This window comes from Hemiscyllium ocellatum, chromosome 1, assembly GCF_020745735.1.
Source record: "Hemiscyllium ocellatum isolate sHemOce1 chromosome 1, sHemOce1.pat.X.cur, whole genome shotgun sequence".
Taxonomy (NCBI): Eukaryota; Metazoa; Chordata; class Chondrichthyes; order Orectolobiformes; family Hemiscylliidae; genus Hemiscyllium; species Hemiscyllium ocellatum.
The window spans coordinates 125,892,096-126,036,274 of NC_083401.1; positions in this window are offsets into that span (position 1 = coordinate 125,892,096).

The window sequence follows — 144,179 nt, forward strand, 5'->3', positions numbered from 1 at the left end:
TCCCTACAGTGTGGAAACAGGCCCTTCGGCCTAACCAGTCCACACCGACCCTCCGAAGAGTACAGTATTTATTTCTCTCCTGACCCCCCATATCCATTGACCCCTTGATTATTTATATTTTTGGAATGCTATTGGCATCCTCCATGGAGAAGACTGCTGCAAAGTATTTTTTTCAACTCCTCTGCCAAACCCTGAATGTCTTTTGTGGGACAACGCTGTAGCTTTAAGAGGCTATTTTGTCCTGGTTTCTTTTAATAGAGAGATTGAACGAGGCCTTGGGTTTTGTTTTGTAATAGCCTGAATAGGTGTGGCCAGCTCTCCCAGATTAGGATTTCTAGGTTTTGCTTTCTCAGTGCTATCAGAAACTACTGGGGTCTCAACAGAGTTTGGAAGCTTCAGTGAATGTCTCCTAGTTGCTACTCTTTCTGAATTTTCTCTTGATTTTTTTTGATCTCTTGGTTTGGAGAACTGCAGTGAGAATCTGTGCCTGATTTTTCGTTTTTTGCCAAGGGTGTGTTTATGCGATGTTACTCTATTGGAGAAGTTAATTAGTGACAGTTACTGTATCTATTATACTGTTAGGTTTCCAACAGAGTTAAGCTTGTCTAAATTTCTGTTTCTTTGGTTGTACTTTAATGACAGTGTTTAAATCAATGGCGTTCTGCTCATTGTCGAGTAGTCTGACCAGTCACATTGAGCTGGAACAGGCACTTCACATTTGCCTTCAAAATAACAAAAGGGTAGGGTTTTGTTCTTAACATATTTTGAGGGGGCCTGGCCTGGTCCTTAACAATTATTATTTTTCCAGCGTCATTCTCTAAGTGTCTGGCTTTCACGGTTGCCTTGCTTTTTCGTTTTATATATTCAAATAAGCTCTTACCGTTTGTTTTTATATTACATGGAGTAGTATGTTTTCTGTCTTTTCTGGCTTTTAAAACTTGCTTTAGATTTACCACTAATCTTTGTCAGGTTTTATTTTTATTTGATTTCAATCTGATACTGTCCTTAACTGCTTTGACTGAGCATGATTGGTTAATCCCACAATTTAGGAATCTTTCTTCCTCACTTTGCTGTAAGCCATGAATTATTTTTTCAAACATCTGCCACTGTACATCAAACTATCACTCTACCCTCATTTCCATTCAATTACCCTTCTTTAAGTTAAACAGAGATGTTTCCAACCTAAGATTCTGATTCTCAAGTTGATTGCTATAGTCTTCCAAGTTGTGGTCTCAGTTTCCTAGTTACTATGAGATGATTTGTTCAACCTGCCTCATTTAAACATTACCTTATCCAAAATAGCCTGATCCCTGGTTGGATCCATGACGTACAGTTCAACAAATTATCTGGGTGCACTGTATGAGAACTTTTTCATGGCTAATGATCTGGAACAATAGGGTGTGATTCCAATGAGGCAAGTAGTGGAAACCTGAGTTCAGGAATGGAGGAGCTTCAGCTCTTGACCTTATCCAACAGGCATGAAATACTTGCTCCCTGTGTGGTTGAGGAAAAGGGCTGCAGGGAGGATGAGCTAGCCATGGCGCAGAAGGCCACTCAAGAGGGGGTCCAAAAAGACAAGAGGTAGTTATAGGGGATTCTATAATTAGGGGGATAGATCGCATCCCTTGTAAGTGGGATCGGGAGTCCTGCATGGTGTGTTGTCAGGGTGCAGGACACCTCTGACTGGCTTGATAGGATATTGGATTGGGAGGGGGAGGATTAGTTGTTGTGGCCCACGTTGGGAAAAACCACATAGGCAAGGGTAGAATGGAGGACCTGCTTGGAGCTTATCAAGGGCTAGGAATGAAATTAAGAAACAGGTCTTCGAGTATCATAATCTCCAGATTACTGTCTGAGCCATGTGCAAATTGCCTTAGAAATAAGAAAATTATGGAAATAAGTTTGGCTAAGAGAGTGGTGTGGAAAAGAGGGGTTCCCTTTCATGGGGTATTGACATCAGTTTTGGAACTGGGGATCTGTACCGATGGGACAGTCTCCACCTGAGCCAATCTGGGAGCAGTGTTCTAATGAAAAAGGTAAATAGAGTGTCACTAGGACTTTAAACTAATGAGTCGGGGGGAGGGGGAAGGGAAAGGGAAAATTACAGGAAGTATCACTGTAATAAAAAAGTGAGCAGCAAGTTAGCGTTTGTGCAGGTTGGTTTAATTTCAAGGCAGACTATGGAAGAAGTGAAAAGGAAGGATAACTCAGGAGATATCATTAGAGATGTTGGAAATCATGAGTAAAGAAAGCGAACATAAAGGCACTTTACCTGAATGCTCATAGCATTTGTAACAAGGTCGATGAGTTAACGCCATTGTGAATGAATATGATTTAGTAGCCATTATGGAGACATGGTTACAGGATGGTCACAACTGAGAGTTAAATATCCAGGGATATCTGACTATTCGGAAGGACAGACAGGAAGGTAAGGGAGGTGGTGGAGTTCTGATATTTAAGGACGACATCAGGGCAGTGCTGAGAGATGATAAAGGTTCTGTGGAGAATAAGTTGAATCTATTTGGGAGAAAATTAGAAATTCTAAGAAGAAATCTCACTGATAGGCGCAATCTATAAGCCACCAAATAATAACATCACATTGGGACGGGTAATAAACAAAGAAATAACTAATGCTTGTAAAAATGGTACAGCAATTATCATGGGGGATTTTCATCTACATGTCGATTAGTTGAACCAACTTGGTCAGGGTAGCTTTGAGGAGGAGCTCATTGAGTGTATCCATGATGATTTCCTTGAATAGAATGTAATGGAACAGACGAGGGAACAAGCTATCCTGGATCCGGTCCTGTGTAATGAGACAGGAATAATTAATGACATCATTGTTAGGGATCCTCTTGGAAGGAGCGACCACAGTATGGTTGAATTTAGAGTACAGATGGAAAGTGTGAATGCCTCTGCTTAAACAAGGGAGACTGCAATAGAATGAGGAAGGAAGAAGTAAACTGGAAAGTAGACTGGAAACAAAGATTTTATCCTGGGGCAGTTGATGAGCAGTGGATGACTTTCAAATAAATTTTTCAAAGTGCTCAGCAAAAGTATATTCCAGTGAGAAGGAAGGGCTGTACGGAAAGAGATAACCTGCCAAGGGGTGTCTAAGGAAATCAGGGAGGCTATCATATTGCAAGAGAAGGCATACAAAGTGGCCAAAAACAGCATGAAACTAGAAGATTGGGAAAACTTTAAAGGTCAACAGAAAGCCACAAAAAGTAAGCTATAAAGAAAAGTAAGATAGAACATGAGAAAAACTAGCACAGAATGTAAAGACAGATAGCAAACGTTCATATAAATATATATAAAAAGAAGAGTGACTAAAGCAAATGTTGGTCCTTTAGAGAATGAGAAGGGGCATTTAGTTATGGGATATGATGAAATGGCTGAGGCACTGAACAGGTATTTTGTGTCAATCTTCACAGTGGAGGTCATATAACATGCCAGTAATTGACAAAGAGACAAAGGTTCTGGATCAGTGGTGCTGGAAGAGCTGCCTGAACTGCTGTGCTCTTCCAGCACCACTGATCCAGAATCTGGTTTCCAGCATCTGCAGTCATTGTTTTTACCAAAGAGGCAAAGGTGTTGAGACTGCAATTATTCACAATTTACGTCGATGATGTGGAGTCGGGGACCATGTGTAGTGTGTCAAAGTTTGCAGATGACTCTAAGATGAATAGTAGAGCAAAGTGTGTAGAGGACTGTGAAACTTTGCAGAGGAACATAGATACTTTGAGTGAGTGGGCAAAGGTCTGGCAGATGGAATACAATGGTCATAAATGTCAAGTCATCCATTTTGGTAGGAGTAACAGCAAATAGGATTATTACTTGAGTGGTAAAATGTTGCAGCATACTGCTATGCAGAGGGACCGGGTGTCCTTGTACATGAATCACGGAAGGTTAGCCTGCAGGTACAACAAGTAATTAAAAAGGCAAATGGAATTTTGTCCTTCATTGCTTAAGACATTGAGTTTAAAAACAGTGAGGCCATGCTGCAGCTATATAGGGTGCTGGTGAGACCACACCTGGAGGACTGTGTGCAGTTTTGGTCTCCTTACTTGAGAAAGGATGTCCTGGCACTGGAGGAGGTGCAGAGGAGGGTCTCTCGGTTGATTCTGGAGTCGAGGGGTTTGGCTTATGAGAAGAGACTGAGTAAACTGGGATTATATTCATTGGAATTCAGAAGAATGAAGGGGGAATCTTGTAGAAACATATAAAATTAAGAAGGGAATTGATAAAAGAGAAATAGAGAGGATGTTTCCACTGGCAGGTGAAACTAGGTCAAGGAGGCATAGACTCAAGATTAGGGGGAGCAGATTTAGGACTGAATTGAGGAGGAACTTCTTCACCCAGAGGGTTGTTATTCTATGGAATTCCCTGCCCAGTGAAGTAGTTGATGCTACTTCTAAACATTTTTAAAACTAAGGTAGATTTTGTTTTGAACAATAAAGGATTTAAGGGATATTGTGAGAGCGCGGATAAGTGGAGCTGAGGCCACAAAAAGATCAACCATGATCTTATTGAATGGCTGAGAAGGCTCGAAGGGCCACACAGCCTCCTCCTGTTCCTAGCTCTTATGTTATGTTCTACTTCAGCCAGTTTGCCTTTACCAGTTTGAATGCAGATTGCTGTCATCCATGATTAATATAGTACATTTTTCTACATGCCCTCATTATCTTCTGACTTATTCTCTGTCCTAAAATTCAGATACTGCTAGGGAGTCTATAGATTACACTCACCAGTATTTTCTTCCCCTTTTTTATTTCTTGTCCTTGACCATATGGATTCTGCATCATCTAATCCAAAATCGTTCCTCACGAACATACTCATTCCATCTTCGATTAACACAGCCACTTCACCACCTGTCCCTTCTTGTCTGTCCTTTCAAATGGTCACATGCCCTTAAATGTTGAGTTCCCAACTTTGATCTCCTTGTAACCGTGTCTCTGAAACATCCTTCTTGGTATAGGGATAAGAAAATTAGGGAAGTAAATATGTGGCTAAGAGATTGGTGTGGGAAAGAAAGATTCCATTTCATGGGAGATCGGCATCAGTTTTGGAAGCAGGGGATCTGTACTGATGACACAGTATCCACCTGAACCAATCTGGAGCCAGTGTTCTAATGAACAGGGTAAATAGGGTGATCACTCGGACTTTACACTTGTGAGTCGGGGGGGAAGGGAAAGGGAAAGCAACAGGTAGTATGGAATCAGGTAGAAAGATAAGCAGCAGGTTAGCAATTGTGTAGGGTTTAAGTTCAAGGCAGACTGGGAATGGAACAAAAAAGGAAGGATAGCTTAGGACATATTAGTAGGGATGTTGGAAATCATGAGCGTTAAGGTGCTTTACCTGAATGCTCGTAACCTTCATAACAAAGTAGATGAATTAACAGCACAAATCATTGTGAATTATTATGATATGGTAGGCATTACAGAGACGTGGTTGCAAGGGGGTATCAGGACTGACAGTTAAACATCCAAGGATTTACAACTCATCGAAAAGGCAGGGAGGTGGGCAGAGAGAGTGGGGTTGCCTTGTTAGTTAAGAATGAAATTAAATCTAGGGCACTGAATGATAGAGGGTCAGAGGATGTGGAGTCTGTATAGGTGAAGTTGTGGAACCACAAAGGCAAAAAAACCATAATGGGAGTTATATACAGACCTCCCAGCAGTGGTCAGGACCAGGCGTGCAAGATATACTGGGAAATAGATAGGGTATGTCAGAAAGGCAAGGTCACAATGATCATGGGGGACTTCAAAATGCAGGTGGACTGGGTAAATAGTGTTGCCAGTGGATCCAAAGAAAGGGAATTCATGGAATGCTTATAGGATGGCTTTTTGGAACAGCTTGTCATGGAGCTCACAAGGGAGCAGACTCTTCTGGAGTTAGTGCTATGTAATGAACCCGACTTTATAAAACATCTTAATGTAAGGGAACACTAACGAAGCAGCAATAATAATATTGTAGAGATCAGTCTGCAGTTTGAAAGAGATAAGGCAAAATCGGATGTAATGGTGTTACAGTTAAATAAAGGACGTGAGAGAGGAACTGATGAAAATTGACTGGAAGACCAGTGGGGAAGACAGTAGAGGAAAAATGGCAGGGGTTTCTGGCTGTAATTGAGGACACAGTACGGAGGTTCATCCAAAAGAAAAGAAAGATTATACAGAGGGGGAATTAGACAGCCATGGCTGAAAAGGAAGTCGGGAAATGTATCAAAGAGAAAGAGAGAGCCTACAAAGTGGCCAAGAGCACTGGGAAATCAGAAGATTGGGAAGACTACAAAAATTAACAGAGGATATCAAAGAGAGAAATAAGGAAGGAGAAGATCAAATATGAAGGTAGACCATCCAATAATATTAGAAATGATAGTAAAAGTTTCTTTTGATATATAAGAAACTAACGAGAGGCAAAAGTAGACATTGGGCCACTCCAAATTGATGCTGGAAGGGTGGTGCTGGGAGATAAGGAAATAGCTGAAGAACTTAATAATACTTTGTGTCAGTCTTCACAGTGGAAGACAGGAGTAATACCCTAACAATTAAGGAGAGTCAGGAGACAGAATTGAGTATGGCAGCCATTACAAAAGAGAAAGTTTAGAAAAACTAAAAGGTCTAAATATTGATAAATCTCCTGGCCCCGAAAGGCTACATCCTAGAGTTTTGAGAGAGGTGACTGAGGAAATAGCAGAAGCATTGGTTGTGATCTTTCAAAAATCACTGGAGTCAGGGAAAGTCCCAGATGATTGGAAAATTGCTGTTGTAATCCCCTTGTTCAAGAAAGGATCTAGACAAAGGATAGAAAATAATAGGCCAATTAGCCTAACCTCAGTTGTTGGCAAAATTCAAGAAGCCATTGTGAAGGATGAGATTTCTAAATTCTTGGAAGTGCAGGGTCAGATTCTAACAGGTGAGCATGGATTTAGTAAGGGGAAGTTGTGCCTGACAAACCTGTTAGAATTCTTCAAAGAAGTAGCAAGTAGGTTAGACCAGGGAAATCAATTTATCTAGATTTCCAAATGGCCTTTGATAACGTGCCTTACGGGAGGCTGTTGAGTAAGGTGAGGGCCCATGGTGTTCGAGGTGAGCTACTGGCATGGATTGAGGATTGTCTGTCTGACAGAAGGCAGAGAGTTGGGATAAAAGATTCTTTTTCGAAATGGCAAGTGGTGTGCGCAGGATTCAGTGTAGGGGCTGCAGCTGTTCACTTATATATTAATGATCTGGATGAAGGGACTGAGGGCATTCTGGTGAAGTTTGCCAATGATACAAAGTTAGGTGGACAGGCAGGTAGTACTGAGGAAGTGGGGAGGCTGCAGGAAGACTTAGACAGTTTAGGAGAGTGATCTAGAAAATGGCTGATGAAATTCAACATGAGTAAATGCGAAGTCTTGCACTTCGGATAAAAGAACACAGGCATCGATTATTTTCTGAACGATGAGAAAATTCAAAAAGCCAAAGTACAAAAAGATCTGAGAGTGCTAGTCCAGGACTCTCTGAAGATTAACTTACAGGTTAAGTCCATGATTAAGAAAATGAATGTAATGTTGTCATTTATCACAAGAGGGTTGGAATAGAAAAGCAGCAATGTGCTTTTGAGATTTTATAAACCTTTGGTTAGGCCCCATTTAGAATACTTTGTCAAATTTTGGGTTCCACACCTCAGGAAGAACATACTGGCACTGGTGAATGTATTGTGGAGACTCAGATGGATGATCCCTAGAATGGTAGACCTTACATATGATGAATGGCAGAGGAGTCTGGGATTGTATTAGAAGGTTGAGGGGAGACCTAATAGAAACTTAGAAGGTAATACATGGCTTAGAAAAGGTGGACGCTGGGAAGTTGTTTCCATTAGGTGGGGAGACTAGGACTCATGGGCACAGCCTTAGAATTAAAGGGGGTCAATTTAGAATGGAAATGAGGAGACATTTCTTTAGCCAGAGAGTGGTGGGCCTGTGCAATTCATTGCCATGGAGCTCAGTGGAGGCTGGGATGTTAAATGTCTTCAAGGCAGAGATTGATAAATTCTTGATCTCACAAGGAATGAAGGGTTACGGGGACAGTGTGGGTAAGTGAAGTTGAAATGCCTATCAGACATGATTGAATGGTGGCATGGACTCAATGGGCTGAATTGCCTTACTTCCATTCCGATGTCTTATGGTCTTATGGTTTTATGGTTTTATGGAAACAGCTATAAGATCATACCCAAACTCTATTTTGTTCCATTACTTATTTATATAAAGAACCATTTATTTTGCTTTTTAACTTTCTACCTCCTTTGAGCTGCTTTGCTGCTGTTTTGTCCTATGTTTGTACATTTTATCTCTTCATGTCTCCTTCAGGGTGTCATTATCTAAACTGATGCCCTGCAATGCAGCCACATCTTTTAGCTTTGCACACCTATATTTTCCCTCTCCCAAACCCAGATAAATCACTGCTAATTAGTTTAAAGTTATCTCTGCAGCCCAATTATTGATTCCTCCAGAATCCCCAGCAGTTTTTCATGTGAAGTCCATCCCACCAGAACAGCCCCCTTGCACTCCTAGTCCTGGTGCCAGTAATCCTTGATTTGAAACCCCTTCTCTCCACACCGATATTAAGCCTTGCATGTAATTCTTCTTGATTTATTATGTTCCAGTTTACCTATGGCTCAGGTCATAATCCTGAGATTATTACCATAATGGTTTAGCTCTTAACTGTTCTTCACAATCTTTCACCAGAGCGGCACGGTGGCAGAGTGGTTAGCACTGCTGCCTCACAGCGCCTGAGACCTGGGTTCAATTCCCGACTCAGGCGATTGACTGTGTGGACTTTGCACGTTCTCCCCGCGTCTGCGTGGGTTTCCTCTGGATACTCCGGTTTCTTCCCACAGTCACAAAGATGTGCAGGTGAGGTGAATTGGCCATGCTAAATTGCCCGTAGTGTTAGGTAAGGGGTAAATGTATGGGTGGGTGGCGGGTCGGTGTGGACTTGTTGGGCCGAAGGGTCTGTTTCCACACTATAAGTAATCTAATCTAATCTAAATTTACCTGAATGTTAACCAGCCACCGTTCTTGTCCAATCAATGCTGTTTGCACCAACACATTATGAATCTATACTTGACAAATTATTTTTTTCAGAAATGAAAGAAGAAAAGGATGAGAGACATAAACTCAAACTGAAGTCTTTACGTTTACGAAAGATGAAAATCCCTGTACTCATGTTGTGTTGTAGTTTATAACATCATACAATTGCTGGTCATACTGCAGGTTGGCACTTGTGTACTGTCCCAGTCATATCTCAATCTCAAGATTTTACATCTTGCAGTAAATCTTACTTAAAACAACTCTTTTCCCATCCATACCAAATTCCCACAAAGAAATAAATTCCTTGATGGACTCACTTAGATTTTGGGCCACTTCATGATATATCAACATTTACACTTATCATGCACACTTACCCACCATCTTGTGTCAAATTCATTTCTTATATGGAGCTACTCTAAATCACATCTTGTCCACAGTATCCGTGTCTCATTAATCTAACGAATCTTAAGTGTTATTGGATTACTATCTCTGAACTCCTCAGGAATCATGATTTCCCTTACAGTCTCAAAAGATTTTCCAGTTTCAGTGCTTGAAATCATTGATTCTATACCCATACCATTTATGTTCTCTTGCAAATTTTACAAATCTGACAGGACCTTTTTTCCTTAAAGTCCTAAATGTAATCTATAAGCTTCCGGATCAATTGCATGCACATTCAGTCTTTTTCAAAATACTGTCATAGTCCATAGATTGTTCTTCTGACAAACTGGTGTGTATATTCATAGCTGTATGCATCAAAACACTTCATAACATTCAGGTAATACAAATAATTTGACCACTTTTCCTGCCCAACTACTTTTCAAAATGTAGTAAAGCATCTTTCTTCCTTTATTCTTGACTTTCGTTCTCTCCAAGTTCTGGCTTCTGATCTCTCTCTCTCCCTGTTGTTGAAATTCCAAATTTTTGGGTTCCATTTTATTGCTATTTTCTTTTCATTCTCTTGTCTTTTCATTGCTCTTTCTCATTTTATTCCTCTAATTCAAGATATTTCCTTCCTTAATGGACCTTAGCTGACTCTAGCAGTTCTGCATCAAGTTCAAGTTTCCTTCCTTCTAACTCAAAGCTGAGTAGTCTCTTTCAGTATTGCACCACAACGTCTTATATTTATTTCAACTTTCATTTACCTGCTAACACTTTCAGTTTAACCTCAGTCAAAGATTTCAAATAATCCACAGTTATGTTTACTACTCCCAGCAAAGTCTTAACAACATTCCAAGATAATTTTGGAAATCCAGTCCATACAATAAACTTCACTATAACACTCCTGTTTTATGTCTAGAACTGCCAGTTTCTTACTTCTTTAAAAGACACACAAACCATTCAATGACTTATGATTCAACAAGAGTCCCTGCTTTACTTTTATCCTAACTAATGATAATACTGGACATAGCAGATCCCAGAATGACACCTGACATAATAGATTGTATGTTTAATTTTTTGCTGGTACTCACTGTGGTGTTCAATCACTGAAACATATTCACATGAGGCTCCACGTATTCAGGTTATTGCACAAAAGGTAACAGAAGGTATACACTTGCTATAAACAGCAATACATACCTTCAATCTATTTCTCAATGCTATCATTTTATAGAGATTACATTGCAAACTAATATTATTCCTCTCTCAACTTTTAATTTTTTTTTCTTCAACCGACTGTTTCCTGTTTCTTTTCCTTGCCTTGCTGAGACTGCTTGATGATTCCTTTTTCAGCAAACTGGCATGAACAATTCTGATGGCCTTAGCTTTTTCAGTTCGAACAACTTGAAGACTTCAATAAAACAAAACTTTCCTCGCTTGATAGTTTCACAAAGTAAAAATAGGATAATTGGGTTCCTTTGAATGAAATGGAAAAACTTGATTCTCTTGCCTAGAGATAATTAAACTATTAGCCTGTGATTTGTTTATAAACTCAGCAATGTAAATAGTTTACCCTGGCTGGTAGAGGCTGACGGATTGACTGAAGTCACAAGCATCATTGGAAATGATGTATTTAGTTTACTGTTTCAGAATAGCTTTCTGACCTATGTAGAAAAAATACAATGATGTCAGAGCTAATCTAAATCCATCTGCCACTATTTTAAAATCCAAATCCCAAATGATAATAATCTAAATTAAAATAATCACATGAATCTGTAATTATAAATGAACTAAATCTTAGAAATAAATTAAAACACGCACCAGACCTTACAACGTGTGCATATCATATTGTGATGATATAATTGGAACCTAATTGAAATTCTAGCTGGTAGACAAAGCTTTTCTGCCTGACAAAGACAGCTCGAATTAAAGCCCCGGCCCAAATAAATCTTAACAGGCAGCATATTTATAGTTGCTGGAAATTTGAAGTAAAAACCAAAAAAAAGGAAATATTCAACTGGCCTGGCAACATCTGTGCAGAGAGAAACAGAGCTAACATCTCAGATTGATGACCTGATTACAGTACTGAATAAAGCTCAGTGATCTGAGTAATAGTCTCATTCTTCTTTCCACAGATGCAGGCCAACTCCTGAATAACTCAAAATAAAATGTTTTACATACCTTGCAGGGCTAGAAAGAAGCAAAATCAAAAGAAAAGACATTTGAAGCAGATTATATTAGACTTGAAATGTTAACGCTGTTTCACTCCTCACAGATGCTGCCGGGTCTGCTAGATTTCTCCAGCACTTTTTATTTTATTTCATGTTCCCAACATCTGCAGTTCTTGCTTTTATACCACATCAGGTTGTGTGGGAGTGATCAGACATTGCAGGATTACGGCCCATTTCAAGGAAATAGAGGATTTGATAGTGCGGTTCAAATCTGATGAAAATAAACTCACTGGGGCTAGGAACAACTCTTACACCTTCTGAAGTAAATCTAGCTCTTGTCTCCTTTAATCTTCTGGCATCTCACTGTTAAAATATAGTATTAAACTGGAGGTATGTAGCTTTCCTCAAATGACTTTACTGACCAACACAGCTCCTGAGAGTAGATTCGTCACCTATCCTCATGAACAATCTCTGTTAAAACCAGAGGTGGACAGCTGAGGTCAGATTTCATGCATTTTATTTTAACTTCACTTCACCCAATACCTTGCAAAGACAGACACTTATTCTAATCCAGTACAACTGAAACAATAGGTACTGGATTGGTTTGACTTAATTTAGTTTTCCGATCAGATAACACAACAGATGCTTCTTTAGAGATCACTGAATCAGTGATGTCTGTCTCTGATTTGAATTCCATGCAGATAAAAACATAACTCCTGGTTTTCATTCAAATCTGGTGATAATCTGCAATAAATATCTTTAAAAACAAAAACACTTCTTGGCAAATAATGGCTATTTGGCAATTACAGGTGAGTTGGACAACAAGATAAAAGATAATCTTGAACTACAACTTTGACCAAGGCAAACAGAACAGAACTTTGTCTTTCAACGTTTTACTAAGACTTTGATAACAGTTTTGTAATATTTTACGAGGTACATGAAACAAGACTCAAAGCAGCATGTGATTATGAACACTTTAATTCATAGAGTCATGGAGATATACAGCACAGAAACAAGCCCTTCGGTCCATCTCGTCCTTGCCGACCAGATATCCTTTATAAATCTAGTCCAATTTGCCAGCATTTGGCCCATATCCCTCTAAACCCTTCTTATTTATACACCCATCCAGATACCTTTTAAATGTTGTAATTGTACCAGCCTCCACCACTTCCTCTGGTGGCTCATTCCATTCCTCTGGCAACTCAGTCCATACAATTCATTGCAGGATAAATAAAATATCAATATTTTCATTAATTAAAACTCTTAAGACTGAGCAGAAATATTCACTGATTCTTGAAATTATAAGATGACACAAAATGAAAAACTTTTATTTTTCTGTAAAACTTTTAGACCTTGAGTATTCAAGTTCTCACTAGGCTTCTAAGATGATTGCTTTACAAAACATTGCCTCAGGAGAATGCATACATCGGACAAAATCTATAATCAAGCAAACTGTATATGGTCAATGGGAAAAAAAATGGGCTTGATGGGGTGAATAGCCTATTTTCAATCCATGCTTTCTTATTTTCATTTTCTCCTGTTCTATCCATTAAAATAAGTATTATGTCGGTGTATTTTTCCCTCTTGGCCAAGTATATAACCATATTACTTGTCAAGAAATGGAAGTAATTCATCTGTGTGACACTGTGCCTCGAGGAGAAATCATCTATGTTGTGGATGATGCTCCTTATGGCTACTTACTGGCATAGAGGCCATTCTAGGAAGGCGTTAAGTCCTTGTGTTCATGTCTTTCATAAGCCTGAATTTATTGTAACAAGACACTTGAAATTAGACCCATGTAAAGTTGAAATGCTCTGTTCTCAGAGGCATGTTCTAGAAAGGCAATTCAATAGAAAGTTTTGTCAGTACGGCTCCATTTTGACTTTTTCCCATGTACTCTACTTTAACTTAGATCCTGAACTATGATATTCACTAATTTTGGGGGGGTGGGGGGGTTTCTTTCAAATTCTTGCTCAGTTATGAAGCTATTTTATAGGACATGAACTTAATTTTGTAATTCCTTACCTGAGTGTTTTAGGTTGGGAAAGTTGTCTAATTTTCTGTCAAATAATGTTGTCTTTAGTCCCAGGCTAAAAATATATAAAAGGCCTGGTTGTTGCCATTAATAAGGATTTTAGCCACTGAATGCATTGCAGATTTTTTTTTCATCATTTGGTTCTACAGCTGGGAACCAGATTGTTTGGTTTATTTGGTGTGCATAATTGCTAGCAGTAAATTAGTATAAGGAAAGCCATCATGTTCAAACTGCAGCTTCATGAATTAAACCTGAACTAATGCTGCAGTATCCACTTGTAGATGAGCATGTGTTTTACAGCTTTTAACAGTGCAAATAAAAACAAGCTTGATTAGTGCTATTAGCTTAATATTTTGCAGCAGGTTTAAGTGGATGGATTTTGGGCTGTCAATCCAAGTGCACTACACAATACATATGTAACATCTCATGCACTCACAGAGTTAGAAACACCAGAACTTTGAGATTTCAGGAATGTAAATTCGCAATTGGTTGTGACTTCCTTTAATTGGGTAACCGTCCCATTCCAATATTAAAATACAAACGGAAATTGCTGGAAAAACTCAGTAGGTCTGACAGTATCTGTGGAGAGAAATCACAGTTACCGTTTCAGGTTAAGTGACCTTTCTTCAGCACAGCTCTCTAGGTCTGAGGAAGGTTTCTGAGGAACTGCTGAGTTTTTGCTAATTGGTTGTGCTAGTGTCTGCCTTTGCATTTGTTTCTGATTTACAGCTTCGTTTTTTATTCCCCAATCAGAACTTGCTGAGAAAATAGTGATTGTGAGGTGTTGGGAGGACAGGGGAACGTGAAAGTTGATCAACTCACCTTTGGTATTAGTTTTGAAATTTGAGTTGGCACATTGCTGTCCTCCTGCAGCAGCCAATTCGTTCTGCCATTTTAAAAATTGATTCATGAGATGTGAGCATCACCGACAAAGTCATTACCTAGCACCCATCGCTAATTGCCCTTGAAGAGGCAGCGTTGAATCACTTTCTTGAATTGCTGCACTCTTTGTGGTACGCAATTAATGTTGCAAAGAATTTGGGAATTTCAGGCTTTTGTCCAAACAACAATAAAGGAAAAGTGATATATTCCAAGTCAGGTGTATGATTTGGATAGGGACATGTATTTGTGGCCCTTGCACTTTTAGGTGGCAGAGTGCATGAGTTTGGAGGATGCTGTCAAAGGAGTTTTAGTGAGTTGCTACAGCTCATCTTGTAGATGTTACACACTGCTGCCATTTTGCTCTGTTGGGTAAGGGAGTGAATGTTTATGGCAGTGGTGGTGTGCCAGTCAAACATTGCTTTGTCCTGGACGCTGTCAAGCTTCTTGGGCATTGTTGAAACAACATTCAGCTGGGTCAGCGGGGGGTATGCCATCATACTCCTGGCTTGCATCTATCACACGGTGGAAATGCTTTGATGTGTAAGCCTCTCACTTATCCTAAAAAGATTTCAACAGACTAGAAAGTCGCAAATAAAATTCTTCTATTCAGGATAGGAGGGAGGTAGAAAAGAAGAAATAGGTCAGTTAGCTTAATGTTCATCATGGGGATGATATTAGAATCAATCATTGAAGAGGTTATAGATGGGTACTTAGAAAAAAAAATCACGGGAACAGTCAGCGCAGTTTTGTGAAATTTAACCAACTTATTAGAGTCCTTTTGAAGGAGTAATATGCATTGGGACAAATGGGGAGCTTGAGTAATATGTATTGGGACTAAGGGGGAGCTTGTAGATGTAATGTACTTAGATTTTCAGAAGGTATTTGACAAAGTGCCACATAAAAGCTTATTAAGTAAGGACTCATGCTTTAAGGGGCAATATATAACGTGACTAGTCAATTGGCTGGCTGGAAGAACACAGAGAATATGAATTAATGGTCATTTTCAATTTCCAAGGTGTGTAGAGTCAAGTCTTAAAGAAGTCGAGGTCAGGGCTTCAGCTTTTTACAATTGATATCTTTGACCAAAATGAGGTAGCAGATAGCACATAGAGAAGTTGGAAAGTACACTGTGAAGACAACATAAATCAATGCAGCAATAATAGAACTTGCTGGACAAATTCAACAAGTCTGGCAGTATCTGTGGGGAAAAAGCAGAGTTAGTATTAAGAAGAAGGGTCACTGGACTCAAAACATTAACTCTGCTTTCTCTAGACAGATGCTGTTAGAATGATTGAGTTTTGCCAGCAATTTTTGTATTTGTTTCCAATTTCCAACATCCAGTGAGTGCAGGGCTGTGAGCTGCCTTGGAATAAAGAGTGATACTTACTCTTTGTAAGTACAGGATGGCAGGACATGGATGTTACGGCATTCCTGCAGGAGTTGTCCTGGTCTTCTCCTGCGAAGGATAGGATTCGCTCCACATGGGAAGGAAGGAGCCAGTAAGTGAAGATGTTGATGGCAACGGGAAAATGGCAGAGCTCTAGATTTGTTAGATGGTGGATACAGTGGCAGAGATAGAGTAAATGTGAAAGAGCAGAGGAAAGAGTGTGGCACTCACCCAGCAGAGCGGAAAAGGTCATTGACCTTCTTGTGGCACTGCCAGCCATTTGCCAATGCTATGTAGACTGTACTGAGCTGGGTGGTGTCTTCAGAACAAGCTGCCAGGGTGTGGTGTCATGGATTTTGATGCCAGCGCTTCCTCTGTGCCTCCAGGTACTTGTTGGAGAATTGTGGTGACACTTGTCTGACAACTCTAGAATGACTGTCCATCACCATGAAAGGCAGCTTCAGAAGACCAGTGCTCATCCGGATGCACATCCTCCGTGGCATGGGCCCCAAGGGTGCTGGTCCTTCAGCAGATATCTGCTCAGTCAGGAGCCCTGCCAGGATACAACACATAGCAAGATGGTAAGAGGGACTGTAAGTTTGCCAAGAGAGAGTAAGAAATCTTGCTAGTACTCATTCCAGCTTAGCAAATTCAATATCAAATACTTGTCCTGTCCCCCCGGTGTCCCTCTCGTCCGATTCCAGCCCCTCCTCACCATGCTAGTCAGCACACCGAATAACCCATCAAATGAAAGCACTTGGCCAAAAAAATTTAAAACTCAGTTCAATGCCTCAGTCCGATAAGGTTATGAAAAAAGCTAATCTTCAACAGTAGAGGATATCTAAGCCAAAGGAAATGAATATGAAACTTTATAAATCTCAATATTGGATTGCACGCTTGAGGATGGACTTTTTAATTTCAGAGAGTTTCGTTTTGGATTTCCAAAACTCCCGGGTTTTCTGGAGGCCCCAGGAATGGAAAATTTATCTCCGAGGTCCCATTACAAGCAATCTGGAGAACGGAATAATTTTCATGCAACTACATTTGCAGTTTGTATCTCTGTTTTTCTGAGCATCTTACCTGATAGCTGCTGGCACAATATCTCGAATAAAGATACTCAATTACTCATTAGATTAGATTAGATTACTTACAGATTAGATTACTTACAGAGTGGAAACAGGCCCTTTGGCCCAACAAGTCCACACCGACCCGCTGAAGCGCAACCCACCCATACCCCTACATTTACCCCTTATCTAACACTACGGGCAATTTAGCATGGCCAATTCACCTGACATGCGCATCTTTGAACTGTGGGAGGAAACCGGAGTACCCAGAGGAAACCCACGCAGACACGGGGAGAATGTGCAAACTCCACATAGTCAATCGCCTGAGTCGTAAATTGAACCCGGGTCTCTAGCGCTGTGAGGCAGCAGTGCTAACCACTGTGCCACCCATAGGTTGGCACAAGGTTTACTCAATAAACGTAATAATATTTTCGAATTGCAAGTGATTGTCAAATTGCAAATGTTTGCTTATCACGTGACCAAGAGAGTTGAAGAGAGACCCTGAAGAGAGTTGCCAGTCTATTTGATCAGATCAGTCAGTGAATGGCCTATTCATGTTCCTAATATACCTGCTCTCGGACCATGTTAAATGGAGGGCTTCACTGTATCAGTAAATACATGAAGATGTGTCACATTGGCATGGTTTACAAAGGCCGACATCACCTGGGAAACTAGAGTCCAACGCAAAATTATAGCTTTCAAGGGCGGCTTGCAAACTGGAGAGCAGGATTGCTTTCCAACTGAAGGCTTACAGCTGTTTTATACTGAAACTGCAATCTTTTGATCCAGCTTTAACAGATATATTTATTGTGACAGTTTACTGAGTTTGGAAAGTTCAGCACATTTGTTCTGTTAACTGATCTTTGTCCTTATAGAATTATCATGCAGAATGGCCAGATGGCTGAAAGACATTTAGGACAATAACTGTTCAAAAGATACAGAGTGTATAAAATATGGCAGGAAGTGATATTTTTCCAAAATTCATTGAAATATGTGACAGCAGATATGACAAAGCGATAACTAATAACAACATATTTTCATCTGCCTGGCTTTGAACTTATCCCACAAGCTGGTAGCAGGAAATGTCTGTCAGTGAAACAATACATATAACGCCTTTTTTTTGCAATTTTTAGGTCAGAAAACAAAGCAGGAAAATAATATTTTTTTTCCTTTTACTGTCCCAATGTTGGAAAGATGCAGCAGGTGTTCAAGGCCAGTTCGTGCAACGTAAGCAGCTCAGCAGAACCTTGAAAGCGGATGAGCTGAGGTGGGGAAGAAATTAAACATATCAGCCAGCACTTAAGAAGTTGCAATTCAGAAATAAGGTGGATGAGGTCATTTAGAGATGAGTGGACACAAGGGAATGTTCATTTTTATATTTTCCTGAAGCTGCTTGCAATTTAGAATATCCTTTTCAAAATGTGTCTTTGGCAGGGGGAAATCATAGCCCAACTCAAGTGCGAATAACTGTCTGGCCACTCCTAAACAAAGGTGAAAACATTGACTGCAGATGCTGGAAACCAGATTCTGGATCAGTGGTGCTGGAAAAGCACAGCAGTTCAGGCAGCATCCAACGAGCAGCAAAATCAACGTTTCGGGCAAAAGCTCTTCATCAGGAATGATGAAGGGCTTTTGCCCGAAACGTCGATTTCGCTGCTTTTTGGATGCTGTCTGAACTCCTAAACAAAACCTTCTGAAACTCCTAAGTTTGTGTGTGTGTGTGTGTGTGTGTGTGTGCGTGTGTGCGTGTGTGCGTGTGTGCGTGTGTTTGTGTGAGAGAGAGAGGAAGAGTCAGAGATCACGGGGCTAACAATCCAGAAACCCCAGGTAAAGTTCTGTCGATCCAGGTGTGAATCCTTCCACAACAAACAGTGCAATTTGAATTTAAAACAAATTCTGTGACTAGGAGTCCAGTGAAGACAATGGATCTATTGTTGAAAAAATCCACCTGGTTCACTAATGTCCTTTAGGGAAGGAAATGGCCATCCTTATCCAGTCTGGCCTACATGTGACTCCAGACCTACAAACAATGTGGTTGATTCTTAACTGTCCTCTGGGCAATTAGGGATGGGCAATAAATGCTACATCCTGTGAATGAATAAAGAAACGAAATGCTATTTTAAAATCCTGTGGTGGAAGGTACACTTGAGAAAGGTGTTCCTGTTTCGGGCTGTAAATTACCCAGATTAATGTAGCACCCTTGTAATCGACTGTGTTGTTTATGGAACAAAGGCAAATTTCCTCCTAACTACTGCAGATTTTTCTATGGATGCCCATCAAATATGGTAAGAATCCAAGATGGGAACTCATGAGTCTTCTACAGATAACAGATCTTTAACACACACTCTTTCATTTTACCCGTGCATTATGTTCTCTTTCACAGGTGAATAGAATGGAGGTACAGCCTTTATATTCCAGAGCTAATGTTTAGGCCCTGCTTCACCTTCATGTTGTTTGGGTACTGCCTACTGTCTTAAAGTGAAAGAACCATGATTACTACATCAGAACTGGGCATTCTTCATCTTGAGCCAGTTTGCTGGCATTTCCCCATTTTCCCATTGATGGAATGATTTGGTTGGTGCGTATGTGCACTTATGCTTAATTTACAATGATTTGGAATAATGTTCAGCACTGGAGCTATTTAGTTTCCCGCTGGCAACAGTATCACTATGACGATGTTTGTTTGCAGTTCCGATTGTAGTAGACAGCAGCAGTCTATTGTGCTCCCCTGGTGAAGCAGAGGAACATGACAGAAAGCTTTTTCCTTAAATATAGCTTGTCTGAATCAGTAGAGATGATTACAAAGGTCCACAGGAAGTTAAATAAGCTTGGACAGTTTATGGTAGGGAGCATTGTACATAGTCAGATAAAGAAATGGATCTGATATGAGTTTTTTTTCTCATTGCATTCAGTCCGGCATACTTGTTATACGTTTGTTGAATGCTGAAATGTGAATGTTATAATATTAATCTTCCAATGCTCCGTTATCTCTTTAATCTTTAGAGTTCAGTTGACAAGCTGAATGGGTAGGCTCACACAGCTGGCACAGTGGCTGAGAGAACTCCTATTGGAACTACATGTATCACTGGGGTTTTGAATAAAACCACCAGTCGACCATTCTGGATTGCTAAAATTCAGCTGGCTGAAAAAAACAAGAGTTTCCAATCAATACTTTCTAACAATTTTGTATGTATTCTGAATTGCGACAATTTTTAATTGATGAGCAACATGTTTTTCAAAGTCCTGAGCCATTGTGAGTTACCAGATCACATATGTTTTTTCTTAAAGATCAAAAGACTTACGATAGAACTGTTGTTAAACCTCAAAAAATATTAACAGCCACCAGGATCATGCCCTGACAGGTATTGTAGATCATCATATCTCGGTAATATTAGCGAGCTATTGATTGCTAAGATTTGCAATCTGATTGTGCAGAACAATGATGTTGATCAGTCACACTCTGAGGACTTTGCAAATAGTTTCTACTGATGCCCAGGGAACTGATCTGAGATTAAAGATAACTTGCTTGGCTGTGAAATACTGATAGTTAGATTCTCAGCAAAGTTTTTGATTAAGTTTGTTCCATCTTGTTTGAATGCCACAGGATTGAATCAAAATTTACCTTAGTTGGCTGGAGGGATGGTATACAGTTTAGAGTGTCAGCAACAGTGTGGGTTCCTTTCTGCACTGGCTGAGGTTACCATGAAGGGCTCTCTTTCTCAACCTCTCCCCTTGCCTGAGATGGGGTGACCCTCAGATTAAAGCCAGTTGTCTCCCTCTCTAATGAGCGAGTAGCCGAAGACTATGGTAACACTACATTATCTTAATGCTGGCTATCACTTTATGAGAATGACATTGGTGAATACGCAATGTAGAACATAAATGAGTGGCTGGAAAGGTAGTTTGGACATAAAGTAATAGTTTGGCTTTAGATGATGGCGTAAACTTTTGATATTGGCCCAGCCACAAATTAAGCAAATCTCCTGACTACATTCGCAATCACTTGTTATTCTCCGTTGTGCCAGTCTGTTTGATAAGCTATGTCTACCAACATAGGATATAGAAAATTCCAAGTGATTCCTCAACTGACTTGATAATTTCCTCTCACTTTATCTATTAAAAAGTGATTTATTGTAATTTCTGCTTTTTGTCAGCGAGTTTAAGTCTTTTCTTCAGTTAGTTGTCAATAGCAAGTATGCCTGTAATGTCACTAACAATGAAGGTGAAGAAGTATGCAGACATACAGGGAGAATGAACATTTTCATTAAGCAATTGAAGAAAAAGCAAAGTGTTGTCGACAAATATTTTAAAGATAAATGTGTCCAACAAAACACTTGTGACTGAAGGGTAATTTTGATTTTTTTGTGTGTGATGGTGTCTAGCGTGTGATTTACTTAATGAAGTGAGATTAACAAAATAAGTTCTGACTTGCCTGCGTTTGATGCCGTAAGAAAAAAGTCACCATACTCCAGTCTTTCAATAGAGGGAGACAATGATGATGGTTTAACTTAATGGTTACCAGAGGTTGAGAAGGAGAGTCTTTCATTGAAACCTCAGCCAGTGTGGGAATCAAATCCATGCTGGTGACATCACTCTACATCCCAAACCAGCCATCCAGCCAACTGAGCTAAGAATGGGACATGGTATTAAAGGGATCTGAGGGTGGATCAGTATTGGAAAATTATACAGTTCGTGACAAACCACAGAGATCCATATGATGTGTGTTCCTGAGACAAATGTGAGGTGTTCATCCAAAATCTGGTACTGTTCCTTGTCGTATGTTGTGATAGAGATGCCTAGACCTTGATCTCGTGTATGGTAATCCTCTGCACGGCCAACCATGCAATGTTAACCCTCATAACAGGATAACACATTATGTAGACAATGGTGCATGTTGCAGCAGCACACCACAGATCAGTCAGCATCTTGTGAGACAGAAGCCAGGTTCTCCCGTGTTGCCCATGGGCACTGACCTCCACGGACACCTCTGTCCAGGTTGCCTTTGTTCATCTGATTGACCTCCTGCTGCCTTCCCTAAGGAAATAAATTTCCCTTCTGTCCTGGACAGCCCTCAGGGGGAATTTCTAGGGAGGTGTTGCAAAAGCATGGTGCTGTATTTTGCCTGGTATGACATCTGTAAGGGTGGGTGGAGGTTGTTTAGCCGAGGTCATGGTCTAGGACAGGAATCACACCCCACCCCAGTACTACTTCTCTATAATGTCCAGTCCAATAACAGTGACCCTCACCACGATCCAATTATATTGCCCTACCCTGACACCAAAACTATGACCCACCCCTGACCCAAGCACAGTGACCCCCATCTCTGACCTGAATGCAATGATCCCATCTCTGACCTGAGTGGATGTGCTCCATAGATCCCTGGCCTTTGGGTCCTGAGCCGTGATCCACCCCTCTGTTTCGTATCCTGCCAGATATAGGCTGATGTGTCAGGTTTGCTGAGACTGACGTGCTATCTTGCTCTCTTTTTAATCTCACACTCAGAAATTGGAGCCTTGAATATCCCTATAGTGGGCAGCACCCTGCCTGTAAAATCCGTGTTTACATTTATATGGCTGTACAATGAGCTCAGCAAAACCTAAGTATACCAAAAAAAAACTTCTCCGCCCTGCCAACTAGAAATAATTCACACTTTGAGGCCCACTTCTTCAAACTAAAATCTTTTCTCATTAATGTTCTTGGCAATCTTTGCTTTTTTATAGGCATTCTGTCCAGTCTCCTGACTGGTCACTCAGCTTTGTGGAATGATGTGCTTTTATTTTAGTTAGTTACTCTCTTTAACTGTCCTAGTTATTCAAGGGTGGGTGATGTGTTCTTACATAGTCATCTTGCTTTATCACTCAAATCTGTATTTTCTTAATAATCTGAGCTATCTGCTTAAATATTTGTGCTTGTAGCTCTGCTGACCAGTTCCTTACCTAGTTTCCCAAATCAGTTCAGTCAGCTTTGTCTTTATGCCTTCATAAGTGAGTTATCTAAGTTTAGATAATCATATCACCAGACCGAACTAGCCTGCACTCAAGTTCCAGTTTGGTGTCAGCACAGTGTGCCAGGTGAGATTTAAGACTCAGTATTACAGGAAGAAATTAAATCAAGCTTTGTGCTCTGATCGAGTAAGTACCATCATCGTCTCTCTGTGATCTCACACTCTAAACCTACCACTGCACACATCTCTCACCAAGGTCCATGGCCCTCAGCTCTCACCTATCCTTGCTGCATGCCCATTCGCCCTACTCATCCTCCCAAACTCTCCCTGTCCTTTGTGCTTCCTACTCACTCACTCGGGACACCTTATCTGCTCGTGCATCATCACTAATTGTCCTTTCTTTAAATTTCATCATATTCAATCCCTCCCTTCATCTCATTGCATGAAGAATTGAACAAAGGGCGGACTGATAACTTTATAAGATTCCAGCTGACCTACCTGTAGACCCTGGATGGATTGTGCTTGACCTGCAGGACTGACTGTGACCCAGTCCTCGCACTGCAAGGATATAGATTCTCCAACGCTGGGTAAATCCAACTCCTGATTGACCATGAGAAACCTTTTGGACTGGAATTGGGTGAGCTCCCTGACTGACTGAGATGGGATCTCTGACTGAATGGGGACTGTTCCCCTTTGAATTTCACACAAGGCCCTTTGCTTGAAGTACATACAATGTATTTGCCATGCAAAGCTGCTGGTGCACGTGTGAGATTGATGTTGCACAGTTCTACAATATATCCACTATCTTGACTGTTCAGTCTTTGCTACAGTGACAAGCAACTTGCCTGTCCCGCTGCATTCACCATCAATATAAGCTGCTGATTTTGATAATCTATGTTTGAGCGCTATAGACCATGTTTGATAAGAAAGCAACATAATGATCCACACAGAGGCTGGCTGCCTGTAAGTCAACACTGACGTCAGTGAGAATACATTAAGAAACAATTGTAAATGTCCAAGGCAGCAGTCTCTAAGTGTGAAGTGAGTGAGTGCTGAGAAAGGAAACTAAGAATCACATAATGCATCCTATGCAAATACATGAGATGGATGTTTAACCTGCACATAAAATGATGTGCAAAAACATGCAAGTCAGAGGAGTCCCTGATCTCCAATGTAAAGTGTTGACGTGCTGAAGTGGTGTGGGAATGGTCACAGAGCAGGCATGAACATATGGTAATGCTGTTTGTTGATGCCAATTTGCATGGACAAGGGATGAAGAGGATGGCGGTCATTGCCATGTAGCGATATTACTGTTAAGAAGCAAGTGTGAAGATGGTGATGCTTGGTGTGCTGCAGACATGTTGGAGAAGGAGAGGAGAATTGTATCATATAAATAACATCAGTTGGACCTTTAATGGGATGTCTTTGCACAATGGAGAGGGAGAATCCACCATCAATCATGAATTTGAAAATCTAAGATCTTTTTTCTCTATTGTACAGTTGCAATCTTTAATTAGTAGAGCTACTCCTCCACATTTTCCTGGTCTCCTTTCCTTACTAAATGCCATGCATCTTTGAATATTCAAGTTCATCTCCTTCCCCAAGAAACCAGATGGTGCAAATTCCCAACTTGTATAGCTTTGCAAATATCTGTTGGCTGCAGCACACCAAGCAGTTTCATCACCATCCTCCACCTGCTTCTTAACAGTAATATCACTACATGGCAATGGCCACCATCTCCCTCATCCCTTGTCCATGCAAGTTGGCATCAACAAACAGCATTACCATATCATCATGCCATTTGTAGTCATGTCTCTGAGGGGTTATCAATTCATACATATTTATTTTAGGCTGACTGCTATTTCATCTGCTTTGTTACAAAATATATGTGCATTCAAATTCAGAGTGGTCAAATCTTATCTTTTTTGCTATTTTCATAATCTCACACACTATTGGTTGTTCTGCCTTTAGGTTTAGTCATTCTATTCTCTACCACCAACTGAAGTAATTTCCTTGAAATTATATTCTTTGTTTCTTTCCTAGTTGGGATGTGAGCATTGCTAAATGGGCCAGCCCTTGTCGTCCATCCACAGTTGTCTGAGAGAAAACAATGTGAGCCACATGGGACCACTATGGATGCATCCACAGTGCTGTTAGGAAGGGCATTCTAGGATTTTGACATGGGGCAATGAAGAAATGGTTCAGTCAGGATGTTGTTTGGCTTCAATAGAAATCTGTGGGTCATGGTATTCCTGTACACCTGTGGCTTTATTCTTCCATTTTTAGAACAGCGAAATTCAGTTTAAATATTTTTATCTCCTGGAGGAAAACCATTTTGTTAATGGTATTGACTGTCTACAGTGTACCTGTGATAACGATCATTGTTGTTCTGAAGCAGTTAGTTCCTCTCTTCACCTAATGAAACAGGAAATGTTTGAGATGTCAACGACAGAATGCACAAATCTCAAAAAATATAACAGAAAGAAGCACTTACAAAGTTTGCTCCAGAGAATTACTTGAGATGGAATTGTTTCAAATTTGTACATGCAGGTAATCGCACTGAGAAGAGAGGGGATTCTGAATGAGTGTCCACTGTAACCAGGTAACATGTGATGTACAATTATTTCTTTTACAAAGTGAAGCAAAGATTGCCCATGGTTCAAAGTGAAAGATGCCACTTGTCTGCCTTATCTTAGAATTGCACATAGGTCTGATTCTTGGAGCAGAGACAGTTGGGAATCTGTGCCACACTCCCTTCTTCCTACCTGTCAGAATTAATCTACCACTCTCACCCAAATTCCACCTGTTTTCCATTGGGACATAGTGACCATAATACAATAAGCTTCAATCTGCAACTTGAGAGGGAGAGGGTACAATCAGAAGTGACAATATTTCTGTTGAATAAAGGGAACTATGGAGCTATGAGGGAGGAGCTGGCCAAAGTTCAATGGTGCAATACCTTAGCAGGGATGGCAGTGGAGGAACAATGGCGAATATTTCTGTGTATAATGCAGAAGATACAGGATCAGTTCATTCCAAAAAGGAAGAAATATTCTAGGAGGAGGCATGGGTGGCCATGGCTGATGAAGGAAGTTAAGGAACATATAAAGTTAAAAGAGAAAAAGTATAAGATAGCAAAGATAAGTGGAAAATGGAGGACTGGGAAGCTTTTAAAGAACAACAGAGGATTACTAAGAAGGAAATATGCGGAGAAAAAATGAGGTACGAAGGTAAACTGGCCAAAAATATAAAGGAGGATAGTAAAACCTTTTTTAGGTATGTGAAAGGCAAAAAAATGGTTAAGACTAAACTTGGGCCCTTGAAGACAGAAACAAGGGAATATATTGCAGGGAACAAAGAAATGGCAGAAGAATTGAATTGGTTCTTCAGATCTGTGTTCACTGGGGAAGACACAAACAATTTCCCAGAGGTAACAGTGGCTGAAGGACCTGAACTGAAGGGAATTTATATTTGCCGTGAATTGGTGTTGGAGAGACTGTTAGGTCTGAAGGTTGATAAGTTCCTGTGGCCTGATGCTCTACATCCCAGGGTACTGAAGGAGGTGGCTCGAGAAATCGTGGATGCGTTGGCTATTATTTTCCAGAGTTCGATAGATTCGGGATCTGTTCCTGCGGATTGGAGGGTGGCTAATGTTGTACCACATTTTAAGAGAGGTGGGAGAGAGAACGCAGGAAATTATAGACCAGTTAGTCTGACCTCAGTAGTGGGAAAGATGCTGGAGTTTATTATAAAGGATGAAATTACGACACATCTGGATAGTAGTAACAGGATAGGTCAGAGTCAGCATGGATTTATGAAGGAGAAATCATGCTTGACTAATCTTCTGGAATTTTTTGAGGATGTAACTCTGAAGATGGACGAGGGAGATCCAGTAGATGTAGTGTACCTGGACTTTCAGAAAGCTTTCGATAAAGTCCCACATAGGAGGTTAGTGAGCAAATTTAGGGTGCATGGTATTGGGGGCAAGGTACTAACTTGGATTGAAAGTTGGTTGGCTGATAGGAAACAAAGAGTAGTAATAAACGGCTCCATTTCAGAATGGCAGGCAGTGATCAGTGGGGTACCGCAGGGATCAGTGCTGGGACCGCATATTTTTACAATATATGTTAATGATATAGAAGATGGTATTAGTAATAACATTAGCAAATTTGTTGATGATACTAAGCTGGGTGGCAGGGTGAAATGTGAGGAGAATGTTAGGAGATTACAGGGTGACCTGGACAGGTTAGGTGAGGGGTCAGATGCATGGCAGATGCAGTTTAATGTGGATAAATGTATGGTTATCCACTTTGGTGGCAAGAACAGGAAGGCAGATTACTACCTAAATGAAATCAATTTAGGTAAAGAGGCAGTACAAAGAAATTTGGGTGTTCTTGTACACCAGTCAATGAAGGTAAGCATGCAGGTACAGCAGGTAGTGAAGAAGGCTAATAGCATGCTGGCCTTCATAATGAGAGGGATTGAGTATAGAAGCAAAGAGGTTCTTCTACAGCTGTACAGAGCCCTGGTGAGACCACACCTGGGGTACTGTGTGCAGATCTGGTGTCCGAATTTGAGGAAAGACATTCTGGCTATTGAGGGAGTGCAGCATAGGTTCACGAGGTCAATTCCTGGAATGGTGGGACTACCTTATGCTGAAAGACTGGAGCGACTGGGCTTGGATACCCTTGAGTTTAGAAGACTGAGAGGGGATCTGGTTGAGACATATAAGATTATTAAAGGATTGGACTCTGGAGGCAGGAAACATGTTTCCGCTGATGGGTGAGTGCCGAACCAGAGGACACAGCTTAAAAATATGGGATAGACCATTTAGGACAGAGATGAGGAGAAATTTCTTCACCCAGAGAGTGATGGCTGTGTGGAATGCTCTGGGCAGTGGAGGCCCAGTCTCTTGATTCATTTAAGAAAGAGTTGGATCGAGCTCTCAAAGATAGTGGAATCAAGGGTTATGGAGATAAGGCAAGAACAGGATACTGATTAAAGATGATCAGCCATGATCATGATGAATGGTGTGCAGGCTCGAAGGGCAGAATGGCCTACTCCTGCAGCTATTGTCTATTGTCTATTTCATTGTGTGTGTGTGTGTGTGTGTGTGTGTGTGTGTTTGGGTTGGGGGGGGGGCTTGCAAGTCCATCTCCACAACATTGTATTACATTTTCTGGTGTTGAGTCAAGCCTTTATCTCCCTTTGAGCTCTCTCTGCTAAACTGCCCTGCTAAATTTCCCTGTGAAACCACAAAACACTCATGCAGCATCCAGTCAAACAGCTGATAGTCCATGCAGTAAGCCAAGTGCTGATTTCTATAATGGCAGTCCAGCAGGTGCTGCAATTATCATCAAGATTGCACATTTTAAAGACTTCAATTAATTTACAAGAGGTTCCAGTGGATTACTCCTATATTAAAATGGTTTTATGCTGATTATTGTGGGCAACAGATGTGCCAATCATCAGGTTCCTGATGAAGGGCTTATGCCCGAAATGTTGACTCTCCTACTCCTCAGATACTGCCTGACCTGCTGTGTTTCTCCAGGGGCATCCTTTCACCTTTGATTCTCCAGTATAGGCAGTCCTCACTTTCTCCCTGATCATTACCAAAACCTACCTTTCTAAATCATCAGTGATATGACTCATTTCCATTGATGTAAAAACAGTGCAACTCATCAAGATGGAAATACTAGATTGAGGAGTCATTCAAACTGCTCCACTGAATGGTATCTGTAGCTTTTGGTTGCTGACCTGTTATGCAGAGCCGGAAAACAAAATCACTAAACCTGAAGCAAAGGTGACAAAGAGTGTGGTGCTGGAAAACCACAGCCAGTCAGGCAGCATCGGAGGAGCAGGAGAATCAACACTTCGAGTATAAGCTCTTTATCAGGAATTTGCTCGAAATGTCGATTCTCCTGCTCCTCAGATGTTGCCCGACCTGCTGTGCTTTTCCAGCACCACACTCTTGACTCTGATCTCCAGCATCTGCAGTCCTCACTTCCTCCTCCCTGAAGCAAAGTGAGTTGAAGAAGGTTAATCTCTATCAGTTTGGGTATAGTGTAATTTAAGCTAGACTACCCACCATTTACTAGTGCAGCTGTATTTAAATCGATCTTCTAATGTGCTGCATATAGTGTAGAATATATATGTCTTTTATACAACAAAACACTCTTCCCTTGTTCTCTGTGTTATATACTGTAAAATAACCTACATACAAACCATGAGAATATTTGCATCCCATTTTTTTTCTAATTTCTGAAAAGACATCAGGGTTTGCAGCAGTTAATTTGCAAGGGATTATATACAAAATGTGTATATGAATGAAACCATTTTGCCTGCTAGTCTGGCCCACTGGTTATACTCCACTCACGTTTCCTTACATCTTTTTCCATTGAAGCCATCTACTGTCACAACCATCTATCCCTTCTCCCTCACAATCTTTCCTTTACTTTCTAGCTAATCTGGTCACTGGCTATCTTCAATGTATCATAATATATATGTAATATTTTTTCAATGTCTTTAATAATTTCACTTGCAATAGTAAACATAGAATGTTAGAAATTATCAGCGATACCACTTCATAAATGTTGAATCTATTTGTGTCAAATTCTTTTATCCAAAATGTTAATATGAGAGTCATTTACTATTTTAATTTAAATGTGTGACATTTCTCTCCTGATTGTACAGACAAACTGAGAATAGCAGCCAGAGGAAGTTACCTCCGTGTTGATGTAATCTTTAGACTCTGTCAGCTGCATAAAAAAAAAGCGACAGACCAGATGGAGGGATAAAAAAGGTTGAGTCCATGAAGAGATAATTTCTTTCAAATGTTATTTCTTTTCAAGTAGCTCATTTGTGTAAAGTATTCTGTTCTTGGGCAAATACGTTCACCACGCTTTAATGAATCTTTACCACTCCTAGCACAAAACTTGCTGTTGATGAATGAACAGGTTGGGTAAGGTTCGCTGGCATCATTGGTAAAATTAACAATTCTGTAATATGTTCATTCAAAACCAGGTTGTGCATTATATTTAAAATCTATGCAGATTGTTGCTGCATCTGCAGTTACTTAATTATGAGTTGCATCTCAGTTTCTCAATTGGATTGCATATGGTTCATTTTGAAAGTGTAATTTTCACACATCTCTCAACATTTCAATTGATAAATGTTTCTGTTGATTGGCTAGGAGTGATGCAATGATTTATAACAAGGTTCTAGCCTAATCAAGGAACCCATATGGCATTATAAATTGTAAAATTGATGCTTGTGTCCAATTTATAAATGGCATTGATTTAAATTGTCTTGAATGTGTTTGTGTGTATCTCTTAGGTGGGTGTCACAATATAGAATTTTACTTGTGGTTTTGTGGAAATAAAGACCAGATGCTGTGAGGTTGGAAGCTAGAAACAGTTTACCACTATTACAAGAATAAGATGGTGCACGCTGCAAATGGATGTTTCAAGGTAATTAGCCAATTCTCATTTTTTGAAAACATGTTAGTTCAGCCATCATGCTGCGCTGGCAATATACAAACAGTGTCAAGCCATTCAGATTTTTTAGAATTCATTTGTTGACCCTTGAGAAGGTGATGCTCAGCTGCCTTGTTGAACCTCTATAGTCCAGTGTTGTAAGTAGACCTACAATGCCTTCAGGGAAGGAATTCCAGGGTTTTAACCCTGCGACAATGAAGAAATGATGACATATTTCCAAGGCAGGATGGTGGGTCTTTTCAGCGGGAACTTGCGGGTTGTAATGTTTCCGTATATCTGCTGCCCTTGTCCTTCTAGTTGGTATTGGTTGTGGGTTTGGAAGGTGCTGTCCAAGGATCTTTGGAAAATTTCTGCAGTGCATCTTGCAGCTAAGCACATACTGCTGCTACTGAGTGTTAGCGATAGAGTGACTGAATGTTTGTGGATGTGGTGGCATCCTGTGGGCTGCTTTTTCCTGAATGGTGTTAAATGTCTTGAGCGCTTTTGAAGCTGCACTCATTCAGGCAAGTAGGGAGCATTCCATCACACACCTTGTACCTTGTAGGTATTTGACAAGCTTTGGGGAATTACTTGCTGCAGTGTTCCTGACCTCTGACCTGCTCTTGTAGTTACTGTATCTATATGGTGAGTCCAGTTCAGTTTCTGGTCAATGGTTAATCCCCCAGGATGTTGATAGTGGGGGGATTCAGTGATGGTTACAAGGGGTGGTGTTTAGATTGTGTTTTTTTTAATTGAAGATAGAGCAGGAGTGTCTCTTATTGGTATGGGCAAGTTCTGCAGAACACTGCATTTGGCCAATGGAAATTTTCAAAACTGAGTTCGACAGACTTTTATTGGGAAAGTTCTATAAAGGGCATGAATCAAAGATAGGTAAGGTGGATGAATGAAATTTAGATATCCATGATCTAATAAATTGATACTTGACGGGCTTAATGATCTACTCCGCTTTCTATTCTCACTTTTAATCGTTTACTTGTAGGAAGCTGTTCATTTCAAATGCATTTCATTAACATTGTTGATTGTGCTTCTGGATTGCATCTAATTATATTTTAATCAGCTACCTTGAATACTTAAAATCTGCCAGTTCATTTCCAGATTCCAAAGTTGTGACTACATGGAGTTGGTGCAGTCTGGTATTCTGATGTTAAAAAGAGGAAGAGAACATTAGAGAAGGGAAGTCCTTTGACATTACAGTAGCCCATGAAGGCTCTTAGCTGAATGATGCAGCAGTCTCATTGCTCTATAGCTGCTGGGTTAACCAACTTGCAAGTGGGCCAAGGCCAGCCACTATTCCTGGCAATGTGTGGATTTCCTAACCCCACTCCACTTCAAATTTCTGCAAATGGTAGGGAATGGATTCTGGCTTGAAATTTTTCATATTATTTTTCCAGCCTTCACTTTGAAATATCTGTTTTTGGAGTTTAACGCTACTCTCAGTCCAACTAGTTCACACTAAGCAATCTTCAATTTGATTATGAAGATAGGCAGTGACTTGAACTCTTCACAAAGGTACTACATTTCCGATCAAAGGTGTTGGACACATTTTCTCATGAATAAATATCACAGAAACTGACAGGACAGTGGGAAGATATAAATGTAATCCTTGACTTGCTATTGGAAAATAAATTCCATGTCCTTGTTTTAGTGTTGCATTTATTCTCAACATCTGTTGAAACTTGTCATCGCACACTTTTAACCCTGTAGCTTTCAATGAATATTTTAGGTAGTTTGCTCTTATTTTGAAACCTTGGCCTACAATTCATCTCCAAGTTCATAGAAAGTTCTTTTTGAATTTATTCTTTCATGAGATGTGGGTATCACTGGCAATACCAGCATCCTAATTGCCTTTGAACTGAATGACTTTCTCATGAATTTCTGTGGAGAGTTCAGAGTCAGCCGCTTTGCTATGGGTTTGGAATCACATTCAGGCCAGATCAGGTATGTTTGGTGGATTGACTTCCCTGAAGGACATTAGTGAACCAGGTAGACTTTATAATTAATAATGGTTTCATGGCCACCATTACTGAGACTAGCTGTTCATTCCAGATTTATTGTTACATAGTGGGATTTCAATGGGACATTAATATGGGTGTCAGAATGGCGAGCACATTGACAAGGCCAGCATCTCCCTGTGTCATGTTGTATATCATAACGCAAGGACACAGTCAATCCAATATGTGGATTACTACAGATAGAATAATTATTCATCGTGTAGTTCATACAGGGCTTGAAAAGCAAGCAGCTTTTGGATAGCAAGAGGCAGGTAAAGAAAACATCAAAATTCTTCTGGAATAGGCTCAATTTTTTTAAATGTAATCCCAGTTTCAGCCATGTTTGAATGTAGCTGCAATCTGCAGCTCACCACATGGTCATCCTGTTACAACTCAGCAGATGTGCTGGAATGGATGGCAGATTGAGTCAGGAAGTAGGGAGGCAGTGCCCAGCATTTTTGATGGATCTGCAGCAATCATATAAATAAATAAGCTATCAGTGATTCTTTTCAGGCAAACTGCATAAGACATGCCTTAGGCACCCTACAAGGCAGCCAGGATTCCCCTGTCAGGTCACCCATAAGGTGACAAATGACAACTGAAAAGTGACACCATCTTGTTTACAGGATATGTGAGGCAGTCACTGAAAGAGAAACTATTTGATAAGAACCTTCAAATAAACTTACATCAAAACTTGTTCTTGGAATGTAGACAACACTGGAAAGATTAGCAATTATTGTCAATCCCTACCTATCTTAAAAACCTTGAACGATGCACTAATATTGATTTGATAGAACTGACTGAATCACAACACCATGATACAAGGGCCATTAAGAAACAAACACTTTAATAAAAGATAAGTAAAAATTAGTCTGCCTCTGGTAATATAACTGCCCATTTAACACAAATGGTTAGTTTAGCATTAATTCTACTTTAAATGGGATGACTACAAATTTGCATTTTGGATAGTTAATTAATTACCGGGGAGAAAAATTGCCATTTGAAGAGAAAGAAGCCAATGAGCTGATTATTAAGTGGCTGATCCAACTAAAATAACTCAACCAGCTATTTAGTATAACAAAATGTCAAAAAATGTGCTCATGTTGTAAGTCAAAATTGTGTTCGATTAAATAATGCTTACATGAACAAAATCTTCAACTCATTATATTGAGAATAGCAGTAGCTTAAATGAACAGATTATCCACTTAAGTAAGAGATGTCTTTAACAGAAGCAAGGAGGAAACAAATCCTAAAGTTGAGCTATATCTTTCTAGTTTAATTTACTACCACAGAAGAAACAATTTGACGCTAACAATGTAGTAATGTCCCTTTTTCACCTCAGCAAATATTCTGTTCATTGATATATGCTAGCACTTGCATGGAGCCTTTAATAATACACTTAGCAATTGCCTTGAATGGGCAAATTAAAGCAATCAAGAGTCATATTCCATTACATTAAACTATTAGACAGTTTCACAGGAAGTGACTACCTTATTGTTAATGATGTTTTTTAACTGTTCATTTTCCAAATAATTACACAACCATGGTTCACTTCCTTGATGGAGCTCTAAAAGTGGTGGTTGTTATTCACAGCAAGAATGTTGTGAAATGTGCATCCAGACGGAATGTCTTCCTGTACAGATACTCAGATGATCGCTGCTAGTGGGAACCACCTGATTCAGTAACTGATAATCTGTTTATTCAACCCAACTAGAGACATAGAGTTGTACAGCACGGAAACAGACTTTTTAGTCCAACCTATTCTCACCAACCAGGCATTCCATCTGACCTAGTCCTAATTGCCGGTATTTGGCCCCTATCACTCTAAACTCTTGTTATTCATATACACATCCAAATGCCTTTAGTCCACGCCTTCATTCATGTTCCACTTGAACCGCTTCCAATTTTTATTAGTCCAAATCTATCATTGGACCCCAGTTCTCTTCTTCATCAAATCTTTATCTGGTTTTCCATGAATGAACCTGGACTATGTGCTTCAACCCTGTGCATTGCTGGCTGTGAAGTCCTAAGTATCTTTGTGCTTCTGCAAGGCTTCCCCTGAAAATAGTTTGATCCCATAAATTTTAAATTTGTCTGCAATCATTGATATCACATCTCAGATGTCTATGCCAGTTATCCTGTAGGATACTATGATGCTTATAGTCTTTATGTCAAGTGAATTGGCCATGCTAAATTGTCCATAGTGTTCAGGGTCATGTAGGTTAGGTGCATTAGTCAGGGGTGAATGTAGAGTGATAGGGAAAGGGGAATGGGTCCGAGTGGGTTACTCTTCAGAGGGTCGCTGTGGACTTGTTGGCTCAAATGGCCTGTTACCACAGAGTAGGCATTCTATGATTTAACTTTTGTTCCTACTATGTTTCATGAGCTGGATGCTTTACAAGGATGGTTACTGGCAGACAAGGGCTTTCCTCTTATGACTCTGTTATATGGAGTGTAAATACAAGGGATCCCATCGTTTTACCAGTGTTACAGACCAGGCTAGACCCCGTCAAAATATTTTCAGAAGGTAGCCTAGACCCTACCTTTTTTTGTTATCTTAAAGGCAGATGTGAAGTGGATAGTCCAGGTATGATGTAGCTCATCAAACCACTCAGCTTTAAGCAAAACAGAAATGATTTAAAGACTACAGTTGAAGTACAAACAAAATAAAATGGAATTTAGACTAACTTAACTACTGGAAAGCTTAATGACCTGATACAGCAACTTAACTAAGGAGCTATTCCAATCCAGTAACATTCCATAAACACACCCCTTTGCAGAAAAGTAAATTGAAACACAGATACTTACAGGCAGTAGGGAACAACTTGAGATTTCATAGTGAAAGTCACTCAGGAATTTTCTACTGAAGCTTGCAAACTTTCCTGGATTCCGGCATCTTCTGATTGCACAACCAAACCAAACCAGACAAAAACCTGAACTAGGAAAACTGTCCATTGTCCTGCCATTGTAAAAGTAGCTCAAAAATCACCCTACACCAGGTTACAGTCCAGCAGGTTTAATTGCAAGTACTAGCTTTCAGAGTGCTGCTCCTTCATCAGGTAGCTGTGGAGCAGGATCATGAGACACAGAATTTATGGCAAAAGATTACAGTATTATGTAACTGATATGATATATTGAACATACCTAGATTTCTGTTAAGTCTTTCATCTTTTTGAACGGGTTGCAGGTTTCAGTTCATTTATATGTTAATTGTGATCTTTTGCTATAAATTCTGTGTCTTATAATCCTGCTCCACAGCTACCCGATGAAGGAGCAGTGTTCTGAAAGCTAGTACTTCCAAAAGAGCCTTTCAGATTATAAACTGATGTTGTGTGATATTTAACTTTGTCCACCCCAGTCCAACACCAGCTCCTCCACATCATTGTTAAACGAGACTCTTCCTAGACACTTCAGCACCAAACCTTCCTGCAAAAAAAAACTAAGAACCAAATAATCTTGTTAAAGTGACAGCATCATCACACCAGGGACATGTTAGAACTGATGATAAGTCTCCTGAAGATGAGGTTCCACTTGGATCAGTCTACGCAGTGCCTGGCAGAACATACTGGGACAAAGTCAGGTACATAATCCTAGCTCACCATCCTCTGCAACGGAATATGATGAATGTTGACAAGGTGGGAAAGCAGGAACAGTCTTCTGTCACAAGAAATATAATCCTCTGCATGATTGAGTGCTTCAGCTTTCAGCATTAGGAATGAGACAAGATGTAACTGGCATCCAGTTATAGTTAAAGAGAGTTTGGTATGATAATCATTCACTTTCTGTTAAGTTGTTTCTTGAAAGACAAGCAATCAATTTCTCTTATGAGAAGTAAACGTAGTTTGTGTATTTTTTTTTGTTCAGTTTTACTGTTGCTGACTGAAAAGTGATTGGTTTGAAGTATTTCTAGGCAGTCCTATAATGGTCCTATTGTGAACAAAGAGAGGATGCATGTCCACATAGAGCATTGATGAAAGAGTAAAAATGATGTAGAGAGGGATATAAGGTGGAAATAACTATGTGTGGCTTGCTACTTGACCAGTGATAGGTGTAGGAATATACACTGGTAGGTGGAAGAAGGTATCAGCTGTGATTTGGCATGCCACCTACATGCCCTGAGAAGCATTCCTTTGTGAATGTAGTCCTACATACTGCACAATGAAGAGCAACTCCAGACTGCCAATACTTGATTGGGTGCACAGAGCAGATTCAAAGATGGCACTGGGGCAAGTGATCCCAGGTATCTCAGCAATGATAAACATTTCTGCTTATGGTCAGTGGGAGAGTCAGGCTGGCCTCAGATAATTGGAATACCATAAGGGTATGTCTACAGAGACTGAGGCAAGTTTGGAACAAACTTTTAAAAAGTTCACTAAGCCTTACAAAGAGGAACACTCCATGAAAGTCAAAAAGATATTTTGCCAAATTCAGGAAAGATGCCACTCACACTATTTCTTGAGTGATCCCTTGCCTTTTTTCCATCCCCAAATCATCATCTCACACTTTTCTGATTGAATTCCATTTGACACTTTCCTATCAATATGACCAGTTCATGGAAATCTTCTCACAATCTACAATGATCTTCCTCACTATTCACAACACATTCAATTGTTGCATTGTTTTCAACTTCTTAATTGTAGCCCACATTTTTAAGTCAAAGTAATTGAAATAACCTCACAGAGCAAGGAACTTAGAACTCTACCATGCAGAACCATCTGTCAACCATTATCCTTGCTTCTTGCCAATGAGCCAATTTTGCATACAACCTGACACTTTCCATTAAATCCTAGGATCTTCTACTTTTCTTACTGTTCAGATGAGACATTGTCAAAAACCTTGATGCAGTCCAGGAAAATTACAACATTATTTTTATCTGTTTATTATCATTTTTGTTTTGGAGCTGTGAACTGGGAGCTGGGAGCTTAAAGATGACTTTTGGGGTGTGGCTAGCAGCTTGTGTTCAAAGATAAACAGACCAGCAACCATTCATTTTTTTTGTATGGTCAGACCTGAAAGTTAATTGCATATTGGTTCATGATCTAAAGATTCTGCAGGTGCTTCTTCACTGGGAAGAGCATTATGTTGAAATAGATAACAGAAGTTTGCTGTTAACAAGGTCAGTGCCAGGGAGTTGGTTCCAGCAAGTCTGGAAATGATGTTCTGCTCAAGCATACAGGAGATAATGAATGACAACTGACACCTTGTGGAATGGATGGTCAGTCTGCCAGGAAATGGTTAGAGTTTGAATTGGGTTTTGGGCTGACTGTGTTTCTATGAAAAGGAACCTGCATAGTGATTTGAAAGCTCTCTTCCTAACCTCCTGTGCCAACTCTTGGAAGTTCAGAGAACAGAAAACTAAGTTATGTGTAACTACATTTATCTGAGTGAATTATAGAAGTGATCCTGATCGACATCTTCAGAAATCAACCAAATAACCATAATTTGTTCTTGTAGAAAAATATATTGTGAAATTTACTTACCTAATTTGACCAGTTTTAAGTTTTTAAAATTTTTTTTTCCATTAACAGTGTTTGTTTATCAGTCTTTTGTGTGAATTGGGGTGAAAACCCAAGCTTTTGAGTTTATAAAATAGACCAATTAGATTACTTTGCTGTTTAGTTATGCTCTACTAACCTGAACCCTAACCTGTTAGTAAATTGCTGAATCTTCTGATAATGATGCAAATCAATGTCTGGGCTTGGCTCTTTGTAGAGTGAGGGACTGATTATTCAGGAGACTGCTTAGGAATCATTGGAGTCAGTTGTGAGGGTCTTCGTAGGCTTTAGTTTCACTATGTTACAAACTCAGAGGTTGAAAAGCTGATTTGGTTTGCCTGTTTATCTCCGTGACATTGCCCTCACTTGTTGTCTTACTCATGTGGAGGTAAATGATCCAGTGGCACTATTTTGAAGGAGAATTTTCCCTGGTGTCCTTGCAAATATTTATCTCTCCATTAAAAAGGCAGAAACAGATAATCTCATTGTCATTTCACTGTTCGAGAGTTTTCTGCATGGAAATTGTCTGTGGAGGTCACAGTGACTATACTTCATAACTGCTTATTGATCTGTAAAGAGCTTTGCAACATCTTGTGGCCATGAAAAGCACTATATAAATCAAGTCCTTTTCTGTTTTAGCAAATGCTTCACATTTCTCTTTAACCACCAAATCTGAATCACTTTCCCTCCCCACTTCCTCGTTCACTTTATGTATTCCTAAATCATCTTCAAGTTTTCCTTGATTTCATTTTCTGACATATTGCATGTCTTCTCAATGCCTTCCAGATTTGTTTTTACATTCACTCCCACGCCTTCTTTACTTGAGGATCTCTGAAGAAACCTGTTCCTGGTTTCTGAATTTCTTTTTGCCTCAACTTATGTTGTTTGCTCCTTGACAGTGAGTGGGAAGAGGGATCTAGATTTTGGACACCAGAAAGCATCTTGATTATTCTTGCCCACCTGTCTGAGCTGCTGCACACTCTGTCTTGCAGTCTCACTGTGGACCCAATATCTAATTTCCAGGATGCATGCTGTTTCAATACGTAAGCTAATGTTTGCAAGAGTGAAAGCAAGTGACGATGCTATGTCTTAATGATCTTCCGTATTCTGTGTTGCTGCGTATAAGCCAAGGACTCGACTGACACCACAAGACCAGCATCCATGAAAAACATAATCTGCAAGATACTAGTATATGGGTGGGACTCTGTTACTAGAAGTTATCAGTTTGTTGGTGAAGTAAATCTGTTTGAGATTTTTCAAACAAATTGAACCTAAGCTATTTCTCAATCCAGCATCAGAATAGTAAATCTGAGTTAAGAAAGAAAACACAAGATTAGAATTGCCCTGCCTTCTAGTTGTTTGACTGTGCCTCTTGTTTATCTGAGAGAAGGAAAAGCAAAAGGGCAAGGTTGTGATGATGTCAGGTGGGTTATGAGATGCTTGGTAACCCCACCTGCAATCTGTAAATTTAAAGAGATTGTTGGATGAGGGTAATGTTCAATATGAGAACAATGGGCATTGACATCATCAATGGTTTGAAATGAATCACTGGCTATGGGTGCAACGTTGTTACTTTCAGTCATGCACAGCGCCATCTCCATCCTGGGGGTAATCACATTCTGGGTAGTCTGTCTCATGCCAGTTAGTTCCTGCCTTCTACATTTTATGTCACCTTGTCCTGAAAAGGTGTGGGGAGTCTATCTTGAGTGTGGGAATCTCCATTTGGGTGATGTGGCTGTCATTGTTGACTAGATGGTAGGGTATGACACCTACCCAATGTGATTATGAGGCTTGCAGCAGTGCCAAATGTGTTAGTTTGAGGTGAATCATATGAAGGTCAAGTCTGAGTCTTGATAAGTTGGTCATGTTGTGTTATATCTTGCAGTCTATGTGTCAGTATAATTTTCAGTCATGTTCCTGACATTTTCACCTCATCATGTCAGATGATTGAAGCTATAAAGATCTCAGCTACCATCTTAACCTGAATCACTTGAAGCATGATATACTCACAAAAAAATTCTCTTCTGCTGTAGGCAAACAGTTTAATACTAGCCCAGACATTTATGTACCTCTGTAATAATTGTATCTAATAGCCAGTTGTAATGAACGTATATTGGTTATTTCAATATATATATCTATACCTAATTTCTGATGAGATGAGAGATAAAACAAGTATTCCTATTAAAGATAAACATCAGGTAAAGACATCCTGCTGAAAATACAAGTGCACATAATGTGAGTTATAGGTGTCTGTTCATAGTGTTATGGCCAGACCACTCAAAACATTCTTAAGCAGGCAGCTCAGGCCATAAATTTGCAATTTGTTTCAGTAAGTATACAGTGAAAATTACCTGGAATAAGCTAGCTAAGTTGACTCCTATATTTTAAAACTGAGAAAAAAAAATCATTCACAAAATTACACAATGTAACACAAAGAACAGAACAAAGAACCCCTACAGAACTCAATCTATCCAGCTAGAATTAATTATGCTGTTCCGAAGATACACAACAGTCCCAGTAAGCAAACTCCCTTTAAAAACCATTATAAATGGAACACATGCTTACAGGTTGAAGTTAAAGGGCAGAAAAGAGAGAAAGTTTCCACACAGCTCCCTGTTGAACTTCACACCAGCTCAAGACTGAAGTAAAAACTGCTCAGCTCAGCTAAAGAGCTGACCACCCCCCTTTCATGATACAGGTCACTTCGAAACCATGACCACTTTGGCCTGAAGTATTGTCTGTTTACATATAAAGAAGTAGTTTCTCAAAATCCTTTTCATCTCTGTAGCAAACCAGACTGATCATCTCCTTGAACCAATGAACACCTTTTAGAAAAAAAGGGACTAGCTTTGTGAAAATAGAGTCATGGAGTCATACAGCACGGAAACAGACCCTTTGGTCCCACCAGTCCAAGCTAAGCATAATCCCAAACTAAATTATTCCCTCCTGCCTGCTCTTACCCTATATCCTTCCAAACCATTCCTATTCATATATTTCTCTAAGTTTTTTTTAAAGCATTGTAAATGCGCCCACATCCATCATTTGATCAGGAAATTCGTTCTATACATAGACCACCTTCTGTGTAAACATTTTGTCTCTCATATCTTCTTTAAATCTCTTTTCTCTCACCTTAAAAATATGACTCATAGTCTTGAAATCCCATTGGAGGGAAAGACACCTACCATTACCTCTATCTAAACCGCTCGTGATTTTGTAAAGCTCTACAGAGTTACCTCACAACCTCCTACACTCCAGTGAAAAAGTGTCAGCCTATCCAGCCTTTCTTTATAACTCAAACCTTCTATACCTGGCAGCATCCTGGTAATTCTCTTCTGAACCCTCTCTGGCTCAAATATCCTTCCTATGACAGGGCAACCAGAAGTGGACACAGTACTCCAGAAGAGGCTTCACCAGTGTATTGTACAAACTGAACATGATGTTTCAGCTCCTATACTCAAAGGGCTGAGCGATGCCAGGGGCAAAGAATGCACTTGGTGGGATGTGACATTCGAAGTTGCATTCACTGGCTTTGATCACATGTGTGAGGAAATTGAACTTATCTAGTGTTGTATCAATCTTCTCAGGGCTTAAAAATGTGTTGCTGGAAAAACGCAGCAGGTCAGGCAACATCAAAGGAGAAGGAGAATCGATGTTTCGGGCATAAGCCCTTCTTATGCCTGAAACGTCAATTCTCCATCTCCTTTGATGCTGCCTGACCTGCTGTGCTTTTCCAGCAACACATTTTTAAGCTCTGATCCCAGCATCTGCAGTCCTCACTTCCTCAACCTTCTCAGGGCTTGATTCCCAGCACTGTATGGTTAACCTACTACCTTTCAACTGAGTGCCTGGGCGATTTCTACAAAACTTTCTCCACTCTTCACCCCCATTCCCCATCCCTTTCACTTTTCCAGCTCCTCCACCCAGGTTCTACAGCACAGCATCTGATAGACCTCGAAGGCTTGTTGTGGGAAAATGTTTGCCGAATAAATTTCCTTCCTGCAGACCTCAAGCACAGTCTCCAGACACAATGAACTTCCCCTTTCAGAGATGCAGACTTTCTTTAAAGTGTGCACAAGGGCTTTAAATTATCCTACCATGTGTGGATTTTGGTACCCAATGAATTACAGTCAATTAGTAACATGGTTTTATTGAACATACACAGAAATCGTTCCAATGAGCAAGAAACTCAATGTTAGTTGATGCTTCCCCTCCCCTTCATCAAATCGGGATACACTTTTCAACCCCAACTTTTTCAGGGTGGTATCCAATTCATTGATGGCATTGTAAAAGGCAAAGTCAGCATGGAACTACTCTCTCATTGGGAAGTGATAACTGGTGATTGTTTAACCTGATGGTCACCACATGTCAGGCAAGAGGAGAGGTTCAGAAGGAGAGTCTTTCATGGTAACCTTAGCCAGTGTAGGAATTGAACCTACACTATTGGTATCACTCTGTATCAGATGTCAGTGATCCAGTCAACTGAGATAACTAACCTTGATGCCACAGATAACCTTTATCCAATATATTGTGGTAGATTGAGTGAGATGGCAAAACTGCCGGAAATATTGTTAATTACTAGTCAGTGTGAGGTTATTTATTTTTGTGATAAAAGGAATAGGTCTAAGTAATCTGTTAATTGGTAGAAAACTGGTTTTACTAGAGATCCAATTAGAATTGGAACTCCAAATATACAGATTGCTAAAGCACAATGGTCAAGTACAAAGAATAAGGCTAATGGGATATAAAGGCAAAGATATTTTTCTCTGCCTATGCAAAGCCCAGGAGTACTGTGTCGAGTCCTGGGACAGGACATATTGATTGTGGAAGGAATTCAATGCAGCTGGTCTGGAATGCCACTAAGATACCAACATTGAATTGCAAGGAAAGATTGTATAAACGAGATTTGTATTCCCTGTCATATAAAAACATTAAGGTGCAATTAGATGGAAGATTTCGTGCTCTGAAAGGAATTGATAGGGTAAAGCAATTTTTTTTTCTGCTGCTTATGGAGTCTCGGGCAAAGGGACATATCATAAAGTCAGAGTCAAGCCATTCTTAAGAGAATTTAAGTAAAATATTGTTTAGAATAGGGAAATTGCAACCAGAGGAAATGGTTGAGACAAATAGTTTGATATTTCAAAAGAAAATAATAAGCAGGGAACAGAAGAGCTTGCTGGAAAGCTGAGGTGAGGTACGTGAACTGAAAGGGAAGTCATGTAGTATTTAAACACTGGCTCAGGCCAGTTGGATTAAAAAGCCTGTTTATATATTCTTCACAATTCAACATAATTTTTTAAGAAAAGACTGAAATTCTCTCCTATGAATGTCTGCAATTGTTATCTCAATCAATAGTTTTAAATTTCAGACCAATTTCTTCTTGTCAACCAGTTAGACACAGATCCACCCTGATCTCACAAAATTTGTGAACAAGCAAAGGGCATGATTGGCCAACTCTTACACTCCTATATATGCCGTTACTGATGACTCTATTACATAATGTATAAAGTATAAGCTGATAAAAATAAGGTGCACAAAAGCATGAAATTTTGGTTAATGTGAGGAAAGACTTACAAATCCTCCTAAAGAATAATATTTTTAAATGAGAAGACTACATTGCTTTTCATCCGATCAATACATATGTTTTTACACCCCATAATGTCTGAAGCTTGATCATCGCAAATTTCTGTGATGCTTCAATCACATTTCGTGAAATTTTAAAAGAGGCCAAATTCTTTCAGATTAGCAAGAATGCTCGGGCGATCTTGACTGTACGGGGATTTTAACACTGGTACACCACAGTTCCATGATTAATCTTCCCCAGTCATGAAGAGTTGGGCATTCTCCCACAACCCTCCAAAATAACTGCTAGAACTATTCTGCTATAACAAGTGTTTCATTAACACAAATTCACTATAACACGATTGACGAATTGGGGACACTCTTTCTAAAGCATGAAGTTTTAAAGCGTGTATTGGTTATAATGTGCTTCCAGCCCTATTAGTTTCAAAGGTGCTGCTATTATGTGATTTTCTTATAACGTGGGATTGCACACAAATGGAACTACCACGTTATAGCAGAACTGACAGCACAGTCAAATTAAAACATGAAACATAAATGCACATCAACAAACTTTTCCACAGTTATGTTGACATATTGATCACACCACGCTTATTTTGAAGAAAACAGATATCCAGTCCATTCTCATGCTGAAGATATAAAGGTCATATAAAACATTGTCGGAACTGAATCTGAAGAGGAACATAGTGCTGGAAACTTTTGTCCACATGAAGAGGAAGGTCTGCAAATAAAGGCAGGCAGGAGCAGCTGTGGGAGGTACGATTTCATTTCCCACTGTGCGGTGCAGAGCTCTGAGACATAGCAGTCAGGATTAGTAGCTAATGAACTCTGTTGATTTTGATAGGCTTGCTAGCAGTCCCATGGTTCAACTTGCAAATGAAGCAAAAGTTCTCTTCTCTGATCATTTGCAAGGGTGCCACAAGAGATGTCTCAATGCTTGTCAAGTATTCGGCCTTGGTATAGGAAAGAACCCTTCCTGCACATGTTGAGAACAGATTGTTTAGCATGACTCTGGGGATAATTTCCTTTGAGCAATTGCAAAGATCCTTCAGAAACATCATAGCCATAATTATCTTCCTTAATTTGGACCATTCCGAAAGAATTATTACACAGGGTTAAGAACATCAGTTTGCAAATCAATTCCCATGCACAGGAAGCAATATAACATTGGAACAAAGTGATTTAATATTAACTGTTCTCATTTCACTGGTACTGAATCACCAGAAATTTGGGACACAAAACCTTATTAGAGTGAAAGTTTTGCAAAATTCTCAGTAAAGTAAAAGCAAAGCTTTCCATTTTGTGATTACAAAATTGAGGTCAACTGCAGAAATCTTTGCCTCTAAAAGCACGAACTATGTACCAAGAATAACATATTGTCAACATCTGAAGAACAAAAAGGCAGGCTACGCTGCATGTCCTGCTTTGGCACTGGCTCAGACAAAAAGTGCAAATCCAAACCATGTACTTTTTACAGGTACTGACCCGTCTATAGATTATTGCTGAATTTCATGTCAGATTTTTAGATTTTTTTCTAAGATGTAATCATGGAACAGGGAATGACGGTGAATCTGACCACAAGTACTGAAATATTCTGAGGTTTCATTCTGTACAAAGTAGGTGCCTTACTGGAAGTGCTTCTAGCATTCATGTTGTAGGTGACGCAAAGACCAGATGTGTGACCTACTCAGTGACTGTAAAGTGGGGAATAGATAACACAGTTCTGCTAGTAATAGCCTGATGGATGCCTTGGGGATGATCTTTTCAGAGTTGAGGGGACTTTGAAAGTTTACAGCAAGACCATCCACTACATTAGCTCCACCCATTCTACTGATGTCACACACAACCTGTGAGTGGCGACAAGAGGTTTGACTCTAATTTACAGACAAAACAGGTATCTGTGCTCAAAAAACAAAAAAAAACTGCTGATGCTGGAAATCAGAACTCCTGATGAAGAGTCACTGGACTTGAAATGTTAACTCTGTTTTCTCTCCATATATGCTGCTAGACCTGCTGAACTTTTCCAGCAATTTCTATTTTCTTTCAATCTGTGCCATCTTCCTAAGGCCTGAGTAATTATGTCTAATTCTGTGCAGCTGTGATTATTACCATCATGCAATAAACCTCCTTGCTATAAAAGCACAGTACCTCAGATACAACACTGTGTATATCTTCTACCGCTCATCGGCCCAAGAGAGGTGATTCATGGCTGTGAACTACCTTAGGCAACATTTGCCAAGTACCACATATTGGTGAGAGGACTAAATACCATGAGTTTCCCCCAGTGATCAGCCGGGAAAAGACCACATGGTTGTAATAGTTCAAATGAGGCAGTGACCATGACTACGAATCCAGAAGCCCAGAAGAAAACACAATGCCAGGCATCATTTTCAACATTTCATTTCCCTTTCAAACACAACCTAGGATGAGGAGGTATGCAGCATTTCCATTGTTATCTGAGAGGTGAATGGCAATCACTGTTCTTCCATAGCTCCCTGAAGTGTCTAGGCCATAGTTGTTTCACTATCGTTGTTTAGATGGAAAACACCTCAAAATGGGAACTGCCCATCAGCATACCTTTCTTTTAAATACCAGCAATTTTAGTTTCCACAATTGTGAGAATATGTAAACCTGAACTATTACCCATTGACTATCCATCACTTATGTCAGCTTTCAATTTCACATATAAATTGTATTTATATCTATTCACTTTTTATCCATCTATCAAGATCAGAGAAACAGAATTTTCAATCTTGAAAAGGGTAAGCCATGTCATGTGATTATGCAGCATGTTATGATACAGCAAACTCTCCAGTTTACTGTTTCTGAGCACGACAGAATGTGAAAATGATTAAGCGTGTTATAGAGTGCTAAGCAATAAGGTCAGGATTTCTGTTTCTCATGGGTCCAGAGGTAACTTCTGACTTCTTACACTGTTTGAAAATGTCACCCTTCCAAATTGGTTGGGTCAGATAGAGAGCCTAACCTTCAACTTTCAGATTTTCAATCAGAGAATAGACCCACATCTGAAAATATTACTAATTTTCCTTGGAATGACCAATGAATGACAAAAGAGCATGTGCATATTCAATTAAAGATGGCAGGTGGGCTGCTAATACTAGAAAGACACCAACCAGCATTGGAAGAGAGACAATCTGCTGATGCAGGTTAGGGAGAAACAGAATACCTCAAGAGAATTTTTGAAAGTAAAATGGTCACAACTGTCACTGGTGATGGTGTTCTCCTCCACTGAATAACCTACAGTTTCAGCATTCTGTACCAGCACCTGCAGTGGAAGGCCTTTGTGTTATTTTGGATTGTTCACCCCTACCCTTTCCCAGTCAGCCAAAAGATGGCTACCTCCTTTCAGCAGCCATATTTAGTCACTATGGGGCTCCTGCCGCTGAACAGTAAATTCTTAACTTGCTTCGTATGGCTACCCACCACTTGGGAGCAGACAACCATTACCACTTATTTCTTGACCTTCTTGAAAGTGGCCCAGAGACAGAGACAGGGCTGAACAAGACACTTGTTAGACCTCAGCTGGAACATTGTGTGCAGTGCTTGGCACCACATAGTAGGAAGGATGTGAACGCATTGGAGAGAGTGCAAAAACAATTTACAAGAATGATTCACGGGATGAGGAACTTCGGTTATGAGGATAGATTGAACAAGTTAGGACTGTTCCTTTATGGTGAAGAAGGCAAAGGAGAGATCTGATAGATGTTTTCAAAATCATGAATGGACTGGGGACAGTAGATAAGGATAAATTATTTCCGCTCGTAAAAGGAACAAGAGCAAAAGGAAATAGATTTAAAGCAATTTGCAAACGAAGGGCGATATGAGAAAAAAAAATTACTCAGCAAGTAGTTAGGCTATGGAAAGCACTGCCTGATGGAGGCAGGTTCAACTGAGGCATTCAAGAGGGCATTGGATGATGATTAAGGTAACAATAATGAGCAAAGGTTATCGGGGGTAAAAGCAGAAGATTGACACTAGGTATGATGCTCATTTGAAGAGTCAGTGAATGGCCTTCTTCTGTGACATTGGCATAATATTCTCTGCCCAGCTACTTCTGCTCCTAGCCGAGACCACAATTTGCAGAGTGCCACTCATTAACTGGACAGTCTATCAGGGACTATCTTTAGCTTCTGCAGCAAAAAGCCACAAGTAAGTGTTTAACTAGAATGAACAGTTGAAAGACATGAACAGACTGGATGACAACTATATTTATCGCAGTCTGCCAATTACATTGGGTCATCCACTCTGGCTTCCATTTGTCTGGCAATATGCCTTGTGCAAATTAAGAAAACTCGCACATTTCATTGCTTTGAAAGCTATGACTGACACATTTTTATAAAACCTTTTCGGAAGACGTCATACGTGATGTACTGGAGAGGACTGCCACTGCACATTGTGACAGTCATAGAATCCCTGCAGTGTGGAAAGAGGCCATTTTGTCCATCAAATTCTCTGAAGAGTATCCCACCCAGATTCCGTTCTGTCCCTATCCGCATAGCCCCACATTTCCCATGGTTAACCTATGCACACCCTCGGACACCAGAGGGCAATTCATTGTGGCAAATCCACCTAACCTGCACATCTTTCGGACTGTGGGAGAAAAACCAGAGCACCTGCAGGAAACCCACACAGACATGGGGAGAATGTGTGAACTCCACACAGACAGTCACTCCAGGGTGGAATCAACAGATCTTTGGCACTGTGAGGCATCAGTGCTAAACACTGAGCAACTATGCAGCCTTAACATTATTAAAATGAAAACTACTGTCCCAAAAATTACAACACAAGACAGCTGAATAAACAAACATGTTTGCCATCCAATACTTCCTTTTATATGATATATACAATCACATCTCTGAACCATACCCTGAAGTATTCTCTTGCATTCATGTCTCTATTTAGTTATACGGTCATTTCACCATAGATGAAGAACATTCCTATGTATGCATTATGAGCAGTGGCAATGTTAAGCCAACAATATCAGTGAAATAATGGTTAGGATGTTAGCATGACCCACTTTAATGAACTTCTGAGTTGCTGTGATAGGGTATCAGAGGCAGTTCTGCTTGGAATGCAACTTCGGATAGACTCAAAAATATGCAAAGAAAAGAAATACCAAAAAATGCTCCTGCACGACATTTATGTTTGTGACAATGACTGCCAGAAATTAGCCCATGTTTAAAAATCAATTTTATCATGAATTCTGTTATCAGAAACAAATTATAAAGAAAGTCTCAGTCGCCTTGTTAAAATGACCCAGAAATATTCTGTAATGTAGCCTGACTCTGAATTAATTGATATAATTACTGTGCTTTTTTTGTTACTAATAGGGCTGCATATGTATGTATATGTGTGTGCCTTTGAACATTGCCACATACTGACTTACTGTTTTTTTTCAATGCTATAGGCTAAACTCTTACATTTGCTATTGAGATACTAGATGACTTACGTGTTTCACCTTGACAGGGAATAGATTATCCCTAAAAATCACCCACTGGAAAGAATACATTCTCCTCTATTTAACTGAGCAGAGAGATCATTCTTTCCTTTGAGAGATTGAAGTTCTTTGTTTTAAGAATAATGTCAATCATTTCTAACATGGCTGCTTACTGTAACCAGAGGAAGAGTTTTGTAGAACACATTTGATATTTCTCCCATTGATTTCACCGGATTGAAAATCGGGATATTTCTACAACGGGCAGGAGATTGAATCTACGAGGTCATTAAGCAACTGACAAAGATGAAACTTCCTGCAGGATTAGTTTTATAAAGTAATCTCCTAAAATCTATTGAACGGTGTCTATGCATTTCTTCTCATGCCATCTAATTTGAATTTTCTTTTTCTAAAATCAGTAACACGCTGCTTAAAGCATTGATATTGTCAGGAGCACCAAGAGTTCCATGTCCAATCAGTACATTCTGACATAGCACATTTGATCGAGATGACAGATATTTTGGGCTGAACCTTACATTTTTGTTTTTGGCTAAGTGTCAGTTTCATTGAGTTTCATGGAAAATTTCTCTCCTTGAAGGCGAGTGAGATCACTTGTAATATCTTTTGAAATTTGCCTTATTGACCATGTACCCTGCCCTAATTGTGCCCTCTTACTCAATTCTAGTTTCAGTGAACCTGCACCCAGGCCCTCAAAAATGAAGGGATGACATCAGGGGACAGGAAATCTGCCGAGCGTTCCAGAAGGAGACAGGGTAGTGCCAGGCATACCCAAGCCCCTGTCTGATGGATCCCTGACTGCTTTAACCCTGCCCACGCCTGGACCTGCTGATATGGCCATTGGGTTGAACGCAACCCAATGCAGAGGCACTTAATTGGCAACTTACTACTCACTAGCAAGAATCTTGCCTGAACTTAGTTAAAGAATGCATGAGGTTGCTCTTGACATCCACATAGGCCTCAATGGCCTTCTCTCATGATTCTGCCTCATTGTCTCACCCACATCAGTGAGGTTGCTATACGATTCCGTTCTTTAGCTGTACTGATGTTGCTGTCCTGTCAATCTAACAGTGAGGTCACGATCAGAGTGAACATAATTTCTTCTGTTTATTGTCCTTTAATTTATTTTCTATTAGAAGTGGAACCTGTGCTCTTTCTCATCTCACCTTTTCTACAGCAGCACATTTCCAACGTCCCTCTGCTCTGAAGAAGAATCCTTTTGAACATGAAACATTAACTCTTTTCTCTCCATAGGCTGCCATTCCTGCTGGGTTTCTTCATCGTTTTCTGTTGTTAAACCTTTGTTTTACTGCTTTTTGTACCGTGTGCATTCTTCAATGTACCATCCCACAAACAATTCTTCCAAGGTTGTGCAGATCATTCCTGACCTCCAAAATAAAGTTCTCTGCAACTATTCTTATTTCTGCCCCCAGAAGATTTACCACGAGGTTTATGGAGTTGATTTTCCATCTCCTTGCGTCGAAGCAGTTCCAAAGGGTGTAGAACTGCTGCTTATCTCATCAGAATGGTAATGTGCTAATAGCAGTCACATTTTGTGGGTCATACTATTAGCATAATTATTCACAGCTTCCTGCTTAGCTTTGGGACTGTTGCAGAGAGCATGCTGCTTGTGGGAATCTTTGTGCAAGTGAAATTTTGAGTTATTGGGACAATTAAAGGGAAATGTCACGATTCTGAGTTTATTCAGTGGGACAAACTCAAATTTACACAAGTGACCTCAAATAGTTGTTAGAGTTCCTATTTCAGGCATGGATTCAGGATTATTTTGCCTGTGTCAATATGACAGACAATACACTTCCAGCTCCTCATTGGTGTCTGTTCTCCCTGTTATAATTGATTGTTTTTAGAAAATTGGCATGTCACTAAATATCCAGGCCCCTAAGCGAGTAAAACTCAAGAAAGACACTACCTTTGACATCAAGTAATGTGTCCCTATTGGATATTTCTAAGCTTAGAATAGAAGTTTCATGTTTTGGGAAAAGAAACTCCCCCTTAAAATTGCTCAAAATCCTAAAAATGATCAGGCCAGAAGTGGATGTCTACGTAGTGTGTGCAAATGCAGGGATCTATCCTGTAGATGGAGCGTGCTTTGCAACCAAGAGAGATTCTGCCAGTTGAGTTTGGCATTCTGTCTCTATTTATCTTAGACCAATGATTTAATAGCCAGAGCTGAAAGTCATAGTAAACCAATTTTTCAATGTAACTGTAATTAGGAAGGTTATGCTTGTGATATTCCCAACAGGCAGGTCATCCAGGTCCGCATGTCTTTTCATTTATTGAAGCAGCATGTAGCAAGGATGTGTCTACCGTGGATTCCTCATTGGAATCTTTTATATTATTTTAAAAATGCTGCCTTGTAAGTGTAGATCTGTGCATATTTAATAGCTCCCAAGAGTATTCATTTTTAATGAAGTTTATTTATTTGAAGGTTCTGATGATTGTAGTCTGTGTAAGGCTGAAGTAAAATGAAGTAGTAAACAGTTGGTAGCTGATATTTTATGGGTAATGTGTGTCATAAAGCACCTGTCTAGTACATGGCCTTCATTTGTCATTGTTAACCTGCATGGTTCACAGGTCAGCACTCACTTGAGTGTTCAGTCTCAGTGACCAAGACACCCAAGGGCAACATTTTGATAGAGTAGCACAAGTGTTGTGAAGCACACTTCCTTGCCCTTCATAGTCTAGGCTGTAAACCATGTCTCAAAAATCGAGCTTAAGTGTATTTACTTGGTTTGGGCAGTCCACCTATTCCTTGAAGAATTACCCATTTTTGTCTACAGATATTAGATAGTGCCATCAGTTTAGGGATTTATTGTCAGACTGGGATACTGAGTGAAGTAGTTTTCTAAATCAAAGGGAGTTCTTATTAATATTCAATGAAGCTGATTATTGTTCTCTTAGTTTCAGCACAAAGCCTTACTCCTAAAAATAGCTCTGAAATCATAAAGTCATGCAGAACTGAAACAGGCCCTTCGGCCCACCATGTCTGTGCCAACCAACAAACACTGAACTATACTAGCTCCATTTACGTGCACTTAGTCAATAGTTTATTATGCTCTGGCATTTTAAATGCTCAAGTTCTGTTGTTCATTAAATGCAAGCACAAATAGGGGAAAACATGCAAGAGTAATTAATCCAGACATGTAGACGAATCCAGAAAATGGCAAATTGCCACTTGGAGAATATTAGGTCGAAATTTCCCATTTTCATTGGAATGTTTCTTTGCATGACATTTATGGTTTCTGTGGCTTGAAGCAACTTTTCTCTCATAATCTTCTGCTTTTCACCTCAGCTCCTGGAGTTTTCTTGGGGGGAGCTATGTACAGAAGCACTCACTCGTGAGTAGGAGATCCTAGACAGAGACATCCTAGCATTCACACTGTTGCTGTCATTCTTAAAACCCAGCTTCTTACCACTTCAGATGCTGCAAGCCAGGAAGTGCGCTGACACTGTACTGCTTGAACATTCCCACCAAAGATTTGGCCCAGAGGAAAGAAAAGGTCACTTCCCATTTCACGGACAGGGACCTGGAGTGCTGATAGATGGAGTGGTGGAGGGAACAATGAGACATCAAGTCCGGGGCAAGCCTTCCTCCTGCAGACCATCACAAAAGGTCACACTTTCAGACAAAGCCAATTGAGATATAGATTGCAGCCTGGGTTCAGAAAATAAGAGCATACAGAATTGTAGAAAGAAGGGAATCTTCAAGAGCAAGAGCCACTACCTTCTCCTCGCTGTGTCACAGTCATGGGTCAGCACATATTCCATCTCTGTCACTGCACACACCCTCTCACCAAGGATCATGAACCCCAACTCTTACTACTGCTTGGACCACTTTGTCTTCATGACTCTTTCCTACATCATCCTTCAAAACTACTACTCCTTCCTCCTACACACTCATTGAGAACACCTCCCTACCTCGCCTGTTCCTGCTAACTGCCACTAACTGCCCTTTCAACTACTTCCATCATATTCAACATTCTAATTGTTTCATTGCAGGAAACAGGGGCTCATCTCTAGACTGATGTCTCCACAGCACCCTGAATGACCTACCTGCAATCTATAGACTGGTTGTACTTTACCTAAAGGACTGACTCTGGTCCAATTCCTGGTCTGTAAGGGCAGAGACTTCTAAATCAGTGGGACCATAATTGGCCATAGCAAATACCTGGCTGGATGAGGAGCAGCCCCTTGACTGACTGTGGCAGTCCCTCGTGTCTAACCCACCTTCACCGCACTAAGGACTACTCCTCTTTGACTTTCACACAAGCCCATTTGTTTGAAGGATATGCAGTGTGTTTGCTGCATAAATGCTAGTAATACTAGAGGGGTACTGTTGATGATGCACAGTGCCATACATTGACATGTGCATCCTCCTTGATTGTTGAGTTCTTCCTCTTGTGATGAATTGCTGACAACTTGAAACTGAGCATTAAAGTCTTTGCTTGCTGAGAAAACCATGCCAGCCAATAGGTCAGTTCTAGAGTCAGTGTCTACACTAAGAAAACAAAGGCTGTCGATCTCCAATCAGTACAGTGAAGAAGCATTAAGAAAGGATGTTCAGATCTATAGCATATAATTTGTGCAGATGCAAGAGATACACATCCACCCTGCACAAAAAATGTCTTGTTTAAAGTAAGGTCCAGGGAAAAGATTGGATCATAGAATCCCAACGGTGTGGAAGCAGGCTGTTCAGCTCCTCAAGGGCCACACCCACCCTCGAAAGAGTGTCCCACCTAGACACACCCCTCTTACCCGATCCCTGTAGCCATTTCCCATGACTAACCCACCTAGCCCGCGCATCCCTGGATACAATGGACAATTTAGCACCCGAAGGAAACACTCACAGACACGGGAAGAACAGTAGAGGTTTGTGAACATTGTACCACTATTCAAAAACAATGCAAGGGATGGGCTAAATAAATACTGGCTAGTCAGTCTGACTTTTGCTGTTGGAAAATTGCGAGAATTAAGACTGAGAGACAGGACTAATTGTTATTTGGAGAGTTACTGATTAATCAGATATAGTTGACATGGATTTTGTTGTAGGAAGGATATTTTCTTACTGAACTCATTGATTTTGTTTTGAGGCAATAACAAGAAGAATCAATAAGGCTGGAGCAGTGGATGTTGTCTACAAGCATTTCAGTGAGGCATCTAGCAAAATCCCTCACATAGGATTGGTCAAGAAATTAAACCTCATGGGCTACTGGAGAATGTGGTGAGTTAGATACAAAATTAACTCAGTAAAATGAAACAAAGAATAATGTTCAATCGATATTTTTGCACATGGAAAGTCATTTCCAGTAGAGTTCCACAAGACTCAGTGTTGGGTCCATTTCTGTTTGTGGCATATATCTGAATGATTTAGACTTAAATGTGGGAGGCATAATTGCACATTGCACAAAAAGTGTCCAGATAATTGATAATAAAGAGGATAGCTATTGACAGCAAGATGATATTGATAGTTTTGTTCAGTGGGTGGAAGCGTGGCAAGTGGATTCAATCAGGAAGAATGCAAAAGTATATATCTGGGAAAGCAAGATAATACATAGTAACAGATGAGTGTGTGGGATTTGCTGCTTGGTTGATGGTTGAAGTGATATTCTGCAGCTCCCATTGAATGGGAACCTGGATCTGGACCTGAAGTACTGTAACTGGCAAAGCTACCAGATACTGGTAAATGTTAATAATCACATGACATCAGGTTATAGTCTAACAGATTTATTTGAAAATACCAAGCTTTCAGAGCATTCTGAGTGCTGGTATTTTCAAATTAATCTGTTGGACTATAACCTGGTGGCATGTGATTTTTAATTTTGTCCATCCCCAGTCCAACACCAGCACCTCTATACATTGGTAAATGAGTGAACGGCTAGTTTATTCAGCCAGTGCAGTCATGATGAACTGAATGGTCTCTTTCCGTGTTTCACTGTTCTATGGTTCTAACTGAAGCTTGAAGTCCAGGACTGAATGATAAGGAATTGTCTAGCTCAATTCCTTATATGGAAAAACATTGATGTTATTTACTTTGTACTAGATACAAAGATAATTGTCATTGATTTTAATTGAGTCCAATTATAACTGCCATTCTCTCTTTTCACTTTACAGCAGATTATTGATTGATAGAAAGTCTCATCTGACTAAGCAGATACTCAGTCAACCTTACAGAGATCAATGAAGTACACAGGTGCAGAACATGAATCCTGAGTTCAGATCAGAAAGGGATACTCAAGCTGCATTCCCAGGCCCCACTGTTATGTGGTCAGACCCGGAGCACTGTGAGTCAACACCATCGAAACTGCGTAGTCAGACAGCTCAGGAGAGCAAAATATTCTATCGCGCCCAAAGACGTATGGTTTGCAATCAGTTATTTTCTGAGCTTTAAGAGGTTTGAGTCACTCCCAGGTCCCTGGTTCTAGACACCAGACTATTTCGGGAATGTGAAATGAAGAAGGCAGTGGACAGGTGTTTCAGGGCAAAAGAATCTCTGTGTTTATGTCCAATACATAAGATAAGTATAATACAAAAAACATAGATATTGCAAGAAACAGGGAATACTATACAACCAACTATACAGAGCTCAGTAATCCTATTAAAATACACTATTAGCTAAATTAAACACGATTCGAACCTAAAGACAACAGTTTAAATGACAGAATCGTCAGTCAGACTTCCTACCCTTGGGGTCCCTGCACTGTTACCACCCCCTTTCCCCTCCCTGCCAGCTTGGTTGGAGCCTCAGGGTCTCAGGAGTTTCAGGTCACCACTGGGGGATTCGCTGTTTTAATGTGCACCCAGTTGCTGAGGTTCTTACCATCAGTTCTCTTGGTTGGGAGCCGATCCATGTCTGGAAGCTCTTGTTCAGAGAGCACTTGGTTGGCCTCCTCCTCTTGGATCTTCTTTGTTCCGTTGATGCTCTTGACGTAACTTTCTTGTTCTTGGTTCTCAGTTCGTCTTCTGTGGTTCTTGGTTCTGAAGCTGTTTGTTGGGACTGGGACCTGTGGGGAAGCTGCTTGTTGGGGCTGGGAGCCTGTGGGGAAACTGTTGTTGGAGCTGGGAGCCTGTGGGGAAACTGTTGTTGGAGCTGGGAGCCTGTGGGGAAGCTGCTTGTTGGGACTGGAAGCCTGTGGGGAAGCTGCTTGTTGGTGCTGGGAGCCTGTGGGGAAGCTGCTTGTTGGAGCTGGGAGCCTGTGGGGAAGCTGCTTGTTGGAGCTGGGAGCCTGTGGGGAAACGGTTGTTAGGACTGGAAGCTTGTGGGGAAGCTGTTTGTTGGGGCTGGGAGCCTGTGGAGAAACTGTTTGTTGGAGCTGGGAGCCTGTGGGGAAGCTGTTTGTTGGTGCTGGGAGCCTGTGGGGAAACTGTGAGGGCCACTTTATTTCCCCTGAAATCTGTGTTGCTCATTGAGTTTCTGGTGTTTCTTCTGAAGTTGATTGGTTTCCCAATTATTAAGAGTACAGTCAGTTCTGATATAACGCTGATTGTTCTGATAGTTCTGTTCTCATGCAACCTCGTGTTATAAGAAAATGCAATAGCCGCACCATTTAAACTAATGAGGCCGGAATCGCGTAATCGCCAATACAGGTAAGGAAAGTTTGCCTTCTACAAATAACGGTCTAAATTCTTCAATTGCGTTAAAGTGGCATGGTGGCTCAGTGGTTAGCACTGCTCCCTCAAAGTGCTAGGGACCTGGGTTTGTTTCCAACTTCAGGCAACTGTCTGTGTGGAGTTTGCACATTCTCCCCGTGTCTGTGTGGATTTTCTCTGGGTGCTCTAGTTTCCACCCACAGTCTAAAGATGTGCGGGTTAGGTGAACTGGCCGTGCTAAATTGCCCATTGTGTTTAGGGCTGTGTAAGTTAGATTCATTAGTCAGGGGTAAATGCAGAGGAATGAGTTTGAGTGGGTTGCTGTTTGGAGGGTCAGTGTGGACCTGTTGGGCCGAATGGCCTGCTTCCACACTGTAGGGAATTCTATGAAAGCCAATTTATGTTGAGGAAACACATGTTAGAGCAGACATAACTACATGTGTGAATGGATTTTGAATGGACTTCGATTGAAGTTGAATGTTTGGTCTCTCTGTTGGCCCTATGCGGTCTTTGCTGGGTAGTACAAGGTGTGAAAGCTATCTCGGGCTACAGACCTCTCAGTGTTGATTGATTGTTGTTTCAGAGAGAAGGTATAATTGGAATTCCATGCTGAACAATCAGCCCAGACAGAAACCACATTCTGCTGGCTTTTTCGTGCAGCTTCAGTCCAGGGTTTTTGCCCAGTATTTTAGTTATTGAAAAAATCCAGGGTCTTGTCCAGTGCTTTAGATGATGGGGAGTTTTGCGCCATCCTACAAGAAGTCTCCAAAGTGCCAAATATTTACAGAGACTTTCTTTAGATTTAGAATCGTGAAATTCCACTTGATCAGCAACAATTCATATTTGAAAATTATCATCAACATGGTAAAACATCCCAAAACACTTCACAGGAGTGCGATAAAGTAAAATTTTGAGAGGGAGTTCCACAGCTCAGGGTGGCTGATAGTCCAACTAACAAGGGTGAAAGTGATTAAAACCAGGGATGCTCAAAAGGTTAGCATTGCTGGAAAGCAGATATCTCAAATGGAGTGATTGTAACAAGGTCATCACTGGCAACTGTAAAACTTTCTGTGAGGAGATATTCCACTCCTCAGCGTCCCAGAGTCCATCTATTTTAAACAATGCACTTTGCCCATCTCTGTCACCCACCTCTGTCATCCACTTTTGCCCATCTTCATTGCATTGCCTCCATTCCCCATTCCACTGCTTTAGCTCCCCCACATCTAAACACAATAAACACAGGCTCCCCCTTGTCCTCACCTACCACCCCACCTGTCTCCGCATCATCCTCAAACACTTTTGCCAACTCCAACTGGACCCCACCATCAAGAACATCTTCACTTCCCCAGCCCTCGCTGTCTTCCATAAGGACTGTTCCCTTCGCTAATCCTTGGTTTGCACCACTCTCTCCACCAAACCCCCCCCCCCCCCCCCCCCCCACACCCCTAGGATACCTTCTCCTGCAATTGGAAAAGATGCAAAAGCTGCAGGTACACCAACCCCTTCCATTCAAGGTCCCAAACAGGCCTTCCAGGTGAGACAGAGGTTCACCTACCTCTCCTCCAACTTAGTTTACTGTATCCTGTGCTCCCGATGTGGTCTTCTCTATATTGGGGAGACCAAACGGAATCTCAGGGTACATTTCGCCAAGCATCTCAGCCAGGCCCGCAGGGGCTACCTGCACCTTCCAATCACCGCCCATTTTAATTCCTCTTCCCACTTACTTTCTGACATGACCATCCTTGGCCTTCTCCATTGCCACAATAAATCAAACTGCAAATTGGAGAAACGACATCTCATCTTCTGCATGGGCAGCATACAGCCCGGAGGACTCAACATTGAGCTGTCCAATTTCAAATAACCTCCCTTCCCATCCCCTGAGTCCCTTCCCAGCCCCTCCCCCCTCACTTCCATTCCTCTCAATGTTCCTTCCTTCCAGCTACTAACTGCAATCATTCCACCCATCGACCAACCAAATCATACCCTCTACCTGTCTTCACCTATCCCCACCTCACCACCTTGACCCCACCCCACCCTTTAGCTGCAGCTCCCCTTATACCCACACTCAGTCCTGAAGAAGGGTTGCATGTAAAACGTTGACTCATCCACCTCTTAATGCTGCCTGACTTGCTATATTCGTCCAGCCTCCTACTTATCTACTTTGGATTCCAGCCATGATGTGGAGATGCCGGTGTTGAACTGGGGTGGACAAAGTTAAAAATCATACAACACGTTATAGTCCAACAGGTTTATTTGCAACTACTAGCTTTCAGAGCGCTCCTCCTACTTCAGCTCCTACTACATTATCTGATGAAGGAACAGTGCTCTGAAAGTTAGTATTTCCAAATAAACCAGTTGGACTATAGCCTGATGTTGTGTGATTTTTGACATGGATTCCAGCATCTGTAGTTATTTTTGGCACTAACCAAGTACAAGTGCGCATCATTTTGGACATCATTATCTACTGTGGTCTTTCAGTAAACAAAAATCATTAATGTTTGAGAGTGAAAAGCTGATGCAGTTTTATTAATACAGCTGAGAACTTATCGTCAAACTAAATATGTCTTCCATCTGTGAGTAACTCATTGTAAATAAATGAAAATGACTATTATAAATAACATGGAAACATTTACTATTTTCACTGGCTGTGCCAGGTTCTGAGCAAATTAAAAGATAAGCAAAATGCTGCAAATGTTAAAGTTCTGAAATAAAGCACTAAAATATTCAGGAAGTCTGGCAGCATCTCTGGACTCATTCATAAAGCTAATGTTTCAAATCAAACGTCTTTCATTTGATGATCTGCTGATCATTTTCAGCATTTTCTGTTTTTGTCTCAAGGAAATGATTTCATTTCAAAGCTTTTAAATCTTCTTGATTCTAAAAAGGTCTGATTAATTTTAAGAGCCTCTTCAAAGACCCGCAGTTCAATTTGTTCAGAGAGCACGCTCAGTTTGTGAATGGCGCCAAATTTTGCAGCATTGGTTTTAAAACCAGTGAAAATAGATTGAGCAGGATTGATTTCGATCCGATGTAATTTTTGATTGAAATTATACTCTACAACAATACAAGTAAAGCTTCTCCTCTCTTCTGTTTGACACGTCTGGCTGAAGGTTGCTGAGTATGATTCGATCTTATCTTTTGCACAAATGTGCTGGGCTGTTTCATCATTATGGATGGAGATATTTATGGAGCCTTCTGTCCCACCATTCAGTACCGGACGTTACAGGACTGCAGAGCTTAGATCTAATCCACTGATTGTATGCTCATTTAATTATAGACAATAGATAATAGGTGCAGGAGTAGGCCATTCTGCCCTTCGGGCCTGCACCACCGTTCATTATGATCATGGCTGATCATCCTTAATCAATATCCTGTTCCTGCCTTATCCCCATAACCGTTGATTCCACTATCTTTAATAGCTCTATCCAACTCTTTCTTGAAAGTATCCAGAGACTTGGCCTCCACAGCCTTCTGGGGCAGAGCATTCCACACACCCATCACTCTCTTGATGAAGAAGTTTCTCCTCAACTCTGTTCTAAGTGGCCTACCCCTTATTTTTAAACTGTGTCCTCTGGTTCGGCACTCACCCTTTGGCAGAAACATGCTTCCTGCCTCCAGAGTGTCCAATCCATTCATAATCTTATGTCTCAATCAGATCCCCTCTCAGCGATCTAAACTCAAGCATATACAAGCACAGTCGCTCCAATCTTTCAGCGTAAGATAGTCTCACCACTGCGGGAATTGACCTTGTGAACCTACGCTGCACTGCCTCAATAGCCAGAATGTCTTTTCTCAAATTTGGAGACCAAAACTGCGCACAATATTCCAGGTGCGGTTTCACCAGGACCCTATACAGCTACAGAAGGACCTCTTTGCTTCTATACTCAATTCCTCTTGTTATGAAGGCCAGCATGCTATTAGCTTTCTTCACTGCCTGCTGTACCTGCACGCTTGCTTTCATTGACTGGTGTACAAGAACACCTAGATCTCGTTGTACTGCCCCTTTACCTAACTTGACTCCATTTAGGTAGTAATCTGCCTTCCTATTCTTGCCACCAAAGTGGATAACCATACATTTATCCACATTAAACTGCATCTGCCATACATCCGTCCACTCACCTAGCCTGTCCAGTTCACCCTGTATTCTGCTAACATCCTCCTCACATTTCACCCTGCCACCCAGCTTTGTGTCATCAACAAATTTGCTAATATTACTTTTAATACCTTCATCTATATCATTAATGTACATTGTAAAAAGCTGCGGTCCCAGCACTGATCCCTGCGGCACACCACTGATCATCGCCTGCCATTCCGAAAGGATCCGTTTATCACTACTCTTTGTTTCCTGTCAGCCAACCTTTTCAATCCATGTCAGTATTTTGCCCCTCATACCATGTGCCCTAATTTTGCTCACTAACCTCCTATGTGAGACTTTATCAAAGGCTTTCTGAAAGTCCAGGTACACTATATCCACTGGATCTCCCTTGTCCATCTTCAGAATTACATCTTCAAAAGGTTCCAGAAGATTAGTCAAGCACGATTTTCCCTTCATAAATCCATGCTGACTCTGACCTATTCTGTTACTGCTATCCAGATATGTCATAATTTTGTCCTTTATAATTGACTCCAACATTTTTTCCCACCACTGAGGTCAGACTAACTGGTCTATAATTCTCTGTTTTCTCTCTCCCTCCTTTCTTAAAAAGTGGTACAACATTAGCCACCTTCCAATCCGCAGGAACTGATCCCGAATCTATCGAACTCTGGAAAATGATCACCAATGCATCCACTATTTCTAAAGCCATCTCTTTCAGTACCCTGGGATGCAAACCATCAGGTCCAAGGGACTTATTAGCCTTCAGACCTAACAGTCTTTCCAACACCATTTCCTGCCGAATATAAATTCCCTTCAGTTCAGGTCTTTCAGCCACTATGACATCTGGGAGATTGCTTATGTCTTCCCCATTGAAGCAAGATCTAAAGTAACAATTCAATTCTTCTGCCATTTCTTTGTTCCCCATAATAAATTCACCCGTTTCTGTCTTCAAGGGCCCGATTTTAGTCTTAACTTTGTTTTTTCTTTTCACATACCTAAAAAAGCCTTTACTATCCTCCTTTATATTCTTGGCTAGTTTACCTTCGTACCTTATTTTTTCTTTGCGTATTTTCTTTTTAGTTATCCTCTGTTGTTCTTTAAAAGCTTCCCAGTCCTCCCATTTCCCACTCGTCTTTGCTATGTAATACTTTTTCCCTTTTGTCTTTATATGGTCCTTAACTTCACTTGTCAGCCATGGCCATCCCTGCCTCTCCTTAGGATCTTTCTTCCTTTTTGGAATGAACTGATCCTGCATCTTCTGCATTATACCCAGAACTACCTGCCATTGTTGTTCCACTGCCATCCCTGCTAGGGTATTGCACCATTTAACTTTGGGCAGATCCTCCCTTATAGCTCCATAGTTCCACTTATTCAATTGAAATATTGTCACTTCCAATTCTACCCTCTCCCTTTCGAACTGCAGATTAAAGCTTATTGTATTGTGGTCACTACCTCCTAATGGCTCCTTTACTTCGAGGTCCCTGATCTATTCTGTCTATCACTTACTTATCATGCAAGTGGTCCCATTTGGTGGCTTCATCAGGCTGACACCATATTTTTAGATATGCCCGGTACTGCTCGTGGTATGCCCTCCAGCACTCCCCATTGAACCAGAGTTGATCCCTTGGCCTGATGGGAACGTTTGAATTGGAGCTAATAAATTTATGTAATTGAAAATTTGCATGCCGGAAATATGAAAAATTGGCAAACCAGAAATTGTTCCAGATGGGAGTCATTTTTGTTGGACTCTGAAATAAATCTATTTTGGTTGCAGAGAAACATTTTTCTCAGGACAGAAAAAAATGAAGTACATCAAAGACTCAGGTGGGAGCCAAACTGGCCAACATAAGAAGTTGTTTTCCTGACTAACATCGCCCCACTTGCAATGAGTTTAGTGCTGAGATATGCAAAATCCATTCCACCTATTTGAGCATTGATGAATCAGAGGGAAATGTGAGCACTGCACATGCTGGAGATCAGAGCTGAAAAATGTCTTGCTGGAAAAGCGCAGCAGGTCAGGCAGTATCCAAAGAGCAGGAGAATCGACGTTTCGGCCATAACACAAGGTGAAGTTTTTTTTCTTGTCAGTTTAAGCAGTTGTCATTTTTTTTCAGCAACATAAGTTCATTGTTCTATGATGAAAAATAGCACAATAAAACTTTGGAATATTTATTGAGAGCTGAACATTTGCAAAATCAAGTTGAAAATAAGAAAGAACCACACGTCAAAGCTCTGTTTTATTTTGATGTCAAATTAAAGATTTAGTGTGACTTCACATTTCAATAAGTATTGAACAAAAATGGAAGTAGATTCCCATGACTAGGGAAACTGAAATTGTGACTCTATTGCCTTAAAAACTAACTTCCTCCACCTTTCTAATTTTGTACTGTTTTCTTCTATCCTTTTTAAGGGGTTGGAAGGCTGTGGGCTAGCTCAGTTGGATTCTTGGCTCCTTTGAAGAAAGTGAGGACTGCAGATGCAGGGGAGTCAGAGCCGAAAGGTGTGGTGCTGGAAATGCACAGCTTGTCAGGCAGCATCCAAGGAGCAGGAAAATCAACATTTTGGACACGAGCCTTTCATCAGGAATGTAGGGGAAGCGACCTGTGTGGGACAGTGTGGGTAGGGGTGGGGGTGAGGTAGCTGGCAAGGTGATAGGTAGATGCAGATGGGGGGGGGTGTGATTGTGATTGATCCAATTGGTGGGTGGAGCGGATAAGTGGGAAAGAAGATGGACAGGTAGGACAGGTCAAGAGGGCAGTGCCGAGTTGGAGGGTTAAATCTGGGATGAGATGGGGGAAGGGAGATTAGGAAATTGATGAAGTTGATGTTGATGCCGTGTGGCTGATGGATCCCGAGTTGGAAGATGAGGTGTTCTTCCTCCAGGTGTCCGGTGTTTTGATTTGGTGGTGGAGGAGACCATCAGAGATTTTCCTACACATCCAAACACTTTATCTACTGTGTCTGTTGCTCTCAATGTGGTCTCCTCTACATCGGGGAGACAGGACACCAACTTACAGAATATTTTAGGGAAAATCTCTGGGGCACACACACACACCAAATAACCCCAATCCCCTTAACTCCCCCTACACTCCCCAAGGACATGCAAGTCCTGGGCCCCCTCCACCGCCAAATCCAAGCAACCTGACACCTGGAGGAAGAATGCCTCATCTTCCGCCTTGGGACCCTTCAACCACGTGGCATCAACATCGGCTTCACAAGTTTCCAAGTCTCCCCTCCCCTCACCTCATCCCAGATCCAACTCTCCAACTTGGCACTGCTCTCTTGAACTGTCCTACCTGTCCATCTTCCTTCCCACCTATCCTTTCCACCCTCCTGACTGACCTATCACCATCAACCCCCATCTCCATCTACCTATCGCCTTCCCAACTACCTTCCCCCAACTCTCACCCCCACTTTCACCTTCACCCACTATTTATCTCTCAGCCCCTTTCCCCCACCCCCTACCATATTCCTGAGGAGGGGCTTTTGAGGTTTTCGTAAAGGTCCTGTGTTCTTAAACTTGCCTCTTGATTGTGGCACCGTGGCCTTCATGTTAAACCACCACTGGGTATCTCTCTCTCTAAAGAGAGAAAAGGACTGAGGTGACTTTACCTTTTCATATTTTAAACTGAGATTTAAATGTTCACGTATCTTTCACTGAGAAATATATTTTGCTGTGTTTGAAACCTTAAAAAATAACTCAAAATCTGCTCTAATCCATCCAGTGTTTTGTAATGGGAAAGACATGCTCTGTTGTTCCAGTTTCATGGGCATCTGGAGCTGAAAGCTAATATGTTGATATGTGTGGCCTTTCCAAAAACTTGGTCGAGTTCAAAAAGTTACCAGAGTATACAGATCTATTTACAACTAATGTTGACTGGTTAACAGAAAACGGAGAGTGAAAACACCTAACTAATGGAATGTCACAGGAATCAGTGTTGAGGTTATAATTATTGCTAATATACATTTATGACTTGGATGAGGGAAGTGAATGTAGTACTTCCAAGTTTGTGAATGACACAAAAATGGGTGAGTCTGCAGATGGATATAGCCAGGTTAAGCGAGTGCGCAAAACTTGGCATATGGAACGTAACATCGTAAAATGTGTGATTATGCACTTTGGAAAGAAGAATAGATAAGGTGAATATTATTTAAATGGAGAAAAGTCATGTAAAGCCACAGGATAGAGGGATTTGTGAGCCCTTGTACATGAATTACAAATAGCTAATATCCAAGCTGAGCAGGTAATAAGGAAGGAATTCGGAGTATTGGCTTTTACAAGTCAGGAGGATTTGCTAGACCTCTATAAGGTAGTAATCAAACCATAGCTGGTTTGGGCCCCTGTCGAAGGAAGTGTATCCTGGCATCGAAAATAACCCAGAGAAGGCTCATTTGGATGATCCTGGATATGGAGCAACTATCTTGTGAGGCAAAGTTGTGTAGGTAGAGTCTGCACTCAATGGAATTTAGATGATAGAAAGTTGACTTTATTAAAATATGTACAATTCTTTGGGGACTTAAAGGGTCGAAATAGGGAGATTATTATCCCTTGCCAGAGAGTCTAAGACCACCAGGTTTAATCTGACAAGAAGGCATTAGAGAAATGAGGAAGAATTTATTTTCTCAGGAGCTAGTGAATGTGTGGAATTCTTGAGATGGCAAATATTCAAGGTTTACAGAGATTTTTGATCAGTAAGGGAATCAAAGGGAAAAGGCAGGAATTTAGTGTTGAAAGGTTATCAGATCAGCCATGATCTCGTTCAATGGCAGAGCAGATTTGTTAGGGAGACACTGTTCCCAGACCTTGTGATCTTATGGTCAACAAGTTGCCTTTGATGTGATTCTTGAACATATGGTTCTTTGTTTACAGCTGAGATCTCACCTAAGAGATCAATCAGTTTTTTCCTTGAACTTTTTTCGTAGCAGCAATAATATAGATTTGAATGAGAGCTTTATTGGATTGTTGCAGGTAATTTCTTTCACCGGCTTCCATTGCTATCACTTGACTTTAGACAAAAGACCAATATAGATACTGGTCAAATGTCAATAGATAGTAAGAATATTGTGCCAGGCTTGGGGTGAAATGGGATGAATGAAGGGGCCTGGAGTGGGCATGAGGAATCTGAGGGGAAATGAAGCAGCACAGGATGGGTAGGGAAATTAACATTTAGGAGGCATACGAATGATCCTTGGTCACTGTCTTTGAGAAATAGCCTTCTAAGATCTGGCTTTAATCCATCAACCCTCAAGTTATAAGAAATCAGTAATTTAAGAGTTTCTAACTCTTCAATTAAATTGATGGTCCCGAAATCTGTGTGACTAGAAAAGGCACTTTAGCGAGAAATGATAATGATTTTAAAAAATCTATTGCGCCCAAGAGTGATGGAAGCACTGAATGAAGTTTAAAACTGATATGTAACAAGTAATAGAGTCTACCCTTGCTCTCATTTCTTATTGCCTTATGAACAGCAGACGTTAAGACAGGGTTTTGAGCAAAAAAAAAAGATGCCCCATTGGACAATCGTAGGTCAAGAATACTTCTGAGAGGAGAGCATGAAGAAATCAATAAAGCATCCTGTATATCTTACAAAGAAAGATATAAATATAATCATTCAAAATGATGTGGGGCTGCAACTGAGCACTTTAGCCAATTGGAGGTTAACCAACAGAAGTTGACTACTCACTGGGTGAAATGTATAACTCTTTGTACTTATTTGTAACTAGCTTTATACCATATTGGTAATTAATACTCCTAACAAACCTAGGAAGGACATTACTCAAAGCTCAAATTAAACAACAACTTCACATGATTTCTCATAAATCTCATATCCAAACAAGACAGCACTCTTTCAAGGGAGGAAGATGTTTTCTAAAACCAATAGAGAAATCATGAAAAATGTCTCATCTTTTCAGAAGTGAATCATAATATTATAAGAAGATGGGTGAACTGCATAGGATTGCAAGTGTATTGTATGGGCAAGGACTAATGTATGGTGAAGATGATGAAATTTAGTGTAGCTAGTATAGCCACATGGCAGGCAAAGGGGAAAATTAACTGCCTATGGTAAGGTCTGAAATACAAATCACTGAGGAGAGTTGCAAAGGGAAGAGTATAGTGACTAATTAATAGTACTGAGCTTTCTTTTAATATTAACCTTTACAGAAATCTCTTATATTCTTCTGGACTTTAATTTATTTCCAGAAGTAAATTGAAGAATTCCCTTTCAGATCTTTTCACAGTTTCAATTAACAATCTCGAATCTGCAACAAAGCCAGACCCAATTTGTTTTTAAAAGCATAATCATAAATGTTATTGATGTCGTAAAGTAACTCTTGTCATCTTTTCCCCCAATGTATTGCTTGATCTGCATTTGAGGAAATAATAATCTAAGTGTCTTAATTTACTATTGTACAAGTGGATACATTGCTAAAGTGGAGCTGTTATCACAGCTGGTATCCACTCTTGTGGATGTCATTAGCGACACTATTCTGTTTTCTACGTTTCTGGTTGGCAGGTTAGTTATAGCCTGTATAAATAGCTTTAAAAGGTTTGATCTATTTAGGAAATGCAGACTGGTGCAATAATAACATATGTACAAATGTTTGATTTATGTAATCACCTGGAAAGCATTTATATGTCATTTTTGGTTGAAGTAAAGCCAGTGCATTTATATGTGAATCAATTAGTTGCTTGCTTTGCACTTCTTTAGAAAATATTACAGCGGGGGGAGGTTTCACTATAAAGGCAATACTGAGACACGAGTAGGCAGCAAATTCAAAAAGAGAAGACAGACAGTGAGGGATAGAGTTCTCTGCAAAGTGAGGGTTTACCCAATCAAATCTGTAGAGAAAGAAAATCAAATATAATAACACAGCAAACCAAAAATGATTAGTAAGTATTTTGTATGTTTGCTTTACAATTACTAATAAATTACCTGAGTTTTTGAAATAGCTTATTATTAATATTTACGAGCACTGATAAAGATTATTGTGAGTTTCTGTGTTTATCAATTATAAGCAAATTTAAAAATAATTATAAGTTAATTCCGTCAAGGTAAAGATGGCAGGGCAGGTGATGTGTTGTAACTGCTGGGTGTGGGAGCTCCTGGACAACACTGTAATCCAAGATAAATAACAATTGCATGTGGTGGTGAAGAGAATGGAGCAGCTGCTTTGTTTTGGACACAGATGAGTTTCTGAGGTATTGTTAGAGATTAACTAAGGAAGTAAGTAAAGAATATTCCAGCACTCGTCTGAATGCTCATATGAGGCTTCATTATTGTGGATGTGAGGGCTGAGAGTTCCTTTATAGATTTATGTCATTTTTTGTATATTCCCCACAGATTACCTGCTCAGGGATATAACATAGCAAATGTTGTCACAGGAGTCATAGAGTCATAGAGATGTACAGCATGGAAACAACTCACCCATGCCGACCAGATATCTCAACCCTATCTAGTCCCACCTGCCAGCACCCAGCCCATATCCCTCCAAACCTTCCTATTCATATACCCATCTAAATGCCTCTTAAATGTTGCAATTGTACCAGCTCCATCACTTCCTCTGGCAGGTCAATATATACCCATACCATCCTCTGCGTGAAAAAGTTGCCCCTTAGGTCTCTTTTATATGTTTCCCCTCTCACCCTAAACCTATGCCCTCTAGTTCTGATCTCCCTGACCCCAGGGAAAAGACTTTGTCTATTTATCCTATCCATGCCCCTCATAATTTTGTAAACCTCTATAAGGTCAACCCTCAGCCTCCAAAACTCCAGGGAAAACAGCCCCAGCCTGTTCAGCCTCTCCGTATAGCTCAAATCCTAGGCCTTTAAGTGCATCTGGGATGAAACCGATGCCATTTTCTCCAGATTGCTTTGAGAATGACCTACCACCAACCTGCAAAGCTGACACTCCATGAATCCCTGATTTAGCTTTGACCGTTGGTGCCAAATTCTGAATGACTGCACCTGTGAGATATCCTGTGAGCTGCCACAACTGTTACATAGAAGAAAACTCTCAGGTTCCTGCATTACTCAAAGTTCCTTTGGCCATAAAGGGGTAGCTCCTCCAAACACACCTCATGTCACTGATACAAAACCCACAGTCTGAAGCAGAACAAAGATATAATGATCCTCATGCTTAAATTAGAACCTTGCAGAACAGACCTCCTTAAAATGAGATTTTATTGTCTGGACTACTCTAGCAGGACCATATACTGTTGCCCACAATGCATGCCCTACTTCATTGTGGTGTGCTATATATTTCACAACTGGAGCCAAGAAAGGTGGGAATTTCCTGTATCCAGACAAAATAAGGGATTGCTCAGCAATCTTCTGTGGCTCAAGATGAAGGTAAGGATCAGGACATTGACCAGGGTGGCTGTCCAAAAAGCATGACAGAGCATTGCATGACAGAGTTTGAGTGTCAAGAAAAAAATGTAATTTATACCTTCCAAGATGAGTGAGCTAGATTTTGACTTTACTTAAATGTTTAATATTTTAGTGGTAATGAAACAAGCAGCTCCTCCTCTGCACAAAGCACAGGTAGACCTTGTGACTTTTGCAGCTCTTGATTGCTTGTGCTTTTGAGCAAATGCCTCGTAATCCAACAGATTGCATGGTTAATGTCTTTGGGTGATCTGTTTAAAAGTATGTGCACATAACATCACCTACTAACCGCTGGGGAATAAATAATAGTTAATAAGATATTGCACTAACATTGATAAGTGTCAATGTTTCAGTAGCTTTTAAAGACTCTGTCTAATTCTCATACTATTGTGTAGGGTAGTCCATCACTAGGCAGGAGAAGGATCCTGAAGAATTTCTTTTTGACTCTTCTGTCATCAGTAAACTTTCAATGTTACACAGAGTACATGGAAATTGAAATATTGAACCGAGTGATTTTGATGAGAATATAGGAGTTATGGGTGGGAGCATGAACAGTGAAGAAGGTTATCAAATAGTACAAAGGCAACTTGATCAGAGTGGCCAATTGTCCGAGATGTACCAGGTAGAGTTTAATTTAGATAGATGCGAGGTGTTACATTTTGATAAGACAAACCAGGACTAGGCTAACACAGTTAAACGTAGGGCCCTGAGGATTGTTGTTAACAGAGGGACCCAGGAGTGCAGGTTTATAGCTCCATGAAAGCATTCATGCATTTATATGGGGTAGTGAAGAAAGCATTTGGTACACTTGCCTTCACTGCTCAGAGCACTGAGTATAGCAGTTGGGATGACAAGTTGTCATTGTACAAGACATTGGTGAGGCCATTTTTTTGGAAGACTGCATACAATTCTGGTCACCCTGCTGTAGGAAGAATGTTATTAAACTGGAAAGACTGCAGAAAAGATTAACAAGGATATTACTGGGCCTGCAGGTTATAAGGAGAGGCTGGGACCTTTTTTTTCCTGGAGCATTGGAAGCTGAGCGATTACTTTATAGAGGTTATAAAATTATGAGAGTGGTTAGCCAAGGTATTTTTCCATTGAGAGGGGATTCCAGAACTACAGGGCATAAGTTTAAAATGAGAGAGGGCATAAGGAGTAAAAATCTCATAGAGCAATGCCTTAGCTGCAGTCCTCAACAGCACAATTGAAGGATGTCTGTTGCCTAATGCTATTTGCAGTCAAATGCTTGGCAATTGTAACTTCTTTTATCCTCAAGATTACTGAAAAGACTACTCACCTCTCACATGGGTCTGGCTTAATTGGGCCCAATAGTGAAAATTATGCTGCAGTGGAGACTTTCCCAGTACATGTGTACATATATTTATATTAGTACAATGAACCAGCGTTCCCTCAAATTTTCCTTCCTGACCTCCAAGGCCTACCAATGCAAATCACCATGCACAGAACCTTGCAGCAGCCATGCATCTTAGAGACAACATGGTGTGTCACCTCCGCCATCTATGTCCCCTCAATAAGTTTTCTTCATTCTCTGCCTTCCAGTCCGAGTAATGAGCCTGCTTGGTAGTTCATCCTGTGGTTTGTTGGATGTAGCCAAAATCTATCCATGAAAACAGCCAGGCACATGTACACCAGAGCCAGTAGGGGACTGACAATGGTGGTGACATCCTCCATCCTTTGATTCAGCTTACCGAGTCTCTCTGACAAACCTCCCCACTGTTTTTGTGCCTGTCTGTGCATTTTGACCAAGTCAATAATGCCTATGAAGAGGGGCTCATTTTCTGCCTGGGGCTGAGCAGATGCCTGGACTCTAGCAGCCCTCCAGATACCAGAGATTTGGGCTGCCTCTTCCTCAACCCGCTGTGGTGGTGTGTCAGTGATAGGCTCAGCATATTAGGCACCTACGACTAATTTAGAAAGAGAATTGACAAGGTAAAGGTCACAGGTTGCTGTCAAAACCTTGCCAGTGCATCCTTTAAGAGTGCACTGGCTTCCTCTTCAGAGGTGGAGATGGAAATGAGGAAGTCCTGTACGGACCTCTTACTCATCAAGGTCTGCTCAGTGCCATTAGTGCCTGTATGAGAGGAGAGGGAATTAGTTGTATGAGGGATAAAAAAGAGTTTGTAGAATTTAAGAATGAAGGAGCACTGATGATAATGGGAAAGCAACATTGAAACTCACTGCATTGATTGCCTGTAGAGATTTCCTGATCTCACAAGGGAGTTTTTGATCTTCTCCAGATAGATAGATTTTTTTTTACTGTTGGTAGGAATTAGGAGCCTGTCGCCTGCATGTCCTGAACCTCTCAACAAGATTGTGGGTTAACTTTGCTCCAATAAGATGAAAGGAGGAACAGTGATGGAAATGAATGGAACAGTAGTTAGGTGTGAACTGGAGAAGTGGTAGAGTTTCCCAGTGAGTGAGTGGGAAGTGCAGAGGGTAGTAGTTTGGGAAAATGAGAGCCATTGAGAGGCCATGCTACATGCAGTAGTGAGTGTTACAGTCCATGTATCTTGGTGTGAAGTGTGCACAGTGGCAGAGTTAGAGTGAATGCTGGCCTGAGTGTGAGGGAGCAGAGAGATGGTGTCATTTACCCCTTGCTGAGTGCAGAATTCTTCCTCCTTTCTGGATATTCCTTTTCACTGAAGATGCAGCACTGACATGGGCTGACATCTGGCTTCGTCTGACGACGCAGTCTGAGTTGGCAATCACTAGAAAGAGGACTGTCCTCCCCTATACCACCCTGCCCAACAGCACCACCACATCTCTGCCTGTGAAGTGGTTCACGAGTTTCTCTTTCCTCTGGGTCATTGCTCGGTAATATCAGCATGTGCCTGATTTGTAGGGTCTGAAATGGTGTGTGGCTGAGCTTTTAAAATGGTATCAGAGGTGTGTACGCTAGAATGTCCTGCGGTGGTGGGCACTTGCACCTCTCTGTCAGCACAATTCCCCAAGAAAGAAGCCTAGCTGCATAATTAATGAGGTGAACATTGTGTAAAAGAAGTTGCTGCAGGCCATGGCACCAATATCACTCCAAGATATACTTCAGCTGAAATGGGAAAATTCTGTACCAATTATATTTTTATTCCGATGTGTTGACACTATTATTTTTAGAAGGTTGCGACTGAGAACAAGGTTGCACCTGAGGCAATTTGCAACATCTTTCCCTTTGAGTTGCTAATAAGTTACTGAACAATAATTATCCTTTCTAATAGGAAAACAAAAGGAAAGTTCAGCTCCTAATGATTGAAGGCACAGTTTCCCAAGAGTTCCATTTAGATTGGCCTGTGACAATAATTTTATTTGCCGTTTTTGTTTTATTCTCAACTTGAGTAGGAAATTAAACTGTCCAATGATTGAATACAATAAAATCCCACCACTCAGGATGGTTATAGAGTCATAGTGTCATAGAGATGTACAGCATGGAAACAGACCCTTCAGTCCAACCCATCCATGCCGACCAGATATCTCAAACCAATCTAGTCCCACCTGTCAGCACCTGGCCCATATCCCTCCAAACCCTTCCTATTCATATACCCATCCAAATGCCTCTTAAATGTTGCCATTGTACCAGCCTCCACACTTCCTCTGGCAGCTAATTCCATACACGTACCACCCTCTGCATGAAAAGTTGTCCCTTAGGTCTCTTTTATATCTTTCCCCTCTCACCCTAAACCTGTGCCTTTGAGTTTGGGACTCCTCCAGCCCAGGGAAAAGACTTTGTCTATTTACTCTATCCATGCCCCTCATAATTTTGTAAACCTCTATAAGGTCACCCCTCAGCCTCCAACGCTCCAGGGAAAACAGCTCTAGCCTATTAAACCTCTCCCTGTAGCTCAAATCCTCCAACCCTGGCAACATCCTTGTAATTTTTTCTAAACCCTTTCAAGTTTCACAACATCTTTCTGATTGGAATGAGACCAGAATTGCATGCAATATTCCAACAGTAGCCTAACCAATGTCCTGTACAGCCGTAACATGACCTCCCAACTCCTGTACTCAATACTCTGACCAATAAAGGAAAGCATACCAAACATCGTCTTCATTATCCTATCTACCTGCGACTCCACTTTCAAGGAGCTATGAACCTGCACTCCAAGGTCACATGCTTTGAAAACTTAATTTTTTTTGCCAACAGTGAACAGACTGCACATAGGCAGTGTGCACTTGTTAACTCCAGGAAGTAAATTTTCTTTTGTCTTTCAGTTAAAACAAAGACTAAACTTGCAGTGGATAAAATGCTGGGCATTTTGTACTGTACAGATCAGCAAATTCATGAAAGGTAGATTATTGTTAGTGGTCAAGCACGTCAGCAAGCCTGTGTGTGAAGTATTAACTTCCTGTAGATAACAAAAGAACAGCCTCAGTACAGACCTCATTGGAAATGATGTGCCTTAACTAAGGAAAGAAATCTGTATTTATCAAGAGGCAGCTTTGATGCTAATGGCTATTATAGATATGAATTTCACACTTATATTTTATGTAATCACATCAACTGTAGACATGCTAACAAAACATGATAGGTGATCAATGTTTGCCAGGGACAAATGCATCTGCAATGAACAAAAAAAAATGTTGATGTTGCACAGAACACAGCACATTAAAAAAGAATATTTACAAGGAGATGAAATTACCCTAATGGAGCTGCATGCAGTGAAATAGCAGAGCTATTCAGTCTACAAAGTTGAGCGTGAAATGGGGTTATCACACAAAAGGAAGACTGTCCTAAATTGTCAGTCTTCCATTTAACAGATGCCTGTCAATTATAATGTTGGTAACTCTGAATATGAGTATAAAACCATGAAAAAATATAAGCCTTTCTTGAAAGAAATTCTTGCATTGAAATGTTTCTTGTTTGTATCGACATGATTATGACAATCTTGCTAGACATTCCTAAAGCCATTTTTTATCAAATTGCTCATTTATATTTACATACTCATTTTACCTCATTATTTAAAAAAATCCCTCCTCTGTTTTTCTTTCTCTACTTGTTAAATTTGTTCCTAGAAAGTAAATTAGGCCAATTGTACAGCGCAGGCACTGGGACCAATTTTCCTAATAGGCAGCTATTTCTTGGGCATGATGTAGAGGAGCATGAGATGAAGGTCAAGAATTGTGCATAATGCATGATTCCAGTTGGAATCTGGGCAGAGGCAGAGACCTTGGACCTGTAGTAATTTGAAGGCAGCCTCTGAGCACAGAAGTTGCATTTCCAAGCTGCACATTGGCTTAACATGCACTCAACTGATGTAAATGTAATTCTATTCAGAGGGCCAATGTGGGATTAGAATTTGAAGAAGCCAGAACATGTTTGTGTTGTATTCATAGAGAGCAAAATAAGTCTAGATTTTGTGATTCAGAACTGGCATTAATACAGGATACAGCCAGATTGGATGGACATAATGTTTCTTAACAATGGGAGGAGCCAGAGGGTGTGGTTGGAGATAGTTGAAGAGCTGAGCAATAGCAGCATTGTGCCTCAGACTTGGCTGCAGAACTAGTTGAATGAAATAACTAGTGCATTGGTTGTTTTAACTGCTCTGGTTTAAGTATTTCCTCCCTCCCTCCACCTCACCTTACTCCGTTCTGCTGAACATATCCCAACACATCCCTCTTTACATCGACTCCGATCTCTGCAACATCTAGCTTTCATGAATTCTGTACTTCAATACTTTCCTGTTTATCCATCCACTTGTCAGTTATCCTGATCTGTGTGCGATCTGATTCACCTCCCTCATAGGGACGAAGTCAATGTGGGAGGGTACCAGGTGCAGACAATTCCTGATGAAGGGCTTATGCCTGAAACATCAACTGTCCTGCTCCTCGGATGCTGCTTTTCCAGAGCCACACTTTTTGATCCTGACTGTCCAGTATCTGCAGTCCCCACTTTCTCCCAGCTGAAGACAATGCCAAATTCCCAGCACTGTCCCGCTCCTGAATGGAAAGGAGATTTTTAAACTTTCCCCACGGAAAGTTAAAAATCCCAGACCAAAACTATCTCATCTTCACATTTGTGATATCTTCCCAGATGGCTACTGCTGATATTTGTCACATCGAGTAGTTTGTGATATTGGTGAGGGTTGATTGAAGGAATTCAATCTGAGGCACAATGCTGCTATTGCTCAGCTCTTCAACTGTTTCCAACCACACCCTCTGGCTCCTCTCATTGTTAAGAAACGTTATGTCCACCCAATCTGGCTGTATCCTGTATTAATGCCAGTTCTGAATCACAAAATCTAGACTTATTTTGCCACCAGTGTTCCTCTGTATTTGCTTTGCCTTGGTCATGGTCCATGAATAGTGGTAGGGGATACACCGCCAAAGAGTGTCTACACAAGAGGAAATGCTCTTCGATAACATGACAACTTATTGACTGATAGCAATAAGAACAATTACGTTTGGTCAGACATTATTGATTAGACCTGAGGAGGATGTACAGATACATTTGCTTCTGCATGATTAAACAAAACTCATTGTCATCATCCACAGATAATGACTCTTGAGAGTCATTTCCATCTCCTGCAATATTTTCCATACCTCTTTGAAATATTGCTTCTGTCCTTATTGTACATCACTGGTTGGATTCCTTATTGGTTCAGTGGGACACACTGAAGGGAGACATCCCCTGTCCACTTCAATCCAGTTCTTCGTTATTGGAATATAAATGTCTGAAAGTTGGATTTCGGCAGTATAAAGGCAATCTGATCATTTATTTTTACAAAGCCCCTTACTAGTGAGTATCACTAACAAGGCGAACATTTGTTGCCAAACCTGATTTGAAATGAAAGGCCGTTTCAGAAATTAATTAAGGGTCAATCATTGTGGTCTGGATTTACACGTCAGCCAGACCCAGTAAGGACAGCAGATTTCCATCCCTAAAGGGCTTCAGTGAACCTGATAGCTTTTTGCAACAATCACTGGTATCTTCATGTTCACTATATCTGAAACAATTATATTCCAAATTAAATGAATTGATTTTTAAACTCCACCAGCTTCCTTGGTGGGATTTCACTGAGGGATTTCTTCTGAACATTATGTGTCAATGTTAGTGTACACAGTTGCCCAAAAACGAGTACTCAAACCTTTTACCCAGGTATTCTGGCCTTGTGTGACAGATAAAATGTAGGTTACTGACTCAGAACTTAAACAAACCTTTCTTTATTTTAACTTTTCAAATTACATAATATAAAACATACATTCATTGCAACATTTCCTTCTAATTTTATCTCTTTAACTTCAAATTTAAGTCACTTAATTTAACTTGACTTCAATTTTAACTTAATTCACATTTAACCCTAACTCTTACTTTAACTCTTACAAGTTTGGCTTGAATCAAATGCTTCCCCAATTCGAGTGAAATGGCCAACATTGTTCTCTGTATCGATCTTGCCACATGGTTTTGTTTTGTCTTCTCTGAAAGTGACTTCATGGCATGTGCTTTTCAAATGTGGTCTTAAAGGCTTGTCCTGAGAAAACCCTTTGTTCTGCTAACTTACCTCAAATGTACTCAGTACACAGCCAATGAATTGATCATATCCTAATCACATTGTTCAATCCTGGCCAACGGAATTTATTGGTAAACAACTTCCATATATTTACACTAAACCATAATGAGCAACATCCCATTCTCCATTTAAGGGAATATGGTTCCAATATGTCTAGAGAAACCATGGCACTTGCCCTATTTGGGCAACACAAAAATCTATAAGTTGCAATATGTCCTGGCTGCAGTTTTAACTGAGATCAGAGTTTAAACTCGCTTGACCAAAATTCCCAGCATATTTGATTGTAGCCCTTAAACAGTAGAGTAGCCATTTCTGCTGCGAGCCACCTGGCCATGGCATTGATGGAATATCAGACATTGTGGTAGGTAGTAGCCCCTGGTTGTTATAGCAATGCTACAATTGCCACTTGTTCATTCAATGGCACACTGTAATGTTGGGAAATCAGAGACGTAAATCTGAAACAAGGACTGAGAATGCTGGAGAAATTCAGCAGGTCTGGCAACATCTTTTGAGAGAGAAGTTTCAAATCCAGTATGAATCTTCCTCAGAATAATGTCTCTGATCATGTTTTTGGGATCCTTCGGGGGGAGGGAGAGCAGCCCCAAGTCGTGATCCACATTGGCACCAACGACATAGGTCGGAAGAGAGATGGGGACTTGAGGCAGAAATTCAGAGAGCTAGGATGGAAGCTTTGAGCTATGACATACAGAGTTGTATTCTCTCATTTGCTGCCCGTGCCATGTGCTAGTGAGGTGAGGAATTGGGAGAGAGAGAGGAGTTGAACACGTGTCTACAGGGATGGTGTAGGAGGGAGGGTTTTGGGTTTTTGGATAATTGGAGCTCCTGGGGTAGGTGAGACCTCGACAAGCAGGATGGTCTTCATCCAAACCAGAGGGGTACCAATGTCCTGGGTGGGAAATTCGCTAAAGCTATTAAGGTGGATTTAAACTAATACAGCAGGGGGATTGGAACCAAAATTGTAGGACAGGTACAGAAGATGATGAGAGTAGGGAGTTCCCAAATCAAGTATCTGACACTGGCAAGCGAGAACCTGGTTTGAAGTGTGTGTACTTCAATGCGAGGAGCATCCGAAATAAAGTGAGTGAACTGGCAATGTGGGTTGGTACCTGGGACTTTGATGTTGTGGCCATTACAAAGACATGGTTCGAGCAGGGACAGGAATGGCTGTGGAGGTTCCGGGATTCAGATGTTTCAGTAGGAACAGAGAAGATGGTAAAAAAGGGGAGGTATGGCATTGTTGATCGGGGACAATATACAGTTGTAGAAAGGATGTTTGGGGACTCGTTAACTGAGGTAGTATGAGCTGAATTAGAAATAGGAAAGGAGAAGTCACCATGCTGGGAGTTTTTTATAAACCTCCAAATAGTCCCAGAGGTGCAGAGGAAAGGATAGCAAAGATGATTCTCGATAGGAGTGAGAGAGGCAGAGTAGTTGTCATGCGGGACTTCAACTATCCAAATATTGACTGGGATCACTACAGTACGAGTACTATAGATGGGTCAGTTTTTGTCCAGTGTGTGCAGGAGGGCTTCCTGACACAGTATGTAGACAGGTCTACAAGGGGCAAAGCCACTTTAAATTTAGTACTGGATAACGAGCCTGGCCAGGTGTTAGATTTGGCAGTAGGTGAGCACTTTGGAGACAGCGATCATCATTCTGTCAGGTTTACTTAATTGATGGAAAGGGATAGGTCTACTCCACCAAGCAAGAGTTACAGCTGGGGGAAGGGAAATTACGATGCAATTAGGAAAGATTTAGGAAGCGTAGATGGGGAAGGAAACTGCAGGGGATGAGCACATTAAAAATGTGGAGCTTATTCAAGGAAAAGCTCCTGTGTGTCCTAGATAAGTATGTACCTATCAGGCAGGGAGGAAGATATAGAATGCATGAGCCGTGGTTTATTAAGGAAGTGGAATCCCTGGTCAAGAAGAAGAAGGCTTATGTTAGGACAAAATGTGAAAACTCAGGGCGCTTGAGGGTTACAAGAAAGTCAGGAAAGACCTAAAAAGAGAGCTCAGAAGAGCCAGGAGGGGACATGAGAAGTTGTTGGTGGATGGGATCAGGGTTAACCCTAAGGCTTTCCATAGGTATGTCAGGAATAAAAGTGTGACAAGAGTTAAATTAGGGCCAATCAAGGATAAAGTGGGAAGTTGTGTGTGGAGTCAGAGGAGATAGGGGAAACACTAAATAAGTATTTTTCAACAGTGTTCACTATAGAAAATGAAAATGTTGGCGAGGAAGATACAGAGATACTTGCATCTAGACTAGAAGAGATTGAGGTTCACAAGGAAGAGGTATTAGAAATACTGCATAGGATGAAAATAGACCAGGCCCCTGGGCCGGATGGAATCTATCCTACGATCCTCTGAGAAGTAAGGGAAGAGATTGCCGAGCCTTTGGCATTGATCTTCAAATCATCATTGTCTACAGGAATAGTGCCTGAGGTCTGGAGGATAGCAAATGTGGTTCCCTTGTTCAAAAAGGGTAGTAGAGACAAAATTGGTAATTGCAGACCAGTGAGTCTCACTTCAGTTGTTGGTAAAGTGTTGGAAAAGGTTATGAGAGATAGGATCTATAACCATCTAGAAAAGAATAATCTGATCAGGGACAGTCAGCACGGTTTTGTGAGGGGTAGGTCGTGCCTAACGAATCTTATTGACTTTTTTGACAAAGTGACCAAACAGGTAGATGAGAGTAAACTGGTGCTGTATATGGATTTCAGCAAGGTGTTCGATGAGGTTCCCCACAGTGGGCTATTATACAAAATGCAGAGGAATGGGACTGTGGGAGATACAGCAGTTTGGATCAGTAATTGTCTTGCTGAAAGAAAACAGAGGGTTGTAGTTGATGGAACATATTCATCTTGGTGTCCAGTTATTAGTGGCGTGCAGTGTTTGAGTTCTGGAACCAAGAGGTTATGCTGCAGCTGTACAAAGCTCTGGTACGGCCACACTTGGAGTATTGTGTACAGTTCTGGTCACCGCATTATGAGAAGGATTTGGAAGCTTTGGAAAGGGTGCAGAGGAGATTTACTGGGATGTTGCCTGGTATGGAAGGAATGTCTTATGAGGAAAGGCTGAAGGTCTTGAGTCTGTTCTCGTTAGAGAGAAGAAGGTTGAGAAGTGACTTAATAGAGACATCAGAGGGTTAGATAGGGTAGACAGGGAGAGCCTTTTTCCGAGTATGGGGACGGCAAACACGAGGGGACACAACTTTAAAGTGAGGGGGATAGGTATAAGACAGATGTCAGAGGTAGTTTCTTTACTCAGAGAGTAGTAAGGGTATGGAATGCTTTGCCTGCATCGGTAGTAGATTTGCCAAGTTTAAGTGCATTTAAGTCGTCATTGAACAGGCAAATGGACGTACATGGAATAGTATAGGTGGGATGGGCTTCAGATTAGTATGACAGGGCAGCGCAACATCGAGGGCCAAAGGGCCTGTACTGCACTGTAATGTTCTATGTTCTATAATTAGCACTGCTGCCTCACAGTGCCATGGACCCAGGTTCAATCCCAGCCTCGGGCGACTGGCTGTGTGCAGTTTGCACATTCCCCCTGTGTCTGTGTGGGTTTTCTCTGAGTGCTCTGATTTCCTCCCACAGTCCAAAGATGTGCAGGTTAGGTGCATTGGCCATGCTAAATTTCCCCATATTATCCAGGGATGTACAAGCTAGGTCGATTAAGTACGGTATATATGGGGCTATGGAGATAGGATGGATACTCTTCAAAGAGGGATGCTCTTCAAAGCATTGGTACAGATTCAATGGGCCAAATAGCCTCTACCTGCACTGTAAGGAATCTATGATAGCATTGCACATTTATTTATGTGAATCTGAGTGCCTGCTCGTCTGGCATTTACTCTCACATCCAATACTGACAAACCGTCTGTCCATGAGTTAGCTGCCTTTTACATTTATGTACTCCTGATTATTTATGCAGCTGCTAAACTATCAAGGTTTTCTTCATTAGTGCTCAAAGATAAACAAAAGGAAATACAAATGGCTTAATTTCTACATCATCGTCTGTGCATCACTACCAGGTCCACTTGATCTTGTCCTTGAAGGAGTCATAATCGATCTACACAGAATCAGAAGTCACATGACACCAGGCTATAGTCCAACAGGTTTATTTGAAATCACAAGCATTCACCTGGTGAAGGGGCAGCGCTCCGAAAGTTAGTGTTACAAATAAACCTGTTGTACTATCGCCTGTTGTCATGTGACTTCTGATTTTGTCCATTCTGGTCCAACACAGGCACCTCTACATCAAATCTGTACAGACACCACTCTTCTGTGAGGGCAAGGAAGGTGTGCCTCAGTCTAAGACATGGACAGTGCCTCTTGTGAGCTTGCTTCTTGCAGATTCAGCCCTCTTCAGTCCCTACAGCATTGGTGACTGCCATGGATGGTAATCATCTTCCTCTTTTTGAAATGCAGCATTGTCACTCAGATCTGATGAGGTCTAACCTCGTCAGTTTGAAAAGCTCCAAACTTTAGAAGAAGCTGTATCAACAACAGAACTCTGCCAAAAGTTTTCCAGAAGGCACAGAGGTACCAGCTGTAATAACTGAGCCTTTATTCAGATGGGACAATCATAACTTTAAATACCCACATGAACTGCAGTGCAATCTCTCCTTCATTTCACTGGTGAGATTCATGAGCAATGGGAAACTCTTACTGGAGCCGTTAAATTTAAAGGTCAGTGAAATTCAATTTCAAATGTCCCAATTAACATCTCATAAGGACGTTAGTTGCTCGGATAATTAGCTGCCTGCATTAATTAAGGCTCCGGCTGCAGTGAACAGTTTACTCACAGGTACTGTGGTATCCAAACCTGTCTCTGTTAAACTTGAAATGAAGCATGTTGGAGTTGAACCAAAAGCCAATTATTTTAACCACCCATTCATTTTTGGAAGAGCAAAACCCTTCCCATTGAGCCTGGAGCAGGTGCTGATTATAATTTGGTTTCAAAATAAATTAAAGTGACTTTCAAAATGGTTTTGATCTTGCATTAAACACAAATAATAAGGTGAATTTTAATCACTCCCTAGGATTGGTCAAAGAGCTAGGTAGGGTTGAATTTTCACAATACTTAAACTTAATGACCTTCTACTTTCAATATTGTTTGCCATCCAGGAACATGTCCATAATCCAAATACTAGGGTGATGCAGAGTGCTTTAAATTCTACCACAATTTTTTTTTAACTTTAAAAATGCTTGGACCTGGCTTAGGTCTCAGGAAACAGGGCAACTGGAGGAGAACATCCAGATTCAACAGCTAAGTGCTGTTGCACCACTGATACTGGACTCAGAGGGGCATTATTGCTTCATTGCAGCTCCTTTACCAACATCCTTCAACAAGCATCCTACTGCATCCATCAACAAAACCTTCTCCTTGCAATTTGCTGACCATTCACAAAGGTCCATTGATGTCCCATCACTGCCAAGTTGGTAGGACACATGTACTGTGGCCCTGACCTAAGCCATTCTTTCCAAAGTTACTCTCACTGCTGCCTTCAAATTCCCTTTGCAGGACCAATCATGACATAGGAATCTCTTCCAGGTAATACAGGGGTCAATATAAAGAGGTGTCCCAACATTGACTATAGGCAGATAAATAGTAAGAATGGAAAAGAAGGAGTTGAGCAGATTTGGACCAAAAAAAGGGGTTTACGTGTAGAGGTAGTGGAAAGGCTGATCAGTTAAAGGAACACCTTGCATCTGTCTTTACCAAAGAGGGTGATGCTACCCAGGCCATGGCAACTGAGCAGGAAGTGTTACCACTGGAAGGATAAAACATTTGTAAGGAAGAAATATTGGCTAGGCTGCTGGGACTTAAATTTTGCAATGCACTGGTATGGATACATGCATCCAATCATTTTGAAAGAAATAAGATCTGAAATTGCAGGGATGTGACCATAATATTTAAATTTTCTCCAAACTCAGGGAAGATGCCAGAAAGCTGGAAAACTGCAAAAATTCCAGCTCTAGAGAAGAAAGATTGTGAGAATCAACCCAGCAATCACTATTTAACTCAGATGGTGGGGAAGCTTCTGGAAACACTTATTCATAATAGAATTAGAAAATCAAGAAAAGTCATCAGGGACTTTGGAAGGGGAACCTGATGGAGTTTGTTTTGAGAAATTAACAATGTTGATGTGGCATACATGGATTCTCAGAAGGCACTTGGTACAGAACCACACAACACACCAGTGAGGAAAGTTATTGGAGGACATGGTATAAAAACGACAATTGCAAAGTGGATACAAAATTGGCTGAGTGATAGAAAACAGAGCAATAATCAATGGTTATCTTTTGGGCTGTAAGAAGGTTTGTAGTGGACTGTTGGTATTGGATCTTTGGTTTTCCTGATATATATTAATGATTTGGGTCTTGGTGAGGAGAGGGTAATTTAAAAGTTTGTAGCCAACACAAAACTTGGAAGAAGTGTAAACTGTGAGGACAGTTTAGAATTGCAAAAAGGACATGGGCAAGTTGTTGGAGAGAACTGCCAAATGGCAGATGAGTTTCAATGAAAAGAAGGGCGAGATAATGCATTTTCACAGGAAGAACCTTGAAGCACAATATAAAATAAGGGATGCAGGAGCATAGGGACGTAGAGTACTTGTGCACAGATCATTGAAGGTGGCAGGACATGTGGGGAGAGTATTAAGTAAAGCATACAACGTCCTCTGCTTCATTATGAGGGACATTGAGTACAAGATCAAGGAGGGACTGTTCAATTTATATTTGTTGGACTTTAGTTGAACAGCTCTGTATGCTGCATTATAAGAGGACGTGAATGCATTAAGGAGAGTGCAGATGTGACATACAAGAATGGTTCCAGAGGTGACAAATTTCAATGATTAGGATAGATTGAAGTACCTTAGACTGTTCTCCCTGAAGAGAAGAAGACTAAGATGTGATCAGGTTTCCAAAATCATGAGCAGGCTGGATAGATGAGGATAAACTGTTTCTGTTCATTAAGAACTAGAAGGCAGAGATTTAAAAGGATTTGCAAAAGGAGTAAATGTGATGTAAGAGTAAAGCTTTTTCACACGACAAGTAGTTAGGGTATGGAATGCACTGCCTGGAAAAGAGATGAAAGCAGATTCAATTGAGACTTTCAAGAGAGCATTGGATAACTATATGGATAAAAATAAAATGCCAGACTATGGGGAAAAGGCAGGAGATTGGCATGAGGTAATGATGCTCCTTTGAATAGCTGGTGTAGGCATGATGAGCCAAATGGCTTCCTTTTACACTGTAATGCTTTCATGATTCTCCAGTGAAAACAGAAAATGCTGGAAATACTCAGTGGTTAAAGCAATATTTGTGGGGAGTTAAGCAGAGTTATGCTAAATACAACTCTTCCGCAGATCATTTTTGTGTATTAAGCGATTTAATCTGGTGTTTCAACGTCTGATTCCTAGAAACCCCCCAACATAACTGACTCCTGGAATATTTTTTAAATCAACATTTTTGGGCCTTTTATGGCATAAACGTAGGCTGGTGGATGGTCAGGGGAGGGGGAGGTTTGGTTCATGGAAAGCAAGGCTGATGACCTCCTCAGGTGTGAGGGTAGACTGGTCATACTTTCTCTGCAGCATATGAGGTAATCAAATATCATTTGCAGACTGGTGTAGATGTGTTCTTATCAGATTGTCATTGATTGCTCAATCTGCCCTAATTCAGGCCCAGTACCATTGTACACATTAGTGAATAGAGTCCCTGATGTAAAGCTCCACCAAAGCTTCACTCTATTCAGACAGGGGATCAGCTTCACTCTCCAGGCAAAGGGTCACAATGCCTTTTCCACACTCTAATATAAAATTGTTAAAAAGCATGGTATTCTTCAGGACCTTACAGAGATTACTTTTAAGGGTATACTTTACTAGTTTTAATTAAATATTGTGTGATTGGTCTTTTAATATTGGCATTGAAAACCTAACATGAAAGATTCTGAGGAAGAGAGGAATGGAAGATGGTTCCCAAAACTTCCAACTCATGGTTTTCATGGAGAAATCAGGCATGATAGGGACAAAGTTCTTCACCTTTAGGTTAGTTCTTCATTCCTCCAAAATGTATCATGGCCATACAAAACACCGTCAAACTTCTTCATCTACCTCCTTATCGGGGATCACTTTAAGTTACCTACAATCCTTTTCATCGTGAAGCCTGCTTCCAATTTTTGTGACAGCTGCAAATTTTGACATTGTGTTTCCTCTTGAGTCCGTGGGTCATTTTCATGAGTCATCCGTAAAGAGCAGTGGAACTAACACTGAGCAAAACATCATTGATTTATCCCCTATTACCTAAAACAAAACAAATCCATCAATGGGGGGTTTCTGTTTATTTGTCCAAGTGAAATTCTTTGCTGTAAAACTTAATTCCATCCACAGGCCATTGCAGCATTGAGTGAAGCAGCTACTACAGGACACCCTTGAGGGACTGAAAGCAAAATGAAGGCATGTATGGTGGAAAGGAAATGTTTAAAGCAGTGGGTACATTGCAAAACTATGAGGGATATTTCTGGGCCCCTATCATGCCTCTCCCGAAAAGTCTGAATAATTTACTCGTGTTCACTATTGTTGTTATGTTGGTAGAATTTCTGCTACAATACTTTCTGCACCTTCTTACTTGTCCAATGCACATCCTAGACTGAGTTTCTTCTCCCTCCAGCACTGCCCCCATGGTTTATTGGCAGCATTGATATCTAAAGTTAGGTCCAGATTTTCGGTTTGGGAACAATGACTTGAGAGGAACCCTAGCATCCTCGAACAGAACTTTAAAGATGGCTGCCTGCACTTCCCATCCCCAGTTGTTTTCTGGAAGGGGGAGGGGTAGGCTAGACCGAGAGCTGACCTCAGTTATCCAAAAAGAATAGAGGATGCTGCTGGTTCCTGGTGAGGGCTGAGTAGAATGTCTGTCTTGTGGTTTCAACATTGTACTCAGAATTTCAAAATAAAGACTAAAGCATAAAAAATTCCCTCTTGTTCTAACTCCTTCACTTCCCATGCCTATCTATGAGAAGCCATACTCATCTAGCAGTCCTGCATGGCTCTTATATTCCCTGAGTCAAACGAAGTGCCAAACTGAGTCTATCTACCCATCTTCAATTGCCCCTGATACACCTAATACCAATCTACCCATTTCACATTACCCTTTTTCCCTGTATGTCCCAAATCATTCCCATGGGCCTGTATAGGTCTTACATTTACTCAGTGCCAAAATATGCTCCCAACTGATCATCTTTATCTCTTTCTGTAAAGGGATGGCTGGAAAATGGGAAGCCTTCAAAAACAAAACAAAGAGAGTTAGGCTGAAAGACAAGGCTGGGAAATGGAGGGAATGCTGGATAACTAGAGAAATTGAGGTTTTGATTAAGAAAAAGAAGGAAGAATATGTCAAGTATAGACAGCAGAGATCGATTGAATCCTCAGAAAAGTACAAAGGCAGTAGGCAATACTTAAGAGGAAAATCAGGAGGGAAAAAATGGGACATGAGATAGCTTTGGCAAATAGGGCTGAGGAGAATACAAAGGGATTCTAACAATACATTAAGGAGAAAAAGGTAATTGGGGAGAGAATAGAGCCCCTCAAAGATCAGCCAGGCAAACTATGTATGGAAGCACAGGAGATGGGGAAGATACCAAACAAATATTTTGTGCCAGTGTTTACTGTGGAGAAGGACATGGAAGATATAGAATGTGGGGAATAGATGGTGATACCTTGAAAAATGTCCATATTATGGAGGAGGAAGTGCTGGAGGTCTTAAAACGCATAAAGGTAGATAAATCTCCAGGACCTGATCAGGTGCACTCTAGAAATCTGTGGGAAGCCAGGGAAGTGATTGCTGGGCCCCTTGCTGAGATAATTGTATCATCGATAATCACCAGTGAGGTGCCAGAAGACTGGAGGTTGGCTAACGTGGTGCCACTATTTAAGAAGGGCGGTAAAGACAAGCCAGGGCACTATAGACCGGTGAGCCTGACATCAGTGGTGAGCAAGTTGTTGAAGGGAATCCTGAAGGATAGGATGTACATGTACTTGGAAAGGCAAGGATTGATTAGGGATAATCAACATGGCTTTGTGCATTGGAAATTATGTCTCATAACATGACTGAGTTTTTTGAAGAAGTAACAAAGAGGATTGATGAGGGCAGAGTGATGGATGTGATCTACATGGACTTCAGTAAGGCATTTGACAAATTTCCTCATGATAGACTGGTTAGCAAATTAGATCTTATGGAATACAGGGACAACTCACCATTTGGATACAGAACTGTCTTAAAAGTAGAAGACACAGGGTGGTGGTGGATGGTTGCTTTTCAGATTGGAGGCCTGTGGCCCGTGGTGTGCCACTGCTGGATCCACTGCTTTTCATCATTTATATAAATGATTTGGATGTGAACATGGGAGATATAGTTAGTAAGTTTGCAGATGACAACAAAATTGGAGGTGTACTGGACAGCAAAGAAGGTGATGTCAGAGAACAATAGAATCTTGATCAGATGGGACAATGGGCTGAGGAGTGGCAGATGGAGTTTAGTTTAGATAAATGCGAGGTGCTGCAATTTGGAAAGGCAAACCTTAGCAGGACTTATACACTTAATGGTCAGGCCCTGGGGAGTTTTGCTCAACAAAGAGACATTCGAGTGTAGGTTCATAGCTCCTTAAAAGTGGAGTCGCAGGTAGATAGGATAGTGAAGAAGGCATTTGGTATGCTTTGAGTATAGGAGTTGGGAGGTCGTGTTGTGGCTGTGCAGGACATTGGTTAGGCCACTTTTGGCATATTGCATGCATTTCTGGTCTCCCTCCTATCAAAAGGATATTGTGTAACTTGAAAGGGTTCAGAAAAGATTTACAAAGGATGTTGTCAGAGTTAGAGGGTTTGAGCTAAAGGGAGAGGTTGAATAGGTTGGGACATTTTTCCCTGGAGTGTCAGGGATGAGGGGTGACCTTATAATGGTTTATAAAGTTGTGAGGGACTTGCATAGGGTAAATATACAAGGTCGTTCCCTGGGGTGGGGGAGTCCAGAACTAGAGGGCATAGATTTCAGGTGAGAGGGGAAAAAAATTACAAGGCGCCAAAGGGGCAACTTTTTCACATAGAGAGTGGTATGTGCATGGAATGAGCTGCTAGAGGAAGTGGTAAAGGCAGGTACAATTACAACATTTAAAAGGTATCTGGGTGGGTGTGGGCCAAGCCTGGCAAATGGGACTAGATAAGGTTAGGATATCTGGTCAGCAAGGATGAGTTGGACCGAAGGGTCTGTTTCCATGTTGTACGTTTCTATGGTTCTATGATCCCTTACGCAAGCAAGCATTTCCATCCTATTTGAAGATAAACAATAAAATGTTCATTTGTGAAAATGTTGATTTGGGAAATTTGTCATTGAGCACCAATCCTCTCGAGACTAATGTGAGCATGTACTCAGATATATCTAGCATTGTTTATGTTTTTTAACTCCACACTTTCTTTGGGCATTTCCTTGATAATCTTGGAAGTCCTGATGAGTTTAGGTATGCTTTTTGTACAATTCCAAAGGGTGCCTATTTCTCCCACAGGGTTTCTTACCTCCATTAAAGGTACCCCAGGACCAGATCCAAAAGGGTAGCCTACTTCTCCAGAAAGAGAGCAATATAAAACATTCGCCCAGCTCTTGACTCTCATAGCCACTCAATGTCATGTCAACTTCATGCCTACTTTCATCCACAACCTATTTCTCTTCATTTCCCATGCCAAATCATTGTGCCCACAAATAGAAGGAAGATAAAACTTTATTACTTAAAATTCAATGATGTACACTACAATCTATAGAAATAAAATACTTTTCAATAACAAAATATTGAAACATCCACAAACAATAAAAATCATTTTGATATTTCTGGCAGCTTTAAACTGATCAAAACTTGTTTTTACAAAGTCTCGACAGGTTGAACTGATCTAAGGGATTTCTTGGTCATTTACGCAGATCCTTTCCACAGTCGCAGTCCCAAAGGGCACTTGCCCTTTCCATATGATCCTTGACCCCATTCCCAAATGCTACCATCACAGTCCCAACCCCTTTCAGACAAAGAATCCCTGAAGACCACCCCTAAGATTGTCATGCAGCCATATCTGTGGAAGTAATCCCAGCTCTACAAAGGTGTACCCTGGTTATATAAATAAAATGCATTCAGTAGACACCTTTTCTTACCTAATCTAATCCCACACCCCAGGATCCAGATACTGGGACACCAAAACCTGATCTCAGTGGAGGCAGCTGTACGTTTATATGTCTAGATGCCTCCAGGGAGCCACCCACATATGAACTACGTGGGTGCCCTGCAAAAACGAGAAATGCTGGGTTTAAGGACAGCACTTGTGTTTTCCAATTTCTTCAGATATAATTTGTTCCAGCAGTGACACTCTATGACAGGGTAAAAACAACTAAGGCTTGAATGTTTTCAATATAATTTTCATTTTTAAGCTGCTTCAGGGTTTTACAGCACACTGTTCATGAAAATATATTAACATCAGTAAGTTTAAACATGTTCAAATGCTCACCAGCAAACTAGTTGATTTCTATTGGTGCCGAATAATGGGGGAGTCAGCTCCATTGTGTGCTGTGCTCATACTCATAGCAGGCACATTATCATTGCAAGCACTTTGTAAGGTTGGTAAATGGGAAGTGCACATTGCAGCAGAATCAATATCGTCCATCCGTGATTCATATCAACAAGCTGCACTACTTTCATGGAATTGCTGGACTCTGAGATTGTTCCTCATCTCTCTTGCCTCTGTAAGGATATCACAGCCTGATCCTTAAAAGCAATTTCTGCAACAGAAATTTACACCTGCACATCTGTTGAGTCATGGACAAAGAGCATTTAGTTTCTGATGCCCTGTTTTGCTAACAAGTTTAAGAAACTCGTAGAAGATCAGTCGCCTGACATTAGGTCTCATCCTTTGCATGTGTATCAGCCTTTTTGAACGGATCCATTTCAGCCACAAAGCAATACAAACTTGACCATATTTGCATTTATATTGGAGATTTTTAGTCTCGGTCATCAGCAACGGATGATTCCACCAGGAGTTGTGGAAGATCTGGCAAAAAAACTGAGTGCTATCAGAAAATAACAATGTGCCTCAGTGAATGGGATCTGCCTTTTTCCATAAGTGACAAATGTTAAGTTAAACCATATCAGAAAATGTATCTTAGCAATAATAGATTCCAAAAGTTATTAATGCCATGCTTTCTATTTTCCAGTTGGCACTCTGTCAGCAAAAAAGAAATTGCAAGCAATCAGAAACTGGGTTCTTAAGGTCACTGAGCTTTTATATTTTAAATTAGTGAACAGAGAAACGTATCTGTGCTGAACACTTAGGTCTGATGTTTACCTGACAATTTTGTCATTTATACTCGCATATTAAAAGTGGGATAAAGAGCATTCTCTATCTAATGCTTAATACTCGGATCAATTGTAAGCTCTGAGTTATGCGTCAGCAGCAGATTTCAAGCTCATCACTGGATTGAGATTGGATATGTAAAGATCAGTAGTTGTGCTAAGTTACTATTGGTGGATTTTTATGCTGGTTTCAGCTTAATGCAATTCAGTGTATAACCAACCAGAGCTATGACCACTAAAAGGCCCCTGGCCAGGGTGTCTACAGTACAGTCAGGATGACAGTGAAGACATCTTCTTGTAGAATAGAATTCCCATGGTCTGGAAACAGGCCATTCGACTCAACAGGTCCATACCGACCCTCCAAAGAGCATCCCACCCAGATCTATTCCCCTACCCGATTCCTGCTTTAAAACTACAATAGTGCAATGACCAGGAATTGAACTTGGGTCAATTATTTAGAAGACAGCTATGCTCGCTACTATACTGGCTTCACTCTTCACAAGTCTTATTTCCAGAGAGGAATTTCTGGATTGCTGTAGGTTCCAAGGTCCATGGTCCTTTCCCCAGGACACACACAAAGGCAAACATCGACTGCGCCTGGAAGACCATCACTTTGGTGAAAGATGCTTTTTGATCTGCCCAAAACATGATGGTTGTCCAGTGCAAAGAGCTGACATCGACCAAATATTGCAGCCTGGCATATTCCAAGGTCCAGGACTATGTGCTGAGGGACCCACTAAAACCCATGGTAGCAGCATCAAGGCACAGTGTAAAGTATAACAGAAGTCTGGCTGCATCTAAAACTCTGCTTTCACTCCACAGATGTTGCACAAGCCATTGATTTTTTCCGCATTTTATGATATTTTTCTGATTTCTAGAATTCGCAGTTCGTTGGTTTTCCATTTAGCTATCAGTACCTCAAAACGTACATATCTAGTTTCCTGTATGAGTCAGAAATACTTACAGGTTTTTCAGTTGCAGGGAATATCAAATTCCAATGTTTGTTTCTTTCTTTACACAGTCATAGAGTCATACAGCATGGAAACAGACCCTTTGGTCCAACTCTCTGTGCCAGCCAGGCTTCCCAAACTAAACTAGTCCCATTTGCCTGCATTTGACTCATATGCCCCTAAACATTTCCTATCCATGTACTATCCAAATGACTTCTAAATATTGTAACTGGACCTGCATCTATTTTTTCCTCTGGCAACTCATTCTATACACGCACCACCCTCTGCACGAAAATGTTGCCCCTCAAGTCCCTCTTAAATCTTTGCCCTCTCACCACAAACCTACACCCTCTAGTTTTGAGCTCCCCAGGACTACTTTTGTACACAGGTATGGATGTAATTACCTTTTTTATGAATATTTTGTCAATAAAAAAAATAATTTTTCTGACTACAGGATGTCCCTACCAGAATGGTTCAAATAGTTAGACTGTTCCGTATCACTGCCCCTCAGGAGGAATTTGCAAAAGTAAACACTTATGACCACAAGTCCATCAGGTGTTCTTGTACATCAGTCAATGAAAAGAAGCATGCAGGTACAGCAGACAGTGGAGAAAGCTAATAGCATGCTGGCCTTCATAACAAGAGGAACTGAGTATAGAAGCAAAGGGGTCCTTCTGCGGCTGTACAGGGCCCTGGTGAGACCTCACCTGGAATATTGTGTGCAGTTTTGGTCTCCAAATTTGAGGAAAGACATTCTGGCTATTGAGGGACTGCAGCATAGGTTCATGAGGTCAATTCCCCTGTAATGGCTGGACTATCTTACGTTTAAAGATTGGAGCGACTGTGCTTGTATACGCTTGAGGTTAGAAGACTGAGGGGATTATTAAATAATTGAACACTCTGGAGGCAGGAAACATGTTTCCGCTGATGGGTGAGTCCTGAACCAGAGGACACAGTTTAAAAATAAGGGGTAGGCCACTTAGAACAGAGTTGAGGAGAAACTTCTTCACCCAGAGAGTGGTGGGTGTATGGAATGCTCTCCCCCAGAAGGCTGTGGAGGCCAAGTCTCTGGATACTTTCAAGAAAGAGTTGGATAGAGCTGTTAAGGATAGTGGAATCAAGGGTTATGGGGATAAGGCAGGAACAGGAAACTGATTGTGGATGATCAGCCATGATCATAATGAATGGTTGTGCAGGCTCGAAGGGCAGAATGGCCTACTCCTGCACCTATTGTTTATTGTCTATTGAGATGATCACCACGCAGTGTCCGCAAGAGTGTGGATCCTGTCGAGTTATTCCCTGAGCAGACTGTCAAAGTCATTTGGCAGAATGCTTCATTTCCAGAACTTTCCAACAAGCACCAAGCCATTGCATGGTTGGTGATGAAAAGGACACTCCCCATCAGATCCTCCATGTATGCCCAGTCACTGTGCGTCATCACATGCTGCTCAAAGTGGCTGTGGGGGTTTCAGACTGTCACACATGTCCTCCTGGGATGTGCCTTTGCAAAGGAAGTTTGGAGAGATTTGCAGTGCTTTTGTTGAGGCTTGTCCTGAGCAGCTCCATTACATTGGACACTGTGTTCTATGAGCCACTCCCCGGACACACACCATGATAGTCATTGACTGGATGAATGAATACATCTGAAAATAAGGTCCAATATGAGGGAATTAGTTGCAGAAGCGGAAAATGAGGCTTAAAGTTAAGTTTACTTCATGAATTAACATAACTTGGGAATTGTTGAAGGGCAGAGAGGAAATGCTTTTTTACTCCTACCCTAGTCCAATAAGTTTGTTGGTTGATCAGGAACTGTCAAAAAGGGCTTCAAATTTCCGTAGACAGGTCAGGAATCTATTATCTATTTATTCAAAAACAGAAAAGACCTAAAAACTGAAAGTCTTTTTTCAAAAATGGACCTGAATAGACTTATAGACATGTTAAGTTTTAGCACTTTGGAACATGAAACTTTGCTTTTATGTCCATTTGAATCCATTCAGCAAAGGTTGTTTTTCAAAGGGTCGTAGTGGTCCTAAAGACACACAAACATATCTCAGTGATAAGGGCAGCAACAATGGATACACAAAAATAATGATTGCAGATATAATGAAAGGAAAAGTTTTACAGATATTACCAGATTTTTGATAAAGGTAATGTGAACCCAACAGACTAGGGTACGAATTTAAGAGCTACATGATTATTTTGCCTTTGGTTATGAGATGATTAGTAAAAGATCTTAGAGGATCAAGTAAGAGATTCCAAAACCTGAAAGTATTCTTCATCAAAAATAATTGGTCTCAAGGTGTTTGAATCCCAACATGTATTAGAAAAGTGTCTTATTTTCTAAAAAGCAACTATACTTCCATTTAATGAAGAAATATGATGAAGGCAAAACTTTGGTCAATATAATAACATAAGCAATCCTAAGCAGTTTACGTAAGGGAGCGAAAGTTAAGACATGGCAGCACTGCTCAGTCAAGTGGAATATGTTGCTGATAGTATGCAGAAAGACATAGATTATACCACCATCCCAACTAACCACATGTCCAGAAGTGCTTCAAACTGCAGCAACTTGAGGTCCTAATTTCAGTGCCTGTGTAACAGCTGGACTCACTGTGACACATCCGTGAGGCCGAGACTTACATGGATAGCATGTTTAGAAAGATAATCAAAATGTAACTTTCGGGCCTGAAGGCAGAAAAAGATTGGGAACCACTAGCAGTCAGTGATTCTGATAGTGCAGGAATTCCCTCGATCCCTGCCTCACAATTTGGTGCCCTCTTTTGGAAGAAAATGAAGGCATTGGTTCCTCGAGAGAGAGAGAGAGAGAAAGAAAGAGAGAGAGAGAGACAGAGAGAGAGAGCAGTCAGAGCCACATTTGTGAAGACAAAATTCCCTCGGCTGTACACAATGGGAGGAAGAAGAAAGGAAATACAATTGTGATGGGGAATCCATTGGCTAAGGAAAAAGACAGGCATTTTTGTAGTTGTAGTCATGACTCCAGCATGATAATACTGCCTCTCAGGTGCTAGGGTCAAGGATGTCACAGAGGAATTTCAAGGCATTCTTCTGGGGAAGGATGAACAGCCAGAGGTCATGCTCTATATTATTACCAAGGACTTAGGCAGGAAGGGAGATTCAGTCCTGCAGTCAAAATTTATGGAACTTCATAGAAAGTTAACCAGAAGGACTTCAAATGCTGTCACCACTACATAGCTCCCAGTGCCACATGCAATTGAGTTGAGAAATGGGAGGATCAGGCAGATTAATATGTGATTGGATAGATAGTGCATGAGGGAGGGCTGTAGATCCCTGGGGCAATGGGACAGACTCATGGGGCAATGGGATCTGTAAAAGCCAGGTGGGCTGCAACTCAGCAAAGCTGGGACTGACTTCCTAATTAGGTGCTTATAATGAAGTCAAGATCCGGATTACTGTGCATTAATGTGAATGCATGGAGTGCAGTAAATAAGACTGGAGGGTTACAGCCACCGATTACCATGTGAAATTATGATGTTATAGCAATAACAGAGAGTTTTCTCAAGGAGGGGCAGGTGAGGATGTGAAACATTCCTGGGTACAAATGTTCAATAATGATAGAACAGGAGGGAAGGGAGACGGGTGAGGTGGCAGCATTGGCTAATTAGAGCATAGCAGCGCTGAAGAAAGAGAATGTCTCCGAGGATTTGAGGTCAGAACTAATTTGGCAAGAGTGAAGGAACAAATCAGATACATTGTTTGTTGTAGTTTGTAGACAATTAACTCATGCAAAGAATGTAGAGGAACAAATTTGCAGGGAAATCACAGAGAGATGGCAACATTATAGTATAGTTATACTGGGAGACTTCAATTAGACAAATGTAGATGGGATACTGGTAAACCAGGGGGGATTGAGAGGCAAACACTCCTAAATTGTGTTTAGGAGAGTGTCCAGTATGTGTCCATGTCTGACAAAGGAAGATGCACTGTTACACCTCCTTTCTGGACATAAGGTGAGCCAAATACATCAGGTGTCAGTGGGAAAATATTTCAGAGATGTTGCCGGGTTTCAGATGATAGTGGAGAATGACAATGGTCGATCCAGACTAAAAAAATCCAATTGACGAAGAACCAACTTCAACGGAACTGGACCAGATAGACAAGATCAGTAGGTTAGCAGCCAAGACTGCAACAGAGTAATGGGGGCTCCCTTTAAAGAGGAAATTATTTGGGTACAGTCAAGATATATTCCTTCAAACAAGGAAGGCAGGACAAACCAATCCAGAGCTCTCTGGATAACAAATGCAATAGAAATTAAGATATGGAGAAAAGTATGCTAATGGAAAGTATTATTGAAAAATAAATTAGAGTCAGAGTCATAGAGATGTACAGCATGGAAACAGACCCTTCAGTCCAACCTGTCCATATCAACCTGATATCCCAACACAATCTAGTCCCACCTGCCAGCACCCGGCCCATAGCCCTCCAAACCCTTCCTATTCATATACCCATCCAAACGCCTCTTAAATGTTGCAATTATACCAGCCTCTACCACTTCCTCTGGCAGCTCATTCCATACATGTACCACCCTCTGCATGAAAAGGTTGCCCCTTAGGTCTTTTATATCTTTCTCCTCTCACCCTAAACCTATGCCCTCTAGTTCTGGATTTCCCCGACCCCAGGGAAAAGACTTTGCCTATTTAACCTATCCATGCCCCTCATAATTTTGTAAACCTCTATAAGGTCACCCCTCAGCCTCCGACGCGCCAGGGAAAACAATCCCAGCCTATTCAGCCTCTCCCTATATCTCAAATCCTCCAACCTTGGCAACATCCTTGTAGATCTTTTCTGAACCATTTCAAATTTCACAACATATTTCTGATAGGAAGGAGACCAGAATTGCGTGCAATATTCCAACAGTGGCCTAACCAATGTCCTGTTCAGCCGCAACATGACCTCCCAACTCCTGTACTCAATACTCCGACAAATAAAAGAAAGCATACCAAACTCCTTCTTTACTATTCTATCTACCTGAGACCCCACTTCATGGAGCTATGAACATGCACGCCAAGGTCTCTTTGTTCAGCAACACTCCCTAGGACATTACCATTAAGTGTAAAAGTCCTGCTTAGATTTGCTTTACCCAAAATGCAGCACCTCACATTTATCTGAATTAAACTCCATCTGCCACTTCTCAGCCCATTGGCCCATCTGGTCAAGATCCAGTTGTAATATGAAGTAACCCTCTGTGCCAACTGTGCCTCCTATGCTCGCATCCAAATCATTTATGTAAATGACAAAAGGTAGAGGATCCAGCACCGATCCTTGTGACACTCCACTGGTCACAGGCCTCCAGTCTGAAAAACAACCCTCCACCACCACTCTCTGTCTTCTACCTTTAAGCCAGTTCTGTATCCAAATGGCTAGTTCTCCCTGTATTCCATGAGATCTAAGTTTACTAATCAAACTCTCATGGGGAACCTTGTCGAACGCTTTACTGAAGTTCACATAGATCATATCTACCACTCTGCCCTCATCAATCTTCTTTGTTACTTCAAAAACTCAATCAAATTTGTGAGACATGATTTCCCATGCACAAAGCCATGTTGACTATCCCTAATCAGTCCTTGCCGTTCCAAATACATGTACATCCTGTCCCTCAGGATTCCCTCCAACAACTTGTCCACCACCGAGGTCAGGCTCACTGGTCTATAGTTCCCTGGCTTGTCCTTACCACCTTTCTTAAACAATGGCACTACATTTACCAACCTCCAGTCTTCCAGCACCTCACCTGTGACTATCAATGATACAAATATCTCAGCAAAAGGCCCATCAATCACTTCTCTAGCTTCCCTCAGAGTTCTTGGGTACACCTGATCAGGTCCTGGAGATTTATCCACCTTTACCCATTTCAAGACATCCAACACTTCCTCCTCTGCAATCTGGACATTTTGCAAGATGTTACCCTCTATTTCCCTACAGTCTATATCTTCCAATTCCTTTTCCACAGTAAATACTGATGTAAGATACTCATTTAGTATCCCCCAATTTTCTGCGGTTCCACACAAAGGCCGCTTTGCTGATTTTTGAGGGGCCCTATTCTCTCCCTAGTTACCCTTTTGTTCGTAATGTATTTATAAAAACCCTTTGGATTCTCCTTAATTCCATTTGCCAAAGCTATCTCATGTCCCCTGTTTGCCCTCCTGATTTCCCTCTTAAGTATACTCCTCCTGCCTTTATACTCTTCTCAGGATTCACTCGATCCATCTGTCTATACCTTATATATGCTTCCACGTTTTTCCTAACCAAACCCTCAATTTCTTTACAACATTCCCTATACCTACCAGCCTTTCCTTTCACCCTGACAGGAATATACTTTCTCTGGATTCTCATCTCATTTCTGAAGGCTTCCCATTTTCCAGCTGTCCTTTTACCTGTGAACATCTGCCCCCAATCAGCTTTCGATTGAGGGCAAAGAATAATGCAGAAGTTTCAGAGCACAGATGGAAAAAAAATTATGAGGGAAGCAAAGTGAAATTATAAGGAAAGCCTGGCAGCCAACATAATAGGTAATTAAAGTTGTATTTAAACAAATAAATAGTAAAATGCGGTAAACGGAGAAGTAAATCTGTTAAGTGAACAAAAAGGGAATGTACATGTGGATACAGGAGACATGGCTGAAGTAGAACATGAATGCCTTACATCTGTTTTTACCAAGGGAGGTAGATGCCAGTCTGACTATGGTGACAGAGGAAGGAGCTCAGTCACTAGAAGAATGTAAAATAAAGGGTGAAGGAGTGTTGCAAAGACTGTTGATACTTAAAGTTGAAAAGTCACCAGGACTAGATAAACCATTAACCTCTCCCTCCACTATAAAGTCAGAAGTGGGGATGTTTGCAGATGATTGATCTTTCTTGGTCCCTGAAATCTTAATTCTAGTTTTTTTATTCATTTGTGGGATGTGAGCATTGCTCGGTCAGCATTTATTGCTGGTCTCTACTTGCCCTTGAGAAGGTGGTGGTGAGCTGCCTTCTTGAATTGCTGCAATCCACCTGCTGTGGGTTGACCCACAATGCCATCAAGGAGAGAATTTCAGGATTTTGACTTAGTGACAGTGATGGAACGGTGATGTATTTTCAAGTCAGGATGGTGAGTGGCTTGCAGGGAAACTTGAAGGTGATGGTGTTCCCACATATCTGCTACCCTTATCCTTTGAAATCGAAGTGGTCATGGGTTTGGAAGGTGCTCTGCCTTGGGAAGCGGCAAGTTTGGAGCACAAGCCTTTAGTGCTATTGCCAGAATGTTGTCAAGGCCCACAGACTTTACAGTATCTAGTCTCTCCAGCCATTTCTTGACATTCCTTGAAGGAAATCAAACTGACTAGAGACATAGAGATGTACAGCATGGAAACAGACCCTTCGGTCCAACTCGTCCATGCCGACCAGATATCTCAACCCATTCTAATCCCACTTGCCAGCACCCAGCCCATATCCCTCCAAACCTTTCCTATTCATATGCCCATTCATATGCCCTTTTAAATGCTGTCATTGTACCAGCCTCCTCCAGTTCCTCTGGCAGCTCATTCCATACCTGTACCACCCTCTGTGTGAAAAAGTTGCCCCTTAGGTCACTTATATCTTTCCCTTCTCACCCTAAACCTGTGTCCTCTAGTTTTGGACTCCACCATCCTTCTGATAGCAAGGAGACCAGAATTGCACGCAATATTCCAAAAGTAGCCTAACCAATGTCCTGTACAGTCGCAACATGACCTCCCAACTCCTGTACTCAATACTCTGACCGATAAAGGAAAGCATACCAAACGCCTTCTTCACTATCCTATCTACCTGTGACTCCACTTTTAAGGAACTATGAACCCAAACTCCAAGGTCCCTTTGTTCAGCAACACTCTCTGGGACCTTACCATTAAGTGTATAAATACTGTTAAGATTCGCTTTCCCAAAATGCAGCACCTCGCATTTATCTGAATTAAACTCCATCCGCCACTTCTCAGTCCATTGGCCCATCTGATCAAGATCTCACTGTAATCTGAGGTAACCTTCTTCACTACCCACTACACCTCCAATTTTGGTGTCATCGGCAAACTTACTAACTGTATCTTTTATGCTTACATCCAAATCATTTATATAAATGATGAAAAGTAGTGGACCCAGCACTGATCCTTGTGGCACACCACTGGTCACAGGCTCCCAGTCTGGAAAACAACCCACCACCATCAAGATGGACAAGGGCAACAGTTATATAGGAACAACACCATCTGCAAGTTCCACATTAAGCCACTCTCCATTCTGACTTGGAAATATGCCACTAATCCTTCAGTGTTGCCATCTTAAAATCCCAGAATGCCTTCCTCAACCATACTGTGTATATACTTACAACAAACAAAATGCAGTCATTCAAAAATGCATGACAGCATCATCATCTGCAGGACATCTAGAGTAATAAATCCTGGACCACCTAGTGATGCCCAAATTTCATGAATAAATATTCAAAAAGAAATTATATGAAATTCCCAATTTTTACAGGAAAGTGAGATTGGGCCCTTCCTGCAACATACAAAGTATGTCAAGTTCTAATTGTTTGATTTTCTTTTGTTGAAGATGGCGATTGCCTGGCGTGAATGTCAGTTACCATTTGCCAGACCAAACCTGGATATGAGTGATCTGTTCCATCAATTTACTGATCAAATAGTGAAGCTGCCAATGATGTCCATTGAATATGTATGATTACCTGGATAAATTACTCTCCTTGATGGCTTTGAGGAGTTTATATCTTTGAAGAATTGACATCTTCAAGGAAGTAAAGATTAGTGTGGTGCTGGAAAAGCACAGCAGGTCAGGCAACATCCGAGGAGCAGGAAAATCAATGTTTCTGGCAAAAATCCTTTATCAGGAATGAGCCCGAAACATCGATTTTCCTGCTCCTCGGATGCTGCCTGACCTGCTGTGCTTTTCCAGCACCACTCTAATCTTGACTAATTTCCAGCATCTGCAGTACCCACTTTTGCCATCTTCGAGGAAGTGACAACTAAATCCAACTGTGGAAAGCTTTATTAACCAGTGACAGTAAATTTGTTTTTTGCCTTATTGATAATTAACTCTCAGAATGAATCTCCAGCTGGTGGTCGAACTATTTAAGTTAAAAATTAAATTGGTTCAAGAGTGTGCAGGAAATCTGACAGCCAAAGTTAACTCACAAGTTTCACGTAACCAGTCAGGATGAGAAACCCTCTGACTAAGGAGTCAGTTTTGAATCATTTATCAGCAGTTACAGTAGATTTGAGTTCCTCCAGCTTTTCCATGCTAAATATTCAGGTAAGTCAGTGAAAGCTTCAAAGTCTCTGAAGCTAATGCAATGTTGGGGTCTTTTTTCAGACAGTTCCATGCGTCGGTAATTATCCATCAGAGCTTTAAATTTCTCAGTCTTCTTCAAGGTAAATAATGGGTTGAGACAAAAGTTATAACTAAAATATACTATGATACTCGGAACTTAAATGAATCTGCTGCGTACCTAAAGACAGAAATTTAGCATTTGACATTACATAGCCGTACCAGTTATATTTTTGGCAGGGAGGCTTAATAAAATGTATCAGATAGTTAGCCCACCACCTTCCCATTCATCTCTGAGCTCATTTGTATAATGTAGAGAATGGGTGAGCACCTCAATCAATAACCCTCCCACCATGTATAAATAAATCATTAATCTGAGTTAAACGTAAGACTGGAAGGACTTCTCAGTCTAGAAAGGGTGCCTCTGAGAGCTGATCCTACAGTGGGACAGAAGATTGACAAGAAATGGAGAAATTACCCCAACATGTTACTTGAAGCTTCACTGGGGAACAGAAATGAGCAGGAAGGAATTTCAAGACAGACATCAGTAGCTATTTCTTTACAAAAAGAGAGTGATCAATGTTTGCAATAAATCAAGCAGTGGAATCAAATTTTATTTACAAAGAAAAGTAGAATTTGCAAAGAAATACAAGAAATGTTAAGTTTGTCTTCATATAGATTAATTAAGATGTATCAAATGACCTTTCTCATGAATATTTATTTTACAGTTTTGTGAACTGTAGCAATTGGATTCTGACACTTTAAAAAAATGAAAAGAACAAACAAGGGCTAAATTTCTGACATTGTAGTTCTGACAGAGAGCCTTGTCCACCAGAAGCGTTGTTTGAAAATCCAAGTGCATGTGCCATGTAATGTTCAAACTGTTCACAACTGAAGGCTCAGAATGGAGTAATGTGTACATCAACATTTGAATAAAAGATGGCAGAGGTTCTATGCTAGAAGCACAAAGTCAGGAAAACATCCCTCGAGAGCAAGTCGCAGCAGCAAACTGAGTGCTAATTATTAACCTATTGGCAAAATCTTTGAACAATAATTTAATAGTTTATTACTATAATTAATCTCTGAGGCATTCGGCAAATGGGTAACATTCATGCGTTTGGTGATTCTGTGAAAGTTAAAAATGTTAATGCTGAGTAATTGGACCAGTTTTCCACATTGAGTGCTCAAGATCTCAATGCTTGTCTCCTTGAAAAAGTGGAAAAGTGATTGTTTTTTCTCACAAGTACTATTCACAAATCTGTGAAGAACTGTGACATGGAAACTCAGACACATCGAAAAAGAAAAGGTACCAGAAAAAATGTTATCTTTGTGTTAGATAACACTGGGTTCCAACTCCACAAAGTCTTCGAAAGATAAAACAATTTCTAGAAAAGAAGGATGCTATTCATGCATCCTGCCCATGCTAGCCAAAAAGTAATTGCCTAGCCTAATTCCTATTTTCAGTGCTTAATCCATAGCCCTGTAGGCTGTAACATCTCCATGTTCTTTTTGAAGTGACAAGTGTTTCTGCTTCTATCAACATTCCAGACAGGGAGTTCTCACCACTGGTGAAAAGATTACTCTTGAACCTCCCTCTAATTGTTCTAGCAATTACTTTAAACTTAAACCTTTAAGTGATCTGGACAAGTATTCTTGGCCTATGTATCACTACGGTGCTGAGGCACAGAATTATTGAGGTATTGCATTTGGGGTGAAATAATAAATTTGGCCACCATTTTCATGTTCGTAGCATTAAAGAAGACATGGCATTATACAAAAGAAAACAAGAAATGTTCACCTGTTCTGGTAAATATTCCTCCATAAATTAACATGAAGCAATAGGATTTTCTTATCCAATATCTGTTTGCCAGATACTTGATACTGTTTTTCCTACATAATAGGAACAGCATTTCAAAACTTGCCTATGTGCTAGAGAGTCATACAGTCATAGAATCATACAGCACAGAAACTGACCCTTTAGTCTAACCAGTCCATGCTGAACATAATCCCAAACTAAATTAGTCCCACCTGCCTGCTCCTGGCCCATATGCCTCCAAACCTTTCCTATTCAAGTATCCATCCAAATGTCTTTTAAACATTGTAATTCTATCCATTTATGATTTTCTAAACTTATAAAATTGCTATCTACCATACCCCATTGAGAAAAGTCTCGGCCTATTCAGTCTTTCCTTTTAACTCAAACCTTCCATGCGCGGTAACATTTTGGCAAATCTCTTTTGAACCCTCTCCAACTTAATAATATCCTCTCTGCAACTGGATGACCAGAACTGGACAAAGTACTCTACACCAAGCTTCTGTACAACCTCAACATGATTTCCTAACTCCCATACTCAAAGGACTGAGTAATGAGGGCAAGCGTGCTAAATACCTTTTTATCCACCATATCTATATATGACACTAACTTCAAAATTATGTACCTAAGCCCCTAGTTCCCTCTGTTCTACTAACTACCCAAGGCCTTACCGTTAATTGTATAAGCCCTAGCCTTGTTTGTTGTAGCAAAGTGCAATACCTCACGTTTATCGAGATTGAAATCCATCTGTCATTGTTCAGCCCATTGACTCATTTGATCAAGATCATTTATGGTCATTTAAGCGGGCATTGGATAGGCATTTGGAAGTTATTGGGCTAGTATAGGTTAGGTAGGATTCGGTCGGCGCAACATCGAGGGCCGAAGGGCCTGCACTGCGCTGTATCCTTCTATGTTCTATGTTCTATCCCTTTGTAAGCTTTAAAAAACCCTTCTTCACTGTCCACTATACCATCAATTTTGTTGTTGGGTGCAAACATAGTAGCCATGCCTTCTATATTCTCGTCCAAATCACTTTTGCCAGTGACAAACAGAAAAGGACCAAGAACAAATCCCTGTGAAACACTGCTGGTCACAGGTCTCCAGTCTGAAACACAACTCTCCACCCACCATTCCCTGTCTCCTGCCATCAAGCCAATTATGTAGCCAATTGGCAAGCTCTCTCTGAATTCCATGTGACCTAATTTTACTAATTAGTCCCATGCAAAACCTGTTGAAGACTTCACTAAAATCCAAGTAAACATGCTCTGCCCTCATCAATCTTTCTGGTAACTTCTTCAAAAAATTCAATCAAGCTTGTGGGACATGATTTCCCTCGCACAAACTATGCTGACTATTCCATTTCAATTTTTGCTTCTCCATATGTCCATAAATCCTATCTTTTAAAATCATCTCCAACGATTTACTCACAAACAAGGGCAGACTCACTGGTCTATAGTTCCCTGGTTTCTCCTTACGGCTCTTCTTAAACAAAGGTACAACATAATCTTTAAAAAAAACACCCTCCATTTAGCAATAAAGAATTTTCATTTTAAGGATTTGTTTAAAAGGTTGATGGGATTCTGACTGAATCACCCTTACACTCACTTCCCACCAGTCTGCTGGTCATCCTGATGAAGGCTTCTGGTTAGCTTTCCAGCTTTGAAGACTAGCAGATTATTTTAAACAATATGTCAATTCAGCTGTTTCAAAAGGCAGAGTACTGCATTAGATGTGATTCTATCACCACATTTGTATTAAATAATCCCAAGTGTGTTATTAATTGCACCGACAACCACTTTAGGACCTAGTAAAATTAGGTCACATGGAATTCAGAGAGAGCTTGCCAATTGGCTACATAATTGGCTTGATGGCAGGAGACAGGGAATGGTGGGTGGAGAGTTGTGTTTCAGACTGGAGACCTGTGACCAGCGGTGTTTCACAGGGATTTGTTCTTGGTCCTTTTCTGTTTGTCACTGGCAAAAATGATTTGGACGAGAATATAGAAGGCATGGTTACTATGTTTGCACCCAACAACAAAATTGATGGCATAGTGGACAGTGAAGAAGGGTTTTTTAAAGCTTACAAAGGGATCTTGATCAAATGGGTCAATGGGCTGAACAATGACAGATGGATTTCAATCTCGATAAATGTGAGGTATTGCACTTTTCTACAACAAACAAGGCTAGGGCTTATACAATTAATGGTAAGGCCTTGGGTAGTTTGTAGATCAGAGGGAACGAGGGGCTTAGGTTCATAATTAGCTTTCATTAGCTTTGTAGTATGGTGAACTTGTATAGATTAGAAGCTATATATGTTTAATAAACAGGGCTTTGTTCTTTATAGACAGATAGAACTTGCATGCAGAAGTTGTTTCAACTGAACATAACAGGTGACAGCCACTACCTGGTTCATTTCTCAGGCCATCCCCTTAACCAACTAGAGGCAACCTGCCTGATTTAAATACAAATATAAATATATAGGTAGTTAACTGTCTGTCATCATCTAACTGGTACATTCCCAATGGCAGCGTCTTTACCAATCAAAGTCCACTTGCCAACAAATCAGCGCACAAGTATATTTTTTTCCATTTATACTACTCTTCTTGTGGATTGTCCTGATGAGTGCATGAAGAAACAACTTTGACAAAATGTATTTTTTCTCTATTACTTAAGGCATGAAATCTGCTGTAAAGGTATAGCATACTACCATGAATGAAAGTGATAGTTGCTAAATATAAATGCAGAGGAAGTCTGTGCTGACACAGAGATTTGTTAACAAGGATGTACGTAGTGAAAAACAGCAGGGTTATGCAAATTGAGTTACACATGCCAGAGTGCGAGAGAGAGAGAGAGAACTTCTATCAATTCTTAATGCAATCTGTAATGTTGTTACATTTATAGTAAAGTTGTATATTGCTGAAAGAGAAGAATACAATAAATTACCATGTCTCTAACCATAAAATGTTGACCTTCATGTAAGGCGAATAGCTTTGTCAAGCTTAGGAGGGATACCTTTGGCAATTAAAGTTCATGATGCTGTGAAAGAGACATTGGGGATTCGTTCATTCCAAGCTGATAGAATCACCTCTGTTCAGTTGGTAGCATTCCTACCTCTGGGTGAGAGTGTTATAATTTCTTGTCGAGTAATTGGACTTGAACTCATAATCCTGGTGAATGATCCATTGATGAGGAAGGAATGCCAGCTTGTTGAATGTGATGCTCAAATTGATGTCAAAGCAAAATTCTAAATTCTTTGTTTTGTTTGACTGGGCTAGGTTTTAGAAAAAAATACAGCAGTTCTGTGAGGTTACCCAATAATTTTGGCTGAATTCCTCATCGTAACCATTAACTGCCTTATGTGGATTAACACTGAAGAAAGTAATTGGCACCCATTAATGATGATTCTGGGCCAGAACATAGCCACACAGGCAACTGGAGGAAACTTTTTAAAAATGTCCCACATTGACTCTCACAAAGGTAACCCTGTCACTTACAGATCCACTAACAGATGTTGCTTGTCTTCTGCAGATTCTGAGCAGTATGACTTCTTAAATAATAAAATGTTATGTATTATCCATAAAGGTAATACAAAGCACAGAAACCCATGACACATGAGGGACAAGCAAGAGCAACTTACTTGAAAATTCCACATGGGTTCCTATGTCTACATTTATATTTCATTGGTTTCTTTCTGAAGTTACAACAGAATCATAGAAGTCCTACGGTGCGGATGCAGGCAATTCAGCCCATTGAGTCTATACCAACCCTCCGAACAGCTTCCCACCCAGACTTACCCCTGTCCTACCCCAATCTGTAACCCTGCATTTCCCCTGACTAATCAACCCAGCCTGTACATCTTTGGGCTGTGAGAGGAAACCGGAACACCCAGAGGGGAGAATGTGCAAACTCCACTCAGACAGTCACCCGAGGCTGGAATCAAACCCGGATCACTGGCATTGTTAGGCAGCAGTGCTAACTACTGAACCACTGTGCCGCCCACAGTGTGTTTTAGACTAACAGTTGTACCTTACTTTCTGACCCCTCTGATGTCAATATATGAGTTCTGTGCCTATATTTGCCATTCCTTCCAAGTCCAAGAGAGTTAAAAGTGAATCTGGAACCGTGAATTCAAATCTCACTTTGTATTTTAAAGTGTTCCATTAGCCATCCACCTGCCAGCCTCTCTCAATAAGAAAGCACCATAAATAGTAAGTGATTACGGCCACTCATAAAATAGTGAAGTAGTAATTTATTCTTGGAAGGACTAGAGAGTTATTGAATGGGACAGTACACTAATGCAATATGAGGAACAGTAATGTATTCTCCAATATGCCCCATTAATGTAAACATCACTGTTCCTATCAATTTTAATTTACAGAACCAACAATGCTGAGGTTTGTGTGATTGTAAAGTTTGGGAGTACATGCTATATCACTGGATTGGGATTGCCTGCAGTAATTTTCCCCAGGTCTTTGCAATTCAAGGATGATCACAATTCCATCAAGTTATCTGCAATATTTGAATGGCTACTGCTTTATTTACTGCTGTGCCTCCTTTATCAATGTATTGAGTTAATCAAAAACTAGACAGTTCCTTCGATTACAAGTAATTCATCTGCTTTGAAATGCTAGGACACACCCCTCAGGTAGGTAGGACTTGAGCCTGGACTTCTGAGCTGGAGGTAGGAGCATTGCCACAGCGTCACAAAATCCTCATTAGTGATCATTTCCTCACCAACCAGTTCAGAGACACTATCCCACACATCTGGAACAGGTGGGACTTAAACTCAAGTCTCTTGTCCCAGAGGTAGGAACACTACCACTGTGCCATAAGACCCTGCCCTAAGATAGTTCAAATGTTGACTCAGAACAGGTTTCGTGCACAAGGGACTGTTAATGTTTTTAAGTTATTAATATTAAGTAACACCTGATGCTTTATACTGCCTCAAGAGCGCCATCCAAGCTAATTTCTATCAGGATTTGAACTGAAGGAGTCTGCAGAATTTTGTATTTATTCTGGATTTACGAAACTGAGTACTCAGTTCAAGCCAAAAGCAGAAGGAATCCAGATACACAGTAAAATAAACATCTTCCAAAAAACTGGAAACTGGCATCACAAAGCCCTGGCTTTAATATCACAGAAATCAGCCAATTGGGGAGTGGCAATAAAGGAATTCTGTTTTCATAAAAGTAGTGGTCAATGTGAGGTTTGCAAATCAGAAGAACATTGTTTTTATCTTTATCTTCCCCTGATAACATGGTGGCACAGTGGTTGGCACTGCTGCCTCACAGCGCCAGAGACCAGGGTTCAATTCCTGCCTCAGGTGACTGACTGTGTTGAGTTTGCATGTTCTCTCCGTGTCTGTGTGGATTTCTTCTGGGTGCTCCGGTTTCCTCCCACAGTCCAAAGATGTGTGGGTCAGGTGAATTGGCCATGCTAAATTGCCCATAGTGTTAGGTAAGGAGTAAATGTAGGGATATGGGTGGGTTGCGCTTTGGCGGGTTGGTGTGGACTTATTGGGCCGAAGGGCCTGTTTCCATGCTGTAAGTAATCTAATCTAAATGTGGACCTATAGACCATGATTTACACCTTTACAGCAAAGAGGTTAAAACAAATGCAAACAGCTATCTGTCCAAAAAAAAACTTTGACACCATGATGCTCCTGCTGTAAATTGCACTATCCCCTGAGCAGCAGAAATTTACCAAGTACTTTTGCAGTAGGTGCGAGGTACCTAAAAAGTTGTTTTATAATCACAGATAAATATTTGAGGTAGCTTCATGTTCACTTCAGTATAAATAGCAATGGAATTAATTTATCTGACAGCTGATGCCTACTGCCAAGTGCTGCAATTGCCATCTTTCCTCCTGCAGTGCCTAAATAGAGGTCTCAGCAATGAACAATTGTTCTTACTGGAGGCTGTGACTCTGACGCTGAAGCGTTATTGAGTGGAATTCTGTCAAAGCACCGTGTATCCTGATAACTAGACTTGAAATGCACAGCCAGCCAATTGTATAGTTGGGGTGGTCAGGATATTGCCAAATGTGCTGTCATTTCTTAGTGTCGAGAGTGGAGCACCGTATTTAAACAGCAGCCGAATAAGCATCTGTTGTATAAATCTCTGCGGGCTGTGGAAGTATCCTTTGGGGCCCACCTTCCATTCACGGGACCTTCCCCTGCCACCGCAAGATGTGTAAAACCTGCGCTCACACCTCTCCGCGCCCCCACCTCCATACAAGGCACCAAAGGATCATTCCACAATCAGCAGAGATTTTCCTGTACATCCAAGCACCTCATCTACTGTGCCCATTGCTCCTGATGTAATCTCCTCTACACTGGGGAGACAGGACTCCAACTTGCAGATCACTTCAGGGAACATCTCTGGGACACGTTCACCAAACAACCCCACCACCCTGTGGCCAACAACTTCAACCACCCCCTCCCACTCCACTAAGGACATGGCCTTGGCCCTCTTGGCCCTCCTCTGCCGCCAAATCCTAGCCATCCAATGCCTGGAGGAGGAACATCTCATCTTCCACCTCCAACCACAGGGCATCAATGACGACTTTATCAATTTCTTCATCTTCCCTCCCCCCACCTTATCCTGGATCCAATCCTCCATCTTGACACCGCCCTTTTGAACTGTCCTACCTGTCCATCGTCCTTCCTACCTATCCGCTCCACCCTCCACTCTGACCTATCACCATCACAACTCCAACCTTCATCTGTCTATTGCCTTCCAAGTTGTCTTTCCTCCAGCCCCACCCCCATCCTATTTATCTCTCAGCCACTCCTTGGGGACCCCTCACATTCCTGACGAAGGGTTTGTGACGAAAATGTTGATTCTCCTGTTCCTCGGATGCTGCCTAACCTGCTGTGCTTATCAAGCACCACACTTGACCATCCATAACCTCATGTAGGAGTTTGGCGCACCGACCTTTATACCGCTGAGGCCAAAAGCCAGCTCGCGGACGCCTGCTCTTATCGCCCCCTTGACCATGACCCCACCTCCCACCACCAAACCATCATCTCCCAGACCATCCATAACCTCATCACCTCAGGGGATCTCCCATCCACCGCCTCCAACTTCATAGTCCCACAACCCCGCACCGCCCGTTTCTACCTCCTGCCCAAAATCCACAAACCTGACTGCCCCAGCCGACCCATTGTCTCAGCCTGCTCCTGCCCCACCGAACTCATCTCCGCGTACCTCGACACGGTTCTGTCCCCTTTAGTCCAAGAACTCCCCACCTACGTTCGCGACACCACCCACGCCCTCCACCTCCTCCATGATTTTCGCTTCCCCGGTCCCCAACGCCTTATCTTCACGATGGACATCCAGTCCCTCTACACCTCCATCCCTCACTCAAAGCCCTCCGCTTCTTCCTTTCCCGCCGCACCAACCAGTATCCTTCCACTGACACCCTCCTTTGACTGACTGAACTGGTCCTCACCCTGAATAACTTCTCTTTCCAATCCTCCCACTTCCTCCAAACTAAAGGAGTTGCCATGGGCACCCGCATGGGCCCCAGCTATGCCTGTCTCTTTGTAGGATATGTGGAACAGTCCATCTTCCACAACTACACTGGCACCACCCCCCACCTTTTCCTCCGCTACATCGATGACTGTATTGGCGCTGCCTCGTGCTCCCACGAGGAGGTTGAACAGTTCATCAACTTTACCAACACCTTCCATCCCGACCTCAAATTCACCTGGACTGTCTCAGACTCCTCCCTCCCCTTCCTTGACCTTTCCATTTCCATCTCGGGCGACCAACTCAACACAGACATCTACTATAATCTGACTGACTCCCACAGCTACCTGGACTACACCTCCTCCCACCCTGCCCCCTGTAAAAACGCCATCCTATATTTCCAATTCCTTCGTCTCCGCCGCATCTGCTCCCAGGAGGACCAGTTCCAATACCGTACAGCCCAGATGGCCTACTTCTTCAAGGACCGCAGATTCCCCCCAGACGTGATCGACGATGCCTCCACCGCATCTCCTCTACTTTCCGCTCCTCTGCCCTTGAGCCCCGACCCTCCAACCACCACCAAGACAGAACCCCACTGGTTCTCACCTACCACCCCACCAACCTCCGTATACAGCGTATCATCCGCCGTCATTTCCGCCACCTCCAAACGGACCCCACCACCAGGGAGATATTTCCCTCCCCTCCCCTATCAGCGTTCCGCAAAGACCACTCCCTTCGTGACTCCCTCATCAGGTCCATACCCCCCACCAACCCTACCTCCACTCCTGGCACCTTCCGCTGCAACCGCAGGGAATGTAAAACTTGCGCCCACACCTCCTCCCTTACTTCTCTCCAAGGCCCCAAGGGATCCTTCCATATCCACCACAAATTCACCTGCACCTCCACACACATCACCTATTGCATCCGCTGCACCCGATGTGGCCTCCTCTATATTGGGGAGACGGGCCGCCTACTTGCGGAACGCTTCAGGTAACACCTCTGGGACGCCCGGACCAACCAACCCAACCACCCCGTGGCTCAACACTTTAGCTCTCCCTCCCACTCCACCAAGGACATGCAGGTCCTTGGACTCCTCCATCGGCAGAACATAACAACACGACGGTTGGAGGAAGAGCGCCTCATCTTCCGCCTGGGAACCCTCCAACCACAAGGGATGAACTCAGATTTCTCCAGTTTCCTCATTTTCCCTCCCCCCACCTTGTCTCAGTCGGTTCCCTCGAACTCAGCACCGCCCTCCTAACCTGCAATCCTCTTCCTGACCTCTCCGCCCCCAACCCACTCCGGCCTATCACCCTCACCTTGACCTCCTTCCACCTATCACATCTCCATCGCCCCTCTCCCAAGTCCCTTCTCCCTACCTTTTATCTTAGCCTGCTGGACACACTCTCCTCATTCCTGATGAAGGGCTCTGGCCCGAAACATCGAATTTCCTGTTCCTAGGATGCTGTCTGACCTGCTGTGCTTTAACCAGCAACACATTTTCAGCACCACACTTTAATACTCTTGCTAACAATGTCTAACTTATTGATGTAACTTGTACCTGATTACTAGCAAGCATATTCTCTCTTTTGCTCACTCCAAGAATCCCTTCTCACTAAAGCTTACAAATGTTTTTGATCTACACTGTAAAACAAAAGGGCCTTTAGGCCTAGTCAAGGAAAGGAGATGGTGGCAGCAAATCCCAATCAGTGGTAGTTCTATTATAGCAATACATACAATGCTATCCTATCCCTGCAAACCAGCAGCATTATTCACCCATCACAGCAAGGAATTTGCATTTGAATTCTCACCAGCTTTTCCACCATTATCAATCCCCACTGCCTGCTGTCACCCCAATAAAATGGACAAACATGCCTCGGTGCAGAGAATGAGTAAACCTCATGGTTTAGTGAAGCCTCTTTCCTGGTTTTCCTCCAGGTTGTCTGGGAATGGCAGGGAATCCTGTTTTCCTATGGCGGTAGTAGTAGGCTGGCAAATTAAGATGGCCTATGCTGAGATCATGGCAAGCCAGGTACCATCGGGAGGTGGAGAAGTCGACGTTTCAGGTATAAAATTAACTTCTCGACCTCCGGATGCTGCCTGGCTTGCTGTGTTCTTCTGCTTGTGTACTTTGGATTGCAGTATCTACAATTGTTTTGTTTCTGTCTTGGCTGAGGTCATTGTAGAGAATAACATCCATGGGATCCACAAGTGAAATAGGGTTAGGTGCCACAAAAGTTTCAATGAACATCCTGGGCCATGTGTATAAATGGCATGCAGTAGCCATTGCAACGTGACACTCATGATAACATTAACCAATCAAATGCATGAGTTGAGAAGTCTGACAGGTAAGTTTGAATTCCAGGTCTCTCCTTTGACTTGCATTCAGTTACTTTGAATTTCACAGATTAAGTGTCACAGAAATCAAACAAACATTAGTGTTAATATAATAGATTATTTTACCTATGTTGGCCACTATTGTCATCCTATCTTTGAAGGCTCATTTTGAAAGTTGGTAAATCTTCATCAAGCCTGAAACCATAATGTGGTTATGAAAGACATGTCATTGAGTTTCTTAAAACAATACCCCTATACCTGAACAATTCATTTATGTATTACAGTTCCAAGTCACTCCTGTCAACCTCAGTGGGTGCTGACAAACTGATAATATGTCGGCCCATTCAGTGGGGTGACCTGTGTACAGTTTTTCAACATTTCTTTTATTGTTCTCTTTCCTTCCTTCAATTACTTCAGATGACTGTGACTGAGCTGATGTGTAATTTATACTTGATTTTCAAAGGTTTTTGCATTTGAGTCAAGATCTTCCTGCAAAATGTAAGCCTTGAACACTATCTACCTGTGACAGGACCCTCCACATAAAATCGCCTCACTCTTATGAGAAAGGTATTGCTCAATCTAAGATATTTGCAAGTACACATTTTATAATCATTAGAATTGTGAGGAATTTAAAAATTTTGAATCTTTTGCATTATTAACCTTGTAGCTCATTCTCACGAGTCCCAAGACCTTAGTTTAGATTAATTACAGTATGGAAACAGGCCCTTTGGCCCAACAAGTCCACACCAAACCACCACCCACCCCCTATATTTACCCCTTCACCTAGGGGTAATTTAGCATGGCCAATTCACCTAACCTGGACTGTGGGAGGAAACCCACACAGACACAGGGAGAATGTGCAAACTCCACACATTTAGTCTCCTGAGGCAGGAATTGAACCAGGGTCTCTTACACTGTGAGGCAGCAGTGCTAACCACTGTGCCACCATGCCGTTGTCCCAATCTATATTTGATCTCTTTTATTTGAATTTTAATCACAACAAATATCAAAATATTTAATTCCATCCTGCTTGATTTAAATCAGCTTGCTATGGAAAATGTGTCAATGGCTTGATGATTTGAAAATGTCTCATTCTACTGGCTACATTATTCATTTCATACCATGCTGCTGTTGTACTTGTCTGAGACCCATTTTTTTTTCTCTCTCTGGGCTTAAGTCTGGAGCACTAATACAAAATGGGTGATATAGATTCACCCATTCATTATACATGTCTCTGGATTTTTATTTCCGTTGACTATTTATTACTTCATATGATTTCTGTGGAGTATGCCTTTGGTGCTGAATGAAAACTAGTGCAGCAATAAAGAGATCTCAAGAAAGTAAGTGCAGCTGGGAAAAGAGAGAGGTGGGAGCAAGCACTGTGCAGTATTCCTATTCAACTAGAGTTCTAAACAAGCACAAAGATACAAAGAAGCCAAATTCGGTGTTTGAAATCCGAAATAAAAGCAGAATAACTTTGCAGAGAAACTTTGCAGGTTGGGCAGCATCAGTGAAAAGTGAAACAGAGTTGACATTTCAAGTTGAATGTGACTTGCCCTTACAACTGTTCTGAAGAAGAATCATACTAGACTCAAAATGTTAACTTCGTTTCTCTCTCTTTCTCTTTCCACAGATGTTGACAGACCTGCTGAGTTCCTGTAACACATTCTGTTTTTAATATGCATTATTTCATTTTATGTATTGTTTATTATTCTTTTGTTTTGACCATCTAATTCCCCGAACTCATGCACCCTTGCACTCAGTGCATTATTTCAAGAATCTTGTCCTGAGGTCCCCGATCTCACAACAGCTCCATATGATATCAACAACAGCTGATGGCACTGGACACTTCATGTGCTGAGGGATTTGACTTCTGCTCCAGAGTCAGCTGTACTCCTAGCCAAGCTGTTTCAGTACAGCTCCAACATATCAAGGAGCCTTAGCAAAATTGGAATAAATGAGAATCAGGGAGTGGGGTGGGGGCTAGTTATAGTTGTGTTTGTGGTCATGGTTGTTTGAGGTCAATCAGAACTTCACCGCAGGGGTTCCCCGGGACAGCTAATGTTCTAAGCCCAACCACCTTCAACTGCTTCATCAGCAGCACTTTCGTTCCATCAAAAGGTCAGATGCGGGGATTTTTCCATTTCAACCACAATTTCATACAGAGTGAAGCAGCCCATGTCCATAGGAAGTAAGATTTGAACAAAAGTCCAGACTGGGGTTGATAGGTGGCATGTTAAATTTGTAACACATGAGTGCCAGACTATGCCTATCCCCAAATCGAGAGAATGTATTTGTTTCCCCTGGAAGTCATTGGCATCAGCATCACTGAGTCACACAGTATCAATTTCCTGGAGGTCACCATTGACCAGAAACTGAACTGGACTCGCCATACAAAGCCTCGAGCCAAAGGAGTAAACCAGAGGCTGGGAACTCTCTGGGCAGTAACTCACCTCCTAGCTCCTCAAAACCTGTCTATCATCTAAACTCCACAGCTCAGGAGTGTAATGGAGTACTCCTCACAGATTCCTGAAGAAGGGCTTATGCCCGAAACGTCGATTCTCCTGCTCCTTGGATGCTGCCTGACCTGCTGCGCTTTTCCAGCAACACATTTTTCTACTCCTCACTTGCCTAGATGAAAGAATGTAAGGGCCTGGAAGCTGTGAGAAATGGCCTGGAAACTCTGAATATCTGGAACAGAGCTGAAAATTGAAAGTCTCCCCCGATAATCTGGGTGAAGTCATTAAGTTTCTAGAATTTGCCAGCCATATCTATGCATAAATAATACACTTACATTGATCTTTCCAACCATTTTTAAAGTCTTTCCAAAATCTTATCTGAGCATCTTTCTGGCCTTCAGTGGAAAGGATTCTCCCTCCTTTTCTGACTGCCTTGACAAATGTCTTTGTCTCCAATTCCTGATGATGGGCTTATACCCAAAACATCAATTATTCTGCTGCTTGGATGCTGCCTGACCTGCTGTGCTTTTCCAGCAGTATACTCTCGTCTCTGTCTCCAATGCATCATTTGGAAATTCAAGAGCTTTTGACTCTTTATCTTACTCTGACTTAACAGGCATTAGTTCAATACGCGGTCAAATTATACAATGAACAGGATCTATTTGATAATAAGGTAAAAAAAAGCTCTGAGGAAAATCATCCTCAATATCTGTCATAAACTGGGAGAAATGTGTTGTTTCATATTGTATAGAGTGTGAAAGTACGTTTTTTACACTGAAAGCATTTTCTCTTATGTAATCTTTCTCCTCTAACATTTCCTATAATTATAGTTAAAAATACAAAGATCATGCTGATGGAATTGAACAGTGAAGAGGAGTAAAGGTTAATGCTATTCTCGCCACTGAACATTGAAAAATACGATTAATTTGTGCATTACTGAAAAAATTATCCTTTTTCAATCTATACTGCAATGTGAATAATATCCCTCTTGGACAGCATAGTCTTTTATATGTCTGAAATAAGTACAAGCTCCAGTCCAATTATATGCATTGCAGTCCTTTGTTCATGGTGAAATTAGAAAAAGTAGAATTTTCTGTAGTTAGATGGACAGTGATGTTGCTGTCCACAGTGGATGCTTAATTAGTTGTCATTTAAGAGGAAAATGGCTTTTACTTTTACAGAATGACTGCAGAAATGAAAAGGGTTATTTAGTTGTCAATTCAATGGGTGAATCTGTTGGCAGTCCAAGTATAAATATGTGTTATGGGATGCAAACAGAAATACTAAAAGGGTTTGCAGATTACGTACACTGAATTAATAATATATTTATCTGCATAGTTATGTCAGTGTGTAGTTCTGTGTCCATTTGAAGGCATCATTAGGTATGTTTTCCACTAATGGCACTGAGTTAAACTTGAAGGAAATGTTAGAAAATAAAATCAGCGACATCATCTGTAACACTGTGGCAAATAACATTCACACTGCACAGATAGACAGACAATGGCCATTTCCAATAAGAGACAATCCAACCATCTCCCTTTGAATTCAATGGTATTACCATTGCAGAATCACCCAATATCAACATCAGGGGTGTAAATATTAGGAATAAATTGGTCTGGACCAATCATTTAAAGACTATATCTACAAGAACAGTTCAGAAACTCACTTCCTGATTTTCGAAAGTCTGCCCACTATTTACAGGGCACAAGTCGGGAATGTAATAGAATAATTTCCATTTTCATGAGTGTGTGGAGCTTCAACATCTCTCAAGGAACTCAAAACATTCAAATACAGAGCAGCCCTTGACTGGAAATATCATTCACCACCTTAAATATTCACTCCCTCCACCACCAATTGCTCAATAGCTCCTTCTGTTCAATAGAGTCCATCATCCCTGAGTTCCCCAATTATCAACATCCTGAGGGTTATCATTGATTAGAAATACAACTGGACCAGCCATATAAATACTGTGGTTACAAAAGCAGGTCAGAGGCTGGGAATTCTGTGGCATACTCTTTGCTAACTATTAATATTTAGATGTAAACAAACAGTACACTGATGGTGCTGTTATGAAGAGAGTTTCAGAATTTTGACTCAGCGGCAATGAAGGAATGGAGGTAGAGTTCCAACTCACCGCTTGTCTTCCCAATGTTTATCTACCACCTACAAGCACAAGTCAGGAGTGTGGCACTATCAGTGTACCAACACCCAAAGGTCTGTGGTGGATGCAGAAAACAGCTCACCACCACCGTCTCCAGTGCATTCTCAGGTTGTCAGTAAATGCTGACTGAGCCAGTGATGCCTATATCACATGTATATTTTTTTCAATGGCTTTTTTACATCATCACAGTTTATGGTGGAACTATTCTATGTTTAGCAAGAACAAAATAATTCTGGTGAGTGTTCTCATCGGAATTACTGTTTGTTGCATCTAAACATTAATGGTAAACAAATATACACTGATCTTAACTGTCTTCCTCAAAATAGTCATAAACAACACGAAGGCTTTGGTTTCTCATGCACATTTCTGACTGCAGATCGGACGAGCTCTCCAGGAAAACAGTTACAATGCTGCTGCATGAGGTTTATTTTTAAATTTGTTTCATAAGCATAAGGATTTGAATCCCCATCCACTCCTGACTAAATAGATAACATTAAGATGTAAGTTTGGGAGGAAATTTTCAAACCTTGAAACCTACTTCCTGGTCTTGGTGTATATTCAGAGTGAGATAACCTGCACTGGCTTCTACATGGAAATAGATGGCCAGGACTTCCAAAGAAGCAAGAACCAATTTTCTTTTACTCATCCTGGTGCTCAGGGAACCAGATGGAATATAGCTGGGGTGAGGAATGACTGTGCAACCTTCTGATTATTGCTGACTATTAAAGTCTCTCGTAGCAGGGAGCAAACAAAAGGAAGGAATGTGTAGGAATTGGTACTTTCAATTTGCCATTGACATGACTTCCCTTTTATTAACCCCATAAATGTCTTTATGACTATTATAAGGAGATGCCACCCAGCAAGATGATAGTGTAAAGACGACGTTGAGGCATATTTGAAGAATTTTGACTTCAAGTAATTACTGCTGAAACAAATGGATTAGAACAATGCTCATTACCATGCAGATCCTTTAGCCTTTTACAATCAATGTTGGGGTGGGGAGGAAATAGATTTTCACTTGTTTTCTTGACCTTAGTGAAATGATAAGGGCCACAAAATGAAATCACTAACCTAATGTCAGGTTAACACTCTCAACGTGACTGAGTAAAGCACCCAACTGTTTCAGGCCATATTAATACGAAATTGTAGCCCTCTATCATATATAGAGATAACCATGATTGGTAATGTAGTTTGGAAATAAAAAGGAAGCATGAGCCAATTTTACAGACAATGGAGCAGAAAAAGGGTTAATCAAAGATACCCATCAAAATATATTTGTGGCCTTTGAAGAAGTGCTGCTTCTTTTACTTCAAGTTTCACTGAGGTAATCTGGTTTGCTGCTCTTTCAGGACACTCACCCTCCAGTGATGTAAGCTGTTATCAGCCTGCCCAGGCTCAAACTTGAGGCCTCTATCAATGAAAACTCCACTGGGACACATGCTTATTGCCCCACAGCTTACCTATTAAGTTTAAATGTAATTAATGTCTCAAAACCATCAGGTCCTCTTCACCATCAGCTGGTTACCTGAAAGTTACAGTCTACCCAATTGAGTGAATTTTATACTGAACTGATTGAAAGATCCAAAAGTGTTATTAGATTAGTGTCTACCACAGCCCGATAGATTTTTCTTTTTAAAACTTAAAATTCAAGCCTACCTCTTGTCTCTGAGATAGTATATTTCATAAAAATATTGCAGATAAGGGCAGCACGGTGACTCAGTAGTTAGTACTGCTGCCTCACAGTGCCAGGGTCCCAGGTTTGATTCCAGCCTTAGGCGACTGTCTGTGTGGGGTTTGCACATTCTCACCATGTCTGCGTGGGTTTCCTCTGGGTGCTCCAAAGGTGTGCAGGTTAGTTGAATTGGCCATGTTAAATTGCTCATAGGTGCATTAGTCTGAGGGAAATGGGTCTGGGTGGGTTACTCTGCAGAGGGTTAGTGTGGACCTGTTGGGTCAAAGGGCCTGTTTCCACACTGTAGGGAATCTAATCTAATATGAAAACTTGTCCCTGGATCTTACCGGCATGTTATAACCCCAATACCTTAGAAAGTAAGGTTTTGTTCAATTGACGCCTGAGCAGAGCTTGATTTGGCACACCAGTACCAGCAAAAAAAAGACCTGAAAAATACTGATGTTATCCCTCCTGTTACTTGGTGTGTACGGCGTGGTGCTGGTCTGAAATAAGCGTATACGTTGGTATTCCAGCAGCTGCTGTCATCTTGGAATGGGATATTTGTTTCGCAGGAAGAGTGTCAGCAGTGAGTATGTTTATGCAAATTGCAGTACAATGTTAACATCATGCAGTCTGTGCCTGTTTGGCTCAACTTACAATTTAAGGAAAAATGATCTCAAGTTGTTTTTGATCCCAAAATCGGTGCTTTGACATTCCATTGGAAGGTATTTTTTGCATGTTGAATGATTTTTCTTTCCATTGTCTGATGTTTTGCTGTTGTTAATATGAACATAAAGCCTAAATATGTCTAAAAACAGAATTACGACTACATTATTTCAAAATGTGTAGCTAGTGGATCATTGATAAATTGTGAATGGCTGTAATTATGTCATCAACATAAACACCAAAATGTGAAAGATTACTCCTAGTTGAGTTATGACATCTAAGAGAATAAAGGCATTAAGACCAACAACAACCTAACTAATGCCACAATTTCCTTTTGTAACGTGTAGCATTTTGACAGTTCTTTCAGACCGTGCAGCCATACAAATAGCTAATGTAGAAAACAAAATACATTGGTCTAGCTATATAATTCTGGTATAACATTATATATAATTGGTAATGCTCAAAAAGGCAACATGTGATGAGTAAATCATCACTCTACAGCACAACAATGAATCTATTTCTGCTGTGATTACACAAATATTGATCTGTTGCTACAGTTGGTGTTTTGAAAGATATCTAAAGAGTCCAGTGGTAAAATTGTGCTTTTTTTAATAACCTTTAGCTCCTAGTAGCCATGGTAATCCAACTCATTACCTGAAATAGAATCCAGCCAATTGAATTTTAAATGCCTATTGAATTTTAGCTTCAGGAAATGGAATCAGATCCTCTGTTGGATATTTCCCACTTGCATAGAATGAACTGTAATTAACCTAGGGCACTTACTATTTTGTCAGGCATGCTCAGTGGCAGCATCTTATTTTTGAGTCTTGAAAATTGTGGGTTCAAGTCCCACACAGGATGCAAGCACAAATAATCAAAACTGAAGCATCAGGGTATTTTGGCATTGTGGGAAAGTGCCATCCTATTGAATACAATGTTATGCCCGAGTCCTGCCTGCCTGGTCAAGTGAACGTAATGGGCTGAAGGTTTCCATGGGTTCGCTAAAAGTCAATTTCAAAGAGTTTTATGCAGTGTTTCTCTCTTTTGAGTTCTGGCGACTTTTCTCACTCAACTCACTACTGTTGCTTCATTAAGTTTGCATCCTGCCTCCACAGTGCTACCCTTGTATAATCTTACACAAAGCAACACTGGATTTGCCCTTCACAGTGTGTTGCTGTTCATTGCCAAGTATGATAAAGTCAAATCAGCATGGTTCCTTACTTACAGGAAACTGGAGATGCAGTTGGGAGGGCTGGTGGAAGTAAAGGCTGTTCTCTTTCTCAAAGAGCGACAGAAATATCCCAGGAAAATATCCCCCTGCCAACTTTATCCAAAGTTGCCACTAAGATAGGTATAGTGTCTATGATCAGAGATACTGGCAGCAATGCTGCAAGGACATTAATGACCTTGTGTCTTCTTGAAGGCTTAGTGCTTCTCTCTTCTCTCTCACATTCACTCTAACTTCAAAAATTGCAGCCTACTCCCACCAAGGCCCATAGCAAACCACTCTCATTTGTGCTGGTAGCATCCTCACTCAGTGGCTTTATTTATCCTGTCTCCCAAACAGTAAACCTTTGTGTCCTCTGGTCTTCATATTCACACACTCAGGGCACCTCATACGTTTCCTGGTACGAAGGGGAACAACAATTTTTTTATATAAATGAGGTTAGATTAATAAGGAGATGTTAATGCATGCAAATGTGTTCCTCATCTCTCATAAGTGAGATTTTCATTTAGTCATTAAAAAGAAACTTGTTACATATTAGAACATAGAACATAAAACAATACAGCGCAGAACAGGCTCTCGATGTTGTGCTGACCTGTGAACTATTCTCAGCTCGTCCCCCTACACTATCCCAAAATCATCCATGTGCTTATCTAAGGATTGTTTAAATCTCCCTAATGTGGCTGAGTTGACTACATTAGCAGGTAGGGCATTCCACACCCTTACCACTCTCTGTGTAAAGAATCTGCCTCTGACATCTGTCTTAAATCTATCACCCCTCAATTTGTAGTTATGCCCCCTCGTACTCACTGACATCATCATCCGAGAAAAAAATTGCTCTCCACGTTTTCCCAACTCTTCTGCCGTTGCCTGCATCATTCGGATGCTGGGAAAATTTTGCCAAGCATGTACCATTGGATTATCAACCAATTTTAATGGAGGTCTTCCAGCATTCCATTTCATGTATACGAAAGATTAAAAGTGAAATGCTGCAGACACTGGAAACCTGATGCAAACTCAAGAACTGCTGGAGAAACTCAGCATCTGTGGAGAGAGAAACAAGCTTAATGTTTCACGTCCAGTATAACCCTTCTTCAGTGTAGTTCAGAACTGTTTAATGAACTCACTGCTATTTGTAGGACTGTCCTGTATGCAAATTAGCTGTCATATTCACCAATAGTAACTGCCTTTTAACAGTTTTTGGAATGCTCTAAGAATCTGAAAGACTTTCAGTAGATGTAAAAATTTTCTGGAAATATTTCTACTGCTATTTTATTTAAATGCATTCGAGCCAATTCTTGTTTTTGTCTCAAACATTATTATTGCTATTCTCAAAGCTAAGTTCCTCATATCCTTCCACTCCAAGTTGCACTTGTTTAAATCTGGAGTTGTGTACAAGTACTCGAGGAGAAAGTGAGGACTGCAGATGCTGGAGACCAGAGTTGAAAAAACACAGCAGGCCAGGCAGCATCCGAGGAGCAGGAGAATCGACGTTTCGGGCATAAGCCCTTCTTCAAGTACTCTTAGTGAAACATAACTAAACTGTAAAATTGAAAACCATTAAGTCTTGAGATTTAGTTGTTTCATAAAGCAATAAAATTAGAACCAATTTTGAGAGCCAAAAAAAAGCGCTAATATTCCAACTGGGTCAATCACAACAAGATGGGTTAATTGAATGGAAATCAAGTTTTCAGGGTTGAGGAATGATAGATAAAAGTTAGATATTTTGGAATTCAATAAAACAACAACACTGAATTAAGACACTATTGCATAAAGGCTCATTTTGCAAGGGCAACACCATGTCATAAAGCAGCCTACAACCTTTTGCTTTTAGTGCCATAATTGGATTATTAACCTCACAATGCCAGGTTAGAGTTCAACAAGTTTATTTGGAAACACTAGCTTTCAAAGCACTGCTCCTTCATCAGGTGCTGGTCCAACACCGGCACCTCCAAATCATAGATTATTAACTGAAACTTTGCCCAAATAAGCAGGAATATGTTGTACTATGATAAATACTCTGGACAAATTCTGAAAATACTCAAAGGTTAGATCATATATATTCAATGTGGGGATTGGTTTGAAAAATAATGCCTTCAAAAAGCAAGCAATATGCCCAGTGGCTGTACTAATGGGAGTGTTTTTACACTGATGCAATCAGTCAGTACAAATCTTTTTGCATGTGTTTTATCTCTCCTGTCCAATAAAGCAAATCTTTGAATTGAGTACTTAAATGATCATTTGCCTCTGATTTCTAGTGAAATCTTTGATATTAGTAGGCAAATTGTTGTTCAGTTCAGAAACTGCTTTGAAGGTCATTGTTATGGTTCTGTTCACCGAGCTGGGAATTTGTGTTACAGACATTTCATTCCCTGTCTAGGTGACATCCTCAGTGCTTGGGATCCTCCTGTGAAGAGCTTCTGTGATGTTTCCTCCGGCATTTATAGTGGTTTGTATCTGCCGCTTCCGGTTGTCAGTTCCAGCTGTCCGCTGCAGTGTTCGGTATATTGGGTCCAGGTCGATGTGCTTATTGATTGAATCTGTGGATGAGTGCCATGCCTCGAGGAATTCCCTGGCTGTTCTCTGTTTGGCTTGTCCTATAATAGTAGTGTTGTCCCAGTCGAACTCATGTTGCTTGTCATCTGCGTGTGTAGCTAATAAGGATAGCTGGTCGGGTCGTTTCGTGGCTAGTTGGTGTTCATGGATACGGATCATTAGCTGTCTTCCTGTTTGCCCTACGTAGTGTTTTGTGCAGTCCTTGCATGGGATTTTGTACACTACATTGGTTTTGCTCATGCTGGGTATCGGGTCCTTTGTCCTGGTGAGATGTTGTCTGAGAGTGGCTGTTGGTTTGTGTGCTGTTATGAGTCCTAGTGGTCGTAACTGGCTGTCAGAAATAAATCACAGCACAACATTTAAAAAAAGACAGATCATGCATGATCTTCAAAACAAGTACAAAGTCAGTGGCAAGCACAATGGACACTCTAGGAACACAGCAGGGCTGGCAGCAGCTGTGGAGAATAAAGCATAGTTATTGTTTCAAGTCTGGTCAGATTCTTCTTCAGAACTGAAAGAACAAAGTCAGCCCAAAGTAGACATCAAGAGGCAAAATCAATATTCCATTCAAATAGCTTTTGAATGTAATCAGAGAATTGGAGACACCAATCAGCTCTTGGTTGGGAAGTGTTACAAAAAGCAAGCTACTGCACTATGGCCAGTAGGTTGATTCTCGGGGGGTATTGTTGAAGCTGATGGAAAGGTAGTAGGAGCATGTCACCAGAAGAAAATGGAACTGAAAAGTGCTGAAAATTTCCTCAGGCAGACTTTGCTCATTCCAGTGGTGGTTGAGGTGCTATCTCTTGGATTCTTGCCTGTGGCCAGCAGTTATAAATGACCTATTTTTCTACAGGATATCACTAGAAACTCCTATTATGTAGTTCTTCTTGATTAAATTCAAAGTATTTGGCAATGCATCCAAAATGCATTGAAGAAGCTTGTTTCCATTTTCAAAGGGCATATGTAATCAACTGCATTACTTGTATTGTTTGTACTGTACATAAGCTAGACATTGAAGCGGCAATGTCATGAATCAATGGAACGAACATTTAAATGACGCGCAGAATGTGGTGTATTGTTGTTTTGTACACATAATTTGAATGCAAGACAGAAGAATTTCAATGAATTTCTACGATGAACTGAAAAAAAATTGCAAACATTTTTGTTTTGGTCAAAAGAAGAGCTGTAAATATTTGTTGAGAAGCATGTCCATGGACTCTGCCACGAACTATACAAATAACTGACAGAAAAAGTGTAGAACACAATGGAAACTATCAAAATAAAAGTAAAATCTGTTGATGAAATCAGTTGATGGATACAATTACTGTACTCTTTTCTTCAGCTGGCAAAGTAATTTCTAAGCAGAGCATTGTCAGTCGATAGAAACTGATTCAGCATAGCCTGCCTTTATACAACTTGAACAAAAGAAAATGCTTGAACATTATATATCATTTTTCTTTTTCTCTCTGTTGATTGGACTATTTACTGCACACTGATAACCTCCAGCCTTCTTTTATTTTGTCCTATTCAGTGAGCATCCGCAAATTCCAAACATCCTACGATCGCAGATGTATCTATGTGCACGGTATTCCTGTTGATTGGAATATTTCAATGGCAGAACATCAAGTTTCAACTCCAAGGTTTTGCTTCAGTTATGAACGCTGATTATTTCTTGTTTTATCTGTAATTGTTTGTCTTGTATATCAATATCCTGCCTCTGCCTTGGTGTCTCTCACTTTGAAATCAGTGTCTGCATTAAATTGTCCAAAACTGAAGAAATGTCAAAATCACACATTGATGATTGTTATGACTTTAAGCAAATATTGTAAGATGAGTGTTAGCAAACCCATTTCATGTCTCTCTTGATTTCCATTTGCAATGATGTCACTGGAATTAAAATGAATTGTTCTCATGCTTCGCTATCACCAGTTTTACATTTCCACACAAAACCAAAATTATGCCCATAATGCCCAACAGCTTTACCCAGCTAGCCTTCCAAAAAATACCAGTTGAAGAAAATCCTAGCTTTGTGAGTCAGCAACAAATGCACAAAGAAATCTGAAGAATATCTGATGACACAGTTACCTTGACATGAGAGACTGCTCACATATTGCTGTGAACTTTACTGCAAATTCCTTTCCTGCGCAATCATTATTTCTCAAAGTTGATAGTTGGAAAATTGTTGGAGGCATGTTTGTGATCTGTTGATTGACGTTGTTACCAGTGCGAACTTGGAAAATGGAAAAAGAATTGTTTTGTTCTGTTAAATAACAAAACAAAATGCATGGGGAATCTTAGGTAATTAACTTAGGCTGAAAACTATAGGTGAGGTGCAGGTTGTGATGCATAAACCAAAACTGCAGACCTATGTTCACACACACTTCTCAGGCAGGTGGGACATGAAACCAGACCATCTAACCCAGAGGCAGAGACAATACCATTGTTCCACAGAATCCTCTGCATTGTATGCTGACTGACATCAAAAGCTGTCTGCTTTGCATATTTCCAATGGAAATTACTGCAAACCCATTTACCAATATCGTGCCTGGAGCACTTGACATTAGAAATATGAACCCGGACTGCGAATCCTATTTTGAAATGTTAAGGTACTTTAAAGCCAGGAAATGAGTTCTACTGAGTCCAAATTCACCCCTCACCCATTCCCCACAACTCTTGGAGTGCCATTTACTGTACTCCTGTTACATTCCGAATAAGGTAGCATTATGTCTGTTTCTTTTTATTGATAGCTGACTGATATGCCACTTAACTGGCAGATTATCAGCAATATGATCTACCTACTACTTAATGCAACCAGTTTAAGATGCAAGCCAGTTCTTTCATTTATGTCCCCAGTTCTTCATTCTCATCAAAATCATTATCAGTATCTTCCTCCACCTCTTTGTCCTCCCTGTTGGGATGGGCCCACCAAATGTAAACTAGAATTGAATGAAGATGCACCAAGCAGAGACCATAGCAAGATAACGACTGCTTATTTATTGTTTACAGATAATGAATTATGAGTGACCTATATACATAAGCACAGATATCAATAATCAGGCACTTCAAATTTATACAATTGGTTCATCAGATGGTTGAGGTGGAATTATTTCCACTAATGGGTGGTAAGGGTCTAAACTTCACTGCCTCAGATAATGATGCAACTGGAAACCTTTATTGCTTTTAAAACATACTTGAATTTTGCAACCAAAGTGCTGCAAGCAAATGGCCAAGAGCTGGAAATTAGGATTGAGAGAGTTGGCACTTGAGCCAAATGCATTGCAAATTTACTCTGTTTTTATTATTCTATTAAGAATCACTGCTTGGCAATCATCACTCAGATGCTCACTCATAATTTATCTATTCATGAAAGAAGAAATTCAGAGTGGATCTTGTTGATCGATAATTGTTAATTTTCTCTAGTTACCTAATTTACTAATTTACCTCTGTTTTGTGCCAACGGCAAGTGCAGTGACATCTTAATCTGACTATGATATCCTGTTTTTAATCTTCATACAATATCCCTTCTGCAGCATTCCATAATGTTAGAGAGTCATTTTCATCTTTTTTTCTTACACATGCAAGATTATAAAAATAAATTAGCAGATTAAATAGATATTTGAGAGCAGTTTTATCTTGTTAGGATAAAGTTACTTCAGGCATTCCCTTCAATAATATTCAGCAATTAGTATAGTTCAGCCCAGTAAAATAAAATTGATTCCTTCAGGGAAAGAAAAATTAATGCACAGCTAATTTTGTGTCAGGAAACCATGATCTATTCCACTGCATGGCAGAAGTCATGTTGATTTAGAACTCAGTATGATATAAATACAAAGCATGATTTTGAGTGCTGTGATACAGACTGCTCTGGAAATAAAACAGCAAAGGTTGTGCGAAATGTTAAGTGGAAATATGTAGCTGTTGTATATTTAAGCATGGTAGATGGACAAAAGGAATTGAACACCAGAGTTTGTATAGTTTTAGGGCTGAAGGGATCGAAGGATACAGGAAGAAGGTAGGAACAGGGTACTGTGTTGGATAATTAGCCATGATCATATTGAATGGTGTAGCAGTCTTGAAGGGCTGAATGATCTATTCCTCCTCTTATCTTCTATGGTTGTAAGATCAGAGGCCATGGTATTCAGAGTAATTTATTAGCATGTTTAGAGGATTGACTAACTCTTAGAAGATAGACGATGTGGATAAGAGAGCATTTCAGAATGATAGCTTGCAACCTTAACAGAGTGCCATAGGGATCAGTGCTGTAGTCACAATTATTTCCATTATAAATTAATGACTGATGAGGTAGTGAACGGACTGTCAGCAATTTTTCAGATGCAACAAAAATAGGTACCGAGGCAAGAGGTGAGGGATAGAGACAGCCTAAGTGAGTTGGCATAAATTTGGCAGCTAGAATACAGTATGGGAAAATATGAGATTACACACCATGGCAAGAAGAAGAGCAAAGCTGAATATAATTTAAATGCATAAAAACTGCAGAAAGGTGCAGTAAAGAGGGATTTGGGAATCCTTACACATGCACCACAAAAACTTAGTATTCAAGTTCAGTGGGTCATAATGCCCACAGAATTAGCTGTGAAACTAAATTAGCTACATTGCAAAGACTTTGCAGTCTATGGAATTGGAAAGCCTATAGTTCCTGGTTACTTTTACCATAGCAACACCTTGGCCAATCAGAGTTGACTTGTGTATCAGCCTTCTTTTTACCTGTGTTATACATTGTTATGATTATTAGAAATTTGGCATTCTTGCATCCACCTTGATTGGAATTTTGGCCTTTAATTTCAATGGGAAAAGAATTTAGCAATAGGTAAGTCTACCTAAGACTAAACAAACAACTAGTTAGATCTCACCTCGAACAATGTGAGCAGTAAAATTGACTGCAAATTTCAGGAGTTATCCTTATCCAAAAGATACCTGAACTAATTTACTAAGTTTTATCTTAAACTTTCTCTGACTGTAAAAATAAGCGCTCTCATAATGTATTCATCTGGACCACATACTGTATTGTGACACTACATGTTAGTAATGACTAAGAAAGTATCGAGTTTATAAGTGGCACTAAAAAGTAAGAGTTAGTCCTTGTGAGACATGAATAAATTCTTGTAAAACCAAGTTAAGATAATTAAGTACTCTTGTAACAGCTCATGCAGCATGTTCATTATGAAGAAGTAAAGTTGATTGATATGGCATGGTCCTTGGATTAATAGTGTCCCCTTGAGCACTGTTACTCGTATGAACATAAGAAAATTTCTTGGGTTTCTGCAGCACTACCACCATACCTTTGACAGTATTTGGTGGAATCCACATATACATGCATAAACTGTCAAAGTTAGAGCTATGGATTGGGAAAAGCGAAGGAAATTCTCAACAGGAGTCCAGTAGAGAGAAAAAAAAGTGAATAAACTTACTAGAAATGGGTAACAATCACCATAATGTTTCAATTATATTTAACAGGTTGGTCTCCGGTATATTTTCTACAATATACCTTAACGTCTTTGTGGCTGGAAATTATTCATGTTCTGAAAGCTCAGAGAAGAGTTAAAATTTTCATCACAGAGTCTAGAATCAGTAGGCAGACGAATCCATTGTCACAAACCCACCTCTGTTGCCAGGCTACCAGAAAATGGATTTTCTAGCACCCATTACCTTAATTGTCTTGGCGACAGATCTGTTGTGAAGCACGGACAGAAGCGAAATAATTTGAGAGCTGGCAGATGAAAACAGCTGCCCCCGTTCCCAAACATCAGTCCTGCTCTTCCCACAGAATTAGCTGTGAAACTAAATTAGCTACATTGCAAAGACTTTGCAGTCTATGGAATTGGAAAGCCTATAGTTACTGGTTACTTTTACCATAGCAACACTTTGGCCAATCAGAGTTGACTTGTGTATCAGCCTTCTTTTTACCTGTGTTATATATTGTTATGATTATTTGAAATTTGGCATTCTTGCATCCATCTTGATAAACATTTTCAGCAATTTGTCACTGTTTTCAGCAATATTTAATTTCTGTACTAACATGTGAATTTTAGTTATGCTGTTGCTAACTTGCTTCTTGCAATATTAATTAGAATACATTGTTACGGGTTTGGTGGTGAACTGGGAGTGATTCACTCAGGAGCACCATTTTCTTATTCCCATCTCAGCTCTGATTGGTCTGAGCCTTATTATTTGATGATAATATGAGATCAATATGAGTGAGGAAATTTCTCCTCATCTTAATCCTGAATGACTGAGTGCTTTATTGTATTTTAAATGGCACTGGAGCAACACTAATGCCTTTTAAATGGATCTTCCACCCTTAGTTCAGCAGCAAGTCCCCCATTTGATGGTTGGATCATAAGTGCTCTGCACTTGTAAGCCCACTGGCAGGCAGGCATTTAATCTGAGTTCTTATTGTGAGGTTTCTATTCTTGTCCCTAGTTCTAGACTTCGGAGTCAGAAGAAACAGCCAGAAAGCATCTATGATTTATCTTCAGTCATTTAGACCTGAAATTGGAGAAAATTCATCTTTCAAAGATTTGTAGGTTTCTGTGGTCTTCCATTTCAGAGGGCTTTTGATGGTCAGTCATTGAATATACTTAAGAGATCTGAATAGATTTTTTGCTACCAATGAAATTAGGGATGTTGCAAGAAGATACAATTGGGGAGAAGATCAGATGTGACCATGTTGAGATTTGGAGCAGACTCATAGGGCTGAATGGCCTACTCTGTCTTCTATTTATATCTCTGGAACCTTTCATATGAACCTCCTTTGCACTCTCTCAAAGATAAGGATATTCTTCATTTGATAAGGAGACTACAACTGGACAAAGTGCTTCTAATGTGTTCTCAACAATAATTACAGGAAGAATTCTTCACTGTAGCTCCAGTCCCTTTGTAGTAATGTTGCTGCAACTTCTCATAACTGTCGTGGTAAATTATCCCGGCTCCTGGCATTAACTCATACATTATGCTATTTTATTCACTGATTGTCTAAGGTGGCCTTTGAATTGTGATGAGTATCTAATGTTAGTAGGCATGTGGCATTTTTTTGAAGCATCAAATGACATGGTGCTTGCAGAAGCACATGTTGATATGTTATTTAAATCTTAGATAGATAAGGATTTTATTATGGAATTATAAAATATGTGTTGAATTACTGTTTCGAAGTAAATCATTTTTGCTGAAATTCATTGAGAGCTAAACAAATTGAGCTCAAATCATTTGGAAAGGATCTTGTTTAAAGATCTCAGCAAACATCCTTGAAGCAATAAATCATGCTGCTACCAGGTCACTAGTGCCATTACTTTTAATTCCAAGTTGCAGCCACATGGAAACTGTCTTCAATGTGAGATATTTGTGATTGCCAAAGATTTAAACAAAAGTAAGCTTGAATTGTGGGTTTTAAGTAACTCAGAGAGTTATAATCAGGAGAATTTATTCAGCAGAAGTAAAAATTTTGAGTAGAGAAAGCGCAATGGATGGCAGCAGATGACCATAAATGGAGGGGCATAGTGAAATGCTCCCTAGGAAGCTCTTTGTAAGGGGTCATCTTGGATTACACACTGTTCTTGATTTACAATCATGAAATAAACTCTAGATCTACATTAACTTAGCTGCAAATTTCTGGATTTCTCTCAATATAAAGGAGACATTGTTTGCCTTGGCATACAATCAGGGTGACCAACTCTTATGAAATAAAGTGAAAGACTTTGCAACTGTTGGATCAAAAAGGAAGGTGCTGGTGACATGGACAAACAAATAAGGGTTAAAATCCCGATAAAATGTAGGATAGGTGGTTAGAGGAGGAAGACAGAAAGGAGCCATCTACAGGTCAGATAGTTAAATATCTGTCAAATGCTCGGATCTATTATTAAAGAGGCTACAGTAGGGTACTTGAAGATTTTAATGCAATCAGGCAGAGTCAAAATGGTTTTCCAAAAGTGAAATCATGTTTTATTTATTTAATAGAATCTTTTCAGACAATAATGAACAATGTGGGTAAAGTGGAACCTGGATTTCCGATAGACACAAGCTGCTTTGTAAGACGACGTGCCGCATCAGAGATTACAATGCTTAGTAGGGACTCACAATGTAAGAGACAATATATTAGAATGGATAAAGGACTGGCTAACTCACACAAAATCCAGGGTTGGGGGAAATGGATAATTATCTGTTTAGCAAGCTATTACAAATTGTGTGCTACAGGAATCTGTGCTGGAGCCTCATCCATTTACAACTGTAAGACTTAGAGATGGGACTGATGTATGGTTCCAACATTTTGTGATATAGGACAGTAAGCTGTGAAGAGAATGCAAAGTGTCTACAAAGGGATTTGAATAGATTAAACAATTTGTCAACAATTTGGTAAATGGAGAATAATGTGAGAAAAAATATGAACTTGCCCACTTTGACATAAAGATTAGAAAAGCAATATATGAGTTAAATTGAGGGGGACTGCAAAACTCTGGCACAGAGATCTAGTTGTCCTGATAATTGAATCACAAACTGAACGGAGTATAATATATACTCCAGCGTGGAAGCCGGCTCTATGGCCCAACAAGTCCACACCAACTTTCTGAAGAGAAACTCACCCAGACCCATTCCCCTACCCTATATTTACTCCTGACCAGTGCACCTAACCTACACAGCCCTGAACACTATGGGCAATTTAGCATGGCCAATTCACCTAACCTGCACATCTTTGGACTGTGGGAGGAAACCCATGCAGACAGGGGGAGAATGTGCAAACTCCACACAGACAGTCACCTGAGGGAGGAATCAAACCTAGGTCCCTGGTGCTGTGTGGCAACAGTGCTAACCACTGAGCCACCATGCCATACTGTATACGTACAGCAAGTGATTAGGAAAGCAAATGGAATTCGGTATTTATTGAAAGGAATTGACGATATAAGTAATCAAGAGTTGCTACAGCTGTACAGGGCCTTGGTGTGACCATGTGGAGAGTTTTGCTCTCCCTATTTAAGAAAGGATGAAATTTCATCAGAAGGCGTTCACAGAATGTTCACTGAGTTCATTCCTGGGATGAACTGGTTATCCTATTCAGAACATTGGATAGGTTGGGCCTGCCCCAATTGGAATTTAGAAGAAAGAGAGGTGATCTTATTGAAACATATCAGGCCAAATGCTGAAAGGATCTTTCTTCTTATGGGAGAGACGGGAACTAAGAGACAAAAGGCTGATTTTTTTTTGATTTTTACAGAGATTCTTGCTTTGATACTCAGTTGGTTTTCACCAACCTTGCCATCTAGTTGCTGATACCTCTCCCATGGCATCCCTCACATTCCATTTCCTCCCTATCTTACCACGTGCCACTCCCAGAAGAGTTTGCTGCAAAGAGGTATCTGCTCTAAGACCAGTAATCCTTGCATCTGCATTATCTCCGAGTTGCTGCTGCTCACTTGGTGGCATGATGGCATGCTGGTATGATGGCATGCTGGTATGATGGCATGCTGGCATTTGGCAGGTGGCCTCCTGGTTTCGCTGACAATGAAAAGGGATGACCCAGAAGGGGAAGCTAGTCCAGTCTTTCTCCAAGCGGGATTGAGAGGTCTTGGGCAACAGGCGGGTGCTACAGAGAAGTGCCCTAATTCTGGAGGACTGTAAGAGGAGGATGCACCACTAGACAATGCCAGCTTGGTGGGAAATCACTACCTGTGTCAGTGTTGTCTGCAGTCTGGTTGATCAGGATTGAAAGACAGCCATTTAGGATGCACTAGCCCTCATTGCACTAAATCTGCAGCAGTGCAGCAGTTCCTGCAAACGCATGCCTGCGTCCATGGAAAGGTTGGTGGCTGCCATGGGAAAATATTTCCAGCAGCCTCAGGGCACACTGGAAAGGAGCACAGAGCAAACACATCACCCCAGCCATTGGTCATCAGGATTGAAGACATGGCAAGATAGGAACAGGGAACCTTGACCCTAGTCCAGATGCCCAATCCTCACATGGAGACGGGGTAGTTCAAGGAATGTACCCAGGCAGACAAGGAGCCATAATCAAGCCCCATGACAGTTTCCATTTAGTGTCCTCCAACTTCAACCTCCAATGTCTGCATCTGACCTTTGGAAATTCAGGTCAAGGAAAGTCAGCTTGCATCTGGCACGAAGTTACTGGGTACATCTGGGCCACCCAGACATGAATGACCATGGATTGTTTCACCAAAACTCCAGGATCAACTGTCTCTGTTGCAGAGGAGGTTCCCAACACCCCACCTATGGAGCATGGGAGCTCAGTGTGGCTCAGTAGGAGGGAGAGGGAGAGGAAAGTCTACCATGGACATGGAGGGGTGGTGGGGATGCACAACTCACAATGTTGTGTATTATAAACATTTGTTCTTAATTGTTTGTATCTCTGTGTATCAGGCCCAGGTGCTTCACTGCAGCAGCACTTCATGAACAAAGTGCAACAGTTGATTGTCCACAATGAACATCATGTGGGAGAAGGGGAACAGTACATGTAGGTAACATTGGATTGTTCTGATACTTCAGACCATTCCTTCAACATTGATTGTCTACTGTTCAATTAAAAGCAAAATACTGCAGATGCTGGAAATCTGAAACAAATGGAGAGAATTGGGCAGCACGGTGGCATGGTGGTGAACACGACTACTTCAGTATGCCAAGGACCCAGATCTTGGGTGATTGTGTGGAGTTTGCATATTCTCCCCGTCTCTGCATGAGTTTTCCTCTGGTTTCCTCCCACACTCCAAAGATGCACAAGTTTAGTTGAATTAGCTGTGCTAATTTTCCCCATTGTGTCCAGAGACGTGCAAGCTAGGTGGGTAGTCATGGTAAAAACCAAACATGGGATTATAGAGTGGGGTGGTTGTTGGTGGGATGCTCTTCAGAGGGTTGGTGCAGACTCAATGGGCCAAGTGACCTTTATTCTTCAATGTTGGAATTCTACGATTCTGTGAATGCTGAAGAAACTTAGCAGGTCTGGCAGCATTGTGTAGGTGGAAACAGAGCTAACGTTTCAGGTCTAGCATGACTCTTCAGAGTTTGCCTACTGTTGAATTGGCTATATGCACAGCAGTTTTTGTTGCAGTTGAGATGTTGAACGTGTAGATGTACAAAGGTCCTAGTTGTCTTTGTTAATAAGTCACTGAAGACTAACATGTGGTGCAGTAGGCTATTAGGAAAGTTAATGCAATGTTAACCATCATAGCAAGAGGATTTAAGTGCAGGAGTAGTGAAATCTGGTTTCACTTTGGTCAGATGGCATCTGGAGTACTGTATGTATTTTTGGTCTCCTTATCTTGGGAATGATCTTGCTGTCATAGAGACGATACAATGAAGGTTCACCAGATTGGTTCCCATCCAATGAAGAAACATTGAGCAAAATGGGCTGGTTTGGAAGGACAAGAGGTGAACCTGTTGAAATCTACAAAAGACTGAAAGGATGGACAGCGTTCATGCAGATAAAATGTTTCCCCTCATTGAGGAATCTAGAACTGGAACAAAATTTAAAATAAGGAGGATGCTATATAGCTGCACAATCAGCAGAATTTTCCTATTCAGAGCATGGTGAATCTTTACAACTATCTACCCCAAAGGACTGTGGAAGCTTCATCTTTATTTAAAGTAGAGGTTAATACATTTTTGATTATCAGGAATGTAGAGTATTATGGGTATGTTGTTGGTAAATAGCATTGAAGTGTGTGATCAGTCATGATCGTAATAAATATCAGAGCAGGCTTGACAGGCCTACTCTGGTTCCTCTGTTCCTAAGTTTTATCAAAATTGTGGATCATACTTGAAGTGGAAACTATCCTTTGATACCTAAATTAGCACACATCAAATCAATTCTCATAAATGCATTCCAAAAGAAATTGAACAAGCCATGTCATTGCTCAGTAGGACCAAAGCACAATAATGAATGAACTGAAAATTATTTTTTATTAGCCTGAGGCTTCAAGGAATGAGTTGAATGTTGAAATGCATTAGTAACACTTTTATTTAACTACATGTGCAATAACATGATAACTACTGTGACAAGGTTAAATAGTAGTGATTATAGATAAAGTAAACTAATACTTCCTATTATTGAAGAAAATGTATATCATCATAAGTGCAACAGTAATTTAATTATGCCCAAATACTGCAGCAATAGCTCAGTAGAAGACCTTTTTTATGTGTTCACGGGATGCGGATATCATTAGCTTGGCCAGCATTTATTGTCCATCTTTAGATCACATTTGAGAAGGTGATGTTTAATTGCCTCCTTGAACTGCTGTAGTCCATGGGGAATGTACACTTACAATGCTGAAGAGAAGGAAGTCACAGGACTATGATGCAGTGACGGTGAAGGAAAAATGACATAGTTACAAACCAGGGCAGTGTGTGACTTGGAGAGGAACTTGCAAGAGTCAGTGCTCTCCTTGCCCTTCAAGATGGTAGAGGTCATGGAGTGCAGGATGCTATTGAAGGAGCCTTGGTAACTTGCTGTAATGTAAATTATAGATGGTGTACACTGTTGCTAGTTAAAATGGTTGCTTTGTCCTGGATGGTGCCAATCTTCTAATATTTTGGGAAGCATTACTCCAGGCAAGTAGAGAGCATTCCATTGCACTCCTCACTCATGCCTTGTAATAGACAGGCATTTTGCTGTCAGGAGATGGGTTACATACTGCAGAATTCACAGCTTCTGATTGCTCTTGTTGCCATTGTAGTCCTGTTCAGTTTCTGGTCACTCATAGCATGTTGGCTATGGGAATTCAGTCATATTAATACCATTAAATGGCAAAAGGTGCTGGTTAGATCCACTCTTGTTGAAGATGAGTGTTGCCTGGCACTTGTGTGGCAGGAATATTACTTGCTATTTATCAGCCCAGGTCTGAATATTACTGCAAAAAGGACACAGACTGCTTCAGTGTCTGAGGAGCTGTGAAGGCTACCTAACGTTGCATAATCATCAGTGGGCTTCCCCACTTCTGACCTTATGATGCAGGGAATGTCATTGATAAAGCAGCTGAAGGTGGTTGATTCTAGGACCGTACCCTGAGGCACTCCTGCAGAGATTTCCTGGGTTGCAAATCGTTGAAGTTGAACAATGACAAGCATCTTCCTATCTGCAGGTGTGACTTCAATCAGTGTAGAGATCTCCTCCTTAATTGCAGTTTGGCTAGGGATTCTCAGTGCCATATAGTCAAATGCAGCCTTGATGTCAAGGGCAGTCACCCTCACTTTATCCCTGGAATTCAGCTCTTTTGTCCATGTTTGAGCCAAGGCCATAATGAGATCCGAAGCTGAGTGGCCCTGGTGGAACCCAAACTGGGAGTCACTGAGCAAGTTATTTCTGAGCAGACTTGATAGCATTGTTAATGACACATTCCAGCAGTTTACTGATGATTAGGATTAGACTGATGGGCTGGTCATTGTCTGGGATGGATTTGTCCTGCTTTGTGTGGACAGCATACATATGGTCAATTTTCCGTGTTATGGAGTAGATACCAATGAACAGTTTGGTGAGGGTTGCAGCAAGATCCAAAGCACAAGTTTTCAGTACTATTGCTGCAAGATTATTAGTCCCCATAGCCTTTGCAGTATCCAGGGTCTTTATGTTTCTTGATACCATGTGGAGTGAATCAAACTAATTAAAGCCTTGCATCTGTGAATCTTGTGACCTCAGCAGGAAGCTGAGATACATCATCCATTCAGCACTGCTGCCTGAAGGTGAATGCAAATGCTTAAGCCCTTGACTACCAATAGTCAGTTAAGCAACTCACTAACTCTACCTTTAAAAAAAATAATATTCTGCCTCAACTTCTCTCTGGAAAAGAGAACCCAGTAAAGTAACAGTCTCATTTCTCCTCATCTCATATTTTAGGTGGGACATCTCTTAATTTTAAATCCATGAACCTTTTAAAACTCTCAGGTCATCAGATTGTGACTTCTTTGAAAGATGACAACCTCCAGTAGGTGTCTCATGGTAGAGGTCACATGACTACTGCACACAGGAAGATATGTTGGTGCAGATTGCATTTCTATCCAAACATCACCCTTTCATGGAAAAAGCAAAGGAAAGCATGTGTTATTATGTTATTGAGTTACTCAAGTCATGCAATATACACATAACTGTTGTTGTGCATTAGTAGATTGTTGTTCTATTTATGCGTTATACACTCAATTTTTAAATAGTGCCAGTCTTTTCATGATACGCATCGGCCATTCAACTTGATGATGTTTCTTCCCTCGGGAGTGACATTCCCATGGTACACATTGTTGGTCCATGATGATTATTAATGCACTGTGAACGTTTTAGTCTGATGGTTGATCTGTGGAATGAGTATATGCAGGTGTGGAAGGGTTGTGTACATTTGCCTGTGGTTGCATGGTACACCTAGTTGTTCACTTGCACCATGTGTGACTAAGATGACCACTGAACTGTGCAGGTTTTAAGTTGCCAATTGGCTGACTCTTGCTAAGAACGTTGAAGGTTTATACTCTGACCGGCTCTCCAATGCTCAAGTTTGGCAATTGTTGGCAGTCTCGTCAAAGTAAAATTTGAATCGCTGCCATTTCACCTTGAATTTCTCCTTCTTGCATGTGACTACTTTTGGCTTCACTATCTATTTTTTTCTGTCAGAAGAGTAGCTTGGCTGAAGTATGACATTGTTTCTGTGCTGGAGCTAGTCTCCTTGCCTTCAGTAGGTGTGTTTCTTCACTCAAGGATTGCCTAGTACACACCTGTGCTGGGTTTGTTCAATGTGTTTTTGATTTCTTTGGTGATTTTCATTGCTGTCCGAGGCTTTCCATTTTGCTAGATATAACATGGACCTGGTGTATTTGTTAAATTTCCCAATCCATGAAGAAATGGTTGTATTCTTCACTTGTGAACCAAGGGATATTGTGTCTCATCACAATGCCAGTAATGTCATAATCCTGAACTGTGCTTTCAATAGTAGACATTGAAGTTGGCTGTACCACCTCCTTGTTGTCACAATAGTAGTCTACAATGACACAACAGGCAGTTCCTTTTGGAATAAAAAGGTTTATCCGCAGAGTCATCCATGGTCTCTCTGGGATGTCTTGTGTTATCAGTCGGTCTCGAGTTTGCTTACCTTGGTACACAATACAGTGCTAGTAGATGTGATTCTTGATTTCATTGCTCAAGTTATAGCAGAAACACATACTCCCTGTCTTCTTCAAACTTGAGTGAACATCTTCATGGCTTGCATGGACATGCTTCAATATGTCTCCAACTAATGCCTCTGGATTCACAAAGGAGAGTGATTCAATGCAGAAAGCATGTAGGTCCATGGGTCATTGGGTGTTTTGAATTCAATTTGCAATTTTATTCATTGCTGAGGTTGACTTATATGCCATGCAGTTGCTCTGTCTTTATGTTTAATGACAATTGTTTCAAAAAGGAGTGAGCTTGATTAGATGATTTCATTGAGGGTGCTGCAATACATAGCACAGTAAGACATGAAAAGATGAAAGTCTTTATCTTTGCATTCACGACTTCATTAGATTTTGTAACAAACAATTTTCATTAAACTTAAATGGCAGGGCCCTTGAAGGACTATTGCCCTCATAAAACCATAATACATAGGAGTGGAAGCAAGGCCATTCAGCCCATCGGGTTCACTCCACCATTTAATGATGGCTGACGGTGTTTCAATTCCACTTATTCACACTCTCTCCGTATCCCTTAATTCCTTGCAACAATTTATCAATCTCTGCCTTAAAAACACTCATGTCCTGGCCTCCACTGCGCTCCGTGGAAATGAATTCCATAGGCCCACCACTCTCTGTCTGAAGAAATATCTCCTCATTTCCATTCTAAATTGAGCCCCTCTAATTTTAAAGCTATGTCCACAGGTCCTAGTCTCCCCACCTAACAGAAACAACTTCCCAGCATTCATCCTTTCTAAGCCATGCATTATCTTATAAGTTTCTATTAGATCTCCCCTCAACTTTCTAAACTCTAATGAATACAATCCCAGGATCCTCAGCCATTCATTGTATGTTAGGCCTACCATTCCAGGGATCCTCCGTGTGAATCTCCGCTGGACACGCTCCGGTGCCAGTATGTCCTTCCGAAAGTGTGGGGCCCAAAACAGGACACAGTATTCTAAATGGGGCCTAACTAGAGCTTTATAAAGACTCAGAAGCACATAGCTGCTTTTATATTCCAACCATCTTGAGATAAATGGCAACATCACATTTTCTTTCTTAACCATGGACTCAACCTGCAAATCAACCTTTAGAGAATCCTGGGCTAGCACATCCAGATCCCTAAATACTTTTGCTTTATGAATTTTCGCACTGTTTAAAAAATAGTCTGTGCCTATGTTCTTTTTTCCAAAGTGCAAGACCTCGCACTTGCTCACGTTGAATTTCATCAGCCATTGCCTGGACCACCCTCCTAAACTGTCTAAGTCTTTCTGCAGCCTCCCCACCTCCTCAGTACTACCTGCCTGTCGACTTAACCTCATATCATCGGCAAACTTCACCAGAAATGCCCCAATCCCTTAATCCAGATCATTAATAAAGTAAACAGCTATGGCCCCAACACTGAACCCTGCAGGACCCCACTTGTCACCCCGGATGCCATTCAGAAAAAGAACCTTTTACCCCAATTCACTGCCTTCTGTCAGACAGCCAATCCCTAATCCATGCCAGTAACTCACCCCAAACACCATGGACCCTCACCTTAATCAGCATAGTATCCCAAAATAAACATGCTTTCAGCTCTCGCCAGGTGTTAGAAACTTATTGGTATAAATTGTGTAGCTAATCAAATCATTTTCAGCAAGGCTCTCATGTTGCTGACATAAGTACCCCCGGGGTCACAGATAAGTGTAATTTGAAATGATATCAGACCAAGTGGCTTTGCTTTAGCGTTCTAGCAAGCCATATAATCATTTAAAACAATGGCCTAAAGATGCCAGTAGTGAGAAAGGTAGCATGTAAGACAGCAGCATTGGCATGGGAGGTAGTATTCAGACTGAGCTTGCCTGCTCCAGTCCGTCTGCATTTTTTTTTCTCTCTCTCTCTTTCATTATTTTTCCTTTTCTTTTTGTTTTCCTCATTTTCCTAATGTCGTGGAATGGTTGGGGCAGTGTCTCGGTAGTGACACCTGGCTTGTAGGCCCGACGCATGGACCCCTGGAATCAGTGGAGGGTCAGCTGCAGTGATGGCACAGTAGGGTCTCCTGGCTGCGGTAGGCCCAGAGTATGGACTCTTTCAGTGGTGGAGGGTCATTGACCACAGCGGTGGCAGTGCCCATAGAGGAGAGGTTCCTGGCTACGGTATGCCCAGATGGGAACCTTGCAGAAATCCTGGAGCTGTGTTTGGGATTCTGGCCAATGAAGATGAACTCTATTCCAGGACATTATTTTATTATTTTCTACCGTAAAACGGTGCCAGATTGTGGTGACAGAACACTTTTCACAGTATCTCCTGAGATGTACATGACAATAAATCATGCATTCATAAATCATTCATTCATTCACTTACATATAATGCTAGAACTTGAATACGATGTGTACTGAGGTGTGAAATTTACACTTAGTTGTTTTTTTGTTGGGTTGCAAACAACTCCAGTAAATTTTTCTGCATGTACTGTCGAGTCTTACAAGCTGATCTATATCAATCGAGATAAGCATAATTGCTGTACCTTCAGAAAAATTCAACAGGAAAGCTGCAATTTTACTAACGATGCTGTTCGATGAATATATGGGAAATTTAAATTACAACTTTAAAGCTGGAGATTAAAATTGTTATCAAGATAAAAGAAAAGAATGCAAACCCATGATGCATTGGGATCTCTAACCTACACTGTAATTAAGTGCAGTCACTCATTAAGTTTTCAGTTCCAATACTACTGGGTAACCTGTTATTAGGATCAATCTCCTTATAGTCCATATATCAATGTTATACAGTGCAAATTCCACAAAGAAACTACTCTTTCAGGTTCTGCAAGGATAGGGAGAAAAGATCAGTGACTGTGACATGTCAGTTCTAGCCATCACACTCAGTATCGCTTGGTTACGTGCCAACGTTTTCTCATGCCATGAACATCCTCATGGTTTGGAAGGTAAACTACTCAATCATGTTTACAGTGAGTTTTTTTTAAAGACTGCTGAAATCCGAACCTGGATGTCTTAATTTAGAAAATCAAAACTTGGCACCAAGTGAAGTCTCTCCAAGAGTTTCAGAACTCTTGATATTTGTGGAAAGATGTGAAGTTGTGTTTGGCAGACAGTGAATGCAGCTTTTATCAGGATTCTTGTATGATAAATAGCAGTTTGCTAAAATTTGGTTCAGTCACTTGGAACAACAAATACAATGTTATCCTTTGCATGGAGGAGTGTATTTAAACATTTAATTACTACTAAAGAGCATAAATCTAAATATATTTGCAATGACATTTTCCAAATTTGTCTGGATGCTTTCGAGTTTTAGTTTACTCATTTTATTTTAAATAATCTGTAAAATGGCAACCACTGTACTAAGGTTTTGGCACACTACTGGAAAGGTTCTTTGCAGTGTAAAGACGTATAACAACATTCTGATTCAACCTTGTTTTGGCCAAAACATCAGGTCAGGTTTGTACGCTCTCTATAATTAATAGATCATGAATGAAACCTCATTCACAAATCATATACTTTGCAGTTGCTCACTGCTGTGATTTAATATACATTCGCAATATTTATTAAAGAAGGAATTTCACCACATCCCCATTAAAAGTAAACAGAATTTGGAAAAAAAAATGAACCTGACAATCTGAGGATTGTTGAACAGATATTTTAATAATTATTTACATGTCTTAACTTTCAACTGATAAAATCTGAAAACAGATGTGAAAATATAATGAAGTCAGTCATTCCACCTTCCTGGCTTATAACTTAAAATAATATTTCCCTTTGAGAATAACAATTAATCAAAGTGTAAAGTATGTAAATTAAAATTGCAGCTAATTTACACTACATGAAAACAGACCTTGAAACTTGAAAAAATAAGCAAAAAACCTGCAAGAATTTCCACATTTCTGGGAAGGGACTTTCTCAAACAGAATAGTAGCCTAGAAATTTGATACGCCCTAAAAACATAGGTAGAGTTCATGTTGCTCTCACCTGTTTGAGCTCAGGGGCCACTTAAAATTGGTATTTCTAGTTCATTATCATGAGTCAAGCAAGCAGCCCTGTAGACATGTGATTTATCAGCTGCATGTTTTTCTGGACAGGATGGGAAATCACAATTATCTCTCACTTCTTAAAGGCTGGCAAACGCCACCTAAAGTTGAGGCACATGCTGACCGCAGAGAGTGGGGCATGATTGCAAGGGGAGAAATGACCGCAAGGCTTATAGCTCAGGCTGTCATTCTTAATGCTGTTTTGGATCTCTAAGGAGACAGGTCAAAATTGTGCTCCTCCAGAGGAAAAGCAAATTCTCCAGAGAACATGGCAGGTGCCTGTAGGTAAAGGTTGCAAAGGAAATTAATCTCCAGGAGTGTTTGTGCAATATTGGAAAAAGTCCAATGATTTCATCCTATTAATCTAACAAGGGCAGAAAATGATGGTTCTGGGCTTCCCAAAGTTTATTTGAACAAAAATCAGTCTGGTCCAAAATTATAGACCAGTGAAGAATTGAAAATTAGAGTTATCTAGAGGAGAAAACAGGACAGTCATTTCATAAGCAAAAAGTTTTAACCTTTAACTCTCCTTTGGATGGTATTAGACTCCACATCTCAATCTTTACATTAAGGGCTGACATTTGTGTGGCGCACACGGCAGGAACTTCAGCTTGACAGGTTCTGATTTTTTTTTATTTAAAAGGGAAGAAAAAGGGAGACTTATATGTATATAACACCTTTAATACCCATCAGCCTTCTCAAAGCATTTTTATACCCACTGGAGCACTTCTGAAGTACAATCCCTGTTGGAGTTTAAACAATTAATTTGCTTCAACAGCAACTGGAAAACTTCAGTAGCATGCAAAATCTCCAAATACTCTGTTACTGTGATGTTAATTGATGGGCAACTATTTTTCAGGATGCTGATATTAACTCTTCTGCGCCTTTTCCAAAATATTGCCATGGGACCTTTGATGTCCACCAGAGAGGACAGATAGTTTCACATTTCATCCAAAATGTAGCACATCCAGCAGCTCAGGACTGCATTGGAGTATTATCATTGTGGTTATACTCAAATTCTATAAAATTTCCACTTGGCAGAGCATTACTGGGAGAATAGCTGGTAGCTATTCAGAGCAGACCAAGCAGTTCCAATGAGTAGGATGAGGAGGAGAATTCTAAACAGGACACCATATCCATGTGGAGTGCATAGGGAGCAATGTCTTAATTAAACTTAAGAAATTACCAAAGCTTGAAATGTCTGCACACTGACAAAATTGTTGAGCCTGAAACCTGTCAATTGCTTTGGCTGCATTGTAACCAGAAATGGGGTGAGAATGTCATTGTTAGTAGCTAATGGAGTGACCATGAGTCTGAACTTTTGAGCAAATGGCTCTTTCCAGTTTACTGCTGCATTCAGTGTCACAGAATTGTAGAGCACTGGTGCATAACGGTCACTGAGGCTGCCTGTACACCTGGCTTAATCTTATTTTCCCCAGCTAGAGCAGGTGAAGTGAACCCTACAGATTGTATGGGTTGCAAGCTTCCTGATATTATAGGGTACCATTGTGAATGTGTATGTTACCATGTGTGTGACTCACCTGAACTTGGCGATTTTCATAAACAAACAGTTTAGCAAGGCAGAGGATGGCTGTTCGATGACAAACATTACCCAGGTATGGCATGGCTCATTACTTTTGTCAAGAACCCATGCACACACCTTAGAGCAGATGGACAGTGGGAGACATGCTGTCACAGGGAAGCAATAGGGCACACCACTCCTGTGCTCATAACATGTTTCTGTTACCTCAGTTGTTGTGGGAAGCCCTCTGTCACATACTGACAGGTTATGCTGGAGAACCTGGTCACCAGGAGGGAACGACATCCATTTTTCAGGCAAGAAGCTGACAAACAGGAATAAGAGGAAAAGAAACAGGGGGATGTCTAAAATCAAGTGGAGGAACATGAAGAGGAAGGGAGGCTGCAATGTAGTCAATTGTCTGATGAAATAGTCCACCAATAACACCAGTAACAATACTCAAACCTTCCAATCACCCAGGTACACAAATCCTCTTTATCAAAGGTTATCACATTGACTTTTTTAATTACAGCACAAAAATTTAAAAATTCAGAGAAATTATTTTGCAATACAAATTTATTAAAGCAATCATAACTTTAGAAATGAAGCAAACTCTCTGAGCATTTGTCTTCCCTGTGTCCCCACCTTTGCAGGGATAGATACAGGGTACTTTCATAGTGCTCCCAGAATGACCAGGAGAAGGCTCGTGATCTCCAGATTAAAAGATTGATGATGGCCTCAGAAGAAAACTGGAGTAGCTCTGAGTTTCGAAAATCTGGCTTCAGCACTATCTCCTCGTAGGGCAAAGCAGTGTGGGCTGGCTGGAAGGCAGGCAATAGCAAAGCAGGGACAAAGCTGAGAGAAG